Raw genomic sequence first — 144,179 nt, 5'->3', positions numbered from 1 at the left:
TGTTGGCATCGGCTCTGGACCAAGGCACTGAAAAACTGTCCCATCCTAAATAGACTTTATTATTTTTTTCAGAGCCGTTTTGGGTTCACAGCAAAATTGAGCAGAAAGTAGAGAGTTCCCACATCCCCTGCCAAAAAGAGCATCTCTCACTATTCACATCCCCAGCCGAGGGTACATCTGTTACAACTCATGAACCAGCATCATGGGTGTGGATAAAGGCATGATGACATGTTTCCATCATTATAGTATCATAGGGAGTAGTCACTGTCCTAAAAATCCCGTGTCCCACCTAGTCATCCCTTCTTACCCTCGACCCCCCTGGCAACCACTGATCTTTTACTGTCTCCATAATTTTGCCTTTTCTAGAATGTCTCATAGTTGGCATCATCCAGTATGCAGTCAATTCAGATTGGCTTCTTTGACTAGTAATATGCATTCTTCAGGCCCACTTTCCAGAGCCCAGTAAAGCCCTTCTCCCTGGTACACACCTCCCCATGTCTGAATTCTTGGTTGTGTTTCTGCAGGCTCCTGAGACTGCTTGAAGGTGTGGGCAGAGAGGTGGGTGTGAGGGAATCAGAGATCATGGAGAATGGGCTGGGAGGTGGTGCAGCCAGGGCCCACGGATCTAAGAGGAAGGAAGGCAAACTAAATGGTGATCAACATTGTTTGTGCTTCTAGGGTTGGTCTGACAAGGTGCTGGTCTGGGTGGTTTCCCGTATAACTTTTAATCTGGTGTGGGGATAAAACTGCTGCCCAGGGTGAGATGATTAATACAACCCATTTCACAGGAGAAGAAACTGAGGCTCAGGGAGGTCAGGTGCCCTGTCCAATCTCACAGCGACAAGGACAATGCCAGGTCTGTCTGAGTCAGGCTGGGGCAGAACTTCCTGTGATGATGGAAATATTTCACGTTGTAGCCTGTTTGGGCTGCTGTAACAAAATGCCGTGGCTTAGACACAACAGACTTTTTTTTTTCTCACGGTTTAGGAGGCTGAGAAGTACAAGATCAAGGTGTGGGCCTTGTGTGATGAGGGCCTGCTTCCTGGTTTATGGACAGACATCTTCTCAGTGTCCTCACATGGCAGAAGTGTGTGATGAGGGAGCTCTCTGAGGTCTCTTTTTGTAAGGGCACTAATCTCATTCACGAGGGCCCCGTCTTTGTGACCTAATGCCTCCCAAACACCCAACTCCAAATATCATCACACTTGGGATTAGGTTTCAACATATGTATATTTTGGGAGGGAGGGCACAAACATTCAGTTTAGAGCAGGTAGTCACCAGCCACATGTGGCTCCTGAGCACTTGAGATGTGGCTAGGGCGACCGAGGAACTGAATTTAATGGTATTTAATTTCAATTAATTTAAGTGCAAACAGCCACACGTGTTTAGTGGCTATCAGATTGGACGGCACAGCTGCAGACTCTTGGAGTTCCCCGTGCAGCCTCCCAGCTGACCCCAGCCGGTGAACAAAGCAACATCATGACTGAGTTTCCTGGGAGCAACTTTGCATACCCCATTGTGCTAAGTCTCCCACCAACACTTGTTAGATAAACAATTGCTTGTGCCAAGGGCTTAACCTGCAGGATTTCAATGAGTCTTCTCAGCGCTGCCGTGGGCCCATTATTATTCCCATTTTACGGTAAAGGAAAGAGGGGCTCAGCCAACTCACCGACTTCTCCTGAGTTCCACAGCTAGTCAATGTCGGGGCCAGATTTAGAGCCCAGGTATCTGTGCTCCAAACGCCCGTTCTCTTTCCTGTACAGCAAACTTTGGGGTGGCTCTCCACTGCAAAGGCCAAGCTGATCACCCCAAAGATGCGTTAGACGTGGATTCAAATACATGCAGTTTATTTGGGAGTTGAAGACAATATGGGGAGTCAGGATGTGGATGGGGAGGGAAGACAGCTAATAAAGGGGGCATGGCCACTCGAGTTCCCATGGTGTGACTGAGTTTAATTCTGTCAGGAGACTATGGGGTTATTTCCTATCTGCCTAGGACACCACGGAGTTATTTCCCCCAAGGGGTGAGGGAGCTGGGGTGTTTATCCACCAGTGCTCCCTGTTCCTTGGTTGAGAGCTGCTCTGATGGTGAGGATGGCACTTCTGGGCTGAGTGGACAGAGCAGACTCCAGGGCCAGAGAAAGTCCTCAGACCAAGAAGTGGCAGTTGGCAGCAAAAGCAAAACCTTGTGGAAGTCCCTCACACTTGCAAAGAGCCCACCCCATTTCATCAGAAGGTGAGGGTGCCTGTCTTCTCCGGGTTCCAAGAGACCCCCAAGTTGCCATTTAAGGCGTTTACCCACTAACAAAGCAGATGGGTGCTTTGCTGATGATCTCTGAAAACTGGAATTTATTTGCAATTCAGAAAGGGGGGCTGGGGATCTTTGCATATGTATCAAGAAGGTGTTTTCTAAGAATCTTAATGGTGTAAATAAAGTTTAAGCGCATCTATAAACCTGCTTTGCAAGTGTTCCTAAGGTATTTAGAATTGCTTGTCAGCATGTAAACGACTCATGGATTACAAATTATTCTTCTAATTCATTAAAGCATGTCCCCTAGTCACTGATCACAGGCAGCCCTTAGCTTAGTTTAACTGTAAGCACTTGAGAAAAAGTGGGGTTTTGTGTGTATTTAATATGCAGGTTTGGTTGAAGCCAGCATGGCCTCTCCATTCTGAATTCAAATTGGAACATAGAGAGCCCTTGGGACCAGATTGTCTTTACTGTTAAATTGTTCAGATTTAGTTTTCTTCCCAGATTTTAATGGCCTCAGAAGCGATAGTTAAGGCCTGCTGGACAGTTCATCTTGGGTTTTCACTGGTTTCAGTCCTCTATTTGGAAACTAACATTTATTTAGCATCTATTATGTGCTCAGCTCTGACTTAGTCTGTTAGCCCATTTCATCCTGGCTGCAACCTTGCAAGGGAGGGTATTTGCACTGTAATTCTGTGATTGCCCCCCAAGGGTAACAGGCAGGAAGATTTCAGGGCATGTCCTCGGGGGAGGGGGTGCTGGGGAGAAATGTGCCAATGATGATAGGTTATACCAGTGGTCGGCAAACTCATTAGTCAACAGAGCCAAATATCAACAGGACAACGATTGAAATTTCTTTTGAGAGCCGAAAACCGACTTCTGTGCATGGGCCACGAAGTTTCAATTGCACTGTACGTGCACGCCCGCACGTGGTATTTTGTGAAAGAGCCACACTCAAGGGGCCAAAGAGCCGCATGTGGCTCGCGAGCCGCAGTTTGCCGACCACTGGGTTAGACCATTGGGTCTCAACCCTGGATGCACAGTAGAGTCGTCTGAGCAGCTTTTAAAAAACACTGATGCCAGGCTGCCCCAGACCAATGAGGACAGCGTGTCTTGGAGTGGAGCCTGGGGAGAACCACAGCATTAGTGAGCACAGGTCTTTCCCGACGCCGAGTCCTCACAGCCAGTGTAGTGGAATCAGCATGGACACCAGAGCCAGGTGAACTGGGTTCGAATCTTAGCTCTTCTATACATTAGTAACTGGGCAAGATTTTAGACAAGGTATCTTGTCACTGGGAATCCCTTTTGGAACTGACACTGATAATCCTATATAATAAAAGGCTAATATGCAAATTGACCGAACGGCGAAACCACCAGTTGCTATGATGCACACTGAACAACAGGGGGCAGATGCTCAACGCAGGAACTGCCCCCTGGTGGTCAGTGCGCTCCCACAGGGGGAGCGCTGCTCAGCTGGAAGCCAAGCTCACGGCTGGCGAGCGCAGGTGTGGTGGCAGGAGCCTCTCCCGCCTCCGCGGCAGGCGGCGCTAAGGATGTCCGACTGCTAGCTTAGGCCCACTCTCCGCGGGGACATCTCCCAAGGGCTCCCGGACTGCGAGAGGGTGCAGGCTGGGCTGAGGGATCGCCCCTCCTCCCCCAACCCCCGCCGTTCATGAATTTCGTGCACTGGGCCTCTAGTATTAATAATAATTAATAATCAGACTTGACTTGCGGGGTTGTTCTGAAGATGCAATGGGTCACTCAGGCACTCAGGATGCGGAAGTAAAACTCTCCTTAACTGCCAGGGCCCCAACCTCTGCCAGCCTGGTTCCAGGTGCCCTGGCTCTCACCCCGAGCCCAGTGCTGGCCACCCCATGGGGAGCTGTCCTCTTCACTGATGCCCTCGACGTGCTCAGCCGTGCCCATCTCCTGAGAAGGATGGTATCGACATTTCAAAACAGTTTAATTATTCTGCGGCTGTCTGGCTATTAGCTGCGACAAGAGAGCTCAGGGCTATTTTTCAGCATTAATTTTCCATTTGAAATGAATTCCTTTTGGTTACACTTTTTAAATGTTTCTTTTAATTAGACGCAATTACTTCAGAAGAATTGCTTTTATTCCTCAGCCTGAGATCCCAGTGATAAAGTCGCTATCTGGCCCCACCGAATGGCCGGGACGGCTCATTTAGTCGCTGCACTAAAGTATATTGAACTAGGAAATTATACAGCGAATCAACTATTAATTCCTTTTATGATCGCTCACTCTAACATCTTGAATGAGATCTTCAGGGGGAAATTTAGTCACAATAGGGATCATTGTTCTCCACCTCCAGCCGCCGGCCTGAGTGAGAGGGACTGGCAGCTGGGGGCTGCCCTGGCCCTGGACCTGATGTGGGGGCAGGATGGCACCGGGGCTCCCGACTTTCCTGGGGTCTGTGGGCAGAGGACAGTGTGGGCAGTGCAGCAAAACCCCTTGGCCAGGCTGGAAGAAGCTCTCCTCGGCCCTGTGCCAGGGATGGGGCTGTGGCTATGCTAAGGGAGAAAGCAGACAATTGCTCCCGCGGCAGGTTGCAGAGTTTGCGGATTCTGTTGGTGGTTTGGTGTTCTGGAGGGAGCCTGGGACTCAGTAGGTGGCACTCTTCCCTCTGTGTTGGTAACTGGGCCTGAGCTGATGGCAGGCCCCAGAAGAGCTTTCGCAGCCAGAGTCGGAAGAACGCTTTCTTTAGAGGCTTTAGCCCAATCCACTCTTAACAGATGGGGAAACTGAGGCACCGAGGGGTACACAGTCATACCCAGAGGCAAATGCTGCACCAGGTCTCTTGGTTTCTGGCCAGGTCTGCGACCACGGCCCCTGGGGTTTTCTTAGGGTGGAAAGCCTTCCCTCCAATCCTGGCTGTCTGATGGCTTTTCCTGGAGGGGGTGTTGGTGGTGAGGACCACAGCTCTACCCACCTAGGGCTACTCTGCCATCCGGGCACCCAGAGGTGCTGCACTCTCTGCCTGCTGGATGAGGAAGGGATGGGCAGGACCACAGGGCATTCTTGGCACTTGGAAACCATGGGGCTTCAGGGGCTTAAGGGTGGGGTGGGGCAGAGAGGGCCCTGCTACTGGCAGTGACCTCAAGGGGATCATCTCTCATTCACAGACGCTGTGGGACAACTGTGCTAAGCGGGCATGGGTGGTGGTTGGAGGGGTGAGAATGAAGAAAACACGACCCCAGACCTTGAGGAGACACTAAAAAAATCACGACATAACGAATGTGTATAATTTCTCTTAAGGGAGTTGGGCTTTGAAGGACATCTAGGAGTTTGCAGGGGAAAGGGGTTCTGGGTAGAGGGCAGGGCAGGGGCAATGGCATGGAGGTGTGAAAGCAAGAAGGCTGGTGCATGGAGGGGAGTGGCAGGAGGTGTGCTCCTGATGCCTATCGAGGCCTGTGTGCCACGCCGAGGGGTTTGCGCTCTGTCTTGAGGGCATGGAGAACCACTGAAGGTTTCCAACAGGGAGGAGACACAGTCAGATTGTGGTTTTGACAGACCGTGTGGGTGCTGGCTGCATGTATAGATGTATATGGAGGATGTAGATGAGGATTTGAGATAACAGACTGAGAGTCTTGCTGGGAGGGTTATCCCACTGTTTACGAGAGGGGTGAACATGGCCCTAATCGAGACGGGGGCAGGGGGTGATGCAAACAGGCCAGCCCAGGTGAGTTTCAAACAGGGCTGCCTTCTGACTTCCGTGGGCCCCACACACTTCTGCCTTGGTGAGTCCTCCCACAATGATAGATTGTAGTGGATCCTAAACATCACATTTGTTTCTGATAAAAGAAAAAAATGCAAACATTTTTGCCTACTTTAAAAGTTATTTTTTTCTAATTTTTAAAGGGATAAAAAATATGGCACAGACATACAGAAGAATACTACTATTCAGCCTTCAAAAAGAAGGAAATTCTGAAATATGCAACAACATGGGTGAGCCTTGAGGATGTCGTGCTAGGTGAAATAGCCAGACACAGGGAGACAAACATTGCATGATTCCACGTATAGGAGGTGGCTGAAATAGTCAAATCCATGGAATCAAAAAGTGGAACGGTGGTTCCCAGAGGCTGGGGGCAAGGAGAAGTGATAAGTTACTGATCAAAGGGCAGAAATTTTCAGTAAAATACACCTTAAATTTACACAATGTTATATGTCAAATATATTTAAATAGAAAAGTTTCAGTTAAGCCCGGCCAGAGTGGCTCAGTTGGTTGAGTGTCATCCTGTGCACCTATAAGTTGCTGGTTCGATTCCCGGTTGAGCACACACCTGGGTTTTAGGTTTGATCCCTGGTTGGGGCACATACGGAAGGCAACTGATCTCTCTCTCTCTCTCTCTTTCTCTCTCTCCCTTCCCTTCTCTAAGCATGTCCTCAGGTGAGTATTAAAAAGAAGTTGCAGTTAAATAAGATGAATTAAATACTAGAAATCTACTGTATGGCATTGTACCTCTAGCCAACAACACTGTATTATATAATAAACACCTGTTAAGAGGGTAGATCTCTTGTTAAGTGTTCTTACCACAATGAGATTAAGATAAAAATAAATTAAGACATTTTTGGGCCTTAGGCCTTAGGCACAGACTCCGGAGCCTCCTGGTCTGAGGAAGAACAGATAGGATTCGGAACTCGGGTCTCCTGCTTCTTGGCTAAGGGAGGATGTGGACACTCCCCTCCCCTTCCTCCTTCAGCCCTCCCAACACCTGGGTGCCCAGCGTGGGGGGAGGATGATAGTCATGACAATGATTTCCACTTATTGAGCATCACTGTGTCCCTGTTTCCTTTACTGCCTACCACAGTTCTTTGTGGCCGAGATGATTAGTCTTCTCTCTTTGCAGATGAGAAAACTGGCACTCAGAGAGGGTACCTTGGCCAGGAGGGGAGTTCCTGCCCCAGCGTTATCCCAGAAAAATCTCTCTTGAGTTTATCTAAGGGAGGGGATAAAGTCACTGCTCTGTTTTCTTTCTGTCCCCAGTACCCTGCTATGGACTGAATGCTTGAGTCTCTCCTCTTAGCCCCAAATTCATATGTTGACGCCTATATCCCCAATGTGATGGTATTTGGAGGTGGGGCCTCTGGGAGGTAGTTAGGTCATGAGGGTGAAGTGTTTATGGATGAGATCAGTCCTTATAAAGGGATGAAAAGACCAGACACCTCTTTCTCTCCACCATGTGTACAATTCTTTACACACAGAAAACAGAGTAGCTAATGTAAATTCATCTCATTTAAACAAAGAATTATAAAAAACACATGGGCTGATCGTACTCTCAAAAACCTCCAGGGAAAGCAGTCCCTGATAGCAGCATTGTAGGCATGGTCTCAGCCCTGCCTGCACATTAATATCAGTTGGGAAATTAAAAAAATACAGATGCCAGCTCCCCCCGCCACAACCCTCGCTCAGAGATTCTACTTTCATGTGTTTGGGGTGGGGCCTGGACATGGTCCTTTCAAAGCCTCCCTGGGGATTCTAATGGACCAAGAACCATTGTTCTCTGTAATCATAGGTCTCTTTTATGTCTGTCTGTCCCAAAGGGACTATAAATATTTGTTGAATCAAAAATGGATGAATGAAGGAGGCTATTGCAGGCAAGCCTTCTATAAGGTGATGGGGAGGAGGCCACTGGAAGCCGATGGCCGGCCCTGGACTCCTCAATGATGAGAGCTGGCTTTCCATTGGAGGAGATGGCACTTATGTGAGCATGGAGGCTGCAGCATGCAGCAGCAGTTAGTCCAGACGTGGGGCAAGGGCGCAAGGAACAGCACTGGACAGGGGTCTTGAATGCCAGGGTAAGAGTTTGAACTTTCCCCCCTGCTTACCTCTTCTGGGATCACTGATTTTCTCAACTCTCTCCTATTGGAGCTCAGCTTCCAGCTGGAGAAGGCTTGGGGGCAATTTCTCCTATTGCTACCTGCCCAGTCGTGTGCTGAAGCCAGCCTCCAGCTGGACTCCTAAGACCATATGGGCCTTGGAAATCATAATAAGAGGAAGCCATCTTCTTCATTAATTGATTAATGTAATTAAAGAAAGATAAGTACGTCGATGCCGACCACATTAGAGCTAATTTGTACAGGCAATTAGCTGCACTCCCTCCTTCTTGCTAACTGCCTCAGATGTGCTCCTGCCCTGGGGGACACCAGTGGTTCAAACCTGGCCCCCGTGCCTAAAAGGAGTGCTTGTGTCCCCAGACATGGGTTGTACATGAGCTCTGTGACCTGGGAGAGACATCCTACCTTCTCTGGGCCTTGGTCTTCTTGTCTGTCCCATGGGGTAATGACACTGATCTCATGAGAGAGTTGTGGACATTCAACATGGAGGTGTAGAGGCCAGATCCTTGGGAGGAGCAAGGCAGCCCCATCCATCCTGTGTCCTCCAAGGAGGTCTCATTTTTTTCAGGCCTGGTTTCCAGCCCTGGCCACTGGGGACGTGGGGGGTCTGGTTCTTACCTCACTTCTCTCCTATCCTGACCCTGTCTCCATCCTCACTTGTTCTCTGGGGGCTGTCTCCGAGGGGCTCTCGTTCTTGATCTCGCCTCCTAACAGTCTCCCTCTGGACAGAGGCACTCACTCCCAAGCAAACTCTCAATCTCTTTCTCCAGCCCAGATCCCTCCTTGGTCATTTAGATCCAAGGATCCAGCTTCCTGTGGCATGTCCCCACCAGGTGCAGCAACTCCAAAGCTGACTCATTTTCTCAGTTCCTTTTCCAGGGCTTCTGATTTTTGTCATCTTCTCTGCTTTGGCTGTGAATCCAGCAGGTCCCAAGGAGGCCACCAGGGTGCTTCTCTCGCAGCTCATCCACCTACCTGCCCTGCAGAAGTCCCCTAAGGCAGTGGTCGGCAAACTCATTAGTCAACAGAGCCAATATCAATGATTGAAATTTCTTTTGAGAGCCAAATTTTTTAAACTTAAACCTCTTCTAACGCCACTTCTTCAAAATAGACTCGCCCAGGCCGTGGTCTTTTGTGGAAGAGCCACACTCAAGGGGCCAAAGAGCCACATGTGGCTCGTGAGCCGCGGTTTGCCGACCACTGCCCTAAGGTGACTTCCACTTTGCTTTCTCACTCTACCTGTCTACCCAGTTCTACGTCTGCCTGCAAGGCCCTGCTCCTGACATCATCCGTCTAGACCAGCATGGAAGAACTCTTGTCCCAGGATTCTCTTCTCCTTGCTCCCATCCTCCACACTTGGCTCACTGTTCTTTCCACATGGAGTACCCTCTCCATTCTTGAACTGTGACCTCTCTTTCAATTACAAATTCCTATGCACCTTCTCTACATTTCCACTGTGACATCAACTTTAACGTGTCAAAAACTGAATTCTTGAGCTCATTCTCTCCCACCCCCCTTCCAATCATCTTTTCTCTTAAGTGTTTCCATGTCAGATAATGTCAGATGCTGGCACCTCCCTTCATCAGTGGCCCAAGTAAAAAACTTGGGGGTCATGCCTGACGTTTCTCTCTCCCTCACCTACCACATTCAATATATCAATAAGTCCTGTTAATTTTTTTTACAGTTTTTTGAGGAATAATTTACATGCAATAAACTGCACTTTCTTAAAGTATACAATTTGAAAAGCTTTTACATATGTATACACCTGGGAAACCATCACCACATTAAGACCATGAACATAGCCATCACTCCTAAAAGTTTAATGCTCCTTTGAAATCCTTCCTCCTGCCCCTTCCTACTCTCTCTTCCCTCTCATCCCCAGCCAATCACTGACATGCTTTCTGTCTCTATAGATTGCTTTGCTTTTCTAGAATGTTATATAAACGAAATCACACAGTATGCATTCTTTTTTCTGACTTCTTTCACTCAGAGTAATTATTTTGAGACTCATCCATAGTGTTTCATGTGTCATAGTTCATTCTTTTTTATTGCTGACTAGTATTCCATTATATTGATACTAGAGACCAGGTGCATGGATTCATGCACATTGAAAGGAAATTAATTAGAAGGTGGCTGGCGGTGTGTGACTGGGCGAGATGGGCCGGACATGCCCTGGAGCCAACCTCCTGTGGTCCCTCCCAGGCCGGCTGCACCTGGGGTGGCACCGCAGCTCGAAGGGCATCTGCAGAGTGAGCGGGGTCCCTTCTGCAGGTGGGGTCCCTTGGTCTGGCCTGTGGGGATCGGGCCGAAACTGGCTCTCTGACATCTCCTGAGGGGTCCCGGAGTGCGAGAGGGCACTCTGCAAAGTTGCTGTTGTACATAACCCCCGGCTGAAGGTGGAATCGCGCAGCCCCATGAGGAATCGGGCTCCCTCCTCTCTGGTTCTGGGGTGAGTCACCCGAGAACAGTTGCTACCAAATCACCACAGCGAGGCAGCTCCTGCGTTGAGCATCTGTACCCTGGTGGTCAGTGTGCATCATAGCTACTGGTCGAATGGTTGCTTGGGCTTTTATATATAGAGATGCCACACTTTTTATTGATTCATTTACCTGTTCATGGAGATTTGGGTTGTTTCCAGGTTTTGGCTATTAACAACTAATGTTGCTGGGCACATTCCTGCACAAGTGTTTGCAAGGACACAGGCTTTCATTTTCCTTGGGTAAATACATAGGATTGAAATGTTAGGATTGCATGTTGGTATATGTTTAACTTTTTAAGCAACCGTTAAATGTTTCCCAAGTTTTGTATGAGAGTTCCAGTTGCTCCATCACCTCATCAGTATTTGATATGGTAGTCTTTTAAATTTCAGCCAGGCTGATGGGAGTATAGTGGTATCACATCATGGTTTTAATTTGCATTCTCCTGATGAGTAACGATGTGGAACATTTTTCCACCTGTATATATTCTTCGGTGTATGTCTATTCATAATTTTTACTCATAAAAATTGAGTTGTTTGTTTTACTTTCATTGAATTTTGGAATATAAATTCTTTATCAGATAAGTCATTTGCAAATATCCCGCCCCCCCCCCCCCACAGTTTGTAGCTTGTCTTTTCATTCTCTTAACAGTGACTTTTATTTATTTATAAAAAATATATTTTTATTGATTTCAGAGAGGAAGGGAGAGGGAGAGAGAGATAGAGACATCAATGATGAGAGAGAATCATTGATCGGCTGCCTCCTGCGTGCCCCCTACTGGAGGTTGAGCCCACAACCCAGGCATGTGCCCTGAGAGGGAATCCAACTATGACCTCCTGGTTCCATAGGTTGACACTCAACCACTGAGCCAAGCCAGTTGGGCAACAGTGACTTTTAAAGAGCAAAAGTTCTTAATTTTAATGAGGTCCAATTTGTCAATTGTTTTTCTTATATGAGTCATACTTTTGGGGTCATCTATAAGAAATATTTGCCCAACTCAAAGGTACAAAGATTTTTTTCCTCTATTTTCTCAAAGCTTAATAGTTTTAGGTTTTATATTTAGTTCTATGATTTTTTTTTTGTTAACAGCTTTATTGAAATAAAATTCACACAAAATACAATTCACCCATGTTAAGTGTTTAATAATTTAGTGGTTTTTAGAACATTAACAGTTATGCAATAACCACTTTCTAATTCCAGAACATTTTCATCAAACCAAAAAGAAAGCTCATATGCATTAGCAGTTACTTCCCATTCTCTCTCTTTCCCCAGCCCCTGAAAACCACTAATGTACTTTCTGTCTCTATGAATTTGCCCCTCCTGGACATTTCATATAAATGGAATAATGTAATATGCGGTCTTTTGTGACTGGCTTACCCAGCATCATGCTTTCAAGGTTCATTCATGTTATAGCATGTGGCATACTTCAATTTTTATTGCTGACTAATATTCCATTGTATGAATGTGCCACATTTTGTTTATTCATTTATCAGTTTGTGATCATTTGAAGTGTTTCCATGTTTTGGCTATTGTAAATAATGCTTTTACAAGCCATTGCATACAAGTTTTTGTGAGGACTTATTTTTTTTGTTTCTTATGTATCCATATACTGAGAAATGGAATTGCTGGGTCATGAGGTAACTGTACGTTTAACTTTTTGAAAAACTGCCAAACTGTTTTCCAAAGTAGATTTACCAGCAATGTGTGAGGTTCCAATTTCTTCGCATCCTCACCAACAGTTGTTATTGTTTATCTTCTTGAATGTAGCTATCCCAGTGGGTGTGAAATGGTATCTCACTGTGGTTTTAATTTGCATTTCGCTAAAGACTAACGATTTTGAGCACCTTTCCATGTGCTTATTGGCTATTTGTATATCTTCCTTGGAGAATGTCTTCTTGTGCAACCTTCTAGGTTGTAGTAATAAATGAAGCAACTTCATTTCTCTCAGCTTTTTTTCCTTATCTGTAAAATGGGGATCATAATCTTCAGATCACTCAGTTGTTGAAAAGGTTCCATTTAAATGAGGTTGGGGACAAGATAGTCATGGGACATGATTCTCAAGGATCCCAGGGCTGCCATAGCTACAGGTGAAGAGAAGGCTGCCCACCTCCAGGGACCATTTCTAGGCAATGAGCTTGAACTTTATTCATGTGTCACCGAGACCAAGACCCCAGCATGCTGACAGACTGAGTCTGGGTTCTGGACTTCTCAGAAACACTCAGCCATATTCATTGCTGTAAAACTCATTTTTTTAGAGAAGTTTAGAAAAAATTCCCAATGTGAAAGAAAAAAAGCTATGTGATAAAAAACACACAACACCCCCAAACACATCTGAGAGGCAGCTGTTACCATCTGCTGCCTGTGCAGCTGCTTCTAGGTTGCAGACCATTCCCTCACTTCCCCTGCTCTGTCTGGAGAGGGCTCCAGGCCCAAGGCTGGTGTATAGGGCCCGGACCTAATAACTCTGAACAGGAAGCAAGAACAAGACACCCATGCAAAGTGCTTTGAGAACCCCCATCGCGAGCCCTGCCCACCTCTGAGCCACCTCTCCCAGCTCTCTAACTGCATGTTCTTGATATAATATAGTCAAGTCTTAGTTCTTCCATCTATAAAATGGGATAATATTTGTATATAACATTGGCCCAGAGAACTCAGAAATGGGGACCAGCTCTTGCTTTTCATTATAAAGCCAAATTTCCACCTGCCTTCAGGTCTCTGAACACATGGGTCCATCATTCATTCCCCTAATGTAAGCTACAGAAAGAGAGGTGATATATTTTTATAACCATGATTTGGAGGCTTCCTACCATAGGAAGAGGAGGCCACAGAGAGTGAACTCAGTGGTAACTTTTTTATTTTTTTTTAAGCTAAATCTCTTCAATTATATTGAAATAGAGTTTTCTCTAAGGACTCCTTGGGGTTTTGGATCACCAATATTGACCTTTTGGACGGAATATGTATTTGTTGTTGGGAGCTGTCCATTGTGAGGTGTTTAGCAGTGTCTCTCTCCTCTACCCACTAGGTGCTAGTTGCACCATCTTCCCAGTTGTGACAACCAAAATTCTCTCTGGCACTGGAAATGTCCCTGGGGGTTGGGGTGGGGAAAACAAAATCTCTTCCAATTGAGAACCACTGTGCTAGAGGATGGTGGAGCCACAAGATGGAAAGAGCTTGGATCCAAGATTCATCAGGAGGACACACCCTGCCCATTGACCAGTGAAATTTGCACTGGGATATTACAAGAGTAGAAAATAAATGTTTACCGTGTTAAACCACTAAATGTGGGAGAAGCGTATAGTGAACATCATTCTACAATGACACCTAGATTCTACAATTACAATTTATTTGCTTTATCCCATATATATCCAGATTGAAAATTTTTATATGTGTATATCTCTGATCAACATAATAGAAAGTTTCCATCATCTCAGAAAGTTCTCAGACAATACCCCTCCTCAACTATTCATTCTGACTTCTATCCCCACAAATTAGTTCTGCCTATTTTCAAATTTCATATAAATTGAATCATACAGAATGTACTCTCTTGCATCTGACTTTCTTCACACAGCATAATGTTTTTGAGATCCAGCTGCATTTGTCATATTATCAATAGTTTTTTCTTTCTTTTATTGCTGTGTTGTGTTTCATTGTATGGATATACCACAATTTGTTTTTCCATTCTCTTATTATTATTATTTTTTTGTTAATCCTTACCTGAGGATATTATTCCTATTTATTTTTTTGTAGAGAGAGTAGAAGGGAGGAAGAGGAGGAGGAGAAGGAAGAGAAGGAGGGGAGAGAGAGAGAGAGAGAGAGAGAGAGAGAGAGAGAGAAAGAGAGAGAGAGAAAGAGAGAGAAATATTGATGTGAGAGAAACACATCGATTGGTCACCTCCTGCACACGTCCTAACCAGGGCAGGGATCAAACCTGCATCCCAGGTATGTGCCTTGACTTGGCATGGAACCCGTGACCCTTTGACGCTCAGGCTGAAGCTCTGTCCACTGAGCAACACTAGCCACGGCTTCCATTCTCTTATTGATGGTGTTTATTTGTCTCCAGTGTCTGACTATTATGAGTAAAGACATTAAGAACATCTTTGTACATGTCTTTTTATGTATATATGCACTCATTTCTTTAGGATAAATAGCTAGCATTAGGTTTGCTAGACCGTATGGTCCATTTGCTGTTCCACCTATTTATGCATTCATTGGTTGATTCCTGTATGTGCCCTGACAGGGGTCAAACCCACAACCTTGGTGTATAGGGATGATGTTCTAACCAACTGAACTACCCAACCAGGGCTGGTAAGGGCTTTCTTTTTTGGGGTGAAGACCATTTTCTAAGATTGATTTTGGTGATGGTTGCACAACTTTGTGAATCTACTCAAAGCCATTAAGTGCGTGACTGTGTAGTATGTGAATTATATCTCCATAAAGCTGTTAAAAACAAAGCAAAACAGGATAAATGGAAATCCCATTTAATGGTTTTAAGCAGAGCTATGACATTACTATTCAAAACACTCTGGAGCTGTATGAGGAAGGGACCAGGATGGAAGCAGAAAGAGAGTTAGGAGAGCATTGCCATGTGCAGCCCGAGGTGCTGCTGCTCCGGAGAAGGCCGTGGAGAAGGGGAGAGGATTTTGATGCCCATATGTCTGGGTCTGGCTTACAGGGCCGGGATGAACCTGCTGGGGACACTGACGGTGAGAGTCTGCACTGAGTAGCAGGGTTTCTGGATGGCTGGGCCCGTTGGGGCATTGCCCTAAAGCAGTGGTCGGCAAACTGCGGCAAACCACTGACCTAGACTCTCGATTCCAATAATTACAGTCTGTTGTTCCTTGTGATTAAGCCCCTATCCCAGTGGTCGGCAAACTCATTAGTCAACAGAGCGGCAAACCGCGGCTCGTGAGCCGCAGTTTGCCGACCACTGCCCTAGAGATATCAAAAAGGTGGCTCACTGAGGGAGTTGGAAAGAAGGGCAAAATGTTAGCTCTGAGGAGCATGAGCAGGACAGTGAGTCCAGAGAGATGTGGTGGCTGTGGGAAGGGGAGTGTGTGTGGTTTGGGTAAATGGTTCTTGACCGAGGCTGTGGTCAGAGGTGTGTATATAGTGAGAGATGCTTTCAAAGCACTAAAAGTCCACACCCTCTGCACAGTGGGGAAGCCTTTTCAAGTTGGATCCTTTTCAAGTTTGGAGGTTAATCTCTCCCCTTACCCCAAAGATTGGGGCCCCAAGCCCCTTCTCTTGGTGACAGCTCAGCTGGCAGACACATGGAACAGATCAGAGGGAAAGAGGGATAGAGACCTCAGTCTTGGGGGGGAAGTAACTGGAGGCAGGTACTGTTCATCATCTGATGGAAAAGAAGGTTCTTGATTCTTTTTCATCGGGAGAAGAAATAACTGGAAGCACAGATAGTGGTGAAGGCTCTGCTAAGAGAACCATGAGCAATTGCAGCTGAGTCTGAGAATTTTCTGCAGTTGAGGTTAAAAGACCTCATCCAAGGTAGAGACTGCTCCATGCAGCAGGTGGGATGGGATACCAACCACGGAGAGGCTGGCAAAATCCTGAATCAGAGTGGAAACGTTCTCTTTCCTCTGCTTTTTGGGAAGTCACCAATTCCTTAGCAAGGAGCAACTGGGCAGTTAAACCAGAAACACTCCGAATATTCATTCGAGTTGTAGCATTTATCATTTAACTCATTGGCAAACTTCATGGAGATCTTATTTAGATGGGTCCCAATGTTCCAAGTCCCTGTATTGTCCATTAAAAATTCCGACTTAAAGAAACCCTCTAGGCATTGCTATAGGCTAACGTTTCATAACATTATCTTGCTCATAGAACACTAGATTTGTAGGATGTAGGATGCTAATCGGTGTTGTAAGGGAAAGTTCTGTGGTTAAAAGTGGGGGACATGCTGGTTAAATAGATTTACCTGGGTTTTTATTTGCAGGACTGCTCAGTGGCACTAACATGTTAATGTGCATTCAGACCTCCCCTTACAGGGCCCAGGGGAGCATTCTTTCCCCTGGATCACACTGTGGGATTCTGTGTTGTTGCCCACTCTTTGGGGAGGTGGGCATCCACATTGGGCGGGCCCTTGCTGGCAGATACTGGAATCTAGTGGGGCTAGAATAGATCAGCAGCTTACTTTTGAAAGTGGGCCAGAAGCAGGCTCATTCTTGTTAGGTGCAATCCTAGTTATACAGGAGGAGGGCCTGTCTGCAGTGCCACGAGAGCACAGAGGAGGAGGTGAACTCTCCTTGGGGAGCTCAGGGAAAGCCACACTCTGGGAGTCATGTTTGTGTTGGGTCCTAAAAGCTGAATACACTGTCTAAGGCAGTGGTTCTCAACCTTTTCAATGCCGCGACCTTTTAATAGAGTTCCTCATGTTGTGGTGACCCCCAACCAGCCTAAGACCATCGGAAAACACAGATATTTACATTACGATTCATTAACAGAAGCAAAATTACAGTTATGAAGTAGCAACGAAGATAATCTTATGGTTGGGGGTCACCACAACATGAGGAACTCTATTAAAGGATCGCGGCATTAAAAAGGTTGAGAACCACTTGTCTAAGGCAAATGAGGGCACGGGGGACATTCTAGACACAGAAAATAGCAACTGTGAAAGCCCAGAGGCATGAAAAAGCATGGTGGTTTTGTGAGAAGTGAAGAATATCGTGTGCTTCAAGTGGGGTGTGCTGGGGGTTATGTTTCAGGAGTGGAAGGGGCAGAGGCTCAAGTCTAACCATGCAGGGCTGTAGGTGTCAGGCCAAGAGGTTTCATTCTTGGGCAAGAGGAACCAACAGAAGCTTAAAAAATTATTGCTCATCAATTTGAATGGGTTATACAGGCACATGGCAGACAGTGAACAATAAGCCTCCTTCCCAATTTGTTCCCAGCCTCCACAGCCCTTTTCCCTCCACAGAACCAAATATTGCAAAGATTATCATCCTTCCAGAGGAATCCTCGGTGTCTATAAGCATAGATGTATATGTCTCTATCCTTAAAAAACCCTCATGAATAGCAACACTCTAATCACACTTTCAGCACTTTGCTTTTTCACTTAACAATATATCTTGGAGATTGTTTCATATCCGTACATAAAGAGCTGCCTCATTCTTTTTTAACAGCCGTAAAGATTTCCATTGTATTGATGTATGGCAATTTATTTAAGCAGTCCCCTGTTGATGGACATTCCGGCTGTCTCCAATCTCCTGTTATTATAAACCGAGCTGCAGTGAATAGCCTTGTACATCCAACTTTGCATACATATGTGCAAGTATGTCTGTGGAATACATTCTAGAGCAGTAGATTTTATGGGTCAATGGGCATGTGCATCCAACATTTTGATAGAGTGCCACATTACCATCCATGGAGGCTGTGCCAATTTATACTCTCACCTACCTTGGAGAGTGTGGGTTTCTCCGAATGCTGGCCGGTTCAGTGTGTGATCAAACATTCTGATCTTCCTCAGCCCAATAGGTAAAAAAGGGTATCTCATTGTCATTTTCCTTTGCATTTCATTTTTATTAAGACCAAGGTTGAGCATTGTTTTGCATGTGTAGAGGCTGAATTTCCTAATGTGAGAACTGCTTGTTCACATCCTTTGCCCATTTTTTAATTGGATCATTGGCTCTTTTTCTTGGTGAATTGTGACTCTGTATAGTTCTTTAACTCTTGCTTGTTGGTAAATTTCCTGCAGCCCATGACTCATCCCAGTGGTTACGCATGTGCACACAAATATCCTGTCTCTAGCTGAGGTGGCAGTGGCAGTGGCCAGGAATGGTGGAGGGTAGGAGCATGGGGATTCTGTATACTCTTCCATGGAGACATGACTGATGGGATGGAATAACTCTACTCCTTGGCAGAGGAGCAGACCCTTCCAGCAGCTTCCGACTGAGGCAAAGCCCCCTCCCTCTGCTCCCCACCAGCATTCTTCTTTTCTCCCTGGTCTAATTCCACTCTCCTTCCTCTCCTCCCAGGAGTCCTCTCTGCTCAGCTTCCCCTTTCCTAATATTAGCACAGGCACAGCCCTGCCCCCCTGTCACAGGCAGTGATTATATAGCAAATTAACCACAAGCTGTTCGGTGTTCGTCCGGTGGCAGTTGGGGAGATGCTACTCTGAGTAATGACTTGTGTAGTGGATGCTCTCATCTGCAATTTGCATGTGCAATAAATGCAGAGATAAAACCCCACCCATATGAGGAAAGGGACCAAGGAGAAGGCGTGGGGGTGGGGAAGGAATCATGAATTTTGTGGACTGCATCTTACAGTCTGGCTTCAATTTCCTCTTGAGTAGTGCAGCCATTGTCTACGTTTGATTGATGGCTGTTTGGCTAAAGGATGGAGGCCGGCAGAGGGAGAGTCAGAGCAGGGCTTGAATTCCGACTCCTCAAAGGAACAGTTATTCCCTGAGCTTCAGTTTCCTCATCTATAAAATGGGAATAATAATATTAATCTCCAACCAGGTGTTAAAGAGCCTGGATTCTTGAACATGGTCAATCCATAGTAAACATTGCTTTTCATCTCTTCCTCCACTCCCTCCTTCCCTTCCAACATATCAGGTAGGGTTTAAAAAAATTAACCTTTTTATTTTGAGATAATTGCTGATTCACATGAAATAGTAAGAAATGAAAGAGAGAGAAAGAGAGATGGGGGGGGGGGAGGGAGAGAGAGAGAGAGAGAGAGAGAGAGAGAGAGAGAGAGAGAGAGAGAGAGATATCTGTGTATCTTTTCCCCAGTATTCTCCAGTGGTAGCACCTTGTAAAACTATAGTAGCCCTAGCTGGTTTTGCTCAGTGGATAGAGCTTTGACCTGAGGACTGAAGGGTCCCGGGTTCAATTCCTAGTCAAGGGCATGTACCTCGATTGCAGGCTCAATCCCTGGCCCTAGTCGGGGCGTGTGCCACAGGCAACCAATCAATGTGTCTCCCTCACATCGATGTTTCTCTCTCTGTCTCTCCCCCTCCTTTCCACTCTCTCTGAAAATCAATGGAAAAATATCCTCGGGTGAGGATTAACAACAAACAAACAAACAACTATAGTATAATATCACACCAGGATATTGATATTGATAGAATATACAGGTAGATCTTACTAATATTTCACCACTTTTACCTGTACTTATGTGTGTGTTTGTGTATGTTCTATACAATTTTGTTACATGTGTAGGTTCATGTATTCACCACCACAGTCAAGACAGATGAACAGTTCTGTTACCACAAGGATCCTTCCTATTGCCCTTGAATAATCACACCTGCCTCCCTCCCTCCCATCCTCCAGTCCTAGTCTCCATCTCCTGGCAACCAATAACGCAACTGGGGAAGATATCAAGGGTTAGCACTTTTGTTTTCCTCTCCTCCATCCTCACATGAATCTTGAGGGACTGAGACACGGCCCTCCAACTGGGCTGACTGAGTCTTTCACACAAGACTAGGCTGGCCCCCAAATAATCCCCCAGATTAAATAAACCCCGCTGTTATTTTAGGAAAGGCAGACCTAAACCCCATGGAAGGTCTAGAGAACTTGGTAACCATCTTAGTGGGAATTTATTTCTTTTTATAATATTACTAGGTCAGCGGGAATTATCTCCTTTTCATAAAACAGTTAATGCTTTTTATTAGAAAATTAATATTTCTACATAAGAAATGTGTCCTTATAGAAAGTATGGAGAAGTGAATACAAATTACCTGCAAATCTACCACCCAGAGAACACGACTGCTAACATTTGGAGAATATCCTCTTCATCTCATAAACATTTCCCTGTATGAGTATGTGTTTGAAAAAGTCAGGATCACACTATATAGATCATATTGTACCTGATGTTTTAATACTACATCATGATCATTTTCTCATGTCCTAAGTCATTCTTTATGAATGTGATGTTTAATGGTTGCAAAGCAATCTGTTGTACAGATATACCACAATTCATTGAAACCGGTCTTCTATTATTGGACAGTGAGGTAGTTTTCAGTTTTTCAATATTATGAGTAATATTATAATAAATATTTTGGAGCCTAACTTTTAGCACCATCTCTGGTTAATTCCATAAGATAAATTTCTCTAAGTGTAATTGGGCACTTTTAATTAACAATTTTAAGTGTTTCATTTAAAAAAGTTAATACATACATACACCTGATCAAAAATATCCAAATAGCCCAGAAATATATTTATTAAGTAAGTCTTGTTTTGTATCTTTCATTCCAGTTTCCTATATTCATTCCCCAGAGAAAAGCAATGTGGCCAGTTTCTTGTGCATAGCTCCACAGGAATACGGGTATGGATACGAAAAGCATATTTGTACATTTCCTCCTTTTTCTTACTATCCTCTACACATCTGGCACCTTCTTTTTTCTCCTCACTTAACAATATATCTTGGAGATTATTCCCTGTCACTACATGTTCTACAGCCATCCCATAATGTTAAATTGGTGCATAGGATTTATTTTCTCATGTCCTAAGCCATTCTTTCCGAATGTGATTTTTAAGGGGTGCACCATAATTAAGAAGTTTGTAGTGGTGGACATTTAGTTTATTTACAGACTTTTGCTACAAAAGAATGCTTTAATAAGTAACCTTGCCCACATAGCTTTGCACACATATATGAGAATATCTATAGAATAAGCAACAAAAGTGGACTTATACATTTAAAATCGAATACTGCCAAAATGCCTTCCAAGCGGCAGCACCGATGCATACATTCTCAGCAGCACTGTCTGTGTTTCCTTCTGCTCTTACCAACAGCACCTTTTTAAACGTTTGCTCTTTGCCTGCCTGACAGAAAAACAGAGGTTTTAAACTATGGTTTTAATTTGTATCTGAGTGAGGTTGACCACTCTTTCATGTTTAAAAGCCATTGTATTTTTTTTTGAACTTTCTGTTCACTTTTTTTCATTTTAAAAACTCAGTTTTTTAATCCCCCCCCTTTGTTGATTTGTGAAAGGCTCTTTATGTAATGGAGAAATTAGTCTTCTATTTTGTGCTGCTTATATTTCCCCCTGAGTTTGTCACTCTTCTTTGTTCTGTTTGCCATGCAGAGAGTTAAAATATATTAATGTAGTGAAATTTCTCCAACTTTTCTTTTTTTAGTCAATGGTTCCTGGATCTTGTGTCCAGAAGGCACCCCCCGCCCCCTCGCCCAAACCTTTCCCATAATGAAATTCCAAAAACGATCCCATATTTTTTCTAGTACTATTCCGATTTCATTTTTATATTTAAGATTTTTGATGCATCTGGAATTTATTTTGGAATGCAGACTGAGAAAAGCATTAAACTTGCTATTTTTCCAAATACCTAGCTGGTTTTTATAACTGAGTAATCTGAGAATGGATTATTTCTGAAGATGGCTTGGGTCTATTTAGTAATCCCGTGGCCACAGGAAGCCAGCATGGGTCACTCAGGGCCCACAGGTGACACTCACCTGATGCCTTTTTGGAGAGAGATTCTGGGCAGTTAGGCCAGGGGCAGGTTGCAGTGAAGTGTCTCTAGGTTTTAACCTCACACCAAGCAGAAAATGGTGTGGAAGGATGATAGTGTTTAGAATGCTGAAGAGTTGCTACTTTAAAGGTACATTGTAGGGTTATGTCTTGATTCCTTCTATGCATGCTGCAAGAAACAGCCTCCTAGAACCTCCTGGCTGCATTACCCGAAGGGTTATGTTGAGAGCATTAATGGAGTAGCTATCAATCAGAAGGTTTTTTTTTTGTTTTTTTTTTTGGTAAAAATACTTGTATGACTTATTTGCAAGATATTTCGAAATGGAGTTTTACAGTTAAAAAGGATATGAAACAGAAGACAAGCTGTTGGTTACATATAAATAATTAGAAGCACTGAAGGAAAACACATTTTCACTATTTAACAGTTAAAAAAATCTGATGTAGGGAGTGGGTACCTCGCAGTGTATCATGTTTAAAGGTCCCTGAGGATCCTATTCCCACCAGATGGCATATATGCCTCTCAGAAGGGGTTACTTGATAAAATATGTGATTCCCAGTTATAAAAAATGATTACTTTTTTAGTATAAGTATGTTCCAAATATTGCATGGGACATACTTATACTTAAATATTATTCGTTGTTTATCTGAAGTTCAAATTTTACTGGGCATGCTGAATTTCTATTTGCTAAATCTAGCAACCCCACCCCAGGGGACATTGACAATGTCTGGAGACAGAGTAGGGCTAGTGCTATGGGCATCTTGTGGGTAGAGGCCATGGATGTTGCTCAATATCATGCAATGTACAGAACAGACCCCTACAGCAAAAATGATCCAGTCCACAATGTCAATAGTGTCAAGGTTGAGAAACATTTTAACTGGCTCAATACAGCCTCAAATTAAGAACTCTCTAGTATGAAATTTACTTTAGAATCAAAACCAAAGAAACCCTAAGAGTCCCCCGAGGAACTTTTTTTCATTCTTTTATTGATGACAGTAAGACCTAAGTGACTAATTTTATTTTCCTTTTTCTCTTTGACTATTAGGAAACTCAGACTAAATTAAAGGCTCTGTGGGATCTTACTTGCTGCATGTATATTTTATTTTATTTTTTCCTTTTGGTCTTGGCATTCTGGGCTGATTTGTATTTCACTAGTCCTGATTCTTATTCCTTATTCATTTTCACCATTTCCTGTAAAATATTCAGATTTACAGGATAAGTAAAATTTACAGGGTAAGGTGTGATACACACACACACACACACACACACACACACACACACAGACACATTAAAATGAATATTTAAAATGGAATTAATCAGACATTTGACCGGCCCTGTCCCGTGCCCATGGGAACCAGGTAGAAAAACGGGGGTTGCCCAGTCCCTTCCCAGCATCCCGCAGGTCTCAGGAAACACCTCTGCTCTCTGGTTTTCTCTTTACCCTCCTGCCCAGGCCTCAGCACACCTGTGGCGGGTGGCCCTGGAAAACCAGGCCTGCAAGGAGACTGGACTTTGGACACCAGGAGAGGGGACCCTGGCTTCCTGCAACTTGATCTTGGGAGATCCTTCCTGCTGCCCAGAAAGTGTGGGACCCTCGACAGAGGCCAAGCAGGCAGGGCCCTGCAAGGCTCTGCGATGGCCCACGCAGACACACACTGGGAACGAGATTGCATCTTCCCCCGGACCAGCGAGATTCTATAAACATAATCAAAATGTAATAGAAACTTTTTGGAAATGCTGTTATGAGGAGAAAGCATCAATCTTGATGGAACTCCGCTCAACAGGCTTTGCGGAGCTAATCAATCATGGTCAGGACTCGGCCTCCCCATCTGTCTGCGCCGGGGACCGCGCGGAGCTTGCTCACTCCCCGGCAGGGGCCGCGTCCCCTCACCAGGCAATCCATCATGCTGCAGGGGGATGGCGGGAGGGAAATAATAGCACGCTAATAAACTAAGGGCTTTTTTCATTCCCAACTAATTTTTAGTAAATGAGCCCAATCCAGACAGAGCAGGAAAAAGAGCCTGGGGAGATGGTGCTTCCGAGATGCGCCTCGCTGGCTGGGGACAATGGCTCGTGGGCCCCAGGGGAAGGAGAGAGCCAGCCCAGCCCAGGGTGACTCTCTCAGTGTTCAGCGGAGGCAGGACCTGGCCCTTGGACACACAAGAGAAGAACGAGGCTGGAACAACTTCCGGACTGAAGGCGTTGACTTCTGGGGCTGGCCCCTAGTGCTGATGCGGAGGGCGTGGCTGCAAGACCTGGGCCTGGTCTGGGCTTGAACTTAGGATGGAAGCCAGAAGTCAGAGGGCCAGGTCCACGCAATGGCTCTGAGTGCCGATAACCAGAAATGGACCCAGAGGTCAGACGCCAAGAAGTAGAATGAAGAGCAGAGTGCAGAATGGGCTCTGTGGATAGTCAGAGGGGCATGGGGCCCATTCCCATCTGCAGCAGCTGCCTTGGGGGTGAACCTTCCAGGCTTCACCCCCAGGACAGGGCTGGACAGGGCTCAGAAGGGGATATTCTTAGAGAGGCCTGTGATTAGGGGGACCATGTCTGTTTGCACTCATGCTTCTATCTCCAGCATTTTGCTTAGTGCATGGCACATGGTAGGCACTCGTAAATATTTGTTAACTGAATATGTGCATGAGAATTGTCCCTGAGAGAGCAGATTTTGAAGAACTGGTCTGATAAGTTCCTTAAATTCTTCAAGTTCCTATCCTGAAATATATAACAGGCTCAGCCCCTGGTTTCTTCCCACCCAGGTCCCTGTCTTAGATAGATGGACAATTTGGAGAAGGTGTATATAGTGATAATTTATTGCTGTGTAACAAATTACCCCCAGCTGAGCCCAGCCTTCTAGTTCCTCCCAAGGTCCAGATATGGGAGTGATGCCATCTTGGTCCCTTCCAGACCAGACAAGCTATCTGGATACCACAGTCAATGCCACATAGAGCAGAAAAATGGCCCAGGTGAACTTTGTCACAAAATCACCAGACATAATAAAATGGTTTGTTTTAAGCCACTAAGTATTGGAACGGTTTGTTTTGCATGAAGAGATAACACCAAGAATACAAGAAAAGATCATAGCTCATAGCTGGTCCAACTGCCCATTCTGTGTTTGAATCATTTCTGTGATTTTTTCCTTAGACATCATTGCTTAAATAGCGAGAGGGGCCGGACAGTTATTACCCTTGGGATTAGCCCCTTCTAGAGTGGGATGGTCATGGCGCTCCTTCCTCTTTTTCTCCCTCCACCCTCCCTTCACCCTGCCTCTTTCCTTCATGTCTTTCTTTTCCAAATATTTATTGGGATGAGAATCAGAAAATGGTTCTAAGAGGAGGTCTTAAGTAAGGATTCTCCATATATATATATATCAAAGAGAGAGATACATAAGAAGATATTTATTAAATGAAGTGGCTCACATGACTATTGAGGCTGGGAAGTCCCACGATCCACCATCTGCAAGCTGGTGGATCAGTCCAAGATCAAAGCCTGGGAACTGAGGGGCTCAATAATCATGTGAGCCCTGTAGCCCTAAGACCTGAGAACCAAAAATTTTGATGACAAAGGGCAGGAAACAGTAGACACCTCAACATAAGAAAAGAGAGAGAATTTGCCCTTGCTCCACCGTTTTGTTTCACCCAGGTCCCCAGTGGATTGGCTAAGGCCTGCCCACGTTGGTGAGAGCTATTCTCTTTATTCAGTCTACTGAATCAAAAACTAATCTCTCCCAGAAACACCCTCACAGACACACCCAGAAATAATGTTTTACCAGAAACCAGGCATCCTGAGCCCAGTCAAGTTGACACATAAAATTAATCATCTCAGGAGGTGATGCCGGAGCTAGGACTGGAATGGAGTGTAGGAGCTGAGTGAGCACAGGGGTCAGAGCTCATTAGGCAGGGTTGGGGTTGGGAGTGCATGGTGTGGTGAAGGTGGAAATGGTGGGACTTGAAGTGAGAGACAAGGTAGTTGTGGCCATGTCATATAGTCCTTAATGTCACTTAGAAGTTTAGACTTTATGGCCAGGCTGAGCAGGACGAGATTTCTCTTTTAGAAGTCAGCTTCTGGTTGCTGTGTGGGTGGTCAGTGTGGCAACAGGGACCAGTTAAGAAGTAGATGAGGGGAAAGATGGTGGTGGTTTGGACCAAAGTGGTGGTGGTGGAGCTGCAGGAAAGGGGGTGGTTTGGAAAGGATAACGTTTGCTGTATTCCTGGAGAATATATAATTCTACATAAGGACAAGGAAAACAAATAGGATGGATGAAGCTCCTAAGAAGTGTTTGGCATGGATAGTAAGTACATAAGCCAGTAGCTTATGCAGCAGAAGTGAAACTCAGAGGATGTGTTAAGTAGATACAATGAGTAAGCTTGTGAGGCTCAGGCAGAATTCATAGATGTGTTAAACATAGTAAGAATGTTGGTAACCTGCTAATCATAGATAGATTAAATGGCTCATATGGTAAAACAAATAAGAAGATTATATATAGAAATGGGTGGAAAGATCAACTACTTCTGGTCTGATAGCTAAATCATCCCTAATTTGGCCATCCATGGATGTAACCCATATGGGTCTCATCAATGGCTGGTTAATCTTCTGTGTTTTGTGCACACTAATTGTATGAGTTTGTAATGCTGTGTAACAAAACACCTGAAAACTCAGCAGCTTAAGAACAACCATTTATCACTGCTCATATTGTGAACATGTTTTACTGGGAGACTGCTCTCAGAAGAAGGGACGTTAAGGAAGCATGATAAAGCAGAGGGGGAAAGATAAGTCAAGTTTGATGTTAACTTGAGGTAAGTTTCAGCCTGGTTCTATGGAAAGTTCTGAAGCAATAGGTGTACCCCTGCAATGGTCCCACCTTAAGGCCCTGTGATACATCCCTCCCTTGTCAATCGATCACTGGTATAAGCTGGCAGATCATGTTTAGACAATGTTAATTCTCCAGAGAAGGGTGGAGGTAAAAGCAGCCTGTGTGTGTGTGTGTGTGTATGTATATATATATACACATTAATCCTCACCTGAGGATATTTTTCCATTGATTTTTAGAGAGAGTGGAAGAAAGAGGGAAAGGCAGAGAGAAACATCGATGTGAGAGAAACACATCAATTTATTGCCTCTTGCACACGCTCTGACCAGGGCCTGGGCCAGGAAGGAAGAAGCCTGCAACCATGGTACATGCCCTTGACCAGAACTGAAACAGGCTGATGCTCTATCCACTGAACCAAATTGACTAGGGCTTCGCAGCCAATATTGATAGCACCCTGGTGAAAGAGAAAGTGGCAATGTTGTGTGTGCACTTTACTGCAATTAAAAAATCAAAAAAATCAGTGGAGTGGGGATGTATGCTTCATCTACAGTGGGAGGCCCTGCAAAGTTGCAAGACAAAGGGTGTGGATGAATAATGCTGATATAGTGGAGTAAGACTGGGATCCAATAATCCAATCTAGCACATGCTCAGATTGGCATGGTGAGAAAACATTTCTGGCAGTCACAGCAGGGGATGGACTGACCCTCAGTGAAGAGGCAAAGATCCAGATGAAAGAGGAGGCCTGGTCAGGGCAGGGACAGAGTAGATGGAGATGGGATAAGAGATGTGACAATAGCTCTGTGGTTGAGGACTTACCATGTATGAAATACCATGCCCAAGGCTTTGCAATGGTTAGCTCCTTTAAGCCTCCAACAATTTGATGACATAGGTCTACTGTGAAACCCATTTTACAGATAAGGTAGTGGGATGGGAAGTGTCTTGCTTAAGGTCATACAACTGGTAGGAGCTCAAACTGGCCTTGAAACCCACATCTGCCTGCCTCCAGGACCTCAGTATTTAATCACCATGCCCCAAGACCTTGGGTAAGGGAAAGAGGCATTTGATTTTGACCTGCAAGTGTGGGTGACAGGTGGATAGTGACCCCATCAGCTAAGGCTGAGCACCACAATTTTGAGATCAATTGAGGACAGCAATGTGGGAGAGGAAAGTGGTGGGAGACCGATTTTGCAAGGAAAAGGAAATCTCTTGACTCCAAAAAAAGCAATGTTTTCCCCTGGTCTTGCTTTTCTTCACTGTTTACCTGTAACTTCTTCCAACTCCCACTGCCGGGGCCAGAGAGCAGGGGAGGATGGGAATCCTCCAGGGGCTCCGGCTGTGCTCAGCTCGCAATGGAGCCTGACAAATCAAGTGGGTAAAACCCATTAATTAGCAGTTTTGGAAACAGTTGCAAAGTTAATTATTCCATTTTCTGATGAAAGAAAGCTAATTTTTGGCATTTACACCGACAGTGACATGAACTAACATTTTTCGAGTTGACATCCCTCAAGATAAATGATGCTGTGAAGCATTTGTGCAAACATCCTGACCCACAGCTCACTGCTGAAGATTGTCTGCAGTGGGTGCCTTTGCCACAGTTTTTGCCTGGCAAGTTTGGGGGGTGGGCAAGCCAAGAAAGGAGGTTTATCTGGGTGGGGGATAAAGAGGAGAGCTGGTGACATACAGAGAAGACTCAAAGTTAGAGAGACGTTTGCATATTCGGAAGGTTTTGCTATAACAGAGAGCAGTGGAGCACATGAACATCTCTGTTCTTCTCGGTCTGTCTGCTTGTGATGAGGCACCTAGTTTTTCCAAATGGTTGCTTCCAAATTTAGATCTTCTCCCAGACTCTGTTTCTGAGTACTAGGTCTGTATATCCGACTCTCTGCTTGACACCTCCACTTGGCATCGTACAGGCATCTCAAACTCAGTGTGTCCCAAAGGAACTTGCAGCTCTCTCCTCTGAAAGTTTCTCCTCCTCTAAGTCTCCCATTCAAGGAAATGACACCATCATCCATCCAAATGCTCAAGCCAGAACCAACGCCATCATCTCTGATAACTTCCTTTCCCTCACTCATTCCTGACATCCAATTTATCAGCAAGACCTGCCAATGCTGCCTCTGAAACACATCTCACTGATGTCTTCCCCTTTGCACTTTACTGCCCTACCTTGGTCTAAAACCATCATCCCTGTAACTCAGTGCTATCTTGTAGAAACATAACAAGAGCTGCACATGGAAATTTATATTTCCTCATGGCCACATTTAAAAAAGTAAACAGAAACAGGTGAATTTAAAATGTTAAATGAATGAACTTTATTTGTAAGGGCAACTTTAGGATCATAGCAATGTTGAGTGCAAAGTACAGAGATTTCCTCGAGACTCCACACATGTACAACCTCCCCCATTATCAACATCCCCCACCAGTGGCACATTGGTTACAGTCGATGAACCGACATGGACACATCATCACCAAAGTCCACAGTTTACATTAGAGTTCACAAACAGGTGTTGTACCTTCTGTGGGTTTTGACAGATGTGTAAGGACATGCGCTCATACAGAATAGCATCAGACAGAATAGTTTTGCCGTCCTGAGAATTTCTGGTGCTCAGCCTGTTCATCTCTTCCTTTCCTCCTAACCCCTGGAAGCCACTGATATTTCTACTGTCTCCATAGTTTTGCCTTTTCCAGTGCAGTTTGAAATGAAGTCCCTCCCACTCTTGCCTCTGTCCAACCCATTCTCCCATGAGCAGTCAGAGAGATCCCTTAAATAGGCAATAAGACCATGCCATTTCCTGCCAGACCTAGAATGAAAATGGATTGCCTTCCTTTAGCCTACAATGGATTGCCTTCCTTTAGCCTACAAGGCCTTGCATGATCTGGCCCCTGCCCAGCCATCTCATGCCACTGTTCTCTGCTCTGTACATCCGGCAATCTTGGCTTTCTTTTAGTTCTTCAAACACATCACTCTTGGTATCGCTGAAGTGTAAATTGTGAAGGGGTATGTGTGTGGAGTAGGTCCTCAGGCACCTTGCAGGCCAGATGGTCCTGGGGGCACATGGGAGCCCCATGGGGGAGTGGGTGGACCAGGATCTGTGCTAACTAACCCTCAATGGCTGCCTCCCCCTGCCTCTCAGAACAGAGCTTGAATCCTGTGCTCCGGGCAGCATCCCTCTTAACACAGGCAGATTAATTGGAAACAGATGTCAAGTGGTGGGAGTTAAATACAGACATCTCACCAAATGTCAGCCTTCCCCTGGGCCATGATGGAGTCCTCACTTCCCATCCTCACCAGGGAACTTGGAAAAAGCTTTTTGGATGTGTTGGTGGGATTTGTGGCCCCAACAGTCTTTTAGCTCTTCTCAAAAACTCAAGGCAGACGATTACTCTGAAAACCAAAACTTGCTCATGAATTTATTCATACCAGATGCATACAAAGAAAAGGTACTCTCAGAACAGCTGACTCTTAAAATAACCACAGAATCCTCAGATTGTAAGAACTGGTATTATCTCCCCACTTCAAAGGCAGTAAAACTGAGGCCAAGAGCATGGAACGAACTAGTCCAAGGTTACTTAGTTAACACCTGTGGTTCCCTCCTGCCTGGGTTTCCCTCCCACCTCTCTAACTGTTCTGTCTCAGTCTTCTTTTTTGGGCATCCTCTCCTCTGTTTATATGTTCTAGGCCAGTGGTCGGCAAACTCATTAGTCGACAGAGCCAAATATCAACAGTACAACAATTGAAATTTCTTTTGAGAGCCAAATTTTTTAAACTTAAACTTCTTCTAACGCCACTTCTTCCAAATAGACTCGCTCAGGCCGTGGTATTTTGTGGAAGAGCCACACTCAAGGGGCCAAAGAGCCGCATGTGGCTCACGAGCCGCAGTTTGCCGACCACGGTTCTAGGCTATGGTTTTTTTGAGGACCTGTCCAGGCCCTCTCCTCTCCTCCTCTGGATAGCCTTCTCTATCTGAGTTAAGTGTCATGGGATTCAGGGTCTTCGCCTATGCTGTCCCCTCTCTCTGGGACACTCTTCCCTCATTTCTGGTACAACCAGCTTCTGCTCAACCTTCAGGTTTCAGCCCGAATGTTGCCCTCTCAGAGTTCTTCCTTGAACACCTGTGCCTATAAAAGCACCCAGCCTGGGTTTGGGCTGAGCAGCTGGCAGGATTGATGGATGGATGGGAGAGTGAAGGAGTGGGCAGGAGCTGGGCAGAGCAGAGCATGGGGAAGGACAATGGAGAGTAGGCATTTTTAGCATAAGTGCTAACAGCTCCTGCACAGTCATCAGCTGGACATTCCACCAGTCCAACTCAGAGACAGGCAGGCCCCAGTATTTTTGGGTTATTAACTCTCCTCAGTAAACTTCCAGTGATAAAACACTCAACGGAATACAGAAAGAGCTCATAAAAGCAGGATTTAGTGCCATTTTATAGAAGTCAGGGCTGACTTTCACACTCAAGCTAGTGTATATTTAAAATTCATGCCTGACTCACTGGCTTTGAGGGAGGAGGCTTGAGGCCCAGGAGAGGAGATAACATGACTCCTGTGCTCCCCTCCCAGGCCAGGGACACCTGGAGTGAGGCTCTCCAGCAGAGGTTAGGCCAAACTGAATGGACCTCCGTGACCTCTTTCCTAATGGGTGGTGAGAATGGAGCCAGGCAGACATGGGCTTGAGTTCTGGCTGGGTGACCAGCCGGCCCTGTTTCCCATGACAGAGGTGTTTCCCAGGATGTGGGACTTCCAGTGCTAAAACCAGACAAGTTCTGGCAAATGAGAATGAGTTGGTCATCCCAGACATGGTTCCATTATTTCTTTGCTTTGTAAACTTGGGTGGCTCACTTCCCTTTCCGAAACTCATTTTTCTCAGCTGTCAGAAAGGAACAATTAAACCTACTTTGTTAGTCAGGTTAATTAACATGAGCTGCTGTAATAAATAATCCCCAAATCTCTGTGGCTTACCACAATGCAGGTTATTTCTTGCTTCAGTCAGGGCACAATACGGGTAAGGTGGCCCTTTTAAAGTGGTGATTCAGGGAGCCAGGCTCTTCTGTTTTGTGGCTGTTATCCCCAGAGGCCTTTTCAGGGTTCTCTGCTGAATTCTCTGCATTAAGTCAGCTGAGAGTGAGGATTCAGTGGGATATTTTAGGGCAGAGATTGGCAAACTACACCCATGAGCCAAGTGGAGTCTCTGTTTTTTTGTAAATAAAGTTTCATTGGAAGAAGCACACCCATTTGGTTTCTTGCTGTTGATGGCTGCTTTTGCTCTACAATGGCAGAGTCGAGAAGTTGTGACAGAGACCACAGGGTCTGTAAAACCTAAAATATTTACTCCCTGGCCCTTTATAGCAGGCATTTGCTGACCTCAGTTTTGTGGCTTAGGCCTGAGTATGGCACCCATCATATTCCCTATAGTTCACTGGTTACAACTCAGTTTGATAACTGCAAACTAGCTGCAAGGGAGGCTGGGAAGTGCTGAGGAGCACTTGGATATTGACATTCAGTGACAGTCCCCGTCATACCTACCTCTCAGGTTCGTTATGAAAATGTCATAAAACAATGCCTGGAAAGTATTTACCAGAGGGTCTGGCACATGGTAACTCTCCCTTAAGGACAACCATGGCTCCCCAGGTCTCAGGGCTATCCTAAGTGGCTGGGACACAGGATTGTGTGGGAGGAACCCCTTCCTACCCGTGAGAAGAAGGAACTCGGTTGCTCAGGTCTCTTGGTGCTAGGACATGAGCTGAATGCCTGGTCTATTCGATCTGGAGTTGGGACGCTGACTATTTTCATGTGGTCAGCTGGAGGAGGGATCAGGAAGAACTCAGGGATGCTGGTCTGGGCTCTAAACCTAATACATCCTAGCCAGATATTTTTCCTGCTGGGCAAGCAGAGTGGCTGCTATGTGTTCCGTCTCAGAGTAGGTTGACTGGCCATTCATGAGTTGGCTTCTGCTCACCCCCACCCCTCCCAGCCTTAATATTATTTTTAAAAAAGCAAGTTTGGAAAATTAAAAACAGCAACACCTCTTTTAGTCACAGTATATATAACATTGAACATAGGTTATTAATTATACTTTTACTTTTTTAAATATTTATTTAAAGCATTGATTGAAGGTTAATAAGTAGTTAAGCTTAATATTTTAAAGTTTACTCACCAATGTGAGGATGATTATTCACTAATAATAATGAGATAATTCTCATTTTAGATTCAAGTTTGCTAAGTTTCCCCCTTTTCGGACTTGATTTTCATAAAAGTTGAGATCCCTAATGTATAGAAATGTGACATTGAAATCACATAGCAGAATTGCCAGGACTTTTTTTTTTTTTTTAAATAATGGAAGATTTATTTTTGTAATAGAAATATAGAACTACCCATCAAGAGAGATGCCTGAATATTTCATTTTAAGGTTCATAGTCTGGAAATAGAAGTAAATTCTTCTTATAAAATAAAACCAAACATGACTGCAGTCACAGGGTGCCTCACAGTGCCTATAACAGCACCCACAAGGACCGTGTAGGCATTGGCTTGCCCTTCAGCGCTGAATCACTGTCTGAGGAGACCCACCTGCTGTCCTGTCCCAGACCCTCATTTCCTCAGAAGGAGATGTCCTTGTCTGGCCCAGCAAGTACCCCTCTGCCTGGCGACTGAAAGCTGAACCCACTCTCCAACTCATTGCTCCCAACCCCACTTAAGGACGATGCAATCTGATGGTTGATGGACTTCAGCACAGCAGTATCCACCCTGAGCCTGAGAAAAACATTCAACCTGCAGCAATCTTGATGCTCTGACCAGATCCCTTCAGGACCCATTTTACTGTTTTCTTTCTTTCTTTCTTTCTTTCTTTCTTTCTTTCTTTCTTTCTTTCTTTCTTTCTTTCTTTCTTTCTTTCTTTCTTTTTTTAGAGTTAGTTTTGTTTAATTTTCAAATTTTTATTTTCTCAATTTCAGTTTACATTCAATATTGTGCGTTTTGTATTAGTTTCAGGTATTCAGACTAGTGGTTAGACAACCATATACTTTACAGTGTCCCCCCCAGTATTTTAGTACCCACCTGTCACCATATGTAATTATTATAATACTAGAGGCCTGGTGCACAGATTTGTGCACCTGTGGGGTCCCTCGGCGTGGCCTGCGGGGATTGGGCTGAAACTGGCAGTCCAATGCCTGCCTGCCGCTCCTACCTGCTGCTCCCACTCATCCCAGCCTCGCTGCGCCCGATCGGGAGAGGATCGTGCTGCAGTGGAGCTTGCCAGCTGTGAGTCCTGCATCTGACGCCTGTAGGTCACCTGAGTGCCACTCCCACTGTGGGAGTGCACTGACCACCAGGGGGCAACTCCTGCATTGAGCGTCTGCCCCCTGGTGGTCAGTGTGTGTCATAGCGACCGGTTGACCGGTCATCCGGTCAGTTGGTCGCTTATGCTTTTATATATATAGATTATTGACTATATTCTCTATACTTTACATCCCCATGACTATTTTGTAACTGCCAATCTGTATTTCTCTATCCCTTCACCTTTTCCATCCAACCCCCCCAACCCCTTCTCTCTGGCCACCACCGGCCTGTTCTCTGTTTTACTGTTTCCTGCCTCTCCCTACCTCCTGCCCTGGCTTTGGCTGCATTTCCCAATGGCCAGCACTGTGTCTCTTCTCTTCTTCAGAGAACTGCCTTTAGGCTTCTGGAGTCACTTTGTCCCTGTGAATGGAGTCAGCCCTCAGAACCCACAGTTTACCTCCTCACCTCACCTCCACCCACTCTCCTGGTGGCGCTCTCCCTCAGGTCAGGGCTGCCCTGAGTATGACTTACGCTCTGGAGCTGCAGACTGAGGCTGGCACTCCCCTTGGTGGGACTTTTGTCTGCAACTACACCCTTGTGTGGTTTCCTCCCCTTCCCTAAATTGCTCCTCCCGATCTTTTGCTGGTTCCTCCTGGGAACACTTCTTGCACCCAAATTCTTGTCTCCAGGTCTGCTTGTGTGGAACCTGAGCGAGGGTGGAGCGTTGATAGATTAGGGCTGCCTCTGTGAAGAGTTTGTGTTATTTGAGCAGCAGACACCCAGCCGTGGGGCAGAGATGGGGGTAGTTAAGGGCTCGACTTCCAGTCATGGACAATTTTAGACTTAATGGTTATGACTGCAGGCTTCAGTGTCTGAGAGACCCCTGTGGGTGTCCCACTTCTGCTGCCTACATGCTTCCTGTGGCCTTGGGAAGTTTGCGTCACCACTCTGGGTCTGAGCTTTCTCATGTGCAAAATAGAGACAACGGTAAGACCTACTCCATGGGATGGTTATGAGGATGAGGGAAGAAGACGCATGTAAAGTGTTTACCACGGTGCTGGTACATGGCAAGTACCCAATGAACACTAGCTCTGATTATTGTTTGCCTCAGGCTATAATTACTTTTTGCCTTGAACCTATCTCAGATTTGTAATCAGGATACTAGTCCCATCAACTGCTGGGTGGCAAGTTGTCATTACTCGGAGGAGAGTGGTGAAGTCTGGGGCTGGTGTGTGTGGGGGGGAGAATTCCCTTCCTTCATCAGGAACAGGGGAGATAGTGAAACAGAATTTACCACATTTTGGCCTTGTATCCATCAGGTCAGATTGTTATGACACAATGTGGCCAGTGCCAGAGACAAAGTACTCACACAGTGTCCGCCAAATGCGGTACTTACTGAGCCTCCCTGTAGGGCTCATCTGTAGCTTCCACAGGCTGATGGGCCTTCGTGCTGAAGAGGGCGATGGCAAAGATGTGATGTCACACGGCCATTTCCCACTCCAACAGCAAAGAGCAGCTCTCCTGGCTTCAGGGATGTGATGCAATGCTCCTTCCTGCGGTGGCTCTGTCCCTGGTTGTCCTCGGCTGTGCTGTGTGGCTCCCTCTTATTGCTATTATGGCCTCAGGCTTGGGGGGTGTCTGTCCCAGCTTTGATAGCCGCAGTGTGGAGTGAGTTTGGGGTTTCCAGTGCTGCTGGGCCATCTTGGAATGAGCAGAGCCTTCCAGGGGCTGGTGGTCCATTTGGGGGGATCTGATGGAATCCTGGATTCCTCGCCCCAGAGAAACACAAGCCAGACCCGCACAGACATACACCCCTGGCATGTGGGACACACACCCTCGTATCAGGGCACTATGAGCCTGCTCTGTTGTCATTTACCTTTTGGAGTCCCTGCTCGGTTTTGCCTCCCTTCCCTTTAGGATGCATTTATGGTGCTGTTGCCAGTGCAACTCGAGCTTAGAGACAGTGATGGCCAGTTCCTCCATCTGTGATTGGCTGTCCTGGAGGCAGCAGCATGTATGTTGAGGACAAGAGCATGAGCTTCCCTAGTTCTGAGCCTGGGACAGAAGAAATTAGGGCTGGAGAGGGAGAGTGGGGAGAAGGGTAAGAGGAGGGGAGGGAAGAGGAGAGAGTCTGGGAAGGAGGAAGGAGAGAGGATGGAGGAGAGGAGGAAAAAACCCTGGAGGAAGGGGGAGGGGTAGGTGGGAGGCAGGGGCAGAGGGAGCAAGGGTCCCTGACTGGGGGGCATTCAGGACAGGGTGACACGTGAGTGACGCCCGTGACTTAAGAGAGAAGAAGTTGGCGGCCTGAAAGGGAGGGAGACAGAAAGCAGGGCTTTTCAATATGAGCATTCATGTCTTGGTGACAGCAGTCATTTATCACGCCCTGAATGGGAGCGCAGGGCCCAGTGCTGCCGCCAAAGGCCCCTGGTTAAAGTTTTACCTGCGTGTGAAAGGGGCTGGGGCCTGGCCAAGGCGGCCCTTCTGAGACTGTGGGGTGGGTGGGGGAGTGGTGGCCCCTGGGGGCCCATCCGTTAGGAGCAGAAAGACTCTGGCATCAGAGGAGGGACCACAGGACAGGATGTTTCTGGGTGTGGGGACCCCTCCAGGCATCCGGGGGCCAGCAAGGGAAGGGGTCTGCCTCACATAGGGGCCTGGAAAGGCCTGCTCCAGGCACCGAGTTAGGAGCCTCTTCTCAGATCCATCTTGTGAGCCTGCCCGGGGGCGCGGGATGGGGCACGTGGGGCACAATATTGGCAAGTGATGTCAATGGGGCCCACCTCAGGTTTAAAAAACATTATGTAGTACTTAACATGTGTCAGGCACCTCTCTCTCTCTCTCTCTCTCTCTCTCTCTCTCTCTCTCTCTCTCTCCATCTATATAATTAGGGTGACAACTCCTGTTTGCTGTCTGAGAACAGAAGGGTTTCCTGGGACACAGCACGTTCAGTGCTAAATCTGGATCGTCCCGGACAAACAGGATAGTTGATTGCCCTAATATTAATTTGTTTGATCTCACAGTCGCTCCTGGAAAGAGGCACGGTGCTTTCCTCCACTTACAAACAAGGGCATGGGCTGGGAGAATGAAGTCATGTACCCAGATGGGAGCTCCCTACCTGGCTGCTGGACCGTGGAGGAAACCAGTGTGGCGAGCAGGTTTGCTGCTGAGAACTGAGAACCAGGATAACAGGTCTGATGTGTTCACTGGTCTTCAGGACCCAATCTTTGAGACGGGGCCTGTCCCTGAAGTCTTGGTCTGTCTGGTCCGCATGGGACCAGCCATGGGGAGCTAGTCTGTCCTTAAGGTATGCAGTACCTTTGTCTAGAACATTGTGTTTGTTAAAAAATTTTTTTCTAATCCTCACCTGAGGATATATTTTTATTGATTTGAGGCGGGGGGTGGGGTGGGGAGAGAGAAAGAGAGAGAGAGATTAGTTGCCTCCCATATGCACCCTGACTGGGGATCGAGCCCGCAACCTAGGCATGTGCCCATATGCGCCTTAATGGGGAATCAAACCTGCAACCTTTTGGTGTACTATTGGACGATGCTCCAACCACCTGAGCCACCGGGCCAGGGCCAGAACATAGTGTGTTTGACCAGGAACACAGCTAACGACCCTGAGGTCCTTGCCAAAATTCCCAAGCCAACGAGGACCAGAGGGGGAGGACAGGGAGGGGACACATGCATTGGAACTCGAAATCCCAGGAGAGCTGGGAAGATGGGGAGCAGCCAATGATGCTTTGCCAAGAGGCCCTGCACCCCAGCCATGGCAGGCATCTGGTGATGATGGATGAGCGGGGACAGGGGATCAAGTAGTGATTCTGGGCAGGAACCACTTTGGCCTGCTTTCTGTCCTGGGCTGTGGGACCACTCAGTTGTCCCTGGGCCAGGCTCCTTCCAGAGAGAGGGGCTGCTAATCAGATCCTGTGAGTCAAATCTGCTAATAAATTAGAGCCATTTGAGAAAAGTGAAATATCCCCAACTTCTCACTTTTGGGGGAACCTGAAATCTTTCTCCTGTGGGCTGTGCTGCTGGAGTCTTTCAGTGTATTTTCTCAAGTTCACACCCAGCACTGTGGGCTGAGATCTTAGTTCTGGGAGAACAAGTGTGTGTGTGTGTGTGTGTGTGTGTGTGTGTGTGTGTGCGCGCGCGCGCACACGCATATGTGGTGTGTCGGGGGCAGGTGTCGAGGGGACTGGAACATCTCTTATTTCTGCTGAGAGAGCAGCATAGCTAGGAGCATGGAACCATTAGCAGGTTCGTTGCTGGCCACCGAGGCCTGGCTGGTCCCGGGCTCCCACCCTGAGCTGTGGCTTCTGTCTCCTGCCATCCCATCTCATCTCCTACTAGAAGCCCTGGCTTGTTGGCCCATTCTAGCCCCGGCACAGACCCCTCTCCTCTCTGCATGATGGTGCGACTTTGCTGGGTTAGGTCAGTGGTCAGCAAACTGCGGCTCGCAAGCCACATGCGGCTCTTTGGCCCCTTGAGTGTGGCTCTTCTACAAAATACCATGTGCGGGCGCACATGTACAGTGCGATTGAAACTTTGTGGCCCATGCGCAGAAGTCGGTTTTCGGCTCTCCAAAGAAATTTCAATCGTTGTACCGTTGATATTTGGCTCTGTTGACTAATGAGTTTGCCGACCACTGGGTTAGGTAACCACATTTGGAAACGCACGAAGCCACATTGTAACGTCCCAAAGCTGACTGATGGGGGAGGAGTGGTGGGAATGCAGATGTCTTGTGGGGCAGAGAGAAAGGCCACTAGGAGGAAGTGTGAACCTTCTTAAGGACCAGGTGATGGGGAGTTGGAGAAACACACGATGGAGAGGACTGCAGGGAAGACATCAAGCAGGAACCGGGCCAATGCTGCTTACCATTTCTCTCTCCCCGATAGAGTCATCCATCCAACACATATTCACTGACACCTACTGTGTGTGTGTTCTGTGTTAGACTCAGGGTACACGGGAAAAAGCACACGGTCTTTTCCCCAGGGAGCTTATTCCCAGGCAGGAGGTAGGCATGAATCAAGCATGTTATATATTGTTGTTAGTATGGTGAAGTGGATAAATGTGATACTGAGATAGTGAACACAGGGGGGACACGGAAGGCCTCTTGGAGGAGGTGACATGTAAGTGGAGCCTGAAGGATGGACAGGAGCCAGCCAGGGAGGAGTGGAGCAGTGTCCAGGCAGAGGGAACAGCATGTGCAAAGCCTCTGAGCTTGTAGTGTTTGAGGAACTAAAAGACAGCTTGTGAGCTCAGAGCCTTGTGAGAAGCACGTGAGGCCGTGAGGGCTGTGCCGAGCAAATGGGCTGGTGGATAGATTATTTTACTAGGACAGGACCTCTGAGTCTATTACTAGATCTCAGGGTTAGGGTAACAGTAGGTGCTCAATAAATGCGTGTTGGAGAATGAGTGGAGGTATTCCAGGGAAGCTGGGGCAGAACTGAGGGGCAGTGGGATGTGAAAATGGCCACCTTGGTGGGTGGGGGCAGGGGCAGCACTTACACCAGCTCTGTCCCCTCAGAGCTGCCCCTGCCACTCTCCTCACACCCACCCTTGTCCCTCTGCCTGTCTCAATTGCCGTGGAGAAGCTGAACAGGGAGCTGCGAGGGGCCTGCATTTGTGCCTTGCACAGGGGACATTAGGTGAACAGAGTCCCTCCCGGTTTTCATGTCATTAATTGGTGATCTTCAGAGTCTGAAATAGCGTTTTCTCTCTCCCATCCCTTATTTCATTAGCCTCAGTTCAATACACACCAGTGCCGCCCGGGCAGCCTGCTCGGATATATTAGGAATTATTTAAATGAGATGGGGATGTATGGGTAGTCACAAATGCAGTCTTCTATTCTGCCCTAATTATATATCAAATTACGTTACAATTATTCCCAAATATAAACTTGCTGAGAACCTCAAAAGGGGAGGTTCTGGGAGCATGAGAAGAAAGTGCAGAGTGGGAGTGAAGGCCCCAGGCCCGGAACCCAGGCAGTGTGTGTGCGTGCGTCTGTCTGTCTGTCTCTCTATGTCCTTGCTCCTGTCTGTGTGTTGTCCACTCCACTGCCATGCTGTCCATTTTGGCAGCCATGAGTGGAGGAGAAAAACAGTCTCATTCAGCCTCTGTGCCATGTGACCTGCCAGGACTCTACCATTCTCCAGCCAGGCCTGTCCCTACCTGTCTCATTCCCAAATAAGGAACTTCTTTCCAATGAGATCCCCTCCCCCGACCCCATTACCTCCTGGATTCCCCAAGATAAGCTGGGGTCCCCACGCCTGACCTTGAAGACTCTTTGATTTGAAAGATGCTTGCTTCCATTTTAAAGGAAGCATTTCTAATTAAGGCAACCAAAGCCCACCACATGCTATTTTTGGATGCAACTGGCAATTTTTTAAAAATTATTTTTGGTTAAGACAATTTGTGCTAATGAGATGTAAAAACCATTCCTGGGAAAATTATATAATTTACATGCAATTTACAAAATAGACCTTCGATATTGTTTGTGCTGCTGCTTTGCTGTGAAATTAGGAAACAGCATAAACACTGGCCCGGGTGAACATGCACCAAAGGAAGAAGGCCTGGTGGCTGTCCAGGTTCTCACGGCGGAAGCCTATTCTCCCAGAGGCAGCCCAGGCGGTGCCAGCAGACACCACCCATAATCCACTTGTGCAGTTTCAGGGTGATTCACAGGTAGCTCGCTCGACGTCTCAGCTCTGATGTGCTTCAGGAGCACACAGGTGTGAGGAAGGCCTCTTGGGAGATGCTCTGGGGGCAAGGGAGAGGTGTTCAGTGGTACCCAGATGCCTCCATCCTGGGTGGTGTTTTGATGAGTGTCTCGGATAAGGGCCCTTGGTTGTTGATCAAACTGGTAGAGGATATGAAAGTGGGAGGGAGAGCCAACCAGTTGGAAGACAGTGAGGATCTGACAACCTCACTGGTGGGACAGGTGGGAGCTCTGTTCACACCTAACAGGAGGAATCTGGCAGTTACACCTTTAGGTAGGTATACAGTGGGGGAAGCCCTACCAATTGAGGTCTTATCCGGAGACAGGGGCCATAGCAGGTATTTTAACAGGAGGTATTTCATAGAACAGTTAGTCATCAGAAAACCGAAAGGGTAAAAAAACGCCAAGGTATCACAGGGGGAGGGGTAACTGCAGAAACAGCCATGTAGGGTGGAGAGAACACAGGGAACAGGTGGCGATGATTAAAAGCTAGAAGCTGGGAGGAGGAGCCCAGGGAGATGGGACTCAGACCTCCAAGGAGGCAAGGCCAGCTGGCAAGGGCTGGTGTCTCTGAGGGGACGTGATGAGACTGGTTCTGCAGGTGTTGAAAAAATGACAAAGTGGATTCCGTTTCTGTTACTGGGAAGAAGTGCCACTGCCAGGATGAGGGAGCATGCTGGGGCAATGCTACCCAGAACAAGGACTAAAACAAGAATGGAGAGGAAATGTGAAGGAGCATGTCCTGTTTTGCTCCTGCAGCCTTCCAGTCACTCTCTAGGGCTCCCGTTGTCAGAGTCTAACGTGGACCCTTCTGAACAAGGAGAAATGTGGTTTGCACAGTCCCAGCTTTAGGATCAAACTCAGAATATGTGGTTTTGAAAGTGATAGACAATAGCTTAATAACTGACACAATGTGAGTAAACCAAAATCTCATGTAGCTGTAGGTTGCATTATTAGAAGTATGGAGCCTAGTTTGAGGGAGGTGATAGTACCTTTTACCTTGAACTGGTCAGACCCATTATGTTCAGGTATATCTAGTACAATCTAAACAGGATCTATTCTGAAGCCGACCTAGAGAAGGCGGCTTAACCTGGGAAGGAGATTCAGAATCAAGGCAATATCAGGAACACGTGATCAGAGGAACTACAAGTCAACAGAGGAAATGAATGTTATCTTCACACCCTGAGGCTGACTTGGTCTAGATCCGTGGTCGGCAAACTGCGGCTCGCGAGCCACATGCAGCATTTGGCCCCTTGAGTGTGGCTCTTCCACAAAATACCACGGCCTGGGCGAGTCTATTTTGAAGAAGTGGCGTTAGAAGAAGTTTAAGTTTAAAAAATTTGGCTCTCAAAAGAAATTTCAATCGTTGTACTGTTGATATTTGGCTCTGTTAACTAATGAGTTTGCCAACCACTGGTCTAGATGGTTCCAGGTGGGTAACAATAGGGAGTAGCTTCAGAAGGCAGGTTCCAGCTTGGGATAAAGAAGACTTGGTTTTCTTTAAAGAAGAAAAAACAAAAAACAAACACATTTTGCCTCTCTAGTTGTAGAAGCAATACCTGTTATTGTGAAGGGCTTGGAACATACAGGTGACCGAGATGTCAGCTGTGCAGGGAGAGAGACATTATCTCTGAGCTGTGGGTGAAATGAGTAGACCCTTGCATTCCATGAGTGGTGGGCACTGCGGGCACTTGCCAGGAGTTCTGTGTGTTCCCTGCTGGCTTATGCTCTCCAAGCCTCCCCTGCTTCTTAGACCCCTGCCCACATTGCTGTGAGATGAAACTTGCCTGGCGTCCGTTTCTCCCCTGGGCCAGGTCCCTCAGGATTCAGCTTCTAGCTCACATGCCTATCAAGGTGTTGCTCCAAAGCCAGATTCCTCCTAAGAGGGATGTTGGCACCACCTCTTAAGGTAATTACATTTTTCTACCTTGCTGCGTACAGAAAAGTTTATAAGAGGCAAATAAAAATCATTTGTAATTATGCCTCCCAAAGATGAGCACCGTTAACATTTTGGCCCTTTCCCCCCTATGCAGATATATTCATTTTTAAGATAATTGGGATCATAGTCAATATATAATTTTGTATTTTACTCTCCTTCTCCCCCCCTCACTTAACACATGAGGCATTTTCCAAAGGCCAATGTGTGCTTTAAAAAATATATTTTACCAGTAGTGGCCTAATATTCAACTCTTTGGCAATATCATAACTCATGATGGTATATTTTGCTTTAACTGATTTTTTTTTCTTTTTGACCAGTTTTCTTGATATCTTTGTACATAAATCTTTGTGCACATCGTTGATAATTTCCTCAGGCTAGAAGCTCAGAAAAAGATGATTAGTGCAAGTGCAATGAGTGATTAAAACATCTTTTATTAGGGAAACATTTCAAATAAAAACAAGAGAGAATAGTGTATTGGACACTCCTGTATTACTCCCCAGATTCCACAATCACTAGCATTCTGACAATCTTATTTTATCTATTCCTCCCATTTTTGGGGGACTATTTTAGAGCAAGTCCAAGATATGGCATAATTTCCCCTGTGAATGTTAGGTCTCACTTCCCAAGTAGGTAAAATAACTTCTTAAAGCATAATTAGAATGCCATTTACACACCTAAAGAAATGAACAATAATTCCTAAATATCATCTAATTCCTGGCTAGGTCCAATTTTCTCCAATGATCTCAAACATGTCTTCTCATAGCTGAAGTCCACAGTGTGCATTTGGTTGATGCATCTTGTAAGTCTCTCTCAATTGATACCACCTCTCTCTCCTTTTGAATCCACGTTCTTTGTGTATTGAGGAATCTGGTATAAAGGATTTTACAGTTCTCCATACATCTTAGAAAACCGATTTCCAGGATTGTTGGAAATTCATGCCTCCCCTAGCAACATGAGCGAGTGCACATCTCATCCTCAACATTGAATATCATTAAGATTTTTAACAATCAATTTGATAGGTGGAAGATGACACCTTATGGCTGCTTTAACTTGCCTTTCTATGATTATGAGCAAGATCAAACATTTTTCTATATGCATGTTAGCTGCTTGTATTCCTTCTTTTGTGAATTATCTCCTTAGACCTTTGCCCCTTTTAAAAGGTGGTGTTAATTACCAAACTTGAGTCTATAACACAGTGAAATTTAAAATTTAATCAGTCATATTCATTATTTTTTCCTTTGTGAATCCTTGCATTGCTTTTATGCTTGGAGAATTCTTTTCCTACCCTCAAATTCCCTTTGCCTCCATTTTCTTTTTCTAGTTTTTTTTTTCTGACTTTTACTGAGGTTTTAAAATCTGAGCTCTCATATAATTAGATCATTGATGTACACTGAGTGGCCAGATTATTATGATCTCTGAACGCATAATAATCTGGCCACTCAGTGTATATTCTATATAATAAAAGGCTAATATGCAAATTGTCCCCTTGACCAGGAGTTCGACCAGCAGGCAGGCCGGCCAACTGCCATGTCCCCTCCCCCTGGCCAGGCTGGCCGGACCCCACCCATGCACGAATTCATGCACTGGGCCTCTAACACACACACACACACACACACACACACACACACACACACACACACTGAGTGGCCAGATTATTATGCGTTCAGAGATCATAATAATCTGGCCACTCAGTGTAGATAGTACCATGGATTGCATAATCCCTCATTTCTTCACTGGTTTATGATATGCCTTTCTCATGCTCTAATTTTATTTACACACACATACACACACATGCACGCACGCACGCGCGCAATGGTTGGTGACTTGTAGTCACCAGTTTTCTGGAGCCTTGAGTGGTGGTGAGTGCCTCGATGCAGGCGTGGGCAAGTAGGGACTGGTCAAGCATCAGATCAGGCTGGGATCTTGTGCCCCTGGCGTTCTGGGGTTTCTGATTTCCCTGTCCTGGCAGGCCTGTGTGCCCCTCATCAGCTCTGGGCTGCAGGCCTCACCAGGGAGGCCTGGCCTGAAGGACCCACAGGCCTCTTGGCTGGATGGCCTTCTGTCACTCTGTGGACCCACAGGGTGACCGGGATCTGGGCTCGACTCTGAGGAGAAGTGGGATTTGTCCACTTTCCCAGATATTCTTGTCCTCTTAGCATTTCCCCCAGTTTATAATTACAACCAGTTTTGTTGTTTGCCTCTCCACTAGACTGCAAACCCCCAAAGCCAGAGGCCTGTATTCCCACGTCTGGCACCTGGTAGGTACCCAGGAGCTGATTGGCTGGGTGACTGTCCTTTGGAACTGAAGGGTGAGGTCTAGAGTGACTTTATAATCAAAGCAAAAAATGGGAGACTGTCATCTGAGCAGAACAAAAGCTCTTTTGGGAACAAAGGGACAGAATGTATGGACTTGGGGACCATCCCAGAGAATCCAGAACAGCTAGTGGTCCCAGAGAAGGCTGTCTCCTGAATCGCAGGCTCATATGGAGCTGTGAAAGTCACCCGTTTTGACCCTGAGCTGACATCTGACCTCTAGAGCTGATTATTTCTTCTCTCCACGAACACATTCCCGACAAAATGGGGTCGGGAGATATTTGCATCCAAACCACCAAGCTCTTTAAATGCTGGGGCCCAGAGGCCCGATGGGTTTATTAGATTATCATTGCGGAAGTTAATAAAGAATTAATTTCTCTTCATGTGACATCCAAAGGCAGTTATTTCAGGAGCCTGTCCATTTACACAAAGCCAAGTATTTGTCAAGTGTCAGAGGCAATTCCCAGGTCCCAGCCCCCCCTCAATAATTCTGGATTAGGGACAGCCTGAAATGACATTACACAAATTTTCTTTCAAGATGCATTGAGCTCTGGGGACCACTCAGGAATTTCAGGTTCCTGAAGGTTATTCTGTCAGCAAAAGGGCTTGGGGGTGGGGTGGTGGGGGTGGGGGACAACGACAGCTTTCCAGCTGGGCCAGCTCTGGAGTGGGGAAGCGTGGGAGAGAGGGGGAGGGCCATGGTCTGCCATTAGTCTGTAGGGGTTCATTTGCTCCTGCAAACAACTTACTGCCATTTGTATCGCAACCCTCACTCCCTGCTTGATGGTTTTTCCTTGTTTTCTGCTCGGGCCCAGGGAGGGGCTGTGGCCTGATGGGGAGGCAGGACTGGCCCATGTCACCTTGGGGCGATATATTAGGGAAGGTCGAGACACCATCAATACCTGTCTTAGAGTTAAGTGCTGGAAGGGGGGCACTGCAGGGACAGACTGACTACAACTAGTCCCTAAAAGCAAGTCATCAAACAGCCATAGGACAGGAGGCTCTGGGGTTGGGCTGGTCCAGGCTGGGCTCTCTGGAGCGGCCAGACTCCTCCACACCTCCCTGTGTATGTCCAACAGGCCCCTCAGCGTCTACACATCCCAAACTGAACTTGACATCTCTGAATCTTCTCCTCCAAATGATACCCCAGCCAGGTGGAACTTTCTCTTCCCCGACGTGCACCAGGCTCTTCCAGACTCCTGTGCCACTCTCTTTCCTTGGGATGGCTCCCCTTCCTTCCACATTTGTTGTTTAAAATCTAGCGCAGATGTCACCTCCTCTATGAAGGCCTTCCTGACTACCTCAGGAAGAGTCAGTCTCCTGCCAGGGCCACAGTTATGTATGCTGTCCCTTTGTGCAAATTAGAGAACAAACCCCTCACCCCTTCCTCAGTTGGTCACATCTGTGTGTGGATTAGGAAAAGGTGTCCCCATGGCGCCGAGCCACAGTCTTCACAGGGCTCACTCGTGGCTTGGTAAGAGGAGTGTGGGCTAACGTTGAGCCCCAGTGACCTTCTGAGCTGGCTATTTTTGGGTCGTGCGCAGCCGCCTGGACACCCACACATGGTATCCCTGCTCCTTCCTCTGAGGTCCCACAACCCTCTGTGCATAACTATGTGACGGTGTATATTAGTTTCCCTTTGCTCTGTAACAAATTACTGCCAACTCGGTGGTGTAAAATGATACAAGTTATTTATCTTAAAACTTTGGAGGTCAAACGTTTGAAATGGGAATCATTGGGCTAAAATCAAGGTGTTGGCAGGGATGCATTCATTCTGGAGGACCTGGGCAAATCTGTTTGCTTGCCTTTTCTAGCATCTGGAGGCCACCAGCATTTCTTGGCTTGTGGTCTCTTCCTCCACCTTCAAGGCAAGCTGTGCAGCAACTTCATCTCTCTCTCACTCTGATCACTGCTTCTGTCCTCACATCTCCTTTTCTGACTGCGACTCTCCCACCTCTCTCTTTCACTTGTAGGAGTCCCGCGATTCTACTGGGCCCACTCAGACAATCCAGGGTAATCTTCCCATTCGAAGATCCTAACCACGTCGGCAAAGTCCCTTTTGCCCTGTGAGGCAACAGAGCCAAATCTTTGGGTGCCGTTATTCTGCCTACTCTACCATGTGATCTCATTATATCAAAGTCGTTTCTTCCACTAACTGTAACATCCCTGAGAGCTACAGCTGAGGTGCATACCCTTGACCAGAATTGAACCCGGGACCCTTTAGTCCGCGGACTGACGCTCTATCCACGGAGCCAAACCGGCTAGGGCTAACCTCCTCTTTCTGCTCTCCATCAGTGATCTCAATTGCCCTCCTTCTGGAACAGCTCTTAAACCTTTGCCTTAGCAAAAAACTCTGTCCTGAGCTGTGGCCTCACACTTTTCACTGTCACGTGGACTCACCTGCTCTTGGCATCAGCACAGCCCAGCTCTGACCATGCCACCACTCAGCCCCTTTCCATGGCACCTAGAACCACCACCTAAGCCCAGCATTCAGGCCCTGCTCTGGCCAAACCGAAATGCTCACCGTTCTGCAAACCCACTTTGCACTTCCTCACGCTCTTATCTTTGCCCAGTCTGTCCTCTGCACCCTGAATGCCACCCCCTCTTGGTCCTTATCTTTATTCTCCTGGTGCCCTCAGGAGTGGCACAGACTTGCATCGAGCCTGCGGATCAGCTTGTGGTTTTGGGAGAAGCAGGAGGTTGAGTAAATAATGACTTTGTTTATTTCCTCAGCCAATGCTTACAGAGCACTACTATGTCTCAGGTCTAGGTCTGAGGTTGGGGCATATGGAAGTGGATGAGAAAATGGTCATAGTTGTTGTTAAAGCTTGCAGCCTGTGGGGGAAACAGACATGAAACAGCTATTTTTTGTAATTCCATTAACAAGTTTCAGTTGTAGTTAGGGTGCTGCGTTCTGGAGTGGGGGTGGGGGCTGTGGGAATCAGGACGGCAAAGGTCCCCCAAGTGCCTGCTGTCATTGTCTGGACCGAGTGGCAGCTTGTCTGCATGCACCAGGAACACTGAAGGAGGGGGTCTCTGTTGAGAGGGCAGCGTGGCTGGGGTCGATATAAATCAAGGAGACTCTGCAGGCCCCTGGGCTCTGTGGAAAGGTTACCCCGAGCTGTGGTTCCTGGCCAGACTTGCTCAGACCCCATTAATCCTGTTTCCAGGAAAGACATCAGGCGGGGGCGGGGGGCCGGGGGCTGGAGGCAGCATGGCTCCTGATGGCTAGCACAGGAGGATGTGAGGGCGGGTCACTGGACTGAGGAAGAGCCAGGACAGCCAGGAATGGTTCTGCCTGGTCACGCCGGCCCAGCTCGACTTCCCACCTGCAGTGTGCCCTGGGTACCTGCTTCTAGCTGCCCATGCTTCTGCTTCAAAGTTCCCACCACGGTTTGTAATGGGACATTTGTTTGTGTGATTGATGCATGCTGGCTTCCCTGCCCTCTGTTCACTTCTGGGGCAGACACAGCTCTTCATTGTACCCCAGTGCCCATGCTGGGCCCGGTGGGCGCTCCATACACATATGCTATGTGAACTGGGATCACAGCACCTTGTTTCTCTTGTGGCTCAAAGGAGGGTTATCATGGGCTGAATTATGTCCTTTCCTCAAAGTCATGTGTTGGGGTCCTAACCTCAAGCACCTCAAGGGTAATTATGTTAAAATGAGGTCATGAAGGTGGGGTCTCATCCAATATGACTGGTGTCCTTAGAAAAAGGTGGAACCTGGTCATAAACACACACACACTGAGAAGAACATGTGAAGCTGGGGCTGTGCTGCCGCAAGCCAGCGACCTAGCGGAGGCTTGGACAGAGCTGGAGCCAGATCCTTCCCTTGCACCTGCAGAGGGAGCTTGGCCCTGCAGACCCCTTGATCACAGACATCCAGCTTGCAAAACAGAGGGGCAATAAATATCTGTAGGTTAAGCCACTCAGTTTATGGCACCCTGGCGAGCTCTGATACTGCTCCTCTGAGAACCCCATATCCAGGCTGTGGTGTGTGTCTGGCTCAGGGTGGCGGGGGCTGTGTGTGTGATGGAGGCTGAGCCTCAGCCCTGGGGAAGCCAAGCTTTCTCCAGGCCTGGTGGTGGCCCAGGCAGGGCAGGGTAAGGCAGGGGCTTAGCATTCTCTATTTCCTAGAATCTGGATTTGCAAATCAAAGGGCCCATTCCAGGCACGTCCCTGGGCCCCAGGGGGCTGAAGTGACAGTGTCATTCTCCAGGCCCCTGTAGGCCTTGCCTGGATGGATTTCAGGTGCCAGGGAGGTGGCCTGATAGGGAGCTCTGCTAGCAGACAGGAGCCAGGTGCATCTGAAAGGGGCCTGCCCGGGGCCTTTAGTACCCTGCATGGTGGCTGAGGCCCCCACAGACAGACATCTTGGACCAGGTTAACCTTTAACCAGGCGCCTAGGCCTCAGCTGCTGGGCCTGGGGCTCCTGCAGGCCCATGAGCAGGCCTGCTTTTCTGTTCTTGTCTCCGGCGAACCAGTCTCTGATGAATTGCCCACACCCCCCCGCCCTGAGTCCTGCCACCATGTTGAGTGCTGGTGTCCCCAGCAAAGATGAATGGGACCCACTAATGAGCCGAAGGTGGCAACACTGTGACCTCTGACCCCACGCACTCAGAGCCAGCAGCCTGGGGAATGGCTGCCCCAAGCCTGCTTAATGTGTTGGGGCTGGCCCCTGAAAGGAAAACACATTTATTGCTACTTAGAGAAAATTGATCTAATTGGGCTGGAAGCATTCTGCTGATGGAACATGGAATTTTTATTAGGAGGGTGACTCAAGTTCAGCCAAGATATCCTGGCTGGGTCGAGGCAAGAGCGTGTTTCTAGGGATTTCACCTCAAAACCTCTTTCCAGCTGATACCAACTATCTGGGGAGGCCTGGGTTGGAGGTCCTATAGCCAACATTCTGGAAGCTTTTCCCAGGCCTGATGCCTTAACTGTAAAATGAAAAACATAATTGCAGCATTCTTGCAGACTTGTGAGAAGGACACAAGATTATGCATGCAGCAGGGCTATGTCACTGTCCTTAGCAGGAGACTGGGTCCCATGCGACCTGTTGGAGCCAAGACTACATGTGGTTTCAGTCTCTTTGGCCAAATCCCCTGCAATTCAGTAACAAACCAGCCAAATCCTTGTTGGCTCTGATTAAGGTGACTCATTTGAGAGCTATTTTTAGACAGAGCTTTGGTCTCTGAAATGTGGGGCCACACCCCCTGATAGCCTCAGAATCACCCTCTAGTTTCTTCTCCTCCATCTCTGACTGTAGCCACATCTGTTTAATATCTCCTACATTTCCCTAAACTTACCTTGACCCCATTAGCACTATATTGGCCTCAATACAGGCTGTCATGGTCACTGACCACTCTGGCCAAGTGTCTGTACCCATCTCTTCTCTGGCATCTCGTCTTGTTCCACACTCACTCTGCAAATTAGTCCACCCTCCAAACCAGTTCATCCTGCACACCGGTGCACTCTGTGCAAATGGAAATTTCAAAATCATAATTTGAAAGAGGCCACTCCCCAGCTCAAAACCTTCCATGGCCCCCCATTGCCTCCAAGGTAAAGACCAAATGCCTTAGCTTGCACACTAGGCTTATCAATAGGGTAATCATATCTAACTTACCATCTACATTGAGACGATTCTACCCAGGACAGATAGTAAATAGTCTGAGATGCCTGGTCACCAGGCTTAAATCAGGACCATCCTGGGCAAATTGGGATGTATGGTCACTCTGCTCATCATGACCTGGCCCCTGTTCCATCTCTAGCTACTTATTAGGGTGCCTCCTGTGCTTCTGGAAAAGCCCCCGACTACCAGCTCACTTCACTCACCTATGCCTTAGCACATGCTGTTCCCTTCACCTGGAATGAATGCCTTCTCTCTCCACTTTCGCCTGCGTTCTTCAAGTCCTGGCTTAGATGTCATTTCTGCAGCTTTTCCTGATCCTCATGGACCGTGAAAGTTGTTCCCTTGTGTATTAGTCATCTTCTGTTGCATAATGAGTACCCCGAAATATAGTGGCTTAAACCAACAAACACATTGTCTGACAGTTTTTGTGGATTTGGCTGGGGGGTTGTAGTTCAGGTTCTCTGATGAGGTTGTATCAAGATGTTAGTTGGGGCTGGAGGGTCCAATTTTAAGAAGGCACAATGGTGCTGGCTGTTGGCAGGAGGCCTCAGTTCCTCTCCACGTGGGCTTCTTCGCAGGGCTGCTGGGTGTCCCCATGGCATGGCAGCTGGCTTCCCCCAGATTCATCTAAGAGCAAGGAGGGAGCTGCAGCGCTCCTGGGATCTTGGCTTCTTGTATGCCACCTTGCCAAAGGGCCAGCCCTGTCCTGCCCTTTCCTCAGAAGGCAGTCCTCAGGACACTGCATCTGAATCACCCGGGGAAATGTAAAAATGTAGGTCCCCAGGTCTCACCTCATTTGATTGAACAGGGACCTGAGAATGGCGGGGAGCAGGGAGAGTGAATGAGGCCAAGCATGTGTGTTTCTGCATAAATCCCTCTGAGATTCGGGAATCCTTGCCTTCAGAGAACAGTGGTTAGAAGCATGAAGTCTCATTCTCTGGGTTTGAATCCTATTTCGGCCATTTCTTAGATATGACTTTCTACAGTTACTTAGCTCTCTGTGCCTCAGATTCTTCATCTGGAAAAGGGGCTCATAATCATAGTACCTGTCTCACTGTTGTTATGAGGTCTAAATGAATCAAATTTGCAGAGTGCTTAGATTATTGCTTAACAACTGATGACAGAAATTTTTGTTAAATTAAAAAATTAACAAAAAAACAATTACCTGGAAAGTCGTTCATTTTTATCATCTGTTCACTGCCCTAGTTCCCATTATTAGGTAGAAGCTTCCAGAAGGTACATCCCTGGTGTTCAACCCTGCTCCATATGTATTTCTGGATCAACTACTAGTGGTTCTCAATGATGGCTGCTTTTAGAATCACCTGATAACTTTGAAAATCAGAGAATAGCCCAGCCCAGCCTGCTACAGGCTAACAGGATCACAGTCTTTAGGTGTGATCTCACAGAGACTCTCAGGTGCAGTCAGGGCTGAGAAGGATGAGAATGAGCAATGGGACAGAGTCGTCACCCATGAAATTAAAGGACGGCTTTGGTTGGGCTGAGACTCCCCCACAGTGACTGGTGCAGGGCTGCTGGGCAGAGCCATAGGTGCTGAGAATTGTCCAAACCCACCCTGGGAATCAGGATTGACAAGATCTCTCAGTGGCTGGGCATGGTGGTCAGTGTGCACATTCCCTCAGGAGCCCAGTGTTTCCACTGGGGAGTGAGCTGAGATGATAGGGTGACTTTATCTTCTGGTTGGCATCACTTGGGTGCCTTGCTGGGCTGGGGGTGATGGTGATGAGAGCTGATCACATTGTATGGTGTTGGCATCTCATGACTGTGCCCCCAACCAGCTTGGGCGCTTGTGGGGTGTAAGAGCCAGATCTTGGGGATCCTTGCTGTGTCCCCAGCACAGGGCCTGGTCCTGAGCAGGTAGGTGCTCAATGGGAGAATAAACACATGCCTGAGACATCCATCGTGTATTCTGTGATAAGGCCCCTCTTGGCCAAGGCACTGCCTTAGTTTAGGTCCCTGTAGAAGCAGCCCTGAGACAGGGAACTGAGTGCAGGCAGTTAGTATGGGAGGCATTCCCAGGATGCACATGTAGGCACAGGGGACATGAGACAGAGAGAAAAAGGAAGTCCATAAGGCTGTGTTATTGTGCAGGTGACCACTGTGGGCCACAGGAGCCCAAACAACTTGGGACCTCTGGGGGAAGGTGCAGAACACTCACCCCTGAGTTAGCCCACACGAGGGGCAAGGAAGCTGGGGCTTTTACACACCAATGCACAGTCTGTCATTGGTCTAGGCTGGCTTTAGGGACATTTTCTCCCCGGCACTTCCAGCTCACCGTGTGCCCGCTGAGCAGGCTCCTGCAGCCAGAAGAAGCCTCTGGCAGAGATGCAGTGAGGGGGGGAGCAGCTGCAGGTGGGGTAGAGATGCAGTGAGGTGGGGAGCAGCTGCAGGTGGGGTAGAGATGCAGTGAGGGGGGGAGCAGCTGCAGGTGGGGTAGAGATGCAGTGAGGGGGGAGCAGCTGCAGGTGGGATAGAGATGCAGTGAGGTGGGGAGCAGCTGCAGGTGGGGCAGAGATGCAGTGAGGTGGGGAGCAGCTGGAGGTGGGGTAGAGATGCAGTGAGGTGGGGAGCAGCTGCAGGTGGGGTAGAGATGCAATGAGGTGGGGAGCAGCTGCAGGTGGGGCAGAGATGCAATGAGGTGAGGAGCAGCTGCAGGTGGGGTAGAGATGCAGTGAGGTGGGGAGCAGCTGCAGGTGGGGTAGAGATGCAATGAGGTGGGGAGCAGCTGCAGGTGGGGCAGAGATGCAATGAGGTGAGGAGCAGCTGCAGGTGGGGTAGAGATGCAATGAGGTGGGGAGCAGCTGCAGGTGGGGCAGAGATGCAGTGAGGTGGGGAGCAGCTGGAGGTGGGGTAGAGATGCAGTGAGGTGGGGAGCAGCTGCAGGTGGGGTAGAGATGCAATGAGGTGGGGAGCAGCTGCAGGTGGGGCAGAGATGCAATGAGGTGAGGAGCAGCTGCAGGTGGGGTAGAGATGCAGTGAGGTGGGGAGCAGCTGCAGGTGGGGTAGAGATGCAGTGAGGTGGGGAGCAGCTGCAGGTGGGGTAGAGATGCAGTGAGGTGGGGAGCAGCTGCAGGTGGGGTAGAGATGCAGTGAGGTGGGGAGCAGCTGCAGGTGGGGTAGAGATGCAGTGAGGTGGGGAGCAGCTGCAGGTGGGGTAGAGATGCAGTGAGGTGGGGAGCAGCTTCAGGTGTGGTAGAGATGCAGTGAGGTGGGGAGCAGCTGCAGGTGGGGTTGAAGAGCAGGTGGGGCTGGGAGCCGCTGTAGGTGGTGCAGGAGAGATGGGTGGGCGCTGTGAAGGCTCTCAGGTCCTGGTGGCTGATGAGGGCTCTGGTGGTCTTTGGATGAGGCGCACTGCTTCCCCTGACCTTCCTTAGACACCCCCTCCCCCGAGGGTGGCTGAGAGAGGAGAACCTTTCCAGGGTTCACCTGGGCCTCAGCTCCAAGAGTCCCTGGCATAGGTCCTTGTCACTTCCCATCCCAGCCTGTGCCTGGCCCCACACCTGGTGAGAGGGGACGGCAGGGAGGAGGGACAGCGTTCGGGTGTCAGGCTGGTGGACTTCGGCTCTCCCCAGACCAGAGCTGACTTGAGTGCTGAAGTGGGGATGAAAAACGAGCAGCCTGGTGTGCATTAAATATTTAATATTCTCTCCCTGGGAGGTGTCAGGGAAAGGACCCTATAATAAATACCGCACGGGACAATCCCATCACACAGCTCGTCAGTTAATGGCCTCGTTTGCTCTGACAGAGGCATTACGGATGCCGGGTCTGTAGCGTGTTTCAGGCGTGTGCCTCTCTCAAGCCCAGACCTATGAGAGGAGGGTCCTCCAGGTGCCAATTTCCATCCTAATACTTACAGAATTAGTGAAATTAGGGTTGGACAGAAGATTCATTTAACAAATGCATAGCACTTGGTACTAGCCAGGCTCTGCCATAAGTGTTCTATGGGTATCAATAATTTAGTCCTCACTGCTACTACATGATAATTATTTCCCTATTATAGATGGGGAAACTGAGGCACAGACTCACACTGCTGGTAAATGAAAAGGCAGGGTTTGAAGTGAGGCAGGCTGCTTCCTGAGTCTGTGCCCTGCTGTGGGGCTCCTGAGCCAGGCAGCTGTGGGTTGGGATGGCAGCTCCATTGCCTACCAGCTGTGTGACCCTGAGCAATGTGGCTCAACCCCTCTGAGCTTCAATTGCTGTACATTCCAAACTGTCTCATTGAAGTTGTGAGAATTGTATGAGGAATTGCATGTAAAGCTGTAAACGCCGCATGGATAAGATTTAGCTCTTGTCACTACTTGAACTCCAACTCTGTCATTTACCGGCTGTGTGACCTTCTGGCAAGTGACTTGACCTCTCTGGGCCTGTCAGTTTCCTTATGTGTAAATGGAATTAAAAGTCCTCTCTCCCAGGGATACTGGGAGTGCCCTTTGACCTCCGAGCCTTGTGGTAAGCAGCCAATGCGTGCCTCCGTTGGTCATGCCCGAGTCAGAACTATGGTCACCCACAGAACCTCAGCTCTGTGCCCCTTTGCTGGCACCACACTGCCCCTGTGCTATCTGATGGGCAGTTTGCATCCCCTGAGTTATAACTGAACCACGGTGGTTGGGGGCTGGGGGTGCAGCCTGACTCAGGCTCCTTGCAGGGAGAGAATTCACCACACCATGTATTCAAACAAACATGCTAGAGTCCTGGGCAACCCACTGTCCCAGCAATATCCTAGGAGCTCTGGGAAGCCCGGGGCTACTGTGCCCAGACACCAGGCATGTTTTGTTGTGACCTGTGCTCAGGATGGGAGTGTGGGATGGAAAAGCCAGGGTCTTGTCTGTGGCTGAGCCCAGAATGCCCCCCCTCCTCTGAATGGCAGTGATTCTCTGGACAGCAATGTTCCAAAGGTTGTTCCAGAGGTTGCCGGCTCTGGGGGCTGGCTGCCCCTCAGCCCAGGGGTGCCATCAACAGCTTTTTTTTTTACACCTCCAGAGTCTGGAGCTGCTGTGGGGGCAGGGAGGGAAGGAGGGAGTGGGAGGCAGGGAAGAGTGCATGGTCAGCAGCAGCTTTATGGATGGCCGATTGAATGTGAGGTGAAAGGGACCTCAGTGCTGCTCCCCGGCAGCCCTGTGCTCTGCCTGATTGGAAGCAGCTACGATGAGCTCGACTAATTTATATTAATTCAAGACCATTAATGATGAGCTATCGTCTCTTGTCTCTCTTTTCTCTCTCCTGCCCCGCTCCTAGCAAGAATACAATGCTCAGATTTAAGTGCTGAGGTTTGTGGGTCCCCAATTCCTTGTATAATAAGCTCAGGATGGGAGTCCAAATCAGGCAGTGTCAGCCCCTGACTCCCTCACCATCCCTCATCATCACCCCAAGAAACAAGTCCCCGGGGTCCTTTTCTTCCCTGAGTTTGACCAACTCTTCTTCTAACGAAGAACAGAGCCCACAAACTATTGTGAGAAAAGTTCAGTGCTGATCTGGGGGGTGGGGTGCAGGGTCTCCAAGCAACTCAGGTGGATTTGCAACAACCACACAGTATGGCCTTCAGAACAACCTCCTTCTTTCTTCTTTCTTGTGCCTGAAATTGCTGGAGGGGTGAAAGGGCCCCCTGTTGCCCTGCTCTGCCAGAGCACAGCTTTTATTCCTGACCCACTTGGAATTTCACAGTGGGCCTGTGAAGCAGAGGCAGAGCTGATGGAATTGTCCTCATTGTCGTGAGGAAGGAAGAGCAGTCTAAAGGAAAACACCAAGCTGAACCTAGGACTGGAGACTCCTGAATCCAGGCACACTGCCTCTTGAGGATGCAGGGGGAGTATTCCGACTACAGTCCTCCCCTTTATCCGCAGGGTATATATTTCAACACCCTCAGTGGATGCCTGAAACCATGGATAGTACTGAACTTTATATATACTATACTTTTCCCTGTACATACACACCTCTTCACTTAAAGGAAGCAAATGGCCTGCATCACTACTCTTGTGCTTTGGGGTCATTATTAAGTAAAATAAGAGTTCCTTGAACACAGCACTGCAATACCTCAATGTTGATCTGGTAAGTGAGATGGCTACTAAGTGACTAATGGGCAGGTAATGTATACAGCGTGGAGATGCTGGACAAAGGGATGATTCACGTTGCTTGCAGGACAAAGTGGGAAGGCACGAGATTTCATCATGCCTACTCAGAATGGCATGCACTTTAAAACTTAGGAATTGTTTATTTCTGGAATTTTCCATTTAATAACTTTTGGATGGTGGTTGCCCACGGGTAATCAAAACCACAGAAAGCAAAAATTCAGGTAAGGGGGAACTATTTTAATTATCTGACACAATTGTTCAGTTCCCACAGGACCTGGGACAAGGCCAGGCCACAGAGCTGCCTGTCCTCAGGGCTGGGCATGACAGGCACCTCATTTGTAGGGTGTCTCCAGAGCCTACAGGTGGAGGTATAATAGTTGCCCAGTGCCATCCTCAGAGGGCAGGTCAGTGGTGGGTATGCAGGGGCTATGGGGAGAGGGTGGGTGGGCAGGATCCAGCAGGGTGCAGTAGAGGGCAGGGGCTAGCACAACCCCTTTGGCAGTGCCCTTCCTCTTTCAGGCCTCAGTCTTCCTACCTGGTTACTGGGAACTGTGTGGGAGGCCTCTGTGAGCACAGCTTGTGGACTACTGAGTGGAGCCTTAAGCAAAGGATGGCCCTCCAATCACTGTGCCTGAGGGATCTTGGTGTGTGTGGGGGGCTCCCCAGCTGTCTGAGTCTTGGACCCTAGATCCAGGTGGTTATAGAGTGCCGGCCAGGTCAGGGAGGCTGCAGACCCCTTCCCCCCAGCCCCAGCCCCCTCAGGCCACCCCTGAACAGTGGTGGCTTAATTCCACTGCTTTTTTTTTTTTTTTTAAAATATATTTTATTGATTTTTTACAGAGAGGAAGGGAGAGGGATAGAGAGTTAGAAACATCGATGAGAGAGAAACATCGATCAGCTGCCTCCTGCACACCCCCCACTGGGGACGTGCCCGCAACCAAGGCACATGCCCTTGACCGGAATCAAACCTGGGACCCTTCAGTCCACAGGCCGACGCTCTATCCACTGAGCCAAACCGGGTTCGGCAGCTTTTGCCCTTTTGCTCCTGGTTGAAGATGTTAAACTTGGGGATGACAGAAACACTCACTCACAAACCCACACAAATGATTTCTCTCAACATTAACATATTTCTTTTTGAAATCCTGTGAGGCTTTTCTCCAAAGTAATGGATTCCCCTCCCCCCCCACCCCCCTTGTCTGGGCCAAATGTATTCAAATCTGGCCAGGAAATTCCTATCAGCTCAGTAGGGCTTCCCTCCTGTTTCCTGGCAAATCAGCATCCTTTTTATTCTCCTCTCAGATCTCTTCGTAAAAGGGAGGCTTTCTATGTGAAAGTTTTACTGGGACAGACAGACAAACTCAGTGTTGCTGGGGCCTTTGATAGCCAAGAACACAAGATCTGGCTTCAGGGGCTCAGAAACTTCATCAGCCATGGAGGGGGATGAGAAGGGCAGGATCCTGCTGAAACAGCCCTTTGAACCCCCCCAAATGATTTTTGATGTGCCTGCGCCTTTCAGCCTAAGCCATACCTTTCGCATTAAAAGCACCTTTTGAACAAAAAATTAGCTATTTTTTAAGGCACAGAAGGAGTAAATTTAATATTAAGTCCTAATGGCAGAAGTCTTTGAAAAGGCATTTCTGGACTTGGGGTCATTTAATACTCCCCCTGATCTAGCAGCACAGGCGTTTTCTTTTTCTCCGCCCCCCAACCGCCCCCCCCACTCCTTTAATTCTTAATCCTCCTCTTTCATAATCCCGGGCCTTTGTGAGAGCAGGTCAGGGCCTGGTATCCCATCGGCTGCAGTGACTTCCAGCAAATGGAGCAAGAGTTGTATTCCCCTGGTCACCTGATTCCCAGCTTTGTAAAGCGCTAGATAACCTCTGAGATTTTCCTTCTGGTTTTAAAGTGAATAATTTAGGTATGGAGACGAGATGCTGAAGGAATTACTAGTGCTGGAAGCTGGAGCCAGAGCCTGGTGTGAACACCGACCACCCAGGGCCGCCAGCCTGGAATGACTGGAGTGGGAGTTGAACTGTCCCCTGAGGGATCCTGGATCTCTGGGGCCCAAGGTTCACCCAGCTAAGCCTGTCCGGACTCTCCCAGCACAGACTGGCCCAGTTCACCAGGAAGTGACTTGCCAAGCCCTGATTCTGGTGTGTGTGTGTGTGTGTGTGTGTGTGTGTGTGTGTGTGTGTGTATGTGTGTGTGAGCTCTCCTGAACCCGCACAAGAGTTTCTGACCTGCCTTGGGGAGCAGCTTTCCCTACTCTTTCCCCAGACCCAGGAAGCCAGGACCACGGACAGATCTGGCATGTCCAGGTCTGGTTGCAGGGGCTACTTAGCATCCTGGCCTCCCTTGGGGAGTGATAAGAGGACCTTGTTGGACTAAAGGGAGCTTACCTTTTTGGGATGGGATGTCATGTTTTCCACACAGGATCCAGTGTTCACGCATATAGATGGTTTCTGAAGGAATCTTAGGGATTGTGAGGAATGGAAAAGAAAAATGTGCAAAAGGACTCCTGGGTTTCCTGCCTGGTGGCATGGAGACACTATCGTTGGAACAGAGAGGTTGGGGTGGGTGTGTCCAGTGTGGAGAGAGGGCAGTTGGGGGGATTCCTGGGTGAGGGGGGCTGTGTGGTGCGACCACCGAGTCTGCCATCATATCTCATCTAATCATTCCACCAGTCCCATCTCTACCAACCCATCGCTCTTATGGCTGGCTGATTGAACTTTCTCAAGTGCAGTTCCCATATCAGTCCCCTGCTTAAGACCTGCATGGCTCCCCATTTCCCTTAGAATAAAGGGCAATCTTCTTAGCCTGGCAAATGAGCCCTCTAAAGGTCTGGCTTAGTCAACCTGCCCAGTTCCATTTCCTGACTCTGTTTCAGGCATGTCATATACCTCGCATGTGCCATTCCTTGTCATGCCTCCATGTCTCTGAACTTGCAGTCTATTCAGCCCAGAAATACCTACCTATTTCTTCTCCACCTGGCAAATACCTGCTCTCTGATCAAGGACCAGCTCAAGGGTCACCGCCTCGGTAAAGCCCCTTCGATTCCTCAGGCACTATGTTTCCAGCACTGGATTAAGGTATCCCCAACAGCATTAGCTTCTTGCATTGTGGCTGTTTGCACCTATCTCTCCCCAGTGCCTGTGAGTCTTTAAAGACAGAGCCAGGTCTTATTACTCTTTGCACCCTTAGCACCTAGAATCCAACCCAACCTCTTTCCTCTGAGCTTCAATAAATGCTAACATCCCCATTTTGCTGCAGAAGAAACTAAAGCCCAAAGACCTTAAACAACTTGCCTGAGGCCACATGGCTAGTAAGTTGAATATCCCCAAGAAAAAAGAGGATATTGGTAGGAGAAAAGGGTTTCTTGCAGCTCAAAGACCATTTTTGAAGACCAAACAGAAGTTCTTTCAAGCAGAGCCTACTTCTCTTGGACATTTTCTCCACTAAGGTGGCTGCCCCAAATGCTCTGTGTGTGAGTGTGGCCATCTGGGTCCGGGGTACCCCTTGTCCCTGGCTGGTGGAGTTGGCACTTAGAGTCTATAGAGGGGAGAGGAACCTGCAGTCAAGCAGAAACGAGGAAGTGCATTCAGCGTTTTCTGGGTCCTGAAAACGTTGCCCATGCCTGGTTTTGAGAAGGTGTGGAAGCTCCAGGCCACGGCTCCTACTGATTCAACCCCCCTCCCAAGGCATTAGCCCTTTATGACTTCATATTAATCTGCAGGCACTTATTGCTCTGCAAGGCTGTTTTGACAAAAGTTCATTATCAAGACTGCTAAATGCTTTTAAAGCATTGATTGGGCGAATTATTACATCACTGGGGTAGACACTGTGTTTGAAGATGGATGGTGTTGCTCAGACCATCTGAAATTTTCCTTCTTTTAATTGGATCGATCCCCAGAATAAACGAAGTTTAATTGAATTTTGAGGAAAATTGAGCAGTTGTTTGTGAGACTCTGTCGATAAGCATTATTTCAATTACACGGTGATAAGTGAGCGGGGGTGGGGTGGCGGCGGCGGGATGGGGTGGGCAGGACTGAGCTCTGCTGTATGCAGGACTGGATGAAAATGTCCCTGAAGCAAATCCCACCTCTGGTCCCATTCATTCAATAAATATTTATTGAATATCACTTTGTGCCATAGCCCAGCGTTGGGTCAGTTCCCTCCTGTGTGGCCAGGGAGACAGGCACTGGAATCTCATGTGCCTGTATTCAAATTCGGACTCAGCTACTCACTAGTGATGTAGCTCTGGGCAAGTTACATATTTTCTAAGCCTCAGCTTCCCCACCTGTAAAATAGGAAGATGATGGCCCCTATTGCTTGGGGATGATATAAACATGAAATGATATTATGCAAATGATATTCCTCAGTTATTTCTACAAGGTTGTGAAAATCTAGTCCCATCCAGAAGGAAAGCAATCGTGAATATACACAGAGGTTAGAGGGTGAGAAAAACCTTATTGTTACCATTGACTTGTTTTCTAATCTCTGCTTTAAAAACTTCATCATGGGATTCTTTCTCTCCTTCTTTCTCTGTCTCTTTGTCTCTGTCTATTTCTTTCTTGGTCATGCTTTCTCAGATTTACTTCTTTTTCTCTTTCTCCACCTTTCCCTTAGCTACCCCCCACCCCAATACTTATTTAATTGTGAATAATACCGGGTGCTATACATTGTACACCATTGGAACTTAAAAGTCTAGTGCATCAGCAAAACATCTGTGAGGAGGCAACATTTAATCTGAGACCTGGAGAATAAGCAGGGTGAGTGAGCAAACTGTGTGTGTGTGTGTGTGTGTGTGTGTGTGTGTGTGTTTTAGGCAAAGCAGCATGTGCAAAGGCCCTGAGATTGAGTGTGAGATGTATGAGGAGCTCCCAGCAGACCAATGTGTCTTGAGCATGGTAAGGACGCAAGGGTCCAGGTCCGTGAAGGACAGGCCACACATCATAAATTAAGGAGCCTGGGCTCAAACCCAGCTCCACAGAGCTCTAGGCCCACATTTGCTGCATGACTCCATGCCATCTGATTGGTTCTTCTTATGAAGTCCTCGACAGATCAAAGCAGAGGGACTCTCTGGCCCCTGCCCTTGGGGCCCAATGCTTCAGGGCAGCGGTGGACTTTGGTGAAGTAAGCTGCGGACCTTTAGATTCTTCAGAAGGGAGCATTTCTCAGCTGTTAAACCTTACTCTCCAAATACTTTACCTCTTTACCTCTCTTTTAGCTTAACCAAGATTCAGAACTGGTAATCAAAGTCTAGGCTGGGGTGGGCTGGGTGGTGTCTCAACTGAGGTCAATTTGTCTCCATGGGAGCATTTGGCAATGTCTGGAGACTTCCTTTTTTAAATCTTTATTGTTGAAAGTATTACATATGTCCCCTTTCTCCCACATTGACCCCTTCCTGAAGACTTTCGATCATTATAACTGGAGGGGAATTCTACTGGCATCTAGTGGGAGGAGGTCAAGGTTGCTGCTAAATATCCTTCAATACTACTGTGCATTGTCCAACCCAAAGATTATCAACTCAAAATGTCAATGGTACCTGCCTTAGGTGATACTAGCGGTCTCTTGTGCCAGCCATAGCAGTTTTCTACCCAAAGCCGCTCCTGTTCGGTGTCTGACCTGGGCTTCCTGCACCTCCAGCTGTCCTGTCCTTGGACAGAACTTCCTTTACTGATTTCCTCTACATCCCAGCAGCCAGCTGTACGTCTTGACTTTAGTGCCTCTGTTCTTGTTAAGAGCTTGAAGATGCTGTGTCTTTAATCTCCTTTCTGGCATTCAAGTTCTTCGTAGCTGCATCCCTCAACCCCCATCCTTTCATCAGAGCTAAGTACTTGTATAACACTTGCCCTATGCGAGGCAGCACGATTTGGATATTTTTCTCACTTGTCACTAATTGCAAACAATAAAATAAAACATCAGATTGCCACCAAGACTGCATCACCATTTGAAATCAAGTCCATTTCCATTTAAACAAGTTTGAAAAGCACACTCATTGAAAACAAATGTGTTCCCTGCACATGAATTCAGATGATGACAAATGTTTTTTCTTGTTGTTTTTTTTTTAATTTTCTGGAGTGCATCTTTCTGTTCATTGGGAACTGTGAACTTCTTACAAGTGCCTTTGTAATCTCTGGAGTCAACGTGAGGCCTGATTCTGTTTCCCCTGGTCACTGTTCTGGGGATGGAATCCAGAAGAGGCAGATTTTAGGAGCTACACCCTCCCTGGCAAGTAGGTTGAGTGAAGGTGACCCCACAGATATGCCAGTTCCATGTTCAAAACCATGGCTCTTCGTTGACTGCCGGGTAAAGACTGAGATCCTCCTAATGACTTTTGAGCCTTTCGCCACGTGGCTCCTGTCTACCCACTGAGCTTTTGGCTTCTTCTTCACCCCTCTAGACGTGTCCCATTTCCCTGGGACACCCTGTGTCTTTGCAGAGATTATTCCCTCCAACCAAAACCTCCTTGAATTCACACATGTAAGGTGAGCGTATCCTTCTGGATCCAACTCAAACGTGACCGCCTCTGGGAAGCTTGGCTTCCTCTTCTGGGAGGTCCCTCTCTATATTCTCCAAGTGCCATCCACACCTCTGTGGAAACATGTTTCACAGTGTATACTCAATGCTATTTACTGGTACTCATGTAACCCCCAACGGAACCAAGGCCCACGTGGTCCAGTCTCAGCATGGAGTTGCACTCAAAGAATCGCACAATCGAAGGAATTTAAAACAATTTAAATCTTTTATTGGTATGTCTCAAAGATGTCGGAGAAGATCCGAATCATAATTCACAGCAACACTTAGAATCCCCTTTCCTTATTCCTCTGGCTTTTAACTTCTGCCTCCTCCCACAGCAGCCCTCATAATTAACTTCTTATTAAAATTCTTTCCAAGCCAAACTACTCATGGCACTTAATTTCCTGGTTACTCCTCTTCTTTCTCAAGTCCATCTTTTCTCCGAAGTGGGTTATCCTTATATTTCTCCCCAAATGAGAGTTAAAAAAAATCCCAGGAAAATTACTGGTAGATCCAGAATCTCCCAGAAATAGCAGGGGGAAAAAGAGGGTCAGAATGGCCAAAGAGAAGCTTCTCTTTAGCAGTCTGGCAGGTGGGGAGGTTGCAGACACTTACAGTTTAATGTCCCCCCAACCCCCCGTGCCCATTTGTCGCTACTGGTAGACTTCAAGGCTAGACCTACATTCCATTCATCTGGGTCTCAAGTCCTATGCGGAGGGCTTCTCACCAAATAGTTACTCAGTGTTTGCTACCACAACTCCCCTCCCATGGAAAACTAAAGCATCAAATTGGGCAGACTGGAAAGGCTACATACCGGTCAGCCCAGACCCTTGGGATTGCATATTGGGGCATGTGGGCCATGTGTGTGCTCTGACACACATTCTAGTCACCATCCACTGGGACCTGCATCCGATGGAGTTTGCTTTCTTTTATTTATATTTTCCCTAGGCTCACACTTATTTGTTTTCATTTTTCATCTGTGAATGGATAAAGTATTTTTACATGTTTCTGCATTTTGAAACAGATTTTTAATTATCTATTTTCAACTGTTTAATGTGAACATATGAGCAGCTACCAAAAGTGCAGATAAATGCATCATGTTTCCAATTGTTTGTCAGAATATTTGCTTTTTTTGTGTGAAACATTCTGGGGATGTGGTCTCTCCCATATCCACACTTTGAAGGCTGTTTTGGAATTTCTGCCAACCACATGGCCAGTGTTTGGAAAGCTGAGAAAGAGGGTCTGGAGCCTGTGTAGACACTGGTTGTGAGGATGGGTTCCAGAGTATGCTCCGATATCCCTGGACAAGCTGTGTAGATGGCAGAAATGAAGGTGGGGTTGGCAGGAATGAAGGTGGAGGCCTCCAGTAGGCCCATGAATGGTGTCCGAGGGGTGGGCTGGGGATTTATTCATTCATTCACTCACTAAATGATTCTTACACATCTACTCTGGGCCTGGAAGCCCAGATCAGGTTTAGAATTATATGCACTGACTATCTAAAACTGGAAACAGTACTGACCAGGGACATGGCAACTTGAGTCCTCATGGGAATCAGGCGTGTGCAGAAAGGCTAGTGTATACACAGAATTGAGTTCTGAAGCCTAGACTCATGCACGGAATGAGGGGAGGTCCCCCGATCTTCCTCTGTATCCCAAGGAGAGAGAAATACTCCATATCCCCAGACAGAGTTTTAGGATATATGATGGATTTCATGGTGGTCAGAAATGTCCATGGGAGGAGTATACTTATCTGCTCCATCGAATTGGATTTTGCCATAAGTCTGGGTTCAGACTCATGAAGGGTGGAATATACATATTTATTCCTTAACTTTGGCTTGGCTATATGGCTTGCTTTGGTCAATGGAATGTCTGCACAACTCAGTCTCTGGCCTGGAGCCCAGCTCAGGCAATTGCAGCCTAGAATAGCCAGATCCTAGAGGATATGCTGATCCATAAGTAAAACGTAAGTAATTGTTACATGGGTGGGCAAAAGTAGGTTAAATTACCAGGCATCATTACCTAAAAGATGAATAATAAGTAAAGATATGAAATAATAGTAAAAATAATAATACAAATAAATAATATAATAATTAATAAATAAATAACAATACAAGAATAGACTCTTCCATGTAATCACAACTGTAAACCTACTTTGTCCACCCCTGTACTGTGTGCTATGGAGTTTGAGTTTGTTACACAACACTAGCTTGCTGATACAAGGGTCTGGCAGACACAACAGGCTACTTGGAAGGCTATACAGAAAGGCTGCACAATGATTTTAAACCCGCAAATACACAAGTCTCCTACTCCCTTCCACCTAGCTCAGAGATGATGATACATCCTCGAGGGACTATACCCTCTTTTTCCTTATGAGCATTACTGTCTTCAGGACATCTTCATTGACATTTATATCAAGATTTACTTATGGTTTGTGCTGTGAAAGGAATACATGGGATTTTAAATTACCAAGAAATCACATTAGGAGATTGAGGATCCTTCCAAATCTAGGCAAGTCTCCTGACAAGAATTCCTTGAAGGCAGGCTGACTCCAGGGATGGGCCGGAGGGCAGCTCTACCTCAAGATGACCACACAGGCCCAGACATTTGTGCTCCAGCCTCTACCTCTTCCATTTGAGGCTTGTGCATTCAGAATTAGGGTACCAGCACAAGGTTTGACTCCTATTTGGAGTCAAATAGGGGCCCAGCATCCCAGAGATAGACTCACTCCCAAAAAACACTCGATCATGCTACCTCCTATTTGGGCTTCCTATGGCCAAAGCCTCTCTACCTTCCTAGGACCCACCATGGTGGGCATCTCTATACCTTCTACCTGGACTGAGCTCCTTGCAGAAATCCCAGAGGCCTGAGCATGACCCCAGAGGTATAAGCAGAGTTCTTCCTCCCATAGCCCAGAAGGGACCATGCTCTTGTGGTCCCAAAGGAGCAAATATGCTCAAACTTCTGAGGTCAGCTTCCTCCAGGAAGCCTTCTCTGACCTCCCTGATGGGACACATCTCTCCATTCTGTACGTTTGTAGTACCCCTCAATCTTAGCAATTGTTTGGGGGATTATTCAATATAAATATATTATTATAATATATAATATAATTGAATTATATAATCTGACCCATCTCTCCTGCCATATTATAAACTCCTTGAAGGTAGGGGCTGGGTCTCTTTTTCCTTTCTATTTTGTACCTTCCACAGAGCTTGCATACAAAAGGTGATCGATATTTGATGAATAAATCAATATTCAGTTTGTCTTATTAATTTTATCCTCACTGACAAGGTCTCAGGATGAGCAGCAAGGGAAAATGATGACAACAACACCCACAACAAGTGCGATTTATTGAGCCCTTACTGTGCACTGGGCACTGAGCTAAGCCCTTTTTAGGCATTTGCTTATTTACTACTAGAGGCCTGGTGCAGGGATTCGTGCACTGGGCAGGGGAGGGGGGAGGAGTCCCTCAGCATGGCCTGCGGGGATCGGACCAAAACTGGCAGTCCAATGCCACCTGCTGCTCCTGCCTGCTGCTCCTGCTCATCCTGGCCCCACTGTGCCTGCTGCTGCCACCACTTGGCAGGCTCACTGATGCTCCGCTGTGATTTCTGGGCTGCTGCGGCCAGCCATGAGCCTTGTGTCTGGTGCCCATCAGTCAGCTGAGCAGCGCTCCCACTATGGGAGCGTACTGACCAGCAGGGGGCAGCTCCTGTGTTGAGCACCTGCCCCCTGGTGGTTAGTGTGCATCACAGTGACCATTCAACAGGTCGAACAGTCGAAAGGTAGTTTAGGCTTTTATATATATATAGATTTGCAACAGCCCCAGGACATAGGTTCTATTATCCCTGTTTTGGAAATGAAGAAATTGAGGCTGAGAGAAGTTCAATCACTTACCCAATGTCACCTAGCTAGGGTGTGGTGAGGCCAGGCTGAGAACACTTGGACATTGTGTCAGTTTCCTATTGCTGCTGTAACAAATTACTTAGTGGCTTAAAACAACACAGATTTATTAGTTTACTAGAGGCCCATTGCAGGAAGATTCCTGCAAGAACAGGGCTTCCAGCGGGCTTCCCTCCCACCACCGCCACCCCCCCCCCCCCCCCGCCTGCGCTTTCCCTCCCACGGTCGCCCCGTGCTTTTCCTTACCTTCCCGCTGCCTCTGCCCCCCACTCCATGGTTTCCCTCCTCCATCTTTGTTGGGTTAATTTGCATATTCGCTCTGATTGGCTGGTGGGTGTAGCAGAGTGATGGTTAATTTGCATGTTTCTCTTTTATTAGTGTAGATAGTTCTGGAGGTCAGAAGTTTGAAGTGGATTTTTCTGGGTTATTATCAGAGAATTTGTTTCCTTGCCTTTTCCAGTTTTCAGAGGCTGCCTGCATTTCTTGGCTGTGGCCCCGCCTCTGTCTTCAAAGCCATCAGTGTTACATGGTCAAGTCTCTCTCTTTGACCCTCTTGTCTCCCTCTTATAAGGATCTGGTGGTTATGTTGGGCCCACCTGGATCATTCAGGATTATCTCCCCATATAAAATTCCTTAGTCATATCTGCAAAGTCTCTTTTGTCATGCAAGGTTTCTGGGATTAGAATATGAATGTCTTGGGTGAGAGACAGAGCCATTAATCTGCAGACCACAGACTCTGCTGCGTTACTTTTCTTTTGAATTCTTCTTTGAGGGTCTCAAACAAATCCCAAAAGGCTCTTCCTCTCTCTGTTTGGATCCATAAGACTTAAATCTCTGAAGAGAATTCTTTGAACCTGTTGCTAGGATGGGTCGGAGGTCACAGGGCAGCCCTCACCTCTTTCTTGGGAAGGAGCAGGGATGGGGGGTTGAGGAGAGATGGCAGAAACCAAAAGGCAGTGAGCCTCTCTCGGCCCAGCACGGAGGCCCCAGCCCTGGGATGACAGGTTCCTCTCTAGACCAAGCTGATCTTCAAGGTAACATTTGATAATTGCTGGCTAACCCCACTGGGCTGCAAGTCTTGAAGTGTAATTTAGGAAAATTAAAATGAAGTGTTAGCAAGCAGCGTGTTCCCCCACGATGAGGTGTCTTTAGCACGTGGACAGCTGAGCATTTGGGTCTCTTGATCCACTGGAAGTGGCCAGTGCCAGCCTCCAAGCTCATGGTGGATCTCCCATGTGGAATGAAATAACGCGGCAGATATAATTTACCTGGGTCGACGTGCTTCCCCTGCAGTTCTGTCTCCAATCAAGCTCGGGGAAGGCTGACTGTAGCCACCTGCCTGCCTGGCTTAGGAGACCATGTCGGGGCTGGGCTGACCCACCCCGCTCCCCTGTCTGCTCTGCCTGAGAGTCCCTCTCTGCAGTCTAATCCCCAGGGGCAGGCGAACACAATCAACTTGCATGTAAAATTCTAAAGTCCTTTGGAAAATGCAATTGGAACATAATCCTGCCTGTTAACATTTCCCAGTTAATTATCATGGGCTGTATTTTTGGCATCAGGGCTGAGCTGGTGGGAGGGAGGGTGGCATCTTCATCACAATACCAGTTTTAGGAGTCGTTTATCTTGTCTTTTAGACTAATTATCCCAAACTCACCACTAGGCTGTCACACTTACATGCTCCAATAAATGTAGTTTTAAATCAGCTGCAGACTTTGCAGCAGGGCTAGCAGCGTCCCTGGCTTGTTTCTAACTAGGGCCATCCATCTGTAATCATGGCACTGAGGGGAGGTGGCACCATTCAGGCCCCTGTGAATGATCACGCTTATTTATATGCAAATACGTTTGACAAATCAATAATGTATGATTTAACTGTATGCAGGCTGGCAAGCCCAGGTGGGGGTTCCACAGAGGGTCTCTTTTGGCTTCTTCCCCATCCCTTTCCCCACTGCCACCAAGTTCCAAGGTTTCCAAGTTCAAGGTGTCTTTGTTCAGATCAAGAAACTTGCCCTTGTGAGGGTCTTCAACCCTATCTCAGACTCTGCCCCAACTAGGACGTTGTCCCTTTATTAAACTGCACATTATTAATTCATCAAATATTTATTGAGCATCTACTATTATGTCTAAATCTCTCTATTTTTATCTATCTATAAACAGACCCTTGTTCCAGCTCTTTTCTCATTTAATCCTCCTAATGAGATAGATACTATTGTTGGTCCCATATTACAGAAGGAAAAACCAAGGCATGATATTGTCCAAAGCTAGAGAGTACCACTTCTGGAATTCAGACTCAGGCAGGCAATCTGGTCCAGACTCTGCACTTGCACCTGCTAGGCTTTGTTGTCAAGTGCTATGCTAGCACTGGGACCACAGCAGGACACAAGGCAGACAGTCCCTGTCCACGTGTAACTTCCATTCTGGTGGGCAGACTAAGAGCAAAAGCAAAGTATCAAACAATACAAAACAACAGCAAAGCCCACACAAGTGCATGACTAACAAAAAGTTCCTTAGTTGTGATAATTGCTATAAAGGAAAATGACAGAATGAAGAGAATAACGGAGTCTGCAAACTCACCTAGCTAAGTTCAGTGCTGTCGGAGTGTGGTCAGTCCATATGGAGGGTGTTAGTGTGGCTTTGCACACTCCTGGGGACTTCTAATCTGGCGGGGGAGCCTGATAGTAAGACTCTTAGGAGCAGAGTATTAGGTAGTGTTTAAAAGTTTGGGAGGACGTTGATGGTGAGGAGAGATGGGGATGTCTAGGTCCCAGAGAGAAGACCTTTGATACAGGTGAAGGCCCCATTCAACCCACAAGCATTGACTGAGTAGATACTATGTGCCCGATGCCTTACCTCAGTCAACATCCACAACAACCTTAAGAAACACATGTTATAATTATCCCCACTTTACAGATGAGAAAACTGAGGCCCACTGAGGATAAGTGACCTGCTCAGGATCACATAGCCAGCAAGTGAATTGGGAGGCAGGGAGAGGGGGCTGGCATTTGAGACAGAACCTCTGTCCAGTTCTCTAGTTCTCACCCTAACTCTAAATTAACTCTAATCCTAAATGGAATCATCGTGCACATGCTACATCCCAGGGCTGACTCAGGGTTCTATCCCCATGTCTCCATCCCACCTTTTCAAACTCACCCAGGCTCAACCACCATTGCTTGAACGCAGCAGAGCTGGGACCAACCACACAGCATAGGGAAGTCTCAAACCCTTCAGAATCTCCTCAGGACCCTCAGGATGAAGCTTGTCAGTCAGCACCCTCTCTGAGCTCTAGCCAAACTTCATGTTTTAGTTCCCTAGGGTCCCCATGCCCCGGACTCTGGGCCATTGCACAGGTTGTTCCCTCTGTGGAATGCTCTCTCTTCCTCTGTGAGGAGTTAACTTTGTCCTCTAAGTCTGCTATCACATGCCATTTCCTCTAGGAAGCCTTACTGGATTCTCTTTGTCCCTCTTTAGCCTTCCACTTGCTGCAAGTGGTAACCATCCTCCAAGATGGACCCCCTGCCTCTTGGTATTCATGCCTTTATGTAGTGCTCTCGGCATGGTATCAGGGCTTGTCTGTGTGCCCAAGAGAACACAGTGGAACAACGGTTTGCAGCTTCTGAGGGTGGGCCATGAAAGCTGTGGCCGCTTCCATCTCCCTCTCTCGGTTCAATCACCGTGGGAAAAGCCACGTGGTGTGGGCACTCAGCAGCCCTATGGAGAGGTCAGTGTGGGGAAGAACTGAGGCCTCCTGCCAATGGCAGCACTATCTTTCCACACACCCGAGTGAGTCGTCTTGAATCAGATCTTTAGACCCCATCGAGTCGTCAGATGATTGCAGCTCTGGCCAACACTTTGTCTGCAACCTCATGAGGAATTCTGAACAAAAGGCACCCAGCTGAACCACTTCCAAAGTCCTGACCTACAGAAGCTGCGATTGATAATAAGTGTTATGATTGGGGGGTAATTTGTTAAGCAGTAACAAATATATGTAATCAATAGAATTTCCCATCTTTTGCACTTGACTCTGAGCTCCCTGAGGGCAGAGTATGTGTCTTTTTCACAGCTGTGTCCTCAGCACTTAGCATGGAGTCTGGTGCAAGGCGGAGAATCATAGGATAATTGGTCAGTGAATGACTACCAGGGTGGGAGCTCCCAGAAGCATTTCAGAGGGGAAGGGGCCTGGCAGGGCCTCCTAATAAATCTTCCAGCATATCTTGAGAGAGGGTGAAGGCCTCCCTGGGCAGACCAGGCCATTCCCACCCTCTGCTTGCTTCTGTTCCACCCACATGTCTTAGGAAGTCAGTGTGTGATGGCTTGAACAAACTCCCTTTTCTGTGGAAGTTTCAGGGAACCCGAAGGTAGAGGCAGGAAGCAGATCTTTTGCTGACTTGAAAAAGCAGCAGCGGCTGTGTCCAGATGATAGGGGCTCATCAGACCCAGTCAGCGGCTCCCCTCCTGGCTTGGGAGATTGTTTTTGCCTCATCTCCCAGACTATTAATATCAGCTCTTCCTAGCGCATGTACTCAGCCAGGCCTAGCTCTGGGCCGGGGACAATCGCTTCCTGGGGGTGGGGTGGGGGGGCGGTGGGGGAGCATGGCCATGAAATATTCAGTGCCAGTGACTTCCCCTCTCATATTTCTTCATATTCAGAGTGGCTACTCAATTGATATGTAAATAAAGCGCACCAGCACTGAGCCTGCCCCCAACTGCATTATTTAAGCCACAAACCGATGTATCATCCGTCATGGGGCCCATTGGCGGGACCCTGCTGGGCGCTGGGCAATAAAGCCCGCAAGAGCCTCATCAGAAGCAGCGGGTGGCCTAGTGGAAGTTCATTTATGCATGAAATATTCAGCCAGCAACAGTGCCAGCCTTAAACATCAGTAATTGGGGGGTTTCTATTGCTCCTAACTAGTGCCTCTAAATTATTGTAAAAGACTGGCCAATTTTCAAATTACATATATTTGTCATGCTCCTGTACCTTTCCTGAACTAACCGGAATGGCCCCATGTTGTGCCTGTTTGCACACTCACCATGAGGAGCCCTGCCCAGGGGAGCCAGGCTCCTGGGCAAAGTAGATCCAAGTGAGGCTGCACCAGCCCAGCAAGCCCTGTGTTACCCGTCTGAGTGTTGGCAGTGCCCCTCACTCTGGTCAGCTTCAAGCCTAGGCCAGGTGTCTGAGGCCTTGGGGTGCCAAACCTCCCCCAGGGCTAACCTGAGAAGGGTTGAGTTCAGGGTCTGCCCTTGTGGGGACGTGCTTAGTTCTGTGAGGTCAATCTCTTAGTCAACATTCATTGAGCACCTTCTCTGTCCCAGGCCCTGCATGAAATGTTGGGGATACAATACTGACCTAAAATACAGGCTGTCCTAGCCTTTAAGGAGCTCACAGGTAGGTAGCTCACACTACCATTTAGATTACCGAAGAATCTCTGAGCACTGTCTTGTGTTACCCGCTTCCTCCCACCCCCCAAATGAACCCTGAGATGTGCATGTGAGTGCAGATCATTTATTTGGGAGGTGGAAGTGGGGAGGTGAGACAGAGAAGGGAAGGAGGTTAATTTAGGAAGTGTTCATGAGCCGGCAACTGGGGTTCAGCCCATTGGGGACCTCTGAGAGACAGCGTACAACACCTCAGAGTTATTCCACCCAAGGGATAAGGGGGCTCCTGTCAGTCCCTTTGAAGGACATTTCAGAGAGGTGCCCCTGCCCTGGAGTGGGAAGGGCGCAGATAAAGCCAGCATTCTTGGCATCCTCCCCAGGGTCACCACTGGGAACTGGCAGCATCTCACAACCATCTGATAGGAGAGTTTCTCATTTTTCTCTCTGAATTCTGGCACAACTCCTGTGTGTGCAAAGCTAGACGGTGTGGGGATTCTCAGGGAGGACCCAGCCCAACCTGCCCAGGAGGCTGCTGACCTTTTGGACAAAGTGGCCTTGCCCCTCAGTTTAATGGCTGCCCACTTTGGGCAAAGGTGGAAGGAGGGGGCGCTAATCATCTCATGATCATTTCTGAATCATTTCTAATTATCTCGATTATGCCTTTCACCTCTCTGATACCTCTCAGCCTTCAAGTCTCAGTCAAGTGTCATCTCCTTAGAGCAGCCTTCCCTGACCACCTGTCCAAGTAGACCACCATGCCCTTACTCTTTGTCATAGTCCACCATTCTTTCATCCGCAGCACTTGTCACAGTCTATAAGGATCTCGCTACTTACCTGCTTGCTTGTGTGCTGTCAGTCTGCCCCACAAGTGGGGAAGTTCCAGGGCATGTGACCGCGTCTTCTCGATTCACTCCCCTACTCCCAGCAACTTGCCCAGCATCTGGCTTACAGAGGGTCCTCAGTAAATGCTATTGAGCGAGTGAACAAGTAGATGAAGGCTGTGAAATAAGGATTATAATTCCTCCTGTCACAGATGTGGACAGTGAGGCCAAGGGAATCTGAAGGAATTATTCCAGTGGTGGAATCAGGGCTGGAACCCACATCTTTTTAAAAAATTAAATATATTTTTATTGATTTCAGAGAGGAAGGGAGAGGGAGAGAGAGATAGAAACATCAATTTTGAGAGAGAATCACTGATCGGCTGCCTTTTGCATGCTCTGCACTGGGGATTGAGCCCGAAACCTGGGCATGTGCCCTGACTGGGAATCGAACCATGACCTCTTGGTTCATAGGTCAACGCTCAACCACTGAGCCATGCTGACCAGGCTGGAACCCACCTCTTGATCCCCCAAACCTCTCCAGTAATAACTCCCCCTTTCTAAGCCCTTCACATTCCCCCAGTTTTCAGCATTAGTATTACCTTGAACCATACCTAGGGGGCCTTGAGGTCAAATTCAGCCTTGAGATTCCAAAAGCTGAATTGCCCATGCATGGGGCAGGCAGGAAAGGGTGGGTTGGAATTCCCTGCTCTCAGTGGCCATGCCTGGCAGGCCCAGGGAGAGGCCACATGCCTGCCAGCTCTGTTTCCTGCCCCTGCAGGGACATAGTGTCAGGCATTGATTCTCAAGGCTTAGCTGCCAAAGGACTTCAAGATCCTAAGGAGAATAAAATACCCAAATATTCGAGAAACCCTTCAGGACCAAGACCCTTTTCTAAGCTCCTCCGAGGCCTTTCCGTGCTAATAGTAACCATTTCTTTGTAACGGACTGGATTTATTTTTATCCCTATTTTAAAAACTGAGGCAGATAAGCCTCCACAGGATTAGGTGATTTTTTAAAAACTTAAAAAATTTTGAAGTGATCTCAGATTCGTAGGAAAGTTACAAAAATAATTCAAATAATTGCTGTATACCCTTTACCCAGATTCCCTCAAAGTTAACACTTTACCACACTTATTTTATCATGTGTGTGTGTTATGTGTGTATGTAACATATAACATTTTCTTCCTGAACTGTCTGACCATAAGTTGTGGACATAATGTGCCTTTGCTTTTAATATATCAGTGTGTATTTTCTAAAAACCAGCAAGTTTTCATATAACCATAATTGCAGTAGAATTTTCAGAATCAGGGAATTAGCATTCATACAGCAGTATCATCTAATCTGTAAACCGTACTCTCCCCATTCCTCATTTCAGGGATCACCTCCCAAGTAAACTATTTGCATCTAAGTTCTTGTCTTAACTTCTGCTTTTGGGGGAATTCAATCTAAGGCAACAGCTCCCTGGAGCTTTGAAAATATCTGTTAAGTCCCTCATTTCTGCAACACAAGTTTCCAGCCCCAGGCTCATTGACTCTGCCCCTCAGTCCCTTCTTCCTTCTATTTTTCATCTTCTGGATGCGGTGAGAGAGGGGTGCCACACCCAAGGTGGGACCTGGCCCTTGAATCTCCCTCTTGGACCCTGGACGTCACCCCTCCCCTCTAACTTGGAAGCTCCTACCAAGCTCAGACCTCATCATCTCCCAAAAGGACTGTTGAAAGTGTCCCAGCTGCCTCCTGTCCCAAATCTCTTTTCTTCCATCTATTTTGCACAAGGCTTCTCAACCTGCAATTCTATTTTTATGTTTCTAATCTGCTTAAAGCACTTTTTAACCTATAGAATGAAGCCTCAATCCACAGCCTGGCACGTATGGCTCTGGCAAACGTCCTCAGCCTCTCCCCTCTCTTTGTTGGTTCTGTGTTTTCCAGGATTTCCAAGTTCCTGCAGTTCGCAAACACACCAGCCTGTCTCATGTTCCATACCTTTCCATCTGCCATTCTCTCTGCCAGGAAAGTGCATCTACCCCAGTGGGTTAAAAAATTCCTATTGACTTTTGATTTCATCTTAAGCATCACTGCTCTTGGGAGCTCCTGACCATGTCTTCCTTTGCTTATTTCTAGCATAACATTTATTGCCCCGAACGGACACTGCTTCTTCATTTATCTAGACTGGAGCTCCTTAAGGGTGGGCCTGGTCTTGTTCACACCCATATCTCAAGCCTAGCCCAGTGCTTGGCTCAGATGAGCACCTGGGAAGTGTTTGCAGCATGAATTAGAATGACAGTCTTTTTTTGATCCAGTTCAAAGATCTGGACTCCTTTTATTCAAACCCCCACGCCTAAGTTTTATGCTCATTGGTTTGCTCACAGGTCTAAGGGCGAGAGGAGCCCTATACAGAGAAAGGGAAGCACAGTTACATTGGTCTAATTTGAGCAGAACTTTTGGTTGTCATTTTCTTCCCCCCATATTTCTCCAATCTCCACATTTGCGTCCTTTTCAACTGTTCTGGCCCCAATCATGGATGCCTACTTCTTGGTTCCTGAGCTTCCCAAACAAACTTCCCATTAATGCTTGTCTAATGCAAATGTTGAATGGCCTATGTGGATGCTATTAAAATAATGAATGCAGAAGGGGATAGATGAACAAGGCTGGGAATTGATCTTGGACCCCTGATGAGATCATTAAGAACTGGGGGAAGGGGGGAGCATCACTCACACAGGTTGAGATTTCACCAGGCCTCTTCCCCCTCCATCAACTCCTTTCCCCCTTCCCATCTCCCCTTTGATTTATGGGCTGGAAGCCTCTCCCTCCCCCATCCATTACCCTCAATGCAGCACTAACTCACCATGGAAAATCTATTTGAGTCAAATGGAATTTTTATCTTTGCCTGGGAATTAATGCATTTTGTACAAGATATTTTCATCATGCTTTTCTTTTGGCAAGAATTATTGCATAAAAATATCTGTTCCAAAGACTCAGTCAGGTGCCACATAGAAGATGCACCTTGGCTCCTTGATGGGGGCACTTGGCAAGGATTCTAGACTGGTTATACCTGAGGACTAGCTATTGAGGAGGGCAAAGGAGGCTGCAAGCATGGGGAGTTGGCTGGGTGATGGAGAGGGGCACGGAGAGCTCCTTAAACTCTTACAAGCAATCACCTCTTTTAGTATTGTCGATAAATTCTTCTTGGAATCATGTTCTCACATTCTTATAAAAATAAAGATTTAAATTCTGATTATTTGATTCAATTAAAAAGAGATTGAGGAGGAAGTATAATATGGGGATAAGGACCACAACTGCATAGGTCCAAATTTTAGCTGTACCATTTTTTAGAAGAGTGTGTGTGGGGATTCCCTGAGCTGCAGGAAAATGGCAATGACTTTGGTTACTACCTTTCTCCCTGCCCCCCTGGCTGTATTATGAGGATCAAGTGGAAGAATATCATGAAATTGTACAGCTCATGTCTGGCACTTAGTAAGTCCTCAATAAATGTTATTTTCCTTTACTTTATTATTTCCTTCCTCATTTGGAGTCGGAAGACATTAGGTTATTTAAAAAATTTTTATTTTTATTTTTTAAATATTTTTTATTGATTTCAGAGAGGAAGGGAAATGGAAAGATAGAAACATCAATGATGAAAGAGAATCATCTATCGGCTGCCTCCTACATGTCCCCCACTGGGGATCGAGCCCACAACCCAGGCATATGCCCTGACCTGGATTTGAATCATAACCTCCAGGTTCATAGGTCGATGCTCAACCATTGAGCTATGCCAGGCAGGCCATTTAAAAAAATTTTTCAATAATTTTTATTTTTCTATTACAGTTGGCATACAATATTGTATTAGTTTTACGTGTATGATCCAGCGATTAGACATTATATAACTTACTAAATGTAGGTCATATTTTAATGTTGCAAATTTATAGCAGCCAGGCACATGGTAGGTTCTTTGTAAATATATGTTGAGTGAAAGAATAATTTACTTTTTGGGTCGTTGACAAACTCAGCTATTTCTTTGGCTTATGGAGATAAAAATTCTGCCAAATAGACTTTCCAAGTGGGCTATAGATTTGCTATTCTCTCTGCAGCCTACCTGGATATATTTTCTATTCAGTCACTCTCTTTTATATCACCTTATTTAAATTTAATTCTTTTCATATGTTATTTTCTTTTTAAAATCACTTCTTTGCTCATTGCCTGCTCTTCCACTGGATTATAAGCTTCATGATGGCTCATGTCTTTCTCACCTGCCATTGTATCCCTAAGGCATGGCACATAATGGGTACTTAATAAAAATATTTGTTGAATATATTAATAAATAAGTGAATAAATGGAATAAATAAAATTGTTTTTTTTTCTTTGTTGATCCCTGATAGGTTGTATTACTGCCAGGAAAGCAATATTGGGTCAGTTGATTTTCAGAATAGCTTGACACAGGACTTACAACTATAGGAGTGGGGGTGGCTGTGGGGGACACTAGTGGAAAGAGGTACCCTATGTTCCAATGCAAGACCTCTGAACATTGCAAAAACTTGCTCTCCTCTTCTCTACTTTGATCTGGGAGGCAGAGAGGGTGCTTTGGTTTGCAAAGCCCAGCTTCTTAGTGGGAGTGGGAAGAGGGAAGGGGCTGACCTCTGATAGCAAGGTAGGAGAGGGCGTCCCAGAGGCCTTCCTGAGAGGGGTACCCTACATACCAGCCTTGGGAGGATGGGAAGGAAGGAGTGCTCTTCTTCCACCTGCCCCTTGTTGATGGTTGAAGGGGAGGAAGCATGTGCTGCTTGAGCTCCCCTCCCTCCACTCACTGGTACAATAGGGTGGCTGCCAAGGCTAAGACAGGGTGTGGCAGGAAGCACTCTTACAGATGGGCATAACTCCCAGAATTAAAAAAGCTCTCATCAGAGATTCTCGTGGGCTCACAGAGGTTCAGGTCCTGATGGCTGCTGGGCTCCAGGGTGAAGTGTCAGCTGTTTTGACGTCATCTTCTGCTGTGAATTGCTTTGGAAAACAGCCCTGGCCTGCCTCTTAGGGGAGTGGGAAGAAAAAGGCTGCAGGGGGAGAGAGAGGGTGCATGCATTTATTCATCCATTCAACCACTCAATTAATTAATTCACTCAGTGAACTTTTTTTGAGCTCTTCCTATGTACCAGGCACTATGTCAGGCCAAGGAATTCAGTAATGTAAAAGATAGCCATGGTGTCTTTACATTACGAAGCTTATAGTCTAAGGAAGAAAAACACTTATAAGATAAACATACAAATTCATAAATAATCACAATTGTGACCCAGTAGAAGGGAAATTTCAGATATGTATCAGTTCTATATTGTCACAAAGTTCTGTGTAACAGACCATCCCAAGAATTGGTGTCTTAAAAACAATGGTATTTATTTAGCTCACGAGTCTTCAGGTCAGCTCCTTAGGTCCGTTCTTGGTTGGCTGTGGGTTGGCTGACCTGATGGCTTCAGTTGGGATGACTGGGGTGGTCCAATTCTGTTCATATATCTCATCACCGTCCTGGGCACATTCTCATGATGAGGGCAGATGAGCAAGAGGGTAAATGAAAATACGCAATGCTTCCTGAAGCTTAGGGTTGGTACCAGGATACCATTGCTTCTGCTTCATTCTGTTGGCTAAAGCAAGCCCCAAGGCCACGCTGCATTTCGGGGACGGAGACTCTATCTCTTTAGTGAGAGAGGCTGCAAAGTCATAGGCAAAGGCTGTGGATAAAGGGAGAAAGGGGGCAGGGAAGCATTGGGGCATCAGTGCAATTAATCTATCACAGGTATGTAGAATAGGGCACTTGACTTAAACCCAGTGGCCACAGGAGGCTCCTCTGAGGAGGCGACCTTGCAGCTGAGCTTTGCAGGATGAGTAGGAGGTAGCCAAGTGAAGAGAGAGGAAAAGCATTTGAGGCTGAGAGTATGTGCTCTCTGAGCTCTGAGATGACGGGAACTGGGTAGAATCAGGAAACCAGAAGCTAAGCAGCATGGCTGGAACTTGGTGAGGACGGCTTTGGTTGCAATGAGGTTGAAGGGGATAGCAGAGGCCAGCCCACACGATTCTGGAGCTGCCCTGCCAGGAACAGAGGCTTTATTTGAAACAGTAACCATTATAGCAAATCATCTGAGCTCTGATTGATTGAGCTGGATCTACTGTGAGCCGAGCTGAGTCTGGATGGTAGGTGGAGAGCAAGATACCATCCTTATCCTTGAGGGACTCACAGAAAAGAATAAGTGACCACTTATGTTGAGGGGTGTGATGAAGGGAAGTGCAAAGTGTAATATGGGGTCCTGCAGAGGGGCAGCCGCCTTGGTGGGTGAGGCTCCCGGGAGGGAGGTGGGTCAGAAAGATGAACAGGTGTGTTGGTGCTGAAGGAGAAGGGCCTTCTGAACGGAGCAAAGGGTCTGAGTCCACCTGTGTGCAAGAAGTGACCTGAGGGTCAGTGTGGCTGGAGTGTGAGGGCAGGAGTTGGGGCTGAAAAGGGGTCAGGCCAGGTTTTTAAAGGCTGCTGGGTTGGTGGAGGGGGTTTGGGTTTTAAGTTGGGGTCAAGAGCCCCAGCTGTGCCCGAGGTTTGATGGAGTGTGGGTTTTACGGCCTTGGCAGTGGCGTGGGAGATGCCGCGGAGGAGGAGGAAATGTAAGTTCGCTCAGGTCCCAAGGTTGCGCACTGGGGGTTGTGTCTGGGGCAATGGAGGCGTCATGGAGGCTGGAGGCGTGCCTGGGGGCCCCTCTGGAGCAACAGGAGTGGGCAGAGCCTTCCTCCGCCTTGGTCTGTCTGTCCTCTTTGGCCTCAGCTTCAGAGAGTGGAGGCCCTGGAGCCAACAGGTGCCCTGTCTAGTACGTGACTGTATGGGAGTGAGCAGGAGGTGGTTGGAGGACCAGAGGGAGGAGGAGGTCGAGGGGGCCATGGAAGCAACCCCAAGGAAGGTCTTTTCTGCATAGTGTCCGGGCAGGGGGGGACTTGAGGAGTTGAATGCACCTGGGTTCCAATCCCACTGTATGAGCTTTGACCAGTGAGTTTACCTCTCTGATCCTGAGTTTCCTCATCTTCAAACGGGTACTCAAGAGAGTATTGACCTTCCTCAAAGCTTGTTGGGAGAAGTCAGTGGAATAGGGAAGTGCTTGGCAAAGTCAGCTGGTGGACACCATCTACAAAGGCCTCAGGGCTGCCGCGTTGCCCAACTCCAGGGGGCGTCTTTTCTGTGGAAAACAAGGTGAATGCTGCCATAAAGACAGTCAGGATGGGAGACTATGACAGTTGGTCCTTCGGGCCAGGTGACTTGGTGATGCTCAGCTAGGCCTTCGGAGGGATGCAGGGACACTGCTCTCCCATTCCTGGAGGAGTTGCCCATCCGTCAGGGGCTCAGGCTGTCAGACAGGCTGCTGAGGGGGCCTGCAGGCGAGGGATGCTTCCCCTGACAGGGGAGTCCTTCACTGTCAGCAGCTTTGCCTCGGTGGTTTAATAAAGCCATCCATCACCCTTCTCCATGCCAGGTATCTAAATGCCTGCTTAATACTACCCTAGGAGGCAGGAGCCTGCAACAGGGGTGCTCACCTGGCATCAGGGTGCCAGGATGGGAGGAACCTGCCTGGCGACTGAGGCCTTGCTGCATTCCAGATGCAAACCCAGCCCAGGGCCTCCCTCCACCTGGCTGGCATGGGCCCTCTGGAGCTCACTCAGTTCCTGGGCTGTGAGGCAGTGCTCTGACATACAGTGTTCAGGCACACTTGGAGTAGATGCACCGAAGTCCCCATTTGCCATTGTACTGTTTGCAGAGGACAGATATTGGAGTGGGACCAGGTGTCTGCTACCCACACCTGCCTATGCTGCTCTGTCCCACACCTCTGCCTCTGACACAGGGTCAGGGATGTGCGGGCTTCCTAGGAGCATTGCTGAGTGACTCACCTCTGGCTGTTTGGAGAAAAGCACTTGAGAGGCACTAGTGGTGCTTTGGTGCTTGTGGGAGTTTAACAAGTTTGGGCTCCTGGAGGGAAGGTGAGGGAACTTGAGTTGATGAGCATCAGTCAAATGACCGGCTTTTGTTTACTGAGCACTTACTGTGTGCACTTAATCTGCATTATACCAGGAGCTGGGTGCAGTTACTGTTCCCATTGTGCAAACAGGCCCAGAGAAGGGAGCTGTGTGTAATTATACAGTTAGAGCTGGAATTTGAACCCAGGTCTGTGTGACACTGGAGACCCACTCTTAACTGCAACACTGTGTGACTCTGGAGACCCACCTCCTGCTCACTCCCATACAGTCACGTACTAGACACGGCACCTGTTGGCTCCAGGGCCTCCACTCTCTGAAGCTGAGGCCAAAGGGGACAGATCAAGGCGGAGGAAGGCTCTGCCCACTCCTGTTGCTCCAGCTGGCTTCAGGGCTGGGCACTTTCACAGTTGTCCTAAAATCCTCCCAACAATCTGAAAATCAGTGTTATACCCACCCCCCCTCCCCCCCCCCCCGCCATTTTATCTATCAAGAGAAGGAAGTGACATGAACAGTTCAAGGTCACACAGTCAGAAAGCTCAGACCTGGGATTCAACCCAGGTCTGCATGACTCCCAACTAGTCTGTGTGTGCGTGTGTATTTTTCCTCCCCCCCAGACCAGGTGTTTTCAAACCTTCGCAGCCACAGACACCCTTCTTCTTCTTCTTCTTTTTTTTTTTTTTAAAAAAAAGGATGTGAGATTTCCAAACATAGTGGCTTAAAACACAGTAACCATTTAAAATGTCTCATGGTTTTTGTGAGTCAGGAATTCAGACAGGGCACAGTGGGGAAGGGGTGGACTCTGAAGGGTTGTTCACAATGTCAGTGGATGCTGGCTTTAGGTTGGGGCGGGGGCTCAGTTCCTCCCTGAATAGTTTCTCTGAGGGAGCTGGTTTGGGTTTCCTTATAGCATGGAGGCACCCCCAAAGAAAGCAAGAGCTAGGCAGGGGCCACATTGCCTTTTATGAACTAGCCAGGGAGTCATGCAGTGTCCCTTCCCCTCTGGTTCAAGGGGAGGAGAAAAACTGACAGAAATGTGCGACTGGAAATGTTGCTGGGGCTATTTTTGGAAAATGCCATCTGCCACAGGGCCAGACCAGGAGCTAGGTGATCGACCCCCTTCCTCCCACCTTGGCCCCGGAGCAAACCAGGTGTCCAAAAAAGTAATCAGAAAACTGCCCCATGACGTGTGTCTTGACACACAGGTGGCAATCAATTCATTAATCAACAGTCAAATCAGTTCTTGATCTTCCAGGCCTCATTGAAGGAATCCAGCTGCATCACTGAACTCAGGAGGCAAGTTCATCCTTCATTTATTCATGTATCAAGGTGGGCACTGCGTTACAGCCTTTGGAGAACTTTTGGTCAGGGAGAAGAGACATCCTGTATGCCATCAACTCACTCCAGGCAAAATGCTGAATAACTTAACGTGCGTCCCCTCAATGCAGCCTGAGCAGGAATGAGCATACCTGCGGCCCCAGGAACGCTGAGGACCTTCTCCTGTGGTTAGTTTCTGCATCCTGGCCTCCTGGTTCCCCTAGGGCCCTTCTACTGTACCCTGATCCTTATGGGGTTGGTGGCTTCTGCTCTGCCTCCCCCCTCCCCGCCTCTGATAGTGCTTCCTTCTGGTCAGCTCAAATATAGCCCCTGATCTAGTTCCCTTGGGGCAATGGTTGGCAAACTCATTAGTCAACAGAGCCAAATATCAACAGTACAACGATTGAAATTTCTTTTGAGAGCCAAATTTTTTAAACTTAAACTTCTTCTAATGCCACTTCTTCAAAATAGACTCGCCCAGGCCGTGGTATTTTGTGGAAGAGCCACACGCAAGGGGCCAAAGAGTCGCATGTGGCTCTGCGAGCCGCAGTTTGCCGACCACGGCCCTGGGGGGATCTCCCAACCCAATCTTTCCTCCTCCCAATGACTGGCTTTTTGACCAGCAGCTGTATTAGTTGAGATAATTCCTTCAATTCACACCTCTTATACCCAGAATGTGCCTGGTAAATTTGTTCAAGTATACCCCAGGCTAACACGTCATTACACTCCCAAACTCATCTATCTTTTACTTCGGATTAATTCTTTTTTCCCCCTCTCTCTTCACCTCCTCCATAAATCCTGGTGCACTTAATTAATTTCAGTTCCACTGCAAGGTCCATAATACAGAATTGTTCAAGCAAACACAAAATTAATTATTCTATTTACAGCCTTCTCATTGAGAGGAGCATTTCATCTTTCATAATTACATTTTGGAACGTCCAATTATGAATTCAGGAGCCTGCTATTTTGCATACCGGGACAGTCCCCAAGTGTCCTCCCGATAGGGGAGTCAGCCTGGTGGCCTTTTATGCCTTCCACCACTGACCCAGGTACTGCTGGCTCAGCCCCTGAAGGATCTTTTCAGGAGCTGCTAAGGCAGGGACAGGATGGCAACATCCAAAAGGGAGTGAAGCCCAGAGAGGGAGTGAGGGGAAGGAGGAGGAGGAAGGGTAGGGGATGTGCCAATTTAATTGGGATCTTGTCATAGCAAGAGCCTTCAAATGGGAGGAAACGGGCCTTTTCATCTTGCCAGATCGTCAGGGAAGATTCTCAGCATTTCTGCAAGGCAGTGAGTCAGGCACAGGGGAGCCCTTTCATGACCGGCCTTTGCCCTGCTCTTAGGCACGGACCCTGGAGGCCTGGCTTTTCCTCCTTCTCTCTGCCTTGTGGCCACAGAGGACCACTTTGGTGGCGTGGGTTCACCAAGCGCCAGGTTCTCGGTCAGGAACATACAGCAGAGTGGGAGAACCACTCTTTCTGCTCCCCAAGGGCTGCTCTCTGCCTCTCAGATGGGGTGGGAAGGACACTTGCTCTCTGCTCAGGGCCCTGTTCTGGGCATCCCAGGGTTTACCCCAGAGAGCAATTACTTGGCTGCAACATGGCTGGAGTTTTAAAATACGATAAGAGCCCGTGTTTAAAGGTTTTACAAAATATCAGTTTCAACTGACCCATATTGAGATGAAATTAAGCATGTCTGTTTAAAAACAAGTCAAATATTTTCAAAGCATTTGTTAAAATCAGGTAAAGTTTTTGGAGTAGGGTATGTTCTGCTGGTCCTCATTAGTGAATAGTGAGGGGATAGGTTCCCTTCCTCCCATCTCATTCCCCATCCTCTTTAACATAAGTAGAGGGTTTTTCTTCCCTTCAAAAAAAAAATCTATTGAGTTCAGGCTAAATGCTAGGCATCATGCTGGGCACTGTGCTGGGTGCTTTGCATATGATGCTTATTTAACCCTCACAGCCACCCTATGACATTCAGGGGTGAATTCCTGACACATGGGAGACTCATCTTGGACAGGTATGTGCAGGTGACCACGAAGAGACTTGAGTTCCAGGCCTGAGTAGGCTGTGAAATCTCAGGGGGATAATTTACACCGTGAAGCAGTGAGGTGTAGTGTCAGAACTAGACTCTGGGCTCTGACTGCCTGTTTGGATCCCAGCTCCAGTACTTTCTAATTTCTTAGGCAACTTATGTAACTTCTCTGTGCCTTAGTTTCCTCATGTGTCAAATTGGGGTGATATTACCCACCTCACTGCGCTGTTGTGAGATTTCTCTGAGACTATTCATGTAAAGCCCTGGCTCCTACTGGGAAGGTTCTCACTGAGAGGCCATGTCTCAGTCTCTCTGCCTGCGAAATAAGTAAAGTTCGAGTAGAAGGTGACAATGATGCCTTTGGAAAGGACTGCTCTGTCATAGTTCACAAAGGGGTGTGCTAGGACTCCTCCACTTAGATTTCTACCTGTCATGTGGCTCCATGATTAAATCCCTCTAACAGTTGCCCAGTTCACTTACCATAAACACATGCCTGTTATGGTGACCTAGAAGGGCCAACCAGAGCCTGTCTCTACCTGCTCTCAAAACTTACTTCCAACTTTCCTCTTTACTGTCTATGCTCCGGCCACATGGCTCTTCCCTCTGACCCCTCTGCTGACATCTTTCCTACCTCAGGGCCTTTGCACTGGCCATTCCTCCGGCTGCACGCACATTTTTTCCTCTGCTCTGAGCATGACTGGCTTGGTTCTAGTGTCATCTCTTCAGAGAATCTTCTTTGATCATCCTACCTGTAAAGTAGCCCTTTGCCTAACACTCCTCATCATATCACCTATTAATTGTCTTTGCAACTCTTACCACTATCTAAAAGGTCTTGCTTCTTTTCTTGTTTATTGTCTGTCTCTAAAGTGCTACAATATAAAGATGTATGAGAGAAGGAGTCATGTTTGTCTTCTCTGTTCTCTATCTCCAGATTGAAGGCAGGTACACAATAAATATTTAAGTGAACACTTTTCTTCCATCCCCAGTGTGACTATAGCAAGCCTGGAAAAATGAAGACTTTGGAACATCTTGGTTTATGATTAGCAGTAGAAGAAATGGACGAGGCTTACTTTTTCTTTAAATTAGTTTCCAGATCTTGAGAAGCCTTCTTCCCTCCTACCAGATCTTCAAGATGGGGGAGAGCCATTGATTTATCTCATAAGTGATTTTTTTTTCAGACCTGCCCACACTGAATAATTACTTGCTTTTGTGGGCTGAGAATGTCTTTCCGCTGTTGTACCTGGTAGGCTTGTTTTGTTTGTTAATTAGCTATTAATTGCGAGGGTTCCTGGGGACTGGAAGTGAAGGGGAGGCCCCGGAGGTGGACTGGGGGTCTGGGGCATGTGAGGACTGCAGACTGGAATGAAGATGACCTCACTGGGCACTGGGCTAATTTATTTCAAATGCTGTCATGTCCAGAGAGTCATTGAGTTCCTGAGATGATGAGTGATTTTGTTAATTAAGTCCCATAAACACTATAGCTTAATTTCCAGCAGTGGGGCTGCAGCTGGTGGGTGGGAGCTGCCGGCAGCTGTGACAGAGGTTGTCCTTGAAGGAACGGGCCACGGACAGTGGGAAGGCTGAGAGGGCAGGGAGAGTGTTCAAAGGCAGGAGCCTCACCCTGGATGCATTTTTTTGGCCTCCTTTTTGTTCCTTCACTGTCTCTTTAGGCCAGGCTTTGATCGTGGGAATACTCAAGTTTGGTGAAAAGATAATGCCCATAAGTTATTGGAAGGGAATTTCAGGGAGACGACCCCTGTTCCCCCAAAGGCCTGAGCTGGAAACTTCCATTGTTGTTTTCATTTTCCTGTATTTCACCTCCTCTGGACCTCACTTTCATCATCTCTTCCATCTCTAAGGCCTACACAGTTCGTCTGTGAAGCATCCTATGCCTTGCCTTTGCCCACGTATATCCATGTCCTCCATCAGCCCTCCTCAGCCCACCACCATTTCTTTCCTGGAAGATTTGGTTATTATCTTGTGGGTCTCTTTGCTGCCACTCTTGGCCCTATAATTCTTTCCCCACACAACACCCTGCATGATCCTTCTGCAATGTGCATCTGACTATCTCACTCCCCTGCTTAAAATTCTCCATGGCTTTCAATTTCCTTTAGATAAAGCAAAAGTCCTTTCCAAAACCAATAAGACCATGCTGAACCCATAGCCCTGTTTCTTACCACTCTCAATGTACACTTTGGAACCATTTCTTTCTTCTGCACTTTATATTTTTGGAACCAATCAGATAAAAAAAAACAAAAAACTTCAGGTCTTTGAACAAGATACCCCTTCCTTTGGAACACTTTCTATAGTCCCTCCAGGGCCTTTGCTTGGCTCACTCTTTAGTGTGTAGGTTTCAGAAATCTCTGTCAGGTCAGGGGAACCTCCCTGGTCCCCGTAGCTGAGTGAGGCCCCCTTGGGTGGCTGATAGCCTGGAGGACTTGGCCACATTAGAGTGCTCACACTGTGTGTAATAATGTGTATTGTCAGACTCTTGTCCTTACAGAGGAGAGGCCGTGACTGTCCGTCACAGTGCCTGCCACCTAGTTGATGCTCCACACATATTTGTTGAAGTGCATTAATTCAATATTGAGTTGCTCTGATGGGCAGAGGAGAGTGGGTATGAAGGTGGGGAGTGGTTGTTTCCATGGGGGGCTGTGAGGAAGGGCTTTAGAGAGAAGGAGGTGTGGAGCTGAGTCCTGAAAGAAGTGGCTGCAGGGATGACTGGCTCTAAATGACAAGGCTTATGCTAGATGGCCAATTCCCCAGCAGTGAGGGGAGTTGGGAATATGAGGCAATAATGTCAGTACTGAGGGTCATGCAGGTGGGGTGGGGTGGCGGAAGTGGGGAGGACCCATCGGAGGATTATCCCAGATCTTGAAGCCAGGGATGGCCAGGCCTTGGGGAGCTCTCCCATGCTCCCCCACACCCTTACCCCCATCACCAGGGCCACACCTTATCACTCCTGGGTTGGATTTGCTGTTTTCTGAATCTCGTCTTTCTCTTTCTTGGAGTATATACCCATTTTGGTGGAGTACCTTCTCTAGTTGTGTCTTAAAAAGAAATACACAAGAGGTAAAAAACTAAAGACTTCTCATGTCTGAAAATATCCTTATTTTATTCTCCTACTGGATGACTGGCTGGGAGTAAATTTTGCGTGTGTTTAGAATTCATTTTCTCTCATAATTTTGAAGTAAGTCTTTGGTAGCCAGCTTCCAAAGTAGCCACCAATAATTCTCATCTCTTGGTATTCATGCCCTATAGAGTCCCTTCCCACATAATAGGGATGCTGTGTGTAACCAGTGGGATATGATAGAAATGATAGTCATAAACGACATGTGGCTTCTGCCTTGCTCTCTTAGAATCTCTCTTTCTAAAGGAAGTCAGTTGCTGTGTCATGAGGACACCCAAGTATCCCCACCCCCGCTTTTTTAAACCCTCACCTGAGGATTTTCCATTGATTTTTAGAGAGTGTTGAAGAGAGGGAAAGACAGAGAGAAACATCGATGTGAGAGGAACACATCAACTGGTTGCCTCCTTCATGCGCCCTGACCAGGGTCCGGGCCAGGGAGGAACCTGCAACTGAGGTACGTGCCCTTGACCCAGAATCGAACCTGGGACCCTTTGGTCTGCAGGCCAACGCTCTATCCACTGATCCAAACTGGCTAGGGCTTAAGCAGCCTTTTGGTGTGTGACTGAGACCTCCCGGCAATAGCCAATATCAACTTTCCAGCCATGTGAATGATTGAGGCATCTTGGAAGTATATTCACCAGTCCCTGTCAATCCTTCAGATGACCACAACTCTGGCCAACATTTTGACTAGAACTCATGTGAAAAACCCTGGGCCAGAACCACCCAGCTAATCCACTCCTGAATTCCTGATCCACAGAAATTATTCAAGAAATTATTCATCACTACTCAGGACTAGGCAATCACTCATTTACCTTCTGTCTCCCTGCATACTTCATATAAATGGAATAACGTATATATTTTTTAATAGAATATTTTCTGATTTCTCCTCATTGCTTCTTGCCCTGCATTGATTTGCTTCAGTCTCTGTCAGGGGTCTTTTTCAGATGTCTGTTGATCCTTCCTTTTCTTATTAAAGAATGAGGGTACTAACCAGTCGATTGGACACTTTGAGTGTGTGGGTGGGACTTGTTGACTCTGGGCTTTCCCATTGGGTGACTTGTAGCTTATTTGGTAGAGCCAACCTCAGAGGTCATCATTTTTAGGTCTCTCTTTTTGGGTTGACTAGATTCCCAGAGAAGGTCCTTTCAGTCTCCTACGTGGAGGTAAAGTTTTGGCTGTCAGTGTTCTGAAAGCCAAATAGGAAAACAGCATGGGGAGGTCTCAACATCTGCTGTGTGTAAGTTCACGTGATGCCCTTATTTTCAGAAAGAAACCCTGCTGTCAACAGTGCCTGCTCAGATTTCCCCAAGTACCCCAGGAATTGCCTGCTTACAAGAGGGGTGTTGAGAAGGAGGTGTGAGGGGAGTCAGATCTGGTGCTAATCCTGGTGGAGGCGCTTACCTGCTGGGTGACCTTGGGCAAATTCTTTCTTTAATGAGCCAGCATTGGCTGGTGCCCTCTCTGTGAACAGCTGTATGCTGGGTTCTGAAGAAGCAAGATGCTCTAGAGGAGACAGGCAGACCAGGGGAGATGAGGTGCTGTGTGAGCCTAGGAAGACTCAAGCCCTACCCTTCCTCGAGGAGGTGAGCACTGTGATCACAGTTAAGGTCTTTTGGTTGGGACCATTAGGGCTTCTCGTCTTGGCATGTCTGACCAGCGGGGCTGGGCATGTGCGCTGGGCTGTCAGGAAGAGTTATCTCCAGACAGCCCCTCGGCCTGCCTGCTTTCTCCTCCATGTTCCCCTCCTAATTCATTTTCTGCCTTTAATGTACTGTTGTGGAGCTTCCTCTCCCATTAGGGCCTGTAATGTGCACCGATTCCCTTCAGCTTGACTGCCCTTAATAGGCAGCGTAAATAGAATTTAGTGTGGCGTGCACTAACATCTCTATCCATTGTCCAGAGATTAAATACTTGCCACCGATGGTTCATGCATCATCAGCTTCGAGCCCAGTTTCATAGCTCCCAACCAAAGGAGGATATTAAATTAATTTGCAGGTTGCTTTAGCAAAACCTAACAAAAAAACCTCCGTGGGAGAGGAAGGGGAGCCTGATGCATCTGCCCACCATCAATCATGGGGTGGGGTGGGAGTTGTTGGAAACCGGGGATGGGGCTCTTGTCTATCCAGGGCTGAGTCTCTCTGAGGGCCACACTGCTTGGCTGTCTAGGTCTATCATAGTCCCCAAGGCTTGGTCCATGGCCAGCCCTTCTTTCAGCTTTGGAGTTGGGTCTGAGGTGTGGAGTGCGAGATGGAGAAAGGGATGCAGGAACTGTGGGGCCTAAGTCCAGAACACTAGGATCCAGTGGGGCATTTACTGGCCTTTTTGCACCGGGCAGTGGTTTGTGTCATGGGCCAGTCACGTGGGACCACAGACCTGCAAACAGACAATGGTGACCCAGGATCCCTATCCCATAGGCTCTGTCTATCTGGGAGCAAGGCTCAGGATAGGAGGAGGCAGGTAGGAGGGCTTGGCTCACTTGGGCATAGTTGAAATGGAAGTTCCAGCTAGTGAATGGACCAAAGGGGATAGTCACTCTCCCAACAGGAATGGTGGATAATCGACAAGTGTGCCACATCTTCCACATCATTGTCCTGGCAGACATCACTAGTCAATTCCTCCACTTTCCCCACTGAGGGACAAAAGCCGCAGGATCCTTTGCAGCCAGTCACTAAGGCAGCTGTCACTCCTGGGCTGGAGGTGGCATAGGAGAGTTTTGAACTGTCTGTTAAGTTGGAAACAGTTGTGTTTAACCTGGGGTGTCCCTGGCAGACTGGGCATGGCCCCAGGGTGCCCTGAACTTTTTCCTGATAGGAACTGATAGAACAGCTAATTGCTTGTTTAACTCCAAAGCAGGCTCTCGTGATTCCCAGGCATGGTTTGTGTGGGAGCTTGTCCTTTGCTCAGATCTTAGCTGATGCCCCCAGTCTACCTTCCTGCCTTTCCCTGCAGTAAGGGAACGTGACAGGTTCCTGTGGATTTGGAGGCAAAGTGAGGCGAGGTGAGGGAGGGGCCCTGAAGCAGACTGTGGGCTGCCAATTGCTCCCTGATGAACCCCTACACCAGTGGCCTCCACTCACCGTAGTTTATTAATAGCTTTTAACACGATCATTTGGACTAATTGAAAATTGGAGCACTGCTAATATGCCCCTTACATTTCATTCATTTTTTATTTAAGAAAGATGCTAAAAGCATTTATCGAGTAGTTTCTGGGGAAAAGAAATAAAAAGGTCTCCCCTCTGGCCATTGCAATAGTGTGGTCTCCTGCCGGCACCCCATGCCGGGGGGTTCTTGTGTTCATTAGTATGATTTAAGGTGTCCGGGTGACCCTGCTATGAAGCCATCAGTGGGAGCTACTTGGAGACATCCTTTGCTCACTGTGAGCTCTGCCTGGTCCTGAAGATGGAAATGGGTGGGGCAGGATGAGGGCTTGTTTGGCTGTCCCTTCACTGTGCCCCTCAGTGTGTGACTGTGGTATAGGCATTGCTATAGGAATACATGGATTTCCCCTCCCCTCTGTCTTTCTGGTGGGATTTAAAGATCTGATGAGCCTAGTTTATGGTTAGTGCCCCTTTCTTGGTCAAAGAGGTTGAGGTGCTGGGTATCCTGCATTTGCCCTCCCCTTTCCCAGACCTGTCTCTGCCCTTCTCTGGATCCCAGATGGCTGACCCCCAGTCTTGCTCATGAGCCTCCCATTGGGTGTGGCCAATGGGAGGCATTGCAGGATATAAAAGGTGGGACTGTGTGTCCTGCTAGACAGTCCCTCTCTATATATAGTCCAAGCTCTCCTTTTAGCCCTAATCCCACTACTACCTCTGTAAACAGTTCCTGCATCAAAGTGGTGGCTTTGATTCCAGTTAACATGATAGAAAATTATCTCAGTGCCCCAAAAGGTGATCCTGATGTCATTCTCCAAAGAAAGGAAAATAGGTGCTCAGTAGTCCCCAAATCTTCAATTGTTCTTCATATCCTGGCCCCACTCTTGGCAATAGGCTGAGCCACAAATTTGGCTTCTTCTTCCCTTTGGGCATGCGTTTTTTTAGGCCTGGTTGTTGTCTCACTCTGCCTCTGGCCATCTGGGTAATTACTCTGCTCAATCAAGTCCTCCTCTTCCTCCTGGTTCTCTTGCCCTATTTCCAACCTGGGATCCTGTTCCTCTGGTTCCAGTGGGGACAGCCCCTGGCTCCCCATCAGTCACCTCCAGAGCCACTTCACAAAACCTTCCATATATGACTTCCTCTTAGAACTCTCCTGAGATGGCCAGATCCAGCTGTTTTCCCATTGAGCACACCAGAATAAATACTAGTGGCCCTGAGCTGTTTCCAAAATCACTTCTACCCTCAAAAGATCAAGGTTTGCCCTTGACAGGTCTTTCTGAAAAAATCTGTAGGCCATGGGTAGCATTGTCAGAATAAGGGCAGGGTTTTCCAAGCCCAGCGTAGAGGCCAGGACTGGGATGTGGATGAACTGGTGGTTATTAACCATGTAGCCACAGTTCAGGCTGTGGGTTGTATGTACATGTGCCTGAAAGTATGTGTGTGTGTGTGTGTGTGTGTATGTGTGTGTGTGTGTGTGTGTGTGTGATAGTAGGTGTTCTTGACAAGAGTCCTTGTAGGGAGGGGAGAATGCATCAGAGGAGAACTCTCTGGACTCTTCCAGATCTCACCTCCTCCTGGCTGGGGAGGCAGCTGAGGACCCTTTAGGAGCAGCGAGAGGCTGGGTCAAGCCAACAAGCATCTGCCCTGTGCTGTGCCAGGTGCTGTGCTAGACTCTGAAGGTAAAATGCTGACTTGACCTTGGATCTTGGCTACCTCTGACTTGGTAGTGACTTTGAGGTCTTCCTGGGTTTTCAGTATCTTTATCTGTAACAGGATTAATGTCTTCAGAGAGTCCGATGCTGTGGTCCTCTGAGTGGGGAAACCTGGGTTTCTAAACCTTGGCACTGTTGGTATTTTGGGCTGCATAGTCCTTTGTTGTGGATCATCCAGTGTATTGTGGGAAATTTAGCAGCATCGTTGGTCTCCACTCACTAGATGCCAGAGAACCCTACCTCCCCTAATTTTGATAATCAAAAATGTCTCTAGACCTTGCCAAGTGTCTCCTAGGGGGCAACATTGTCTTGGCTGAGAATTTGTGGTCTAGAACGATGATTGTGCCTGGCCAGGGATTTCCCAGGCCTCTCTTAATGAATAGACTTGGACTTGGTCTTAGGTCTTATAATGCTCATTCCGAGGTATGGGGCCTAGGCCAGCACCATCATGGCCTCATGAGGCAGTGGAATCTTGTCCTTCAGCCTTTCCTGCTTCAGGGGCTGAGGGCTCATGTATTCAATGATCAGGTAAGGTCTGAACCTAACAGCTGGAAGCCCAGTCTGTGGGGTGAGAGAGGCCCAAGGGGGGTGGGCAAGAACAAGGCCTGTGTGTGGAGGGTCCCAAGGGATGTGGGTGGAAATAACTGGGCCTTTGGTGACAGGGAGTGGTCACCTCTTGGTGTGCCCTTGGCCAAGTTACTAAACTCTTTGTATCTCAGTTTTCTCACCTTCAAAGTGGGAAGATAATGGTAACTTGCCTCATAGGATTCATAGATCAGTCAGGATCCCGGAAGGACATAAGTGGTGCACTCAAAAGGATTCCTCAAATGGACACACTGAAGGGGTTATTTAAACGGTGTGGGCTGGATTAGGGATGGTGAGGCCACTGGGCTAGCCAGAGCAGAAGACAATTACCTGCCTCCCCAACACACCGGAGGGTAGGGGAGGGAGAGCCAGAGGAGCCTTGGAACCTTCCTCCTCCCCTGACTAGATCTGCAGCCTTAGAGGATGCAGCCCCGGCTAGAATCCCCACATCCCTCTGAACTCTTACTGGTGCTGCCCATTGTCAGACCAGCCCGCAGCTGGAGGGCCAGGGAGTGGGGTGATACTGTAGGAGAGGGCAGCTTCCTGAGGCGCTGAACATGTCGGAGAAGGCTGGAGATTGGATCAGGACAGTGGGTGAGGGTGGAGAGCCAGAGGGAAGCACGTTCGTCAGGAACATGAACATGTGGATATTTGTAAGACACTTAGAACAGTGCCCAGCACACAGTAAGTGTTCTCAGCGCAGCCCTGTGCTAGCCTCCCGGGGCACAGCACACATTAAATAAACCTCTGCTGCCCTCCTGGGCCCCAGGGCAGGGCTCCCTCTGGAAAGGTGCCAGGCTCCTCCTTTTGGAGCTGGTAGGACTAGCCTGGACTGGCTGTGGTATGCCCCCCACCTCACCCCTTGGAAGATGTTAGCCCAGGCTGCCGTTCCCCACCCCCCAGGTCTCCCCCGTCTTCCTACTAGACACATCAGTGACACTCTTCCAGGGCCTCTCAACCCTTGCCTGACATGCCACCTGGCTTTGCCGTGCATTCCTCAGCCTTGCTTGTCCCATGCCTCCCCTGGTTCCCTTTGGCTCTGACCCTACAAGTGGGCTAGAAGTTGGGAGGCCTTGAAGGCCCCGCCTGGGGGAGGTGGTGGCCTAGCCTCTGTCCTGCCTTCAGAGTCCCCTTGGCACTAGAGTGTCATGATGCCAGGTGGGATTCTCCTTGGCTTGTGTGAGTGCCTTTGCGCAGCTCTGCACCTATGGGATAGTGAGGCCCAAAGAGGTGCCCGTGGGGCCTGTACTCCTAGCTGTCTACTGGGGTGCCCCATCAGGGAACCCAGGGTCAGAAGGGGTGCTGCAGAGGGAGAAACAATTAGAGGGAGACAAGGAGGCAACATGATGCCTTGCAGGTGAAAGATGGGCTCCCCTCAGTCCCAGGGCCCATTCTTCTGAGGGGATCTGGTGGCGCTGGGAGCTGGGCCAGAGTGATTTCCATTCAGCTCCAACAGAGGTGCTGTGGGGTGGGCCTGGGTTAAGCTCCTGGGGCTGGCACAGGGTTCCTAGTCCTCTCTCCGGCCCACCCCTACCTCATCCATGGCTCAAGGGTGCCCTGGACACTCTCCCAGCTCCAGCTTGTCCTGACTCTCCACGCAGGGCTTCCAGATAAAAATAAAAAATGCCCAGTTAAATCTTTCAGATAGACAATGCAGCGTCCCAGATGTTACTAGGGTACTTGTGCTGAACAATGAATCCTTATTTATCTGAAATTCAAATTTAACTGGGTATCTTGTTTTATTTTATTGTTTGTTTGCTAAATCTGGTAACCCTGCCCCTGCACTATCTCTGGCCTATGCCCCTCCCTCCACTGGCCCCCGGAGTAGGGGTTTCACTGTGTCTTCCCCTTCCTCCATGGTTCTCTTGCAGGTGAGGTCAGGATCTGAGCTGACCAGCTCTGAAATGAGGCCATTTCAGACCCATGAAGCCCGCAGGGCGGGTGGGCTGAGTCCTGGCACCTGCTAATCTTTGTCTGGGTTAGGGGTGACAGAAGTGTATGGATACCGCATGCTGTGGAGCTGTGGCAGCATGCTGACCCCCACACTGCAGCCTGCTCCGGAGGTCTGACCATGTGCAGACTTTGACGTGCCTTATCTCATTCCACCCTCCCACAGCTGTGTGAGGCTGGTGCCCATAGTATCTGTAAATTAGGAAGCCAGGGCACAGAGAGGGTAAAGGCTGGCCCAGGGCACACAGCAGACACATGGTAGAGCTAGGCTTGAATTCAGGTGTGACTCCAGGGCTAAGATCTCAGTTTCCAGACCGCACTGCTTCCCTTTGCAGGTCCTGGCCTTCTTGCTTCGGAGGATGTCATCAGGCCTGGGGTCGCTGTGTGGAGGGGGCTACAGCTCAGGAAGGAGGCTGGCTTGGGAATGTTTTCCACCCCCCGCCCTGTGCAGCTGTGTAATGAGCCCACATCTGTTACCACCACATGTTGCTCAGCGCTACGCAGATGTAAAGTCTCAATTTTTCTAATTAGCAGCAACACAAAGTCTATCTTAATTTTCTCCTCCCCTCCCTCTAATAAACGTGATATTAACAAGGTTACACATCTGAGTTTTGCTGGGTATAATTGAATCAGGTTGCAGATTTGATTAGTGGGTGTGGGGCATGGGGGTCTGGTCAGGCTGAAGGGCTGGGGGAAGGAAGGGGCTGGGTCTCAGCGATGGATGGGCCTCAGGATGGAGAGAAAGAAGGAGAAAGAAAACAGAGGGAGAAAGATTGGAGGGAAAGAGACAAGTAGAGAGTGTGAAAAAGAGATAAAGACAGAGAGGCAAAGATGGATGGTAGGTAGAGACAGAGAAAAAGAACAGAGGAAGGGGAAGAGAGAGAGAGAGATAATAGAGAGAGAAAGGGAGAAAGGCAGAGAGTGGGAGAGCCACAAAGACACAGTGAGATGGGGCGGGGGGAGTGAAGACAGAGAGGGAGAGGGAGAGAAACCACACACACACACACACACACACACACACGACATATGAGTGAGTGATAGACAGAGAGAGAGGAGTGGAGAGGCAGTCAATGGCTGCCCCTGCTCAGAACTTTCTGCAGAGGCATCTGGGCAGAGCCCCACCCACAGGGCTGGTGTGTGTGTGTGTGTGTGTGTGTGTGTGTGTGTGTGTGTGTATGTGTGTATGTGTGTGTGTGTGTGTGTGTGAGTGTGTGTGTGTGTGTATGTGTTGGACTGAGGAGGGACAGACAGACACAGAACCACCCCCACCCCTGCCCGGCCTGCCTTGCTACCACTGAGCTTGGGAGCTGCAGGCCTGAGTCCTGGTCCTGGCTGTGGGTGGCCGAGGGTCAGTCAGCTCCCCGTCCCTGAATCTCACTTTCTCCATCTGTAAAAAGCGGTCCCTGCTCTGAAAGTATAAGATTCTCTGGAGGCCCCCCTCACCGCCTGCCCCCCCCCTCCCCCCCAACACACTGGGAAACCTTGGAGGGTAAATGGCAAAAGCTTTGCCACTTGCAAAAGCCTCATGACTCATGACTGCAGCTGAGATGATCCCTAGCATATCCCTTGCCGAGGGGTGCCCTGGACAGAATGGGGCGTGTTTGTGTCTGAAGTGGGACCCTCTTGCCTCCAGTGGACCTCTAAGCCCTCTCCACTGTGTGATGCTCATTCTGGCAAAGGTGTCCCTCTGGGCACCCCCACACTTCCAGTCGTTTCCACTAGTAACCCCAAGTTTCTGTTCACTGCTCCGTCCCTCTTCACCATCCTCTCACATGTCTACACCCTGGATCACTAGGTTGCCTGAGCACCTCCACACTTCTGCTCCTGCGGTTCCCTCAGCCCGGAATGCCATTCCCTCCCCTCTCTGCCTTGTCTTCTGTCAAATCTTAACTCTGATGGACTGAGGAACTGGCTGCTTTCCGGGTGTGATCACACCCTTCTTGGTGTCAGATGTATATCTGTGCATTTATGGGACTGTTTCTGCTGTTGTACCTGGTTGGCACCTCACGGGTGCTTTGTGTGTGTGTGAGGGAGTGTGATCGGTGCGTGCAGGAGGAGGGCCATGGGGCTGCAGTGGCAGCGTGGAGGGGCTGCATTCCTGCTGTGACAATTTCTCCGCGGATGACTCAGTCCCCAGGGCTTTGGGAGGTGCTGAGAGCTTCTGTCAAGGGGCAGTGGCTTTTCCCCCCTCGCTTAAATGAGATATGAATAATTGATTCATCTCCTGAATAATTAATCAGATATTCAATAAGGAAAGTAATTGTTTGGCACATCCCCCATGGATGGCCTGGATCAGCCGCTGTCCCACTCAGACTGGGAGGCTGGTGGGGGTTATGGGCCCATAAGGAACCCAGTGCCAGTGGGGGAGGTGACCTTGCCCAGCACTGGCACTCCTGTCTGGCTCACCATCCCCTGGGAGGCCACTGCCTGCCTCCCTTTGCCAGCTAAGACTTGGGCTTACTGTCCTCTTACCCCACCTGTCTCTTGTCATGGCCTCTTCCCTGCCCCTCCCAGCTCTTCCTCTGATGCTGGCATCTCCTGGACACACTGGCTCCAAAGGATGCTCTGGCCCAGGTGCCAGCAGAGGCGACGGTGGGCAGGCTGCACTTCCTCATCGTGTCCCCTCCTTCGCCTTCTTACTAGTCCAAGCCTGGGTAGTGGTGTTCACTTCCTGTGCCTCGGGGCCAGGCTCCTCAATTACCATGTGGAGGAGGGGGCATGTGGATGGTTAACCAAGTACAGCTGTGTGCCAAGCCCAGGAAAACTCTGTGCAAAGCCACCATCATGGGACTCCTTGGGCTTGCCCCTCTCCCAGAGAGCCCTGTCCTTCTGGGTTCCCTGTGTGACTCCCCACGGCCTTGCAGGGACCCCTACCTGCTCTCTGTCTGGAGGACCCACCCCTCTCCCCAAGAGTGAGTTTCCCCCAGTCTGAGTTTCAGGGAACAGCTCCCCTGGGGGCTTCAGTCCAGAGTGACTGGCTTTGATGCTCCAGTTCTCACTGAACAATTTGGGGGTGTCTTGGGGTCCCAGTTCTGTCCTAGGTAGGGTGGACTTTCCTAGTGGAGTCCCCTTGTGATTCTCTCTATGAGTTGCAGGTACTTCTGTGCATTGGGCCAAACACATATACATGCCACACACACCATACAAACCACACAAACATACACACCAAACAGATACAGGCAGATACACATGCCATACACACCACATACACATCACACAAATATATACAGAGACACACACACACCAGATACACACATCACATACACAAACATACCACTCATGTCTATGGCTTCTTCTATGGAGTCAGTTCATCTCAAGTTTGGTGTTCTCTTTCTGCTGCCTTCTATTTTCCCAGCATTACGGTTTTTTCCAAAGAACCTGCCTTCTCATGACATGCCTGAAGTAGGACAGCTTCACTTTTGTCATTTTCCTCCAGGGCTGTTTCAGGCTTCATTTGCTCTAGGGCCCACTTGTCTGTCTTTCTGGTGGTCCAGGGTATCCATAGAGCTCTCCTCCAACACTATGTTTCAAATGAACCAGTTTTTCCTATCAGCCTCCTTCACTGGCCAGCTCTCTGAGTGGGAGTGTGAGAGGGTGGGTAATGCTAGCCTGGTCCCCAATGACACCTTTTTGCTCTTGGGGAATCTTCCCTCACGCTTCCATTGCTCTGTTTCTGAGTCTCAGCCTTCTCTTGATTTCTTGGCTGCAGTCTCCATTTGAATTGATGACTGAACCAAGGTAAGCAACCTTCAGGGTACCCCCATTTAAGTATGGCAAGTGTCCCAGCCTCAAATAAATGTCCCCAAACCTGCCACCATGGGACAGTCATGAGCAAAGGATCTGCCTCGGCATATGCTTGGCGACAGTCCCGAGGGAACATTTCAGCTCTAATTCTGGATGCACCTGGCACCTTCCATGGTGATGGCAGTCGGCACACTGAACGGAGCAGTGGTTTTCTGAGGTGCTTGGTTCTTCTGCAGGAGAGGCGTGGGGGCGGGGGTCAGGCAGGCATACGGCTGCGGAGGCCAGAGCCTACAGAAGATGCTCCTGTATCTCCTGGGCCTGCTGGAGTCCCCCTGCTGCTGCCGAGGATTCCCTGTGTCTCTCCAGCTCTATGTCTCTCTGTTAGATGCTGAAGGCTCTCTTTGGTACCAAAGAGACTTGCTCAGCCTCCCACAGAAACCACTTTAAAGTGTGGGGAGACGCCCTGGGCACAACCCTCAACCTGCCTTCTCCTAGTTGGGTGACTCTCAGGCATGTTCCACATGGTTTCTAGAGTCCCCAGTGGGACGGTCGCACAGTAACCTCAGTGACATGCCAGGGGCAGGTTTTTCTCCCTCACTGTTGATTTTTTGGTTCCCCTCCCTGATAAATGGCCTCTTTCCAAGTCCTTGTCTTAGGGACTCTGTTTAGGGGCCCCAACCTAAGACAGGCCTTGTCTGGGAGACAGAGGGGTCTGGAGCTTGCCCGCTCCTTGACTCGAGTGCAGAGCCAGGGACAATCACAGTGCCCCAGAGAGTAGAACATGTTTGCACCCAAGCTTTTGTCCCCATCAGGAGGACAGAGTTGCTCTGCTAGACCTTGAGCCTGCAAAGACTCTGGTCAGTGTAGCTGAAGCTGCGCCTGCATTCCCCGAGGTGGCTGTTCTCAGACTTTTTCTCTGCTCAGTGTCAGCAGAAACACTTCTCAGCGCTCCAGGTTCCTCAGGTCTTTAGAAACCCTCCCAACTGTGTAGACCCCTGCTTGGCAGCCTGGTTCTCCCCTCTGATTCCAGGTTGAATCCCTTGGAAGGGCTCCGTGTTCCCTCCTGCGGGTGACTGTGCCCTCCATGATCACGGAGGTGCTGCCTGTTAGGCCTGCTGCACGTGCCTGTGAAGTTTGCAGGCTGCACAGCCGCAGAAGGTGCCATTTACACAGATCGTGTAATGAAGGGCACCCCGAGACGCGTGCAGTGGACAGCCTGAAGGACGGAGCACAGCGGTCCTGCTGCAGAGAGCAGCAGGCCATCTGGCTGTGCTCTCCAGCCGTCTCTGTCTGCCCTGGCTCCTGGTCGTTTACAGGGTAGAATAGCAACCTGCATCCTGACAGATGGACTTTGTCAGAAGTCCTCCCACGGCCTTGGCATGTAAAGCTTTGCTCTTAGTAAGGACAGGACGGGGGGAGGATTAGAGGAAGCAGGGACCCCAGAGTGATCGGGAGGAGCATCCAGAAGGCATCCCCCAGCCCTTAGATCCTAAGCTCAGGGAAGGCTTCCTTCTGGACCTACTTTTCAGAGGCCCCTCACCTTCCCGAGTGCTGCCCCAGACCCTTGGCCCCTTTTCTGGGGTCTGGGCTCATTGGCTCGCTGATATATTTTTATTGATTTCAGAGAGGAAGGGAGTGGGAGATAGAGACAGAAACATCAATGATGAGAGAGAATCATTGATCGGCTGCCTTCTGCACACTCCCCATTGGGGACAAAGCCCACAACCCGGGCATGTGCTCATGACCAGAATTGAACCCGGGACCCTTCAGTCTGCAGGCTGACGTGCTGTTCATTGAGTTAAACCGGCTAGGGCGAATCCAAGGGTCTGGATTCAGACCTTCCTGGCCTTTTTCAGATTTGCCAATAATGGCCAGACCAGGAGGCCCTTGGAAAGATTGAGGAGAAATGTGGCTGCCGGAACCTTCCAGAAGTGAAGGATGCAGGGAAAGGAGGGTGGCAGCATTTAAACCAGAGGGAGGAACTGCCACCTGACCCATGCTCTGGGTTATTTATGCACGTTCAGAAATGGCTTTTGCATCCAGGCGCAATCCAATGATTTGTCAATGAGGCCTCCTCGCGCCGCCTGCCCCCACCCTACCTCTGATAACATTTACAGTAAATCTATTGCACTGACCATTAAATCTGAGGCCGCCTCCAGCGATCGCTTCAATGGGGTGCTGACAGGCCGAGAGTTAATAATGACGCAGACGCTAACCTGTTTATTGATTTGCTTTTTGTTCCCTTCATCCTCGCTCACTCCTTTCTCTCGGAGGAGAAATCTTGGAATTAGTAATCAGGTGACAGCCTCGCCCCTCCTGTTCCCAGCCATGTCATCCTGCTTAAATTCTCTGAGATAAATTACTCCTACCTCCCAGTTCCTGCCAGCCATCCCCTCTCCAGTTACTCAGCGCAAGATGCCGCTGCCTCTGGAGCCAGCAGACAGAAAAAAACATTAACACAGACATGGAAAGCTTTTAACTTTCACAAGAGGAGCACAGCAAAGTTGTATATTTAGCCCCTCCAGCAGAGGCCACAGTCAGTCCATTAAGGTGGCTCGTCAGACTCCGGGTGAGGAGGGAGAGGGCTGGGACCATGGGCTGGGCGGGCTGGGGCATGGCCATGGGCCCAGGATGGCTGCTGCCCTGTCCTCTTCTGACAGCTGGAGAGTTAAGTCATTAGGTGCTGAGGAAAGGACCCAAATGGGGGCCTCTGTTTCTGGGTTAAAATTGAGATTTCAACTTGCATTTTAAGATTTGAAGTCGTGGCGTAGCATAAAGCTGACGTGTGTTATGGTCGTGGTGTTGTCAATACACACAAATAACATGAATCTTTTTATGGAAGCCTGAAAACAAAAACAAAAAAACCCCAGCAAATGGAAGGTTTGTTTCACAGGTGGCAAAATTTAAAACTTACAGGGGAGACTTACTCATTTTCTCCCCAGCAGCCAATCATTTCAGGCTGAGAGTGGTCCCCAACTTCCCTTCCCTTCCCTTCCCTTCCCTTCCCTTCCCTTCCCTTCCCTTCCCTTCCCTTCCCTTCCCTGGGGACTGTGGGTCCTGGCTGTGATTATAAAAAAGGAGGATGTCTCAGCCCCAGGTGAGCTGAGGTCCTTTCTCAGGCTGTGGGGGAAGGACACAGGTGAGGACACAGGGGAAGGGCAGATTATCTGAGTGCAGAGGGTCCAGGGCAGAGGTGAGCCAGACACAGCCTCTGCACTGTTCAGGGAGCCCGACAATAGGAACCAGAATCCTGGCCCCAGGTTGAGATGGAGTCCCAGGGTGGGAGGTCAGCTTTGGACAGATGATACCCAGTGGCACCTGTTTCATGCCTGTCCTCCCGATTTCCTACCCCCTTTCATCCAGCCTCAGGGTCCCAACCAGGCTTGGGAGGGTCCAGGAGGGTCCGGGTCAGCTCTGACAGGAGCCTTGCATTTTTAATATTGGCCCAAGAATTCCAAGTTTGGAGCCAGTGCCTCCCTCCCCAAGGCAGCCATTCTCTTCCAACTTGCTCAGCCACCTCCTTCTCAGCAGCTGCTCAAACTCCCCAGGGGCTTCTTCGGGAGGAAAGGAAGGAGCCAGGGGAAAAGGCCCCCTCCCCTTCTTAAAGCTCAGGCAAGCCTGGAGGTGGCCCCTGTCACAGCCTTCCCTGTGGGGTCTAAACCTTGCTCAGTTTCTGGAAGGGCCTTGGTTCTCTGGCAGTCTGGATACCCAGGAAGGGGTCTGTCCTGGCTGGGAACAGCTTTCCTGGGCAGGGCAGTGAGGATCGCAGCAATGTGAGTGTTGGGGGAAGGAGGCGTCTGGCCACCCTGGAGGCTGGGGTATCATTTCACCAACTCCAGACAAGATGGGTCCTTGGCCGCCGGACAGGGCGTAATAGCTCCTGCTCTTTGCATGGTGATAAAGGCCGGGAGAAATCAAGCCGGTACAGATCTGTGTCTCCTGTAGCAGCCGCAGTTGCTGAATCTGCTGTTTCTGAGAAAGTGAAATTTCAGTCCCTCCACTCGCCTTACAGGCTGGCGGAGCTGTCAGGGCACGTGGACAGGTGCCCGCCAACCTCCCAGGCTTCTTAGGAGAAAGTGGACTTCCCTGTGGAGGCAAAACCTGCGTTTCCACTGATACGGCCAATCTAGTGACGTGGTCTAGACACATCTGGACCTGGTGTCAGGGAACCTGCAGACAACCTCCCATTGCCCAGCCCCTGGCTTGGCGGCATTGGGTGCAAAGGGCCAGAGCAGGCATGCTTCATGCCCTGTCCTGAAGGAAAATGATGCCACCGCCCCCTCCCTGCCCTCCCACTTTGATTCTAAAGAGAAGACCAGATTTGCATGGGGAAGAGTCAAGATGCAGAGAAAATGGGCTGGAGGCCCGAAGAGAAGGGGGCAGGGGAGGAAAGAGTCTACTCAGGTGATACATTGAAGAGGCTTTTGATGAACTTCAGAGACTTAGGTGTTGACAGGAAACCTTGGAGCCTTGCCAGAGTCTGCCGCATGCCTCCTTAATCCCGTGTCCTTGACCTCGCAGCTTTCCCTCCATCTTACTCCCCTCCCCATGCTCCCGATCCTGAACTCCTGGGCTTGGCCATGTTTTGTCTTTGTCTCCTATATCCCAGCAGCCAGCACAGGGACTCTCACTAAATAGGTGCTCAGTTTTAAATTTTTTGTTCATTTCTTTATTCTCTTTTATGGTGCAAACGTTTGTGTCCCCTTACAAATTCATATGTTGAAATCTTAACTCCCCAAGTGATGGCATTAGGAGGTGCTTAAGTCATGAGAGCAGAGCCCTAATGAATGGGGTTAGTACCTTATCGCAGAGGCTCCAGAGAGCTCCCTCGCCCCTTCCACCGTGTGAGGACACAGAGAGAAGCTGCAACCTATGAACCAGGAAGAGGGCTCTCACTAGAGAGCTAGCCCACACTGCCACCTTGACCTTGGACCTCCAGCATCCAGAACTATGGGAAAGAGAGAAACTGCTGTTGTTCTTAAATGACCCAGTCTGTGATATTTTGTTATGGGAGCCCAAATGGACTAAGACAGTGGTCGGCAAACTGCGGCTTGCGAGCCACATGCAGCTCGCGAGCTGTGGTTTGCCGCTCTGTTGACTAATGAGTTTGCAGACCACTGACCTAGACTCTCAATTCCAATAATTACAGGCTGTTGTTGTTCCTTGTGATTAAGCCCCTATCCCAGTGGTGGGCAAACTCATTAGTCAACAGAGCCGCAGTTTGCCGACCACTGGACTAAGACATCCTCTGCTTTGTTACAAATTGTTGTGGAGGAGGAGGTAAATAGAATGATGAGAGAGAAGGCTGGTAGAAACAGGAGAACAAGGCTGATTTTTCAGAGGCTTAAAAGAGCCATATATCTGGGCAGGGAGAGAAAGCACTCTCTACCTGGAAGGAGCAGGGAAGCATGGGTGGGCAGGGAGGCAAGGGCAGAGGTGGTCGCAGAGAGGGGCAATGGTGTGAACCCTTCTGCACTCCTCCTAACTTGTAGGAAGGGAGGGTGTCTGGGGGCTGACTCCCTGCAATTTGGAATGGAAGCCTGGACAGTGTTAAAGAGAACACCTTCTGGGATCCAGTTTTTCTCTGGCCTTTGTCCAGGGAGGTGAAGACTGCTGGGTTTGCTCCATCCCTTACTAGGGTGACCAACTTGTCCTGGTTTGTCTGAGACTTCCTCCATTCTAGCACTGAGTGTCCCCCTCCCAGCACTCTGCATGCAAAGCCAACTGGCACGGCTGGTCACCCTGTGTGCAGCTGTGTGTGAGATTAGAAGTAGAGAAGACACCAAATTCTACCAGGAGTCCAGAAAGACAGGTCACAGATTTCGTGAATCTTAGCAGAAAACCAGAGCGACAGATGGCAGAGGCTCTGTGGCATTGTCTTCTGAAGAACCGAGCCTTATGCTTTTCAGAACATCCTTCCACGTTTTCTTCACTCGATCCTAACAGGTTTTTAATTATAAAAATATTATATATAAGTAAATATTTATGAAAACGTGTAAGTGTTATGTCTACTTATTGAGTATTGGGTAATGCACATATGTATGCTTAATTACGTAGAGATTGATACTTACGTTTCTTTTCCCAGCACCATGCCAACAAGACTGCCACAAAAATGGCATGTAAGTGTTTATAATGGTAAGGAAAATTGGTTTTAACTTAGAAGCCAACCATGATTGATTGGTAGAGGCTGCTTATAATACTATGTAGAGATGGTGGCTCCATAATGCGAAAGCCATAGTTGATTAGAGATGTCTTCTATGGATATCAGTAGGTTTACTACATTCTTGGTATTCCTGTTCTAATGACAGGGCACACTTAAATTTTCATCACTGTCTCTCACTTCTTTAACCAGCTTCTTTCTACTGTGTGCTGAGTTTTCTGGCCAGATCTTACGATTATTTTAAAAAAAATTTTCAATTACATCATCTTAGTTTCAGGTGTCATGATTCTTGATCTCATTCAGAAGTGTGGATTTCTATTTTCCCTGAAGAACTTTATCCCAAAGTTACAATTCTCTCTGCTTTCCGTTTTCCTATAAATGAGCAGCCTACACCTTCATCTTCTTTATGGGAGTTACAGATTCTTAACTCATCTGCTCTGTACAAGCTTGGCTGACTGGCAGCAGCAGACTGTTGCTGTGATATGTTCAGAAACTTTGAGATCTCTTTAGTGTGGTTGTACTTCCTTCTTACCCTGTTCTAACAGGGTTCTTTCTCCCAATAAAACTTTTAAAGTGACTGGTTCATTTGAACATAACAAATGTTCATTAGCCATTCAGTTTGTGCTCTTTGCATTTAATCTCTACTTTGTCCATTTTTTTTTCTTGTTTTCTGTAGTTTTAAAATATCCTTCTGGAGATTTTTGCTCTGGTCACGATCTGACTGGATTTATCCTCTTGCCTTAAATAATTAAACATTCAAATAAATGAAGTTTTCCAACTTTGGAGGGTGCAGTACAGTATCCCTTAGAGAAGGGAAGCAAATGAGGTGAGCCTTAGATTCCTCCAGCTCACTTCCTGGAGAGCTCCAAGCTGGTGGGGAGAGACAAAACCAAACTGAGCCAGTGGGCTCGCTGAGTTGAGAAGACAGATGGCAGAGAGTTCAGGGAGGCCACGTTTGCTAGAATTTTCAAGGAAAAATACCAGAGAAGGGAGAGTTGGAGAGAGAGAAAGATAGATAGATAGAGACAGAGATAGAGAGATTGTGCTCTTGATTGTAGAAGGAGACCCTCAAATATTTGATTGAGTAATAATCTTCTATAATAATAAAAGTGTAATATGCTAATTAGACCAGACGTCCTTCCGGATGACCTTCTGGACCCAGCTGTGGCGGTGGGGGCTGAGGCAGAGGCGGCTGTCGTGGAGGTGGCTGAGCCCCTTGCAAGAATTTCATGCATCGGGCCTCTAGTCTGCAAATAAGCACGAAGAAACTACCTGTGGCTGGGGAAGAAACCCTGGAAACAAATAGTATTAGATCCTTATAGCGTATGCAAGGTTGGGAACAGAAAGAATTCCTATTACACAGGGTACTGAGTAGACCTTTCAAAAAGGTTTTATCCCTTTGAGTTGTTCACTTTGACCTGGCCTATGAAATGATGTTTCTTAAAACAAGGACTAAAATTATTGTAAAGACTTACTATGTATCAGCATGGATGGGCAGGGAGGCTGAGAAATTTATGTATACTTACCTAATTTTAATGCCATCTCCTGTGCTTTCACATGAGGGTTTCAATATTGAGTTTTTTTTTTTTTTTTTTTTTAAATATGTGAGCATTTTCTAAATAACTTTTATTCACAGGAGCTGTCCTTTTACCCGTTTACCTTCATGGGCTGATGGGATTATAAGATTTCCCCTTAATCATTACCAATATTTGCTTTCTTATCCTTGAAACACTAAATAAAAAATTATGGTTTAGTAGATAAACCATTTGAGCACTTACTATGTTTTAGGTCCTGGGCTAAGTACTTTCTGTATAATACCTTGTTGAATTTTCATTACCGATGAGGAAACTGAGGCTGAGACAGATGAATGATTTGCCATGATCATCTGATAGAAATGGCAAATTACCCCAAAAGTCTCCCTTGGCCCAGGAATGTACTTGCATGGCCTTTTTCTTTATCCTCACCTTCTCCAATGCTCCCATGCTATGCACAACACAAGTCTTCCCAGATCTATTAATGTCACTCCCCTCTCCCATGTTGTCCTGAAAACACACCCACCACACACCCTGATTTGTAGTATTTGACAATTTTCACGGTGTAAATACTCTCGCTCTGGTTGATTTTAAGTTACCAGTATGATGCCTAAAGTGGAGTTGGAAAGAGAAACACATACTGGCTCTCTCCGTGGTCCTAGCTGGCAGCAGCTCACCACTGTTTTGCCCACTTGAAATGCTTCTGTTCATTTTGTAGGATCAGTGCCTTTGTCATTTGCTCTGGGAAACCTTCCCAAATCCCTCCTGGTTGGCTCAGAACAAGCTTTAATCAGCACTTACCACTGAGCCCTCCAGTGATGTTTCTCTCTGCCTCCTCCTCTGGCCCGGCAGCTCTTCGAGGGCAGCTCTGAGCGCAGCACCTAGCCCAGCATGTACACCAGCCAGTGTTTACTGAATGAGTATGCGAACCTGGGGTTTGAATCTAAATCTTTGTTCTGACCTGCCTCCTGGGGATCAGCTCATTAACTCAAAGCTGCTAACAGTTTTGCTCCAGCTTTTACCTTATTTGCTAGTTGGATATTGAGCAGATGGAGGTAGTTTCACTTGTTTTTTCCCTTCAGAGCTACTATCTTCCTTCCTTTTGTTTAATGTAACATATGATACATACACACGAGTACGTATTATATGTAAGTTATAAAACACAAGGATACACACACACATATGGACTCATACCCACCTTAAAAACTAGATCTAAAGATTTTTTTTCATCATGTTTTCTCCCTATCACCTCAAAACAGAAGCAGGTTTACCCAAATGTGATCAAATTCTTTTGTCTTATACATTTTTTTTCTGCACCCTTTTTAGGTCTTAACAGCCCATGCAAGTGAATACCACCGTTTTTAGCATTTGAGTTCAATTGTTAGCAAAGCATGATTAGAAAGGGGGACATTTTCTATTTTATATATGACAGTGGCTATTTGGGCTTACTCTGGAATTGGGCCAGCTCTGTCTTGGTGATTCAAGACGCTCAAGTTGGACAGGGATTCCACCCAACAAGGACTTTCCTCCTAGCATTCTTACACATCAGCTGAGTGTGTTGGAGGCGTCTAGCCACTTCTCTTTTCCTGGGATGGAGTGAATTGTCTCAACTAAAGACAGAAGACTGGGAGAGCAACTGGAGAATAGTGTCTTAGGAGGAAGGACTGTGTTTAGGACTTTTGTGCTGATCCAGTTTGAATGGGGGTCAGAGGAGTATGGAGCTTACAGCATGTCCTATTGCTCCAAATTCAGCAACTTCTCTCCACCAAACATGGCCAAGCCAGCCTCACCTCTTGCCTTGATGACTGCAATGGTTTGCTAATGAGCCACTCACCACACAGAAGCCAGAGTGATCACTTTCAAAAGTAAATCAGATCTTGTCACTTGGTTGCTCAAATCCCTCCCAAGGCTCCCTGTGGCCTTCAGCACAAAATCCAAAGTCCTTACTTTGACAAGGCCTTGTATGACTGAGCCTCTGCTTCTCTCTCTAGCCCAGTGGTCGGCAAACTCATTAGTCAACAGAGCCAAATATCAACAGTACAACGATTGAAATTTCTTTTGAGAGCTAAATTTTTTAAACTTACACTTCTTCTAACGCCACTTCTTCAAAATAGACTCGCCCAGGCCGTGGTATTTTGTGGAAGAGCCACACTCAAGGGGCCAAAGAGCCGCATGTGGCTTGCGAGCCGCGGTTTGCCGACCACTGCTCTAGCCTTTTTCCAAGTTCCCTTTTCATTCCCGCGCTCCTCTCTAGCCTCCGTGGTTCCTTTGTAGTTCCAGACACACCAAGCTCTTTATTGCCTTGAAAACGTCACACGTCTCTTCTGCGTACCTGGGATTCTGTGTGCTTAGGCTTCCTTCCCCCCGGTTTCCGTATCTGGCTCCTTCTCATCCTGCAGGATGTTATCTTTTCTATAACTTCAGCTAAGTGGTCCATCCCTTCCTACCATCACAACTCTGTGCTCATCCTCACCACATCTTTCCCATTTTGTAATTTCATATATATTTGTCTGTCTCTCTTATATTAGCTATCCCGAGGGCAGAGACTGGGTTTGCTTCCATTGCTCCTTGCACCTCAAAGTACCTTAATACCTGTTTGTCAAGAGAATGATGCGTCTATCTGAAAGGCCAATCTGGTGATGAATAGACATATATACATTGGAGAAGGAAAGTTATTCATTCACACACTTAAAATGTATTGTCTGTTAGTCATGTTAGGATCTAAGCTGTGTGTTCAGGGCCACAGAGGAAAATTCGAGATTGTGTTCCTGTTCTGAAGAGGCTCATAGCAACAACAACAACAACAACAACAACAACAACAACAACAAAAAGAGGCTCATAGCAATGCAATAAGGGCTTAATGGAAGAATGTAAAAGGTGCAGGGGGAGCACTGGAGAAAGAACACTTAAGTCTATTGGGGGAGCCAACAAAGGCTTCACAGGGTTCACTCTTCAGTTAGGTTTTAAGGGATGAATAGGAGTTTGCTGTTGGGCATGTTGAAAGAAGCTGTTTTGTGTAGATTGGTGAGAAAACATGGAGTGTCTTGGGGTAATAAAAGTAGTGCAGAACTTCTGGAGTTTAACATCTAAGGGGAGTGATAGGAGCTGAAGCTAAAGAGAGAAGCAGGAGTGGCTCATGAAGGGCTTTGTGTGTTGTTACTGGTGAATTGGGGATTAATATGTCTGTTAGAAAGACCACTTTGGCAGCTTTATGGAGTGGGTAATTTGAAGGGGCTAAGGAAAAAGGGGAGATTGGAGGTTAGGAGACCACTGAAAAGGCTTTCATAAGCCAAGTTGCTTTCCTGCCTAAAGCAGACATTACTAATAGAATACTATACTCTTTGCCACTGAGCCTAGATCCTACCTCAGAATCTTTCTCAACAAGCCTTCAGTCCAGTAGGGCTTGGTTCACTAGATGCACCCTGTATGCTCTTCTTGGACTAGGTCATTCTGAGGACTCTTTCTAGTTCCGGTGGTATGAGTTTAAGAAATATGTGAACTAGGAATCTTTTCATGTTGACATGGGATAATGCCTTAATTCAGAAACATGTAGCTCTAATGGTAAAGTTCCTGGCCCTTGAAGCAGTGGGAGGAGGTGCTTTGAAGGGTCTTGCCAGCTCCTTGCCAGATGCACACTTTTTATGGTGTCGACTTTCTTCGTGCAGAGCATTGTTCCTTTCTCCCACGTATACGCAGGAGGTCCAACCCTGCACTTCCTTAAGGAAACTGGCTTCGGGGAGACTGATAAGGAGGCAGTTTCTGCAGGGGAGAAAGCATGGGTCTGAGAGGCAGCCTGGCGTGGCTTCGAATCCCTGACTCCAGGAAGGAAGCTGATATTTCCTGACCACCGGCTTGGTACGGATGGGGAAACTGAGGCTCAGAGAAATTAATTAGCAACTTCCTGGCTGTGAGGGTTTGAAGACATTATTTAACCTTTCTAATTTTCCACTCGCTCTTTTGTCAAGCCTCCCTCCTGGCGTGGGTCCAAGGATTAAAGGAGACGGGAATTGCGAAAGCACCTGGTAGCTGGTAGCCGCTCCCTGGAATCAGCTCTTCCCTCCCTTCCTTTGGCAGAAAGTCTGGCAGCGCTTTCAGCAAAGAGAGCCTCACTTGAATGTCCACAGGGAGGAACACATCTTTGCTTGGGGCTTTGAAATCCCTGGTGCCTACAACTTAATAGACTTGCAGTTGGTTAATTTTCTCTTGACATTGATCAGCAGTGGGTCTCCTCTGGTCCCTGCTGGCCTGGCCCTGAAGGGTGAGCCGAGAGACGCCTGGCCTGGGCCTCCCTAACCAGAAATTCAATAACTTTTTCATATAAATTGTCCGTAAGAGAAAACTTCTTGTTTTCGGCAGTTGTCGCTGTTTCAGCACTTTTCTGTACAAGATGAAAAACTTTTGCATTGAGCAAAATACAGATTTATGGTCAATAAAGTGAAGTTTAACAGTTTATAGGGGCCATACTTTCTTTCTTAAAAACTGATATTAAAAGCCATTTTTCCTAGTCTTTGTAAAAATGACTCTCCTATCAATCAGGATCCCAGTTTGTTTAAATGATAGGAGAATTAGGAAAAACTCTCTCATCAGAGGGCCTCCAAACACATGCCCGTCATTCCCTCCTGTCCCAGAGCGTTGGACAGAATAGGGGTTATTTCTGAAAACCCAAGATGGTCAGGCTGCAAGTCAGAAGTTTCTTGGAGGCAGAAGTGAGTTGAGCCTCAGATGGGGCTTAAAGAGTGGGTGAGTAGAGGCTGTTTCTTTGTATCCCAGATCTAGCTGGTACTATTTCTTTATCCCACAAATGTTCACTGAGCACCTACTGTGTGTTAGAGCCGGAGCTGGGCTCTGGGATGACAAAGATAAATCACCTCAGCTTCCTGCCATGAATGTACCCACTGTTGAGGAATTGAGTCAAATAGACAGGTGGCAACCTTGGAGTCATGAATGGGCGTTACTGAGGAAGAACAGTTTGCCCAGACTGAGGGCAATCTATGAAGACTTCCTGGAGAAGGTGATGCCTGAATTCAGTCCTGAAGACAAGTGGGGGAGGCAGTGGCCAGGGAGAGAAGACGGGGAAGTAGGATGGGGTCAGAGCAAGTCTCCCATCCAGGATCATCTTCCTCCGGGGTGGACCAGGAAAGCAGGGGCATGTCACAGCTGCTCCTGAGTCTCCCATCAATTTGTAGCTCCCTGCTTAGTGCTCCTCCTGGCTGCTCCCAGCACCACCATGGCTCCCTGCTCATTACCAGAATCCTGGGAGGTCTGGCCCCATCAATGTGAGGCTGCTCCTTGGAGCATCATGACAGGTGGACCACATTCCCTTTCCTGCTTCCCTCTTCTCATTCCTACCACGGGGATCTATTAGAGTGTGGCAGACATTACTTCAGTGTTGATGGTACCTGATGGGAATGACAGAGCAGGAGAAAATATTCAAAACTCTGTAAGCAATGACTGTTCAGTGTCCCAGCAAGAATGCCAACAATGAAAGGAACTCGGAAGGCGTTTCTGAGCCTTGTTCCCTTTCTTAAGGTCCATTCTCCCTTTTCTCCACATCTGGACAACCCCTTCCCTCCGACCTGTGGAGGTTGATCCTTTCCCCCCAATGCAATCTGAACCCACACCCACATAGCCCTCATCTACCGGAACAAATTCTCAGAGACAGAACCGACTGGGCTTTTTCTCGTTGTGGCACACTCCGCACAGCTCCCAGCTCCCATTGGAGACGGGCCTTTGCTTTTGATGCAGAACTCGGCAGAGCTCTTGGTTCTTCTGCCTCTAGCTGGCTCAGGGCTTACCAGAACCCGGAAAACAGAGGCCTCGCTGGGGGCTACCTCTTAACTCCCTCTCACAGACAGAGGCTAAACTCTGAAATGGTAATTTTCTTCACTCTAGGTTTAAATTCTTAGGGCATGCTCTCTGGTCTCTAAGCTAAGAGGTTCTGCCTTGGTGGGGGCGTGGGGAGGGTGTCTGTCCATCCTGAGGGGCCAGAGCAGCTCTATCGAATGGAAACAAGAATGCAGGCCACGTGTGTAATTTAAAATTTTCTAGTAGCCACATTGAAAAAGTGAAAAGAAACAGGCAAAGCCAATTAATTAACCAAATAATAATGCCAATGAACCAAAATATTATCATTTGAATATGTAATCAATACAAACTTATCAGTGAGATATTTTACATTCTTCTCATACTAAGAGTTCAAAATCCAGTGTATATTTTACACTTATAGCACCTCTCCATTTGGATTAGGGTTGTTCCAAAGTGTCCAATATGTGTGGCTAATGGCTATTGCATTGGATAGCACAGATGTGGAGTGAAAATGCATGTGTAAGTGTGTGTGAGCAGGAGAGGAGAGAAAGAGAGAGAGAGAGAGAGAGAGAGAGAGAGAGAGAGAGAGAATGAATGTGAATATGAATCTAGAGATGTGGCTTCAGAGAAGCACAGGATCCTCAGAAGTTTCCACTGTAGAAAGACATGTAGACTTTATCCTGAAGACCAGGGGGCAGATATAGGAGGGTTTTAGTGGAGGAGAGCTGTGATCAGATTCATGTTTTATTTTTATTTTATTTTTTAAAATATATATTTTATTGATTTCAGAAAGGAAGAGAGAGAGAGAGAGATAGAAACATCAATGATGAGAGAGAATCATTGATTGGCTGCCTCCTGCACACCCCCTACTGGGGGTCAAGCCTGCAACCCAGGCATGTGCCCTTGACCGGAATTGAACCTGGGATCCTTCAGTCCACAGGCCGATGTTCTATCCACAGAGCCAAACCAGCTAGGGCTCAGATCCACGTTTTAGAAAGACCCTGTGTATGTACAGAGAGAAGGTATTGGACTGGCAAGTAAGTTTGGAGGCAGCAAGACTTAAAGAGAATAGCTTCCTGAGGTAAGGGGGCTTAAAGTAAGGTGGAGTAGTGGGCAGTGAGGTGGATGGATTCTAGACTTATGAAGGCGGTAGAGCCCACAAGATGTGAGGGTGCAATAGGAAGGCAGGGGTCAAGGAGGACATGCCCTGCCCTGTTCAACAGGGTGGGTGCTGTGTCTTGAACTGAAATGCTGAGCAGAAGAGGACACCCAGGTATGAGGGTGGAAGACAAGGGCAGTTTAGGACACGTGATTTGAGTGTCCCATGGATATCCAAGGTGTCCCTGAGGTGTCCATCAGGGAAATGTGCCTGTGGATCTGAAGCTCAGGAGAGAGGCATGGGGTTGGAGGTAGAGGGTTTTGGATTCACTGATTATGGGGGAGCCCATCCATGCCCCTGACTGAAGTTGCCCCCTTTGAGTTTCTAGCTCCTAAGCCTGTCCTGGAGGTCGATGGGGATAGCTCACTATAGTGTTCAGCATGGAGCCCCGCATGTGCTGGGTGCTCTGCAAATGTGAGCAGTCAGCTGATCATGCTGGCTGTGTGGCGCCCCTCCTGCTCAGGCACCTGCCTGCCCGACTTTTGCTTTCACTCAGTTTGGCCATTTGGCAAAGGTCTGCCAAATGGTTGTTTTGGAGGACCTGGGGCTTGAAATTGAGGGATCCAACCCGAGCCTGCCTCTGTCTTGGAAACCAGCTTTAACACCTGCCTCCTGGCCCGCAACTGATTCTTTCTCACCTCAGGATAGTCGCTGGCTTTCCCCTGGTTTTGGTCCTCGTTCCTCTCAAAGTCTTCACTCAGTATTGGTGATGCTGTGCTGTACTGCCCAGACCCCCTACTCAGGACTGAAGCAGTGATCCCCCCACTGCTGGGGAGGTGGTCAGCTGCCAGTTCCCAGCTGTCAGCCCTCCTCAGGAATGACCCTGGCGGAAGAGAGCCACGTCATTCAAGTTCACACCCCTTCCCGGGACATTCTATCACTTGAGACTGGTCAGTGCAGGGTATAAAGGCATGGCCCCTTTGTCCCAACTTGGAACAGCTCTCATGGCTCATCCTAGCTTACGAGCTCCCTTGGGGTCAGCTGAGGCCACAAAATAAGGTGCATTGCAGCCCGTTGCTCCCTCTGTCCTCTTGCTGCCTTCCCTTCTCCGCAGGCTTTGGTGCCAAGAGTGCTACATAATATACCACCGCATGCTCATCTCTACCTCAGTGTCTGCCGCCCCGGAACTCAGCCTGAGACACCTGGCTTTGTCATTAGCTCCAGCCATGAAATCACTGCCCAGGTCCATGCTGCTGTCGTCTCTTTGTCTCTCTGTCTGTCTCTCACACTCACTCACTCACTCACTCATTTGGCCACCAGGTTTCATTGCCTGGCATCCTATCATACCACTTTAGTCTTAAATATGTTAACTTAAAAATAAAAAGGCCTTTCAAAGTGAGAGGCAACAAGCATTTATTGAGATCAATAAGAATAGCTATTCAGGATGCACTGATTCAGGCAGAAGCCCAAATGGTGTTCTGATTTGGAGACAGAGGCACTGGCTACTTATGAGAAAGGGAAGGGGAACAGTTGCATCAACAGAAGGAAGGCGTTTCTATTGGTGCTGATGACATAGCTTTGCGATATTAATTCTAAGCCATGTTTCAAATTTTTAGTGCAGAAGACATCAGTCCAGTAGTCACAATAACTGCGTTCTTATTTTGTAGACAATACTTTGGGGCACAGTGTTATCCTAGGCCCAGTCCAAAGGTCATTTTGCCCTGTTTTAATATTCCAAAGGTTTCAGGTGTATGATATGGCATGGAATCTCCAGCTCCATTTTACAGTGGCTCTATTTATTACACTTTGACAAGATCATCGACATTTATCTCCCCATTTGTTATAGCTCCTTTGAGGCACCCTGAGCCAGTGAGGTGGAGAGGGCATTTAAGGGCTGTGTCCCTGTAGCCCCTCGAGCTGGGCCTCGGGGTGCGGAGGCTGAGATTTCTGCAAGGATCTCAAATCGGAAGAGCCCAAGTCTTAGCTCACGTCCCTACTGAACAATGAGGCTTGATGAACAGGGTGTGGTTTGCAATTTCTGATGAATATCCAGCTGATTCCCTATGACTCTCCATGTGTCAGAGCAAAGCTGTGTTGTTCTGGGAGGGCTCCAGAGGGGCTTCAGGTTTTCCAACTTTCTGGCCTCAAAATTCATGTACAAAGGAAAAAAGGGTAGAAGCAAAACCCACAAAGCAACATGTCCCAAGGCAAAGCCTGGCATGGTAACTGTCTCTTTAAGCACTTGCACTGCACACAGACACAGACACAGACACACACATACATATTTCTTCTCAACTGCATCTTCTAACTGACAAAGCTCTTTCTTGCCAAAAGCGACCATTATAAAATTATGACTTGCGCATAGATAATGTTTGTGTTCAACAAGAAAACAGAAATGCCACCTTATTTTGTGGTTACAGCTGCGCAATTCAAATCCGCAAGATTGATCACATTAAGGTTATGCAATCATCTAATTGCAGAGATGAGCCTTGAGTAATAACTCCAAATGCTCCCACTTCAATTGGTACCGCAAAGTCATTGCCGAGTCCTGATGAGCCCCTGGCAGCATTTGGGCCCCATTATCTGCGCCGGCATTGTCTAAAGCTCCATCTCCAACCGAAGCAATCTGCCCGCTAACTGATCTATGACAAACAGGCCCATAATGGCAGAGCTGTTCGGGTCGCCGACACATACAGAACGAAACACAGCTCTTGGGGCTGGTTCCAGCTCTTTGCCTCAAAGTTTCTCCTTTTCCCAAGAGGAAGCCGCCCCCACTCACTTCCCTTCCTCCCCTCTTGTTATGGGGAGGCTGTAGATGACTGGACAAGGAATCTGTAAAATCTTCACCAAATTAACTCCCACTCAGATCTCCCATCTTGGCTCCAAGTTCACTTTCTTAGAGAGGCAGCCCCTCCAGACTCCCCCGTGACACACATCCCTGTGCTTTCTCTCCGTAGCACTTAGAATAGTTTGCCACTGTACCTGCAAGTGCTATGGGCTCCTGCTTCAGGCTACATACAGAAGGCAGTCACTTTTCACCACCTCCATCCCCTGGGCTCCAGCCACCACATCTCTTCCCTAGATTACTGCGTGCCTCCCCTCGCTGGTCTCCTGGCTTCGGCTCTCTTGTTCCCCATGCCTCCCAACCTCTCACAATCTAGCCTCAAGTAAGCAAAGTGCTTTTGGAAAATGTCAGTCAGATAATTTCTTCCTTCTACTCAAACCCCTGCAATGGTTCTCCATCTCATTCAGAGTAAAAGCCAAAGTCCTTGTCCTGACTTTATAAGGCCCTACGTGCCCTTGCAGAGTCACCTCTGTGCTGTCACCTTCTGTCTCTTTCTAACCATCTTACTCTCCTCCAGCCAGACTAGTCTCCTTGCTCTTTCTTGAACACGCCAGGCACACTATGACCTCAGGGCCTTTGCACTTCTTGTTTCCTTTGCCTGGATGCATCTTCCCTTAGGTGATCTACATGGTTTGCTTCTTCTCTTCCTGTTTGTCACCTATCCAAATGGCAGACCCTCTTTACCCCCTTTTACTCTCTTTATCTTTTTATCTGGCTTGTATTACCCTCTAATACGGGACTTACGGGATTTCATGAATTGTCTTTTGTCCTCTCTATGATCTAGAGCAGGGCTGTCCAATAGAAGGTTCTGCAATAGTGGAAATGTTCTCTATCTGAGCTGTCCAGTATGGTCCCAACAGCCCATGTGGTTATCAGCACTTGAATGTGGCTAGTGAGAATGAGGGACTGGATTTTGAGTTGGGTTGAATTTTAATTAATTTAAATGTAAGTAGTTGCGTAAGGCTAATGGCCACCATATTGAATAGCACGGGACAATTTTGAAGTATGATCATAAACCCTAGAAATATTTATATCATTTGAATCAGTAATCTTGCTTTCAGAAATTTATCCTGAGGAACAGTTTTTTTGTTGAAGAATGTTCACTGCATGGTTATAGAGAATAGTGAAAAATTGGAAATAATCTAAAAGTCCAGCAATAGGAGATTGAGCAGATCAAATATGGTGCCCACGTAATGGAAACTATGCAACTATTACATTAACATAGATTCACAATTAATGACATGAATAAAGTGTTTGTGATATATTGTTAAATGGCAAAAAAAAAGCCAATAAGACGGTGTCTGTGTCATAATCCCAATTTTAGGGAAAATTTATATGTTAAATATAGTGATTAGAAAAAGAATAGAAGAAAATCTGGTAGAGTTACAGATGATTTTTATTTCCTTTGATGTGTTTTCTGTATATTCCAAATCTTTCACAAAGAATATGCATCACTCATTGTCAGAAAAATAAAGTCAGTGTATTTTTTTTTAATTAGTATCTCCCTGTGCTTCTAATTTGATTTTGCCATTTATAGATACAGAATTTGGGAATAAAGCTGCCCTGGACCTTTGCTTTGATTTTCAGTGATTTGAAGTGCTGGTTTCCTCCTTTAAGAGATTTTGTTTCTTTTGTCCTTATGTTTTATTGGTCCTTAGAGCCTTTGTGAGCATTGGGTGACCATGAAATGGTTCTAACCTGTCCCCTCTCCTTCTCTGATGTGGTGCTTCAGGCGGTGTGTGCACCCCTGTGCCCTGCAGTGGTCAATGGTCACAGATATTTCTGGCTTTGGTCTTGTTATCTGCTCAGGATCCCAGCACCGTGTCTCTTCTAAGCTTTGGTGACTTTCTTTCCTGGCCAGAAGCATCCTCTCCCACCCAAGGTCCTCATGGCTCACCTGGGCCTGTTGAAGCTTTTGGCGAAGTTCTCTGTGTGCTTTATGTCAATGCCATTTCTCGGCCTGGAAGTCAGCATGGTTTGGCCCCGGATCACCGCTCCAGTTTTGTCTCTCACCTCCCCCCACTTCCACATACACAGTTATCTGAGGTTCCCTCAAAACCTACTTTCATGCCTTTGCACAACGGTTCCTTCCACCTGGAATGCGCTTTCTGCATTGACTGACTGCGGCTTTCCCCCTCACGCACTAGGAGCCAGGCTCACTCTTCCTTTGGTATGAACACGGAGCACGATTTTGTTTTTAGAGTTACTTTGTTGTTCAGTGCAATTTGGTAAAGCATTTGTGGGTCACATGCAGTGCCAGCTTTGGGTGGTGCACGGTTGAAGGGAGCATGGGGCACTTTACCTATGGCTCTCAGAGTATCAGAAGAGACAGGTAAAGGGGCATCACAATGCAGCGTGACAACTGTCCAAACTGAAGTGTAGACCAGATGTTATGGGGACAGTGATTTCTGCTGTGCTGGGGTAAGCAGTGAACAGTTTTAGGGAGAAGGTTAGTCCAAGTCGGATCCTACAAGATAAATACTTTTCATTTTCAAGTAGTTGCCTAGTGATGTGATAGTGGACCATACTCTTTGCCTCTCTGAGCCTCAGTGACCTTACTTCTAAGATGAAGAAAATAACTGATATCCTGGCCACCTTGAGAGGTGGTTTCACAGATGGCCTGAGGGTGGAGTTAATGCCGGAGGAGGGACCCTCAGCCAGTGAGGGATGGGAGCCAGTGTAAGTTCTTGGATCCCTTGTTCCTAGGTGCAGTAACTTAGAGGTGCGTGTTCTATCCTGGCCCCAGAGTTCCCCCAGTGGCACCTTTAACAGCCTCTCCTCCTCTACAGAGCTTCCTGGGATCACCTCCTAAGTACACTGCTTGACCCCCAATCCTTGTCTTAGGGTCTGATTCTGGGTGATCCCAACCATGACTTCTGGTTTTCCATGGACACGTGGGCATCCTTCCCCAGTGTCTGCCTCTGACATCGCCTCTTATGCTTCCTCCCTCTGCCTCCATCATGGTGATTCCACGCAGGCTTTGGTTCATGATTATGAGAAAAAACGCTTCTAGAGCATAAAACCCATAGACAATAGGCACCCAGAGAACACCTAGGCTCAGCAAAATGCAGAGAAAGGCTGGATTTGATTGTACAGTGTGTGTGGGAGTGATTCTCAAGGGGCTGCCACCTAACGCCAATCCATCACCTCCTGAGGTCTCCAGCCTGGAGGCGTTTGAAGTCAGCTGCAAAGGGGGCGGGTGGGAGGGTGTGGGGTATGATGGGATCCAGGTCTGTGGTCCTTTGTCATCTCCCCCAATCATTTCAGGCTGGGATGAAAGGAAGGTCTGTGCGACTGGCCCTGCCCTTCCCAACACCCTCCTCCCTCCTCCCTCCCAGGCCAGGGTCCCCTCCTGGGTGGGGCCTTTGGGACAAGGGGCCCAATCTGTGGCCCTCACTCTTTGGCGTGGGAAAAGTGCCAGCTCAGCCACCCACTTCAGCTTCTCCCACGCAGCCGGCTGCCCCAGCCAATCATTCCCCGCTGCTCCCTGGGCCTGGATCTTAGGAGTCAATTAGAATCAGCAAACAGGCACCGAGCAGCTCCATGGTGCTGGGAGCGCTGACATGCATCAGCTTCAGATGGGGAAACAGAGGTTGGAAAAGAGGCCGGAGAGGTCCTGGTTGGCAGAATGAGCCCCCCAAAACAGCGTCCCTGAGCCAGGAGGGAGCTGGCAGGCCTAACCTGCCATCCCCTTCCAGCGCCTATTTGTCGAACCTCATTTGCAAGGTGGCAGCAGAATGTGTGGTCTCCCACCAGCAGCATCTGGGGCAGGGGCGGGGGTGGGGTGGGGTCTTAATTAAAATGCAGTGACTCCATTGGCACCAAAATAAACGTGACATTTATCAGAACCTGCTAAATCTATTCAGCGCTTGCTTCCTTCGGAAGTGCAGGCTTTGTGCCGTGGGCCCAGAGAGAAAAGGTCTTTGCTTGTGAGGAAAATGGGGCAGCAAGAGGGGAAGGAGGGGAAAAAAGAGGGAAGGCTGGAAAGGGCAGGCCGAGAGGGGCGAGCCACGGTCTCCAGTCGCTCTCTCGAATGCCTGGGCGTCCTCTGCCAAGGGAAGGTACCTATCTTAAGGCAAAAATCAGTCATGTTGAGGTGATTATCCAGCAAGGATTGGGTTTCTGCCATCTGATAAGGAAATAAAACAAAGTTACCCCCCAAACCTAGGCCAGATTAATCTAAATTTATGGAGCCTTTAGAATATTGCTGGCACTTGTACATGGATTGTTATTTCTCACAATAACCTGGTAAGTTTAGTTTCATCCCCACTCTAAAGATGGGGAAACTGAGGCACAGAGAGGATGAGTAAGACCACGCAGCTAGTGCATGGCAGCTTGTGACCCAAACCACAGTGGATTGACAGCGATCTCCTGTGTGTGGTTTGGAGGCGAGAGTGCTAGGAAAAAAGCAGACTGAGACTTGAGTCTTGATTTATCACTTGGCATTGGAATGTCTCTGCTCTTCCTGGGCCCTCATTTCCCCGTTTGTTAACATGGTCCCTAAAGCCCCCTTGGTTCTGATCTTGTGCATATATCCATGTGCTGTTGGTCTCCCGTGGAACAATCTCAACACCCCTGGCCTGGGCTTAGGTCTCTGGAGGGTAATAGGAAGCCAATGATTGGGCACTTAGCACGTGGAAGCAGCATAGAGTGGTGGCACTCTGGGTGCCTGGGTCCTAGCTTTGCTGCTTACCAGCTGTGTGTCTTTAGGCAAGTTACTTAACCTCTCTGAGCCCTTAGCTGCATATTATTTTTGCTGTTGTGAGAATTATGAATAATAATCACATCAAACAAGCATTTATCAAGTGATTATTAAATGTCAGGCTCTGTGTAAAGGGCTTTACCTGAATGATCTCATTTAATCTTCCTAACTACCCTATGAGAAAGTTACTTTCATTCTTCCCACGTTACAGATGAGGAAACTGAGGCTTAGCTGCTGTGATCTTAGAGGCTCTATCATGATTCCTGGAAAACAGTAGAAACTCAAAAGAGTCTTATTCCTTGCTCCTTCCTGGCATAATGAGTTGGTAGTTCCCAAGGACCTTCCAAACAGGCAGGACCATGAGAGTAGCCAGGAAATGTGAATAAAGAAAATAAAGTCACTTCGTCTCAGGGACAAAGTTATTTATTTTTCTTTTTAAAGAACTGTTACACTGCCAGACCCAGAGTTGGCTAAAGCTACTATTTTGAAGGGGTTCTTTTCCAGAGTCCTTTTGGGAACCTCTTTTTCTTGGGCTGTCAGGGGCCTTGGGTGGGTAGATGAGTCAACAGTTTGCCCAAAGAATAGTTACTTGGTCCCATAAGGCTTGCTGTAAAGCTGGGCATCCCGGAGGCAGACAGTTCATGGAGAGGAGTTGATGATTCCTATTGGAACCCAAACCACCCACGTTGCGGGCTTCTCTGTGCCCGCTGTGCTAGCGGTGATTGCTTAGATGGCCTCACTATCTTCTGAGCAGTGTGCATTCCGCTCCAGTTTTCCAGAGGAGGAGACTGAGTCTCGACCCCACCACCTGCGCTGGGCTGAGCGACACGAATGCAACCGACGGGCTTGTCCTCTGCATCCTGCTCTCTTTCTTCCCTGTCCAGTTCCCTTTCTTACGCTAAATAGTTAACAGTGAGGACTTTAAAAACAAGTGCTCAGTGCAATTATCATAGAACAGTTAATATACATAATTGCATATTTTTGTAAACAAGCTTAGAGGCTTTTTCAGCGACCTCTCTGTGGCTTTGTGATTTTACAGATAAATTCTCTTCCCTTTTATACTCTGATTTTAATTGGGAGCAACAGCTTTGCCGCTATTGGTTTGGCAGCTCTCAGCATTGTTTCTGCGTGTATGTGTGTGTGTGTGTACTTATGTACCTCTCTGTGGTCATGGCAGAGTTAATGACACTGTAGATGTCATGATGGATTTTGCTGAGAACTTCTGGCTGAGGGGTGGGGATGCCCTTAAATGTAAGGAAGAGCTTATATTGGCAGGAATAAAGAATCTGGAGTTTCCAGACACTGATATGACCGTGAAGATCTCCAAAGAAATTGTTCATTCGTTAACTCATTCATTCATTCTGAAAATATTTATTGAGGCCATTCACGTGCCAAGTTCCCTGGGGAAATATCCCTGAACAAGGCAGGTCCAGCCACAGACCGGCCAGGAAGTGTTCTCAAACTCTATTTATATTTCAACAAGCTGCCATCAGGCCACCCAAGTTACCTAAAACACTGGGTCACCCTGCTGACCAGAGATCTCTGGATGGTTATGACTAGTCAAAACTGGAAATGAATGAATTATCACTTAAAATATTTAGGGTATTGTTAGCTAAACTCTTTCGAAATATGGTTAGCAATGGGTCCAGTTGTCACCATAGGGGGTCCTGGTTGTCACCATTACCTCCTTCTCCCCTCATCTCCACTCTTTGCTTCCCTGCAGGTCTTTGGGGGACTGGGTCTCCCAAGATGTCCCTGCTGCTGCTGTTAGCAGCAGGCCGTGATGGGCAGCCGGGGACTTGGCCTCAAACTGCCCCACGTTCAGAAGCTTGTGCCACGGCCCTATTCTGCTGTAGGCTCTGGCACCCTTTGCTTCATCCTGCTCTCCGGCTGCCGGTTTTCTTGCCCCGTCCTCCCAGGTTGCTGGATCCAGACCTTATTGAAGTCCCTGTATGCCCTCCTGCACTAGTATTTGGGATCTTTGCTATGTTGCAAAAGAGATCCTTAGTTGGAAGCACAGTGAGGTGGGTACCCTCCCTGTAGCCCATCTCCCAGCAGCCCTGTCCATCCTTGTCCTCACAGCCTTGCAAACTCCTCAGGCACTGTGGCAGGGAGATGCCACTCTCCCCACTCTGCCTCTAATCCGCTGACTGCTGAAGCAAGCAGAAACCTGCTCCAGAAGACCACGGCTGGAGTGTGCTGGGTGCCAGCCGGGCGCCGGCAGGTGGAAAATTGAAGACTTGGGTAGTGGGGGCTTGGGTCAGGGATCTCAGATATTAAGAGATCAGGAAGTGGCTGGGTTCCATGGCTGCCAGCTGCATCTACAGGACCATCCCACGATATGGGCAGCAAGGCCCTGGCATGAGCTCTGGATCTGGGATCTACAGGCCCGTGTTATGAGTCCCAGCTCTGATGCCCACCAGTCTTTGCATCTCATTTTTCTCTTCTGTAAAGAGGGAGTTAACCCACACCTACTACTTCACAAGATCATGGATGTGAACTTTGGGGAGTGAACTGTATAGGGCTGTGTATACATGAAGGAGTGTAATTATGGTGATGTGGTAGACTAGGAGAGCTCTGGAGTCAGACATCCTGAGTGAAAATCCTGGATCCACCACTAGCTGCTGTGTGACTATGGGCAAGTGACTGAACCTCTCTGTGCCACTGTTTCTCATCTGTAGAAGAAGGATAATAATAGTTCCCTTAAATGTAAGGAAGAGCTTATATCCTAATTCATAGGGCAGTTGTGAGGATGAAAAGACTTGAGCTGATTCATATAAAGTGCTTAACACAATGTCTTGCACATAGTAAGTACTTTAATAAGTAATGATGATGATGGCGGAGATAGTGGTTAAGAGGAAGGTGTGTGGACCCTGGAATTGTCTTCATTCATGATGAAAGGACATTTAACCAGTCCAGATCTCCTCCAGAGTCACTGGCTCTGACTGGGTGGGCAGCTCATTGTGAAGTGGATGCTGAGTCCAGCCAGTGGGGTAGGGGTGCCAGGCAGGCCTCAGCCAGGAGGTGTGGGGCACAGCTGCCCCTGTGGGGTTTGTTTTTCCTGAGTTCCCTTGCAGGGCATTCGTGGGTGCTGAGCCTGTGACCGGTGCCAAGACCCTCAGATGAGTCAATTTGCCTTTCAGAACAGGCAGGAGGCCCCCAGGATGGTGACCAGGCTGGGATAACTGAGGTGTCACAGAGCCAATGGGAAGAAATCAGCTCAATAGAGAATTCTTCTGCCTACTTCACAATAAAGAGCAGATCGGGGCTGACATCTGGGGAAGCATTCAGAGTGCTTTTGATTATGAAGAGGCTCCACAAAGCCAACACTCCATGCCCGTGCCCTGGTTTCCATGGGGCCTGGTTTCCTGAGGAAGTGCCCCCAAGCTCTGCCTCTGGCCAAGGAGTGGCTACCAGATTCCCAGGTTTGGGAGGTGTGGACAAGACAGAAGGAAGGGGGGGGGGGTGGGGAGCCTGCGCGGAGGTGGGAAGGACATCCCTGAGGTCCCGGGGCCCACAGAGCTGACCACCTATGCTCTGGCTTGCTCTTGTCCCTGGCAGGCTTGGTAGTGGTGGTGGGGGTGGGGGTGGTGGTAGGGGGGAGCTGGTATCTCAAAATTTCCATGGGTGTAGGCTTCTGCCACGCCCTACAAACAATGGGTAATAGTGAGAGCAGCGGCTCACCTGAGCTGAGGGCTTAGTAGGCACTTAAGCTCTGTGTCCAAGGCTCTGTGAATATCATCTTTTAATTGACAAGTGGTTCATCCCTCAACCTCCTGCCAGTTTGGTTTGAATCATCAGAAGGTACTGATTACTCTGGTGTGTGGAGGCCAGAACTCTGCACCTGTTGAGCTGAGGGCTTGGCTGGGACTGGGATGACCAGCCTACGTCCCTCTGCCCCTCTCCTATGCCCCTTGCATCTGCAGCTCTCCTCACAACCTCTCTTCTCCATGAAGCCCTGCTCGGCCCCTGTGTCTTTCGCTTCTGATATCTCTTCCTGTCTGGGGGCTCTCTGCCCTCTGCCCTCTCTGACTTCGGCTTGTGAGCCCTTCCTCTCCCAGGGTTGGTTCCTGCTAGCTCCTGCCCTGGGCTCTGGAGGGACAGGAGGCACTTGGCCTGCTGAGATCAGCAGAAACCTCAGACTTTGTCCACAAACTGTTTTTTTTCCTCTCTCCCTCCCTGGAGGACTTCCAGTCTCATGCCAATTCCTGAGTCCCTGGCCCATCCAGATTTCCTGAGAAAGTTGGTGTTGGGGTGGTCCTGGCCGGAGGACTGGGCAGTGGCTGGGCTGGATTCCCATGGGAAAGCATGTGCGTGTGCCTGTGTGTTTGTGCATTCCCAGCCTGTGGTGACACCTTGCGTGGGCCCCTCTGCTGGCTCAGCCTCCCCGGCCACAGACCACCTGGGTCGCCCCACGTGGAGAGGAGAAGCGGGGACCTCAGAGCTAAGGGAGGTTGAGGGCTGTGGTCCATGGCAGGGCCCTGGGGTGAAAACCACAAGCTTCCTGTAGTACTTCCAGGCTCCCAGCTTGGCCCAGGCGTCGGGGAGGGGTGAGAATCAGCGAGCTCTTGCTCCTCCACGGGGTCCGGGGCAGGGAGAGCAGGACGTGGTGCTGCACGTATGCCTGGGCTGGTTGTCCTTTGGCCAGTTACTTTACCACGTTGAGGCTCCTGCTTTGGACTGTAATAATGGTAATGGAAACACTGGAAATGTGAAGCTTTTCAGTGGTAGGAAAAATACTGGAAAGGTGAGGCTGCAAGGTGTGGTACCAGATAGGTGGGCAGGAAAGGGCAGCTTCCATTTCTCACCTGGCTCTTCTTCCCTCCTGCTTCCCACAAATCACTGTGGAGAAACTCCCAGGCCTCTCCTCTGACATAGATAACACGGGGGACTGTGCATCTCCGTCTGTAAGTCTCAGTTAATAAAACACTACAACAACAGAGATAATGATAACAATGCAGAATCTCAGGCCTCATCCCAGAGCCACTGAACCCGAGCCTGCATTTCAACAAGCTCCCTGGATGATTCAAATGAACATTGAAGTACTGGGCTAGGGAGCTGGTTCCAGTCCTAGGTTCATCCTGGCTCCACTGCTTAGCAGCTGGGTGATTCTGGGCATATGAATGAGCTTCCCTGGGTCTTGATTTCTTAATATGTAAAATGAAGAGAATAATAAAAACTGCTCTCTGAGGTCCTGAGAATGCATGTGGGGCACGCAGGAAGCACCCTGTCAATGTGAATGTGGGGGGTTGTGGCTGCCTCTGTCTCCTGGTCCTCTGGCTTATGGATTTCTTTTGATATTTAAATAAGAAAGGCTGAGTCTCCCTTTTGCACATAGCAGAGATTCCAGGAGTGAAGTTCATGGGCCCAGGAGCCGGACATCCGGGGTTCAAATCCAGCCTCTGCCTTTTGCTAATTGGGCGACCTTAGGTAGCCTTTGTATGCCCCCTGTGAAATGGGGCAGTTGTGAGGATTAACGGAGCCAGTACAGGTGCCGAGTGTGCCAAACCTAGTGAGTGACTAGTAACAGATTTTCTAACCTGGAACTGGCACATGGTCACTTCCAACACATTCTGTTGATAGAAACAAGTTCCGAGACCAGCCCAGACTCAAGGGGAGGGACAGTAGATGCCCCTTCTTGATGGGAGGAGCAGCAGGTGTATGCAGGAATGGGAGGATTCTTGGCACCATGTTAGCCGACAGACAACCACAGAGGAATTCTGCTACCAGCTTTTGAACTAAAGGTCTCTCCCTTCTTCTCAGAGTAAGTATTGCTATTAGTAGTAGGATGAGTTGTAGTGTCGGGACTATAACAAAAGCAGAAATTGCTAACTCTGTCTGGGGAAGAGAAGGAAAGCTTCACTGACCAGGTAAAATGAGAAGCAAATGTGGGTGGGAAGTGGGTATGGGTCCCTCCAGGCAGAGGGACCAGTAGGAGCAAAGGCTTAGAGAAATTATCTGCATCTAAAAGGTCACCCAAGCAGGCCTGCTGGGCTTCCCCAGGGTCCACAGGCCTGAGGCTCCAAGGATGATCAGGGAGCATGCCAGAATCCCCACCCCCATCACTGCACCCCAGCATAAGTGGAGTGAGAGACCTGAGGCCACCCCACCCAGGGGAGTCCAATGGGTGGGGGTCTCAGGCATGATGTGGGGGGAGACTGAGCCATCACTCTTGAGCTGTTCAGGGGCAAAGTGGCTTCATTTTCAACTGTGTTCTCCCCACTTTCATTTGAGAGAACAATTATGGAGCATTTTGCACCACAATTACTGGCATTAAAACTCTCAGTTCCGTCTGATGAATTTTAGTAGTAATTGAACAGAGGAAGCCATCACGCAGGAGAGTGTCCAATTGAATCTGCCCATGTGCTGAACTGTGACTTCCAGCCCTCTGGAAGTGGACACAGGGGCCCAGGCAGGGCTGCCTGCTTCCCTCGCACAAGGGGCTTGCCTAGGCCCATGTGAGAGACCAGCTACTTGTGGAAGGGTGATGGGTGATACTCCAGCTAGGGGCAGCCAGTTCTTAGGGTCTGGCATGGACATAGAGCTGGGAGAGGCCTTGCAGGGCTGGGAACCTGTAACTTCTAATGTTTCAGAGCTAGGAGCTGGACTAGATCCATGCCTTCATTTATTATTATTTTTCATTTATTATTAACTAGTGGCCCAGTGCACGACACACATGCATGGGGCGGGGGATGTTCCTCAGCCCAACCTTCACCCTCTCCAATCTGGGACCCCTCGAAGGATGTCCTACTGCTGGTTTACAGGGATCGGGCCTAAACTGGCAGTTGGACATCCCTCTAGCAATCCGGGACTGCTGGCTCCTAACCGCTCACCTGCCTGCCTGCCTGATTGCCCTTAACCACTCTGCCTGCCGGCCTGCTTACCCCCAACTGTTCCCCCCCCCCCCCCCGTAAGCCTGATCACTCCCAACTGCCCCCTGTGCCAGTGTGCTCACCCCCAACTGCCTCCCCTGCTGGCCTGCTCGCCCCCACCTGCCCTCCCCACTGGCCTGCTTGCCCCCAACTGCCCCCCTGCTGGCCTTCTCACTCCAAACTGTCCCCCTCTCTGCTGTCCTGATCACCTCCAACTGACCCCCACTGACGGCCTGCTCACCCCCAGCTGGCCCCCCTGCTGGTCTACTTACCCCCAACAGCCCTGCCCCCCACCAGCCTGATCACCCACAACTGCCCTCCCATCCTGGCCTGATCACCCACAACTGCCCTCCCCTCTTGGCCTCTAACTGCCTCTACCTCAGCCCCGCCACCATAGCTTTGTCCAGAAGAACATCTGGAAGGTGTCCTGGAAGGTCTCCCAGTCTAATTAGCATATTACCCTTTTATTAGTATAGATAGAGGCCTGGTGCATGGGTGGGGGCCGGCTGGTTTGCCCTGAAGGGTGTCCCGGATCAGGGTGGGGGTCCCACTGGGTTGCCTGGCCAGCCTGGATGAGGGGCTGATGGCTGTTTGCAGGCTGGCCACAGCCCCTTCAGGGTGGGGGGTCCCGCTGGGGTGCCTGGCCAGCCTGGGTGAGGGGCTGATGGCTGTTTGCAGGCTGGCCACCGCCCCCGGCGACCCAAGCTCCCAGCCCCTCCTTTTTTGCTTTCTTTTTTTTTCAGCGCCTCCTTGAGCGGAGGCCAGGGCTGACTGGAAGAAGGTATCTGGGATTTATTTATCTTCTATAATTGAGACTTTGTAGCCTTGAGTGGAGACCAGGGCCGGCCAGGGCGGGTGGGAAGCTTGGCTTCCTCCATCGCCGGGGGCAACCCAAGCCTCCTGCTCACTCCAGCTCCGTGGCTGCTGCCATCTTGGTTGGGTTAATTTGCATACCCGCTCCTGATTGGCTTGTGGGCGTGGCTTGTGGGTGTAGCGGAGATACGGTCAATTTGCATGTTTCTCTTTTATTAGATAGGATTGGACAAATATTTATATAGCATTTACAGTGTGCTGGCTACTATTTCAAATACACTACAAATAGTAACTCCTTTAATCCTCTTAGCAACTCCAGAGTTAGGCATATTCTTTTTACTGGCATTAATGGATGAGGAAACTAAAGCTCAGAGAGGTTAATTAAATTGCTCAAGGTCACACAACTAGTAAGTGGTTCAACAGTGCTCCAGAGTTTCTCTTCTTATTCTCTTGTGGCTTCCTCCCTTGGTGTTTTGGAAAGCCTTATGAGAATTCCTAAGTATGCTGGGGAAGCTGAGTGAGGGGTCTGGTTGCTCCACACTGACAAAGGGAGCCTGCTTGGTGGTGGGAGGAGGGATCCGAGTGAAATCCCTAAGGAGGGCAAGAGCCTCAGGAGACAGAGCCAGGGCTGAGTGGTCCAGAGTCACCCCTCACTTGGAGGTCTGTATTCACACCCAGACTACAGGGTTTGGGTTCTGGGTTGAGCAGAGGAGCCATGTTCTCTCACCTGTGCTCTGTCTGGATGCCCTCCCCCCAGCAGATGCTCTGGGCTCTGTGGTGAGGAGGAAGGATGGACCCCCACCGCCCCCGCCGCACCTTCATAGATTCCAATTCCTTTGTAGATTCAGGGTTAGATCAGTATGGTGCCTTGGACATTTGCAGATGAGGAATCCGAGGCTCAATTAGGAAATGCCATTTGACCAAGATCGTGTGGCCAATGTGTGGCTGAGTTAGGCTTCAAACTCAGTTTGACTCCTAAATCTCTGCTCCATCCATTGCACTCCACTGCCTGTCTATTGGGAACAGAAGCAAACCATTTTCACACTACATGGAATGGGCCCCTCTCTCAGAGATTCCCATTCACAATGTCTGGGGAGGCCTGAGAACGTGCATTTCTGACAGCCTCCGAGGTGATGCTACGCAGCTGGTTCAGGGACTGGACTCTTAGCTTTGACCAGAAAGATGACTTTGGACATTTCTCCCTTGAATCCTCCTTTGGGGTATGTTCCCAGCTGGCACTGGGATGTGCTCCTATTCTACAGTGGTGTTGAAGGGATACAGGGGGACAGCTAGGGTCAGGGTATCTCAGGCAGGAGCATCAAGCTGATGAAGTCTTTGTAGAAAGGACCCTGAGGCAGGGCACCATGGCCATGGGAGGCAGCCACCAAGCTCACTACTCAGAAGTGACCACATCAGAGAAGGTGCCCCACAGAGAGCTCTAAAAAACCCTTCTGATGCAAAGCTGGGAGGTCGTGGCTCTGTGTGTGTGTGTGTGTGTGTCTATGATTTTTGAACAAAAGACTTTCTTCTCTGCCTCAGTTTCTTCGTCAGTAAAGTGGGGCTAATAATACTTCCCATGGTTGGTGTCAGGATATAATTGATATTATAAATGAGAGAGCTCCTAACTAGATGCTGCCATTAAATGCAGATTCCCACTCCATTCCCCCCCCCCGCACCCCCATTCCAGAAATTTCATTAGCTCAGGGTAGCTTGGCTCCCCTCTCTCTTCTGGCTTCTTCCTGTTCTCTCCAGCCACTGGACCATCAGCCTACATTATCATAAAAAAGAATCTGGATTTTAATTTGTGGAATGTTTCTTTTTTCTCTTCCTTTTTTATTTTTTTTTAAAGAAAAGCCTAATTAGGAAGCCCGTTAAATGCCTGCAATTCCAATATAATTCTATTAAATTCTCCCTGTAAAGTTAATGTTACAGACTTTTTAACAGATGTTTTAATTAGGCATTGTTATTAAAGAGAATACTGTAGAAATTAAAACCAGACCCTAAATGGGGGAAGAAAGGCAGTTTTCTTGTGCTGGGTAAGTGGCAGCCGCCCAGCAAAGAGATGTTGGCAGCAGGTCATGAAAACATGCACAAAAGGAGAGGAAGTGTTCAGCATGATCCGCAGTGCTCAGCACCTTGTCCACCCAGCCAGCACAACCTCTGGCCCAGCCAACGCAGAAAGCAGGGAGAGAAGCCGGGAGGGGCCGAGGCTCGCTGGCTTGGACTGACAAGTTCTGGGGAGTCTCTTATTATTGGGGTCATCCTATTTAGATCCATCTCATCTGGCTCTCATGGCAGCCAGCCATGACTCTCACCCATTTTACAGATAAGGAAACTGAGGCTCAGAGACATCGGGTCATCTGTGCTGGTGACCCAGGTGGGGACCTGGGTTTCCTGAGGGGTTGGATTCTCAGAAATGGTATTCTGGTTTCAGCTGTATAGTGCTGGCTCATTCTTTCAATAGCAAAATAACCTAGTGGGTATGTGTGGCATGAGCTTGAGAGACAGAAAGACCTGAATTTAAGTTTGGGTTTTGCTACTCACTGGTTGTGTTCTTAGGCGATTTGCTTCATCTCTCTGAGACACAGTTTCCTCATCTGTGATATGGGGGAAATAATAGGACCTCATAATTCATAGGGTTAAAATGAGACATTGCAAAATAGGTACTAAGCACAGGGCCTGGCAGATGGCAAGTGCTCAGGAGTGACAATAGATGGGATAAGGGCTTTCAGTAGTAAGTGGCAGGACCGGGGCTCCAATCTATGTGGCCCAGAGTCTGTCCTCTCCCTGGCACTGTGCTTCCTCATACCTATTGGTTGGGGTTGGCAGAGAGTGTGGTTGGGTCATGTAAACCACCCTGCTACTGGGGATAGGAGTCCCTGGTTGTCATGGAGACCCCAAGTGAGCCATTTAACTCCCTCAGAGATGGGCCACCCAACTCCACTCTGCTCCTCTAAGGAGGGAGGGAGGAAAGAAGTTGGAGAGACCTGGATTCAAATTCTGTCTCCTTTGGTGACAATAGTGAAGCCACTGACTGGCACATTGGCCTGTGGCTGCACTCCTCTGAGTCTGCATCTTGCTATCTCCTCTCCCAGGCGTCCAGCCGAGGGCCTGGAGACAGTGAATACTCCCAGGAGGCACTGAGGTGACGGACACACCTTCTGGGTGCAGCCAGTGACATGCTTAGCTTTACCTTTTCCAGGGGGTAATTTTCCTGTCCAGCCTCCAAGGTTGTCAGCCTGAGATTATTCAAATCATGTTTATTTCGGTCCTGTGACCCAGATAGATCTGCCACACGCACTTTCTCGAGAGCTTGAAAGGAAGATATAACTGAAAGAGGACCCAGCACGTGGGCCTTTGTCCCTCGGGCCCTCCTCCCAAGAAAGCTCTGCTGATTCTTACTTCTGTCTGCTGGAGCTGACACACATTTCTCTCCCCTCTCACTGTCTATCACCATTCAAGTCACACTTCTGGGTTGAAGGGGAGGTCCCATGGGTGACTTGCTCAGAATGGCCTTTTTGGGGGATGTTACCATGAGAGCCACGAGGTTCTGAGGACACACTACCTGACACTCTGTAGGTATTTAATATCTTCTGGTTGTTGAAGGATGACTTCATTTCCCTAACCCCAGGCTTCCTGGGCTTTTTGTTCAAGGATGCAGAGCACTTCCTCTTGGTCACCTTTCTTTGTAGGCAGGAGAGTGCTGTGGAAAAGCGTGGCCTGTGAAGTCAGCTGGCCTGGGTTCAAATTCTAGTCCTGCCTCTTATGAGCTGTTTGAGCCTGAGCAAGTAGCTCAGTCTCTCCGAGCCTCAATTTCTTCCTCTGTAAAGTGGGATGGTAAGAATGTGTCCAGGTCCTAGGATACTTATAAGGACAATATGGGACAGTGTTCTTGAAAGCATCTGATACATAGAGGATTGTTATAAAAGGGACTGGGCAGAGAGTTATAATGTGTGTGCATGCACACAAGTGTACACACACACACAGAATACATAGAAATGCACACAATGAACCCAAAATTGGTCACACAAGTTACCTTTAGAACTGATGGTTTCAATTTTTCTCTCCAGTGTGAATAGTTTTTTGAACCATGAGACTGTATTATTTTTTCATTAAGAAAAGAAAACCATATGTAAAAAATAAAAATAAAAAAATAAAAAACATATAAAAAATAAAATATTAAATCTAAAAAAAAAAAATCAGCAACAACTCAACACTGAAACTGGTGGTGGTTTGGAGAACTCTTTTGGGTGATTCACAAGCAACAGTGCAGTCATTTAGCTAACAGGGGAGCTGGCTGTGCTACCCCTTCCGTGGGGGCAGTTGACCCAGCTTTGGGGTTTTGAGCACCTGGGTTTGAACCCTGGTTCTGTGACTTCTTAGCTACAAGACTTCAGATGAAAACTCTGAGCCTCAGTTTCCTTGTCCATAAAATGGGAATAACAGAACCTACTTGCAGAACTGTTTCAGGGGAAATGAGAATGAGTGTGAGGCATTAGGACAAAGGTACCTGCCAGACACATAGCAATTCAGATGGCTCTTGGGTTTTCATGTTGCTGCCTCTGCCCCAGGAAGCTAGGATCACTGGATGCCCCTCGGTAGAAATGATGCAGGAGAGTGTACGATGAGAGAAGAAGGGGCCAAGACTGTATTGACTCCCTTACATGTTGTCTGACTGCCAGGACATGTTGATCACTGAAATGTGCAAATTTGGATTTAAGACCTCCTCTATATCAGAGCCTGATTTGTAAACCTTTGTCAGTGGGCAATGTTGAAGTGACTTCTGAGTATCCTCCCCTGACCTCACTGGTGATTCCCAGCTTCCCGAGGTAAGGTGAGGACACTTAGAAGTGATGTGGGGTCACTAAATTCAATGGGCACTGGCTAGTCTTGATCTTACTTGACATTGCAGCAACATCCACAGTGCTGACCTCTCTCTCTGATCCTGGAGACACCTCCTTCTCTTAGTTGTTGTGCTCCATACTCTCCATGTGAGAAGAAAAGGAGGTGGGAACTAGGCTGGCCTACGTGGACCCCATGGGGCTGGATTGTGGGTGTGGGAACTCCCTTCACCTTAAGAACCTGCATGTGTAAATCATCCAGATCCATATTCATGTCCATCAAAAACGATCTAGTTGAATAAGTCTTTATACATCTATCCCCCAAACCCCATGCAGTTATTACAAGTCAGTTAAACCGGGTCTTCTAGATAGGTGAACGATTCCATTACAGACTTACGGTATGATCTTATTTCTATGGAAAAATAAGATTAAAAAATCCTTGGAGTAGCAGGAGAGAGGCTGGTGTCATGCATTTGGGATCACTAGGAGAGCTGGCGGCAGATGTAGGTCTCTTGGCTCACGCCTGAGGTTCCAGTTCGAGAGGTCTGGGATGGAGCCTGAGATTCTGCTTCTTAAACCAGCTCCCCAGGTGATGCAGATGCAGGGGTCTACATACCGCTCTTCAAGATATACTAATATAGTGGTCTTCGCAAGGACTTAGTACGAGGCAGACTTGGAGCCAAATTCCATCCTATCGACTGTGCAGCTCAGCTGTGTCCCTCCACCTTGCTGGGCTCCACTGTTCTGTATCTGTAAAATGTCCTTTCTTTAAACCAACACGATGCAGTGCTTTCTAAGTGCCAGGCATAATGCTAGCCCTTTACATCATCTCATCTGGTCTTCACAGTCATCAAGGTAGAAACTGTGATCCTGAGTTGCAGTGAAGTTAAGTATTTGTAGAGTATTTAACATGGTGCTAGGCTTGTACCAGGCTGTCGACAAACACTCACTGTCCCCACCCCCTGAACACTTCCCAGCATTGGATGGATTAGGAGCTGTTGAGGATCTGGGACTGGGGCTTGCAGGTCCTAGAAGGGCTCAGAGCCCAGGGTGGACATCAAGCTATCCGTGAGAGTTCACTGAGGCTTATTAACACAGGGGGAGGTGAACTCTGAGGAGGGAGCAAGGTGTGCATCCTGCGCTGGTTTTGTTGGGATAATTATCTGAGTGAATGGGAAGCTCTACAAAGAAAGGGTCAGCAGGGAGCTGGGGTGACTCCTTTAAAGTGGTGACTTTCAGGGTGGGTGATTCTCATGCGCTCATTGGAAGTCATCACCCCCTCCTTGTGGAGCCTTAGTAGTCCCATGAAGCCTCTTCCAGGGAAACACTGCATCATCCCGGTGGATAGATGGAGTTGGATTATTGACACAAATATAAAGCTAATTCACTGTATCAACAATAATGATACCATACCAAAAAGAGCAAAGAGGGGAAGTAAATGAATATGTAAGGTTTATTGTTTTACTTTATCATTCTATAACAAGTTAAGTTTCACTTTCTCACCCATAGACTTTCCCAGCTGAGTTTTAAATCATCTAAGTCCAATGGATCAGCCTATGTTAGACATCCTCTATGGTTCTGTTAGGAACTTCAAGGTCAAAAGTCCAGTGTTGACTTTTCTTTGGGCTGCTAGAATAGTCTTTTCACTCAGCCGGCAAATGATATTTATTGAGCGTTTACTGTGAGTGAGGCAATGTTTTGGGCATTGGAGAAACATCAATGAACAAACCAGACAAAAGCCCCAGCTCTCATGGAGCTTACTTTCTAATGGGAAAAAGAAAAAAAAACACCCCAAAACAAAACAAGAAACCAACCATAACAAACTTTCAGGAAACTGGGTTAAGTGTATATGGGAACTCTTCGTACTATCTTTGCTACTTTTCTGAAAATCTAAAATTAAAAAAAACATGTATATATTAACATGTTATAAGTGCTATGAAGAAAAGTAAATCAGGAAAGGAAATTAGGAAATATTCTGTGGCAGAAGGAAGATTTGTAGTTTATAAAAGTCTGGTCTTTTTGAAAAAGTGACATTTGAGCAAAGATTTGAAGGAGAAAAAAGAGCAAGCCACAGGCCATGGATATATCTGGAGAAGGAATGTATCAATCAGAGAAAATGATAGACACAAAGTCTCTATGGTACCCAGTCTCCAATGACCCCATTATTCACACCCTGTGTAGTCCCCTCCCACCTTGAATAGGGCTGACCTGAGTAACATAAGAAATTGAGAAAATGTGACTCCCATGTTGGGTCATGAAAGAGATGGAAGTTTTGGCCTTGCTCTTACTTGGATCACTTGTCTAATGGGAAGCCAGACGCCATGTTGTAAAGACACTCAAGCAGCCCTGTAGCAAGGTCCACCTGGAGAGGAACTGAGGCCACAGCCAGCACTAATGTGCCATACTGTAAGTAAGTCACCTTGGAAGCAGATCCTCCAGACTTTCCATGGCCCTGTTGACACCTTGATTACAAACTCAGACACTTTGAGGCAGATCACTTAGCTAAGCCACTCCCAGATTTCTGACCCACAGAAACTCTGTGAGATTTTTAAAAAAGTTTATTGTTTTAAACAGCTACAAATGGGGTGAATTTGTTAGACATCAGTAAATAATCACTACAGGTCTTGAGGTCGGAGCATGCCTAGTTGCTGGAGAAACAGCAAGTGGGCAGTGTAGTTGGAGTGATGGGTGTAGGGAGGAATGCAGATGCAAAGGTGCACATTTAGTAGAATAGTCTCAAGAATGTTGCTTCAAAAGGCTTCCTCTCTGTGGGCATTATTATTTTTTTCAGCAATTAGCCTCTCCTGAGTGTTTCTCAGGCCCAGACCTTGGGAACAAGTTTGTGATGCCCACTTTTTGCTCTCCTCTGGTCTTTCTGAGATGGATTTAAATCTCCTTTCACCAGGAAGTCTGTAGTGGTATCATCCTTCCTGAAGTGGTTTCAATGAGACCTCATGCTGAACCTGAGCCAATGCCTCTTTGGACTTTTTTTTAAAGCTAGGTTTCACTTTTGACACAGATTTGAACATAAGAAAAAAGATAGAGAAAGGCCATTAATTAATTAAAAACAAGTTGTTTTTCAGAGAGGAGTTCACAGAGGTGAGATTGGAGGGAGGCTGAAAGATGGTTAAAGGTAGTTGGGAAAAGATGGTGGGTACGGGACAGTGGAAACGGAAATAACAGAGATGAAGGGATATATGCAGGCTCACGGCTCTCTGGGAATTTGACAGTGTTGGCGTGGAGACTGGAAAGAGCTCATGGGGGAATATGGGAGTGAAGTGAAGAGGGTGAAGGTGCTAGGAAAAGAGCTGGGTCCAAATTGCATCCTGTAGGCCAGAGTTTCTCCCTCTGGGGATTTCCAATCCTTCAGAGGTGAGCTCCAAATGGTGGCCCATTTGAGTCCCTTACTTTGGATGTAAGGATCATGAAACCCATTTAATGTTGGAGTTAGGAAAAAGAGAATTTAATGATATAAATGAAAGACCATGGTCTGATGTAGTAAAGGCCAGTTTGTGTTCTCTCTCTCTCTCTCTCTCTCTCTCTCTCTCATCCTGTCTTCTGCCATGTTAGCAACATTTTCCCTTATGCTCCTACTTTGTGGTTGCAAGATGTTGCCAGCCTTTTTCTAGGGTTGAATCTTACAGAAAAGAGTAATTGTATTTGTCCCAACATACCCCCCCCAAAATTATATTAACTTGATTGGTGATTTGACTCATGTAGGTCATGAGCCCATTCCTAGACCAATCACTGCCACTGGTGGATATTGCACTTCGGCCAGGTTTAGGTCATGTGCCACCTCTGTCAGAACCCATAGACTCAAAATTGGGGGTAGATTGGCTGCTCAGATAGAAATCAATGCCTGATGCTACCATAGGTGGATGGCTCATGTCACAAGATGCAAAGGTGCCAATTTAGTAGAATAGTCTCAAGAATGTTGCTTCAAAAGTACATAAAAAAGCATGTTCAGGGCACTAAGTCTATTCAAACTGATGTGTGATACTGAAAGATCCCCCATTAAATAGTCATATAGTTAGTGGCATGTGCCTTTATAGATTCCATTCATGTTCCACTGGTGAGAAGTAGTCAGATGGTCCCATTTCAGTGCAAGAGGAACTGGAAAATGTCATCCTGGGGTCGGCAACCATGGTCCAACAGCCCCATATGGTGGAACAGGAGCATGCATCTTTGGTGGGAAGCTGTCAACCTTGCTATCCCTTCAAGTATGCTGCCCACTGAAGGGTTTTAGGCATGGGAGTGACACATTAGGTCAATCTGTGCTCCATGGACATGAAGGAGATGGTGCTAGTAAAATTGAAAGGAAGGAGGAGGTTTTGTGAAAACGTCTGTCAGGCCAGGGCCTTGTTGTCCCCACTTGTGCCCCATTTTTAAATGGAACAATACCCTGAGGTGCCTTGTATTTACATTCCTACCATGTACTGAGGACTCAACATGAGCCTTTTTGAAATAGTATCTATTGACAGCTTAGCAATGTTATGAGGCAGGTATTATTACTACAATTTAAAAATAAGAAAATGAAAGACCACGGGAGGGGAGTGACTTGTCCAAAGTGTGTTGGTCCTTTGGAGGATTGTTACTGAAGGTGCTGATCTGTATTGGTAAATTTGGGAGGACTCTATAGTGCCAACCATGCATTTGCCCTGTGACATGGTGTCCTCTTGCATAGGGAACAAAGGGGTCTGAGTGTTCAGTGGTGGTGGGACCTGGCTGGCAGGTAGATTAGATAGCCCTTTGTACCTGAACCTTCCTTAGGGGCAAAGCTTTAAGTACTGCTTTCCCTGTCTCCTGTCCATCTCAGGGGTGCTCTCAGGAATCTGCTCTGTGGCTCCTGGCCCTGGGGGAGGGGGCCACAGACTTGCTCCCAGGGCTGGAGGAGCCAGTTCTGCTGACTGGGCAGATGAGGCCCACGCACCGGGACCTGGGGAGATTGAGAGGAGAAAGTGGCTGAGCACAGCTCTGTGAGGCCTGGTGATTTATGAGGAGCAGCTTCCGTGGGCCATCTGGACCAGGAACTTCAGGAAGCACATCCTGTGTGGAGGCACAGGCAGCATGGGAGCCCTGCCAGGAAGGAGGAGGGCTGTGAGGGAGCAAGAGGAGGGAGGAATGGGGAGGCAGAATGGGGCAGCCGAATCAGACAGATCTGGGCTCTCAGAAACTTTGGGCAGAACCTGCTCAGTGCTTCAGTTTTATCAACTTTTACATGGAATGAAATCACACCTGCTGTGCTGTTTAGTTTAAATAGCCGATTGCTTCTCAAGGTAGCCAACCCAATGCCTTGAAGGAAGAAAGCAGACATTGAACACCTTCCATGTGCAAGGTGTTCAGTTAGGTGCTGGGAATACAAAGATTCTCAAGACTTTGCAGTCTAGTGGGGAGACTATTTTGTAATGTGTGAAGTATTTACAGCAAACTCTGGGAGAACAGAGGTGAGAACAACTATCTCTGCCTGGATGTGAAATGTGGGCTGGGCCTTGAAGAAGAAACAGGAGCTCAGTGGCCAGTGAACAGGTGGCAGAGGGGAGAGCCTGTGCAAAGGCATGTCACACTAAGGTCAAATGTTCGTTTATTCATTTACAACTCCAGGCCTGATGGATCTACTGAGCCCCAGACCTGTCTATCCAACTCTCTACTTGACATCTCTCTTTGTATGTCTAATGGACAGTGCAAACTTAGCATGGCCAAGGCAGAGCTACTGGTCTCCCTGCTCTCTATCTGGAACACACTGTCCCCCTTCACATAGTGGGCTCCTTCTTGCCATCAGGTCTCAGATGAAATGACATCTCCACCTATGGGGCTTGTTAAAGATGCAGATATCTGGGCTCCACCCCTGAGATTCTCCAAAGGCAGGTCTAGGGGGTGGATCTCAGGAGTCAGTTTCTAACAAGATACCCACAGTTGATATCAAAGCTGATGTTCCATGGACACATTCTGAGAAACACTGCTGTGTACAAGAAGCACACACAGGAATGCTGGGAAAAACATGGAGGGCCTATGTCTGTTGGGGTTCAAGGAAAGCTCGAGAAGAGGCAGCAGCTGAGAGCTAAGACTTGAAGGATGTGGAGGAGGCTGTCAGGCAGAAAAGACTATAGGCTTTGGGGTTATCTCATGACTCTGTGAGCTTCCTGGGTGAGAGCTTCCAAGTTACTCTCCCTATATCACTCACCCCATTCAACTCAGGCCCTGGTGGCACTGCCTCCCATTGGGTGCTAGACCTGATGGCATTATATATGACCATCCTCCAAGCTTCTTGAGACAACCAATTCCCCAGGAAGTCTTAGAAAGCTTTTTCTCACTAAATGATCTTCTTTAGTGTCTGTCACCCAGAGTTGTAGAGATTTAAATCATCTATGAATTCCTATTAAGATTTTATTTCCTTATTTTGCTTTTATGATGACTGGGATTTCCTTCCTGAGAGAAGGCCTCAGGAAATGGGCGTGCCTGGGTGGGAGTCAGACCCTGGGGAGGGTGGGTTACTGGGGCAGCCTCAGCAGTAAAACAGGCATTATGAGCTGGCAGCATCCTTCAAGGTCCTGTGGCCCATTTTCCATGGAAGGTATCTTCTCTAGAACATCCCATGACTCAGGAGAGACAGCCGTGGGGCTGTGGAGACTGGAGAAATGATCTAGGCGTCAGAGGATCTGGATAAAGACATAGTACTTCTTGGAGGGTTGGCCTTTATTTAGGTGACTTCAGGAAAGCTATTTGCCTTCTCTGAACCTTATTTGTACATGTATGTACATACGTTATGGTGGCGATAAGATGTGATGAGTGCTTTGTAGACGGGGCCTGTATATAAGGACTGCGTATCTATTCTCTAACAGGTCTTGTGTGGGGAACACATTACTTTAAAAATGTATAGATGGTTGGTTCTGGATGTCATTAGCCAGAACCAAACATAAGATCTGGAAGCCAAATTTATCCAGGTCACCCCAGGCTAAAAGTATTGGTGATCTCTTCTGACTTCAGGTTGTTTAACATATGAAGTCCAAACCTTGAGAGCCTTATCAAAGCCGTTGACTTCATATTGACCAAGAAAGAATCAAGGACAGAAGCCTATGGCCTCTGCTGGGGACTTCCTTTTAGGACATTAGTTCTCAACCTTGGCTGCTTATGAGAATCACCTGGGATGAAAGACTAACCTACCCAAGGCCAGATCTTATCCCAGATTTATCAAATAAAAATAATCAAAATAGAAGCAAGGCATCAGTGTAGTTATTAAAGTTCTCTAGAGGATTCTAATTATGCAGCCAGGGTCCATTCAGTCAGTCATGCATCCACCTCAGAGCACTAGCACCAGCTCACATTTTTCCTCTTGTCCACCAGGACAGCTTTAAAGCATTTGTGGAATGGATGCCTGCTTCTTTCCAAACACAAGATGTGGAAGCCAAATTTATCTAGGTCACCCCAGGATTGAAAGTAAACCTGGGCTACATTAACCAAACTCACCCATGTTTTACGGGCTCTGGCTACTTCAGTGGGCCTCTGAAACATCCTCCCAATTAATTTGGGAGTCCCTTATATGTTTAGGAATAGGTCTCACTCCCTACATAATGGGGTTTGCTAAGTTCTTTCTCTCCTATTCCTACTTTATTGCTGATACCTGCTGTCCATGAACCATGGTAGGGCACCTCTCTACTTCCATTTCTGCTGGTACTCCCTGCAAGAATGCAAATGCCCATATCCAGTGTGCAGTATCCCAGCCATTGGTACAATTCCTTGGCATTGCCTTTGATGAAACTGCAGAAGTGAGGAGTAGCCTAGCCTTCCCCTCCTGGGGTTGCACTTTGTTACATGGATCCCACAGTAGGGCTGTTGGTGCACTAGCCAACAAGTCTCTATTGATTTCATCCTCACGAGCCTCTTTCTGAAGCCTCAAGAATCTGGGCATGAGTTTCTGGTCCAGGTCCAGCACCTGAATAGCCCATCATGCCTCTGTAGTGTATGTTTTTGCTCCTTTCACTCCAAACCAGAAAGACAACTGATTCCAACCCAGTTTGGCTTGTACAAATCACCTCCTGGCTAGTCTACCCAAAAATTTGCCTTATGATCCTAGTTTACTCAGGAGTCTGTTGTAAAAATTCAGATCCAGCTCAACCCTGATGTGGACTCAACCTAGGTCAAAGCTGGGGCTGCAAATTCCAAATCTGTTTCATTTCCCTAGTCTTTCAATTTTAACAGCTGTTGTTTATTAAGTGCTTAGTCTTTTTTTTCTATGTTTTATTGATTTTTTTACAGAGAGGAAGGGAGAGGGATAGAGAGTTAGAAACATCAATGAGAGAGAATCATTGATCAGCTGCCTCCTGCAAACTCCCCACTGGGGATGTGGCCACAACCAAGGTACATACCCTTGACCGGAATCAAACCCAGGACCCTTCAGTCCGCAGGCCGATGCTCTGTCCACTGAGCCAAACCAGCTAGGGCTTAAGTGCTTAGTCTTGGCTGGCATGGTACTAAGTGCTTCCCATGGTTTATCTCAGTGGTCAGCAAACTGCGGCTCGTGAGCCATGGTTTGCTGCTCTGTTGACTAATGAGTTTGCTGACCACTGACCTAGACTCTCGATTCCAATAATTACAGGCTGTTGTTGTTCCTTGTGATTAAGCCCCTATCCCAGTGGTCGGCAAACTCATTAGTCAACAGAGCGGCAAACAGCGGCTCATGAGCCGCAGTTTGCCCACCACTGGTTTGTCTCATTTAATTTTTATAAAAGTATTGTAGAGTAGATGTTACTATGACCCATTTCAGATTTGGAAACAAAGGTCAGAAAGGTTAAGTAAATTTCTCATTGTCACTTAGCATAGTAGTTGGAGGAGCTGGAATTTGAATCCAGATCTGTCTTACTCAGATGCCCCAACTCATGGTCTGGCTGGCTGAACTCATGTGGATTCCTGTTGAACCTTTCCCAAGGGCTCATGGATTAACCAGAAAATAAGCAGCTTTTCAGACTTAGAAGGAGTGCAGGGATTAATGATTATGGCTCCATGTTTTTATGGTACAATTGGGTGGCATTTGTCTATCTCTTATCTTTCAGTGTCCTAATTTGCCACACTCTCTCAAGAGGCCATTTAGACCAAGGACTCATCGTTGAATGTCAGAATGTCAGGGATAGCAGTACCCTTAGAAACAGACCATCAAGGCCACCCCCTTCATGATATAGGGGAAATGGACTTGTCTAAGGTCACACAGAGTCCACAGCAAGCTGAGGCCAGGAACCAGGTCCTTCTCCCATAGCCTTGGACTCATTGTGTGACCTTGTATAAGTCACCCCTCTCTGAAGAATGAGTTACACAGATATCCACAGAAGCAGTCCCAGCACTGAGCTAAGCTTTCAGGCAGTGGAATCCTTTGAAAAAAGAGGAACTGAATTGGAAATTTACCCTAATTGCTTAAAGCCAAGATGGTCTATTAAATCAGGGGTGTGGATTTGAAAGGTCTGTTTTTATCCTTGCTCTCTTTCCCTGCCTTGGGCACTTCTGAGAATGCTAACACTTGCTGATGCCAGTTATACAATCAGGGGCTTAAATAGTTTGGGGACAGCCCAGCCAGCATGGCTCAGTGGTTGAGCATCGACCTATGAACCAGGGGGTCACGGTTCAATTCCTGGTCAGAGCACATGCCCGGGTTGTGGGCTCGGTCACCAGTGGGGGGCGTGCAGGAGGCAGCTGATCCATGATTCTCTGTTATCATTGATGTTTCTCTCTCTCTCTCCCTCTCTCTTTCTCTCTGAAAGCAATAAAAATATTTAAAAAAATAGTTTGAGGGCATTGACAGTGATCTTGATTAAGCTAAATCTAGTTCATCATACTGAATGACCTCAGATGAGTCCAATCGTGTTTGTAAATGTTTAACAACCTGTTCTCTGAAAAAAAAAAAAATAGCCCTGATTACAGAGTGTGCCTATTTCCATGGTGTAAATATTCCTATGATGGTCACTTTTAAGTTACCAACATGATGTTAACCAACTTGCATATTTCCTGAAAAGTAAATATTTGGCTCTTATGAGCTGGTACAAGTTGACTGCAGCACACTCTTGCTTCCAAAGCTTCCAATTCTTCACTAGATTTGGATTATTACATTTTGAATTTGGATTATTAATCAGGCTTCCATTGTTATGGGTATATGATGAAACAAATGGTGGGTGTGGGTGTGCAGATAACTGGATGTCTCATTGATAATTCTTTTCCTGTGATATTACTGCTCCTGTTTCATATCTTGATAAAAGTGCTGCAATTTCTACCCTGTTGTAGAACAAACAGAAGTGTGACTTGCTGATTTCATATAATTTTGACAGTTTTATCACATTTCTCACAGTTACATTCCCTCATCCTGCCCCCCCGCACCTCCCCGCCCAGGAACAGCTTTTCCCTGATCCTTTCTGTCTGGCTACCTAACTCGTTCTGGGTTTACACTTAGTCAAGGCTTCACTGCACCCACCTTGTAAATTTTCCCTGCCCCAGCCTGGTGCATCTGGAGGAGGGAGATGGGACTTTGGGTTCTAAATCTCTCTTTGGCACATATTCTCAGGCATGGGTGAAGAATCAGAGCTTCAG

The sequence above is a fragment of the Plecotus auritus genome (genome assembly GCF_963455305.1).
Source record: "Plecotus auritus genome assembly, chromosome: 8".
Classification (NCBI taxonomy): Eukaryota; Metazoa; Chordata; class Mammalia; order Chiroptera; family Vespertilionidae; genus Plecotus; species Plecotus auritus.
This window is presented reverse-complemented; position numbering follows the sequence as displayed.